Source organism: Tachypleus tridentatus, chromosome 1 (genome assembly GCF_004210375.1).
Source record: "Tachypleus tridentatus isolate NWPU-2018 chromosome 1, ASM421037v1, whole genome shotgun sequence".
Classification (NCBI taxonomy): Eukaryota; Metazoa; Arthropoda; class Merostomata; order Xiphosura; family Limulidae; genus Tachypleus; species Tachypleus tridentatus.
Genome location: NC_134825.1, coordinates 5,525,896 through 5,665,578, shown reverse-complemented (window position 1 = coordinate 5,665,578; position 139,683 = coordinate 5,525,896). Strand labels below are relative to the sequence as shown.

Sequence of the window (139,683 nt, the reverse complement as noted above, 5' to 3'; positions counted from 1 at the left end):
TCAGTAACTTCTAGTTCTTCTCTCTTAGTTGTTTCATAGGAATTAAATAAGAACCCCATTTCTTCTCTCTTAGTTGTTTCATAGGAATTAAATAAGAAACTCCATTTCTTCTCTTTTAGTTGTTTCATAGGAATTAAATAAGAACTCCCATTTCTTTTCTCTTAGTTGTTTCATAGGAATTAAATAAGAACCCCAATTTTTTCTCTCTTAGTTGTTGAAATAGGAATTGAATAAGAATTCCCATTTCTTCTCTCTTAGTTGTTGAAATAGGAATTAAATAAGAACACCCATTTCTTCTCTCATAGTTGTTTCATAAGAATTAAATAAGAACCCCAATTTTTTCTCTCTTAGTTGTTCAAATAGGAATTAAATAAGAACCCCTATTTCTTCTCTCTTAGTTGTTTCATAGGAATTAAATAAGAACCCCCATTTCTTCTCTCTTAGTTGTTTCATAGGAATTAAATAAGAATTCCCCATTTCTTCTCTCTTAGTTGTTTCAATAGGAATTAAATAAGAACCCCATTTCTTTTCTCTTAGTTGTTTCATAGGAATTAAATAAGAACCCCATTTCTTCTCTCTTAGTTGTTTCAAATAGGAATTAAATAAGAACCCCATTTCTTCTCTCTTAGTTGTTTCATAGGAATTAAATAAGAACCCCCATTTCTTCTCTCTTAGTTGTTTCATAGGAATTAAATAAGAACTCCCATTTCTTCTCTCTTAGTTGTTTCATAGGAATTAAATAAGAACCCCATTTCTTCTCTCTTAGTTGTTTCATAGGAATTAAATAAGAATCCCCATTTCTTTTCTCTTAGTTGTTTCATAGGAATTAAATAAGAACCCCATTTCTTCTCTCTTAGTTGTTTCATAGGAATTAAATAAGAACCCCATTTCTTCTCTTTTTAGTTGTTTCATAGGAATTAAATAAGAAACCCCATTTCTTCTCTCTTAGTTGTTTCATAGGAATTAAATAAGAACCCCATTTCTTCTCTCTTAGTTGTTTCATAGGAATTAAATAAGAACCCCATTTCTTCTCTCTTAGTTGTTTCATAGGAATTAAATAAGAACCCCATTTCTTCTCTCTTAGTTGTTTCATAGGAATTAAATAAGAACCCCATTTCTTCTCTCTTAGTTGTTTCATAGGAATTAAATAAGAACCCCATTTCTTCTCTCTTAGTTGTTTCATAGGAATTAAATAAGAACCCCATTTCTTCTCTCTTAGTTGTTTCATAGGAATTAAATAAGAACCCCCATTTCTTCTCTCTTAGTTGTTTCAATAGGAATTAAATAAGAACCCCCATTTCTTCTCTCTTAGTTGTTGAAATAGGAATTAAATAAGAACCCCATTTCTTCTCTCTTAGTTGTTTCATAGGAATTAAATAAGAACCCCATTTCTTCTCTCTTAGTTGTTTCATAGGAATTAAATAAGAACCCCATTTCTTCTCTCTTAGTTGTTTCATAGGAATTAAATAAGAACCCCATTTCTTCTCTCTTAGTTGTTTCATAGGAATTAAATAAGAACCCCATTTCTTCTCTCTTAGTTGTTTCATAGGAATTAAATAAGAACCCCATTTCTTCTCTCTTAGTTGTTTCATAGGAATTAAATAAGAACCCCATTTCTTCTCTCTTAGTTGTTTCATAGGAATTAAATAAGAACCCCATTTCTTCTCTCTTAGTTGTTTCATAGGAATTAAATAAGAACCCCATTTCTTCTCTCTTAGTTGTTTCATAGGAATTAAATAAGAACCCCATTTCTTCTCTCTTAGTTGTTTCATAGGAATTAAATAAGAACCCCATTTCTTCTCTCTTAGTTGTTTCATAGGAATTAAATAAGAACCCCATTTCTTCTCTCTTAGTTGTTTCATAGGAATTAAATAAGAACCCCATTTCTTCTCTCTTAGTTGTTTCATAGGAATTAAATAAGAACCCCATTTCTTCTCTCTTAGTTGTTTCATAGGAATTAAATAAGAACCCCATTTCTTCTCTCTTAGTTGTTTCATAGGAATTAAATAAGAACCCCATTTCTTCTCTCTTAGTTGTTTCATAGGAATTAAATAAGAACCCCATTTCTTCTCTCTTAGTTGTTTCATAGGAATTAAATAAGAACCCCATTTCTTCTCTCTTAGTTGTTTCATAGGAATTAAATAAGAACCCCATTTCTTCTCTCTTAGTTGTTTCATAGGAATTAAATAAGAACCCCATTTCTTCTCTCTTAGTTGTTTCATAGGAATTAAATAAGAACCCCATTTCTTCTCTCTTAGTTGTTTCATAGGAATTAAATAAGAACCCCATTTCTTCTCTCTTAGTTGTTTCATAGGAATTAAATAAGAACCCCATTTCTTCTCTCTTAGTTGTTTCAAATAGGAATTAAATAAGAACCCCATTTCTTCTCTCTTAGTTGTTTCAATAGGAATTAAATAAGAACCCCATTTCTTTCTCTCTTAGTTGTTTCATAGGAATTAAATAAGAACCCCATTTCTTCTCTCTTGTTAAATAGGAATTGTAAGAATTCCCATTAGTTGTTTCATTTAAATAAGAACCCCATTTCTTCTCTCTTAGTTGTTTCATAGGAATTAAATAAGAACCCCATTTCTTCTCTCTTAGTTGTTTCATAGGAATTAAATAAGAACCCCATTTCTTCTCTCTAGTTGTTTCATAGGAATTAAATAAGAACCCCATTTCTTCTCTCTTAGTTGTTGAAATAGGAATTAAATAAGAACCCCATTTCTTCTCTCTTAGTTGTTTCATAGGAATTAAATAAGAACCCCCATTTCTTCTCTCTTAGTTGTTTCATAGGAATTAAATAAGAACCCCATTTCTTCTCTCTTAGTTGTTTCATAGGAATTAAATAAGAACCCCATTTCTTCTCTCTTAGTTGTTTCATAGGAATTAAATAAGAACCCCATTTCTTCTCTCTTAGTTGTTTCATAGGAATTAAATAAGAACCCCATTTCTTCTCTCTTAGTTGTTTCATAGGAATTAAATAAGAACCCCATTTCTTCTCTCTTAGTTGTTTCATAGGAATTAAATAAGAACCCCATTTCTTCTCTCTTAGTTGTTTCATAGGAATTAAATAAGAACCCCATTTCTTCTCTCTTAGTTGTTTCATAGGAATTAAATAAGAACCCCATTTCTTCTCTCTTAGTTGTTTCATAGGAATTAAATAAGAACCCCATTTCTTCTCTCTTAGTTGTTTCATAGGAATTAAATAAGAACCCCATTTCTTCTCTCTTAGTTGTTTCATAGGAATTAAATAAGAACCCCATTTCTTCTCTCTTAGTTGTTTCATAGGAATTAAATAAGAACCCCATTTCTTCTCTCTTAGTTGTTTCATAGGAATTAAATAAGAACCCCATTTCTTCTCTCTTAGTTGTTTCATAGGAATTAAATAAGAACCCCATTTCTTCTCTCTTAGTTGTTTCATAGGAATTAAATAAGAACCCCATTTCTTCTCTCTTAGTTGTTTCATAGGAATTAAATAAGAACCCCATTTCTTCTCTCTTAGTTGTTTCATAGGAATTAAATAAGAACCCCATTTCTTCTCTCTTAGTTGTTGAGTTGTTTCATAGGTTGTTGAATTAAATAAGAACCCCATTTCTTCTCTCTTAGTTGTTTCATAGGAATTAAATAAGAACCCCATTTCTTCTCTCTTAGTTGTTTCATAGGAATTAAATAAGAACCCCATTTCTTCTCTCTTAGTTGTTTCATAGGAATTAAATAAGAACCCCATTTCTTCTCTCTTAGTTGTTTCATAGGAATTAAATAAGAACCCCATTTCTTCTCTCTTAGTTGTTTCATAGGAATTAAATAAGAACCCCATTTCTTCTCTCTTAGTTGTTTCATAGGAATTAAATAAGAACCCCATTTCTTCTCTCTTAGTTGTTTCATAGGAATTAAATAAGAACCCCATTTCTTCTCTCTTAGTTGTTTCATAGGAATTAAATAAGAACCCCATTTCTTCTCTCTTAGTTGTTTCATAGGAATTAAATAAGAACCCCCATTTCTTCTCTCTTAGTTGTTGAAATAGGAATTAAATAAGAACCCCATTTCTTCTCTCTTAGTTGTTTCATAGGAATTAAATAAGAACCCCATTTCTTCTCTCTTAGTTGTTTCATAGGAATTAAATAAGAACCCCCATTTCTTTTCTCTTAGTTGTTTCATAGGAATTAAATAAGAACCCCATTTCTTCTCTCTTAGTTGTTTCATAGGAATTAAATAAGAACCCCATTTCTTCTCTCTTAGTTGTTTCATAGGAATTAAATAAGAACCCCATTTCTTCTCTCTTAGTTGTTTCATAGGAATTAAATAAGAACCCCATTTCTTCTCTCTTAGTTGTTTCATAGGAATTAAATAAGAACCCCATTTCTTTTCTCTTAGTTGTTTCATAGGAATTAAATAAGAACCCCCATTTCTTCTCTCTTAGTTGTTTCATAGGAATTAAATAAGAACCCCATTTCTTTTCTCTTAGCTGTTTCATAGGAATTAAATAAGAACCCCCATTTCTTCTCTCTTAGTTGTTGAAGTAGGAATTGAATAAGAATTCCCATTTCTTCTCTCTTAGTTGTTGAAATAGGAATTAAATAAGAACCCCCATTTCTTCTCTCTTAGTTGTTTCATAGGAATTAAATAAGAACCCCATTTCTTCTCTCTTAGTTGTTTCATAGGAATTAAATAAGAACCCCATTTCTTCTCTCTTAGTTGTTTCATAGGAATTAAATAAGAACCCCATTTCTTCTCTCTTAGTTGTTTCATAGGAATTAAATAAAAACCCCATTTCTTCTCTCTTAGTTGTTTCATAGGAATTAAATAAGAACCCCATTTCTTCTCTCTTAGTTGTTTCATAGGAATTAAATAAGAACCCCATTTCTTCTCTTTTAGTTGTTTCATAGGAATTAAATAAGAACCCCATTTCTTCTCTCTTAGTTGTTTCATAGGAATTAAATAAGAACCCCATTTCTTCTCTCTTAGTTGTTTCATAGGAATTAAATAAGAACCCCATTTCTTCTCTCTTAGTTGTTTCATAGGAATTAAATAAGAACCCCATTTCTTCTCTCTTAGTTGTTTCATAGGAATTAAATAAGAACCCCATTTCTTCTCTCTTAGTTGTTTCATAGGAATTAAATAAGAACCCCATTTCTTCTCTCTTAGTTGTTTCATAGGAATTAAATAAGAACCCCATTTCTTTTCTCTTAGTTGTTTCATAGGAATTAAATAAGAACCCCCATTTCTTCTCTCTTAGTTGTTTCATAGGAATTAAATAAGAACCCCATTTCTTCTCTCTTAGTTGTTTCATAGGAATTAAATAAGAACCCCATTTCTTCTCTCTTAGTTGTTTCATAGGAATTAAATAAGAACCCCATTTCTTCTCTCTTAGTTGTTTCATAGGAATTAAATAAGAACCCCCATTTCTTCTCTCTTAGTTGTTGAAATAGGAATTAAATAAGAACCCCATTTCTTCTCTCTTAGTTGTTTCATAGGAATTAAATAAGAACCCCATTTCTTCTCTCTTAGTTGTTTCATAGGAATTAAATAAGAACCCCATTTCTTCTCTCTTAGTTGTTTCATAGGAATTAAATAAGAACCCCATTTCTTCTCTCTTAGTTGTTTCATAGGAATTAAATAAGAACCCCATTTCTTCTCTCTTAGTTGTTCAAATAGGAATTAAATAAGAACCCCATTTCTTCTCTCTTAGTTGTTGAAATAGGAATTAAATAAGAACCCCATTTCTTCTCTCTTAGTTGTTTCATAGGAATTAAATAAGAACCCCATTTCTTCTCTCTTAGTTGTTTCATAGGAATTAAATAAGAACCCCATTTCTTCTCTCTTAGTTGTTTCATAGGAATTAAATAAGAACCCCATTTCTTCTCTCTTAGTTGTTTCATAGGAATTAAATAAGAACCCCATTTCTTCTCTCTTAGTTGTTTCATAGGAATTAAATAAGAACCCCATTTCTTCTCTCTTAGTTGTTTCATAGGAATTAAATAAGAACCCCATTTCTTCTCTCTTAGTTGTTTCATAGGAATTAAATAAGAACCCCATTTCTTCTCTCTTAGTTGTTTCATAGGAATTAAATAAGAACCCCATTTCTTCTCTCTTAGTTGTTTCATAGGAATTAAATAAGAACCCCATTTCTTTCTCTTAGTTGTTTCATAGGAATTAAATAAGAACCCCATTTCTTCTCTCTTAGTTGTTTCATAGGAATTAAATAAGAACCCCATTTCTTCTCTCTTTAGTTGTTTCATAGGAATTAAATAAGAACCCCATTTCTTCTCTCTTAGTTGTTTCATAGGAATTAAATAAGAACCCCATTTCTTCTCTCTTAGTTGTTTCATAGGAATTAAATAAGAACCCCATTTCTTCTCTCTTAGTTGTTTCATAGGAATTAAATAAGAACCCCATTTCTTCTCTCTTAGTTGTTTCATAGGAATTAAATAAGAACCCCATTTCTTCTCTCTTAGTTGTTTCATAGGAATTAAATAAGAACCCCATTTCTTCTCTCTTAGTTGTTTCATAGGAATTAAATAAGAACCCCATTTCTTCTCTCTTAGTTGTTTCATAGGAATTAAATAAGAACCCCATTTCTTCTCTCTTAGTTGTTTCATAGGAATTAAATAAGAACCCCATTTCTTCTCTCTTAGTTGTTTCATAGGAATTAAATAAGAACCCCCATTTCTTCTCTCTTAGTTGTTGAAATAGGAATTAAATAAGAACCCCATTTCTTCTCTCTTAGTTGTTTCATAGGAATTAAATAAGAACCCCATTTCTTCTCTCTTAGTTGTTTCATAGGAATTAAATAAGAACCCCATTTCTTTCTCTTAGTTGTTTCATAGGAATTAAATAAGAACCCCATTTCTTCTCTCTTAGTTGTTTCATAGGAATTAAATAAGAACCCCATTTCTTCTCTCTTAGTTGTTTCATAGGAATTAAATAAGAACCCCCATTTCTTCTCTCTTAGTTGTTTCATAGGAATTAAATAAGAACCCCATTTCTTCTCTCTTAGTTGTTTCATAGGAATTAAATAAGAACCCCATTTCTTCTCTCTTAGTTGTTTCATAGGAATTAAATAAGAACCCCATTTCTTCTCTCTTAGTTGTTTCATAGGAATTAAATAAGAACCCCATTTCTTCTCTCTTAGTTGTTTCATAGGAATTAAATAAGAACCCCATTTCTTCTCTCTTAGTTGTTTCATAGGAATTAAATAAGAACCCCATTTCTTCTCTCTTAGTTGTTTCATAGGAATTAAATAAGAACCCCATTTCTTCTCTCTTAGTTGTTTCATAGGAATTAAATAAGAACCCCATTTCTTCTCTCTTAGTTGTTTCATAGGAATTAAATAAGAACCCCATTTCTTCTCTCTTAGTTGTTTCATAGGAATTAAATAAGAACCCCATTTCTTCTCTCTTAGTTGTTTCATAGGAATTAAATAAGAACCCCATTTCTTCTCTCTTAGTTGTTTCATAGGAATTAAATAAGAACCCCATTTCTTCTCTCTTAGTTGTTTCATAGGAATTAAATAAGAACCCCATTTCTTCTCTCTTAGTTGTTTCATAGGAATTAAATAAGAACCCCATTTCTTCTCTCTTAGTTGTTTCATAGGAATTAAATAAGAACCCCATTTCTTCTCTCTTAGTTGTTTCATAGGAATTAAATAAGAACCCCATTTCTTCTCTCTTAGTTGTTTCATAGGAATTAAATAAGAACCCCATTTCTTCTCTCTTAGTTGTTTCATAGGAATTAAATAAGAACCCCATTTCTTCTCTCTTAGTTGTTTCATAGGAATTAAATAAGAACCCCATTTCTTCTCTCTTAGTTGTTTCATAGGAATTAAATAAGAACCCCATTTCTTCTCTCTTAGTTGTTTCATAGGAATTAAATAAGAACCCCATTTCTTCTCTCTTAGTTGTTTCATAGGAATTAAATAAGAACCCCATTTCTTCTCTCTTAGTTGTTTCATAGGAATTAAATAAGAACCCCATTTCTTCTCTCTTAGTTGTTTCATAGGAATTAAATAAGAACCCCATTTCTTCTCTCTTAGTTGTTTCATAGGAATTAAATAAGAACCCCATTTCTTCTCTCTTAGTTGTTTCATAGGAATTAAATAAGAACCCCATTTCTTTCTCTCTTAGTTGTTTCATAGGAATTAAATAAGAACCCCATTTCTTCTCTCTTAGTTGTTTCATAGGAATTAAATAAGAACCCCATTTCTTCTCTCTTAGTTGTTGAAATAGGAATTAAATAAGAACCCCATTTCTTCTCTCTTAGTTGTTTCATAGGAATTAAATAAGAACCCCATTTCTTCTCTCTTAGTTGTTTCATAGGAATTAAATAAGAACCCCATTTCTTCTCTCTTAGTTGTTTCATAGGAATTAAATAAGAACCCCATTTCTTCTCTCTTAGTTGTTTCATAGGAATTAAATAAGAACCCCATTTCTTCTCTCTTAGTTGTTTCAATAGGAATTAAATAAGAACCCCATTTCTTCTCTCTTAGTTGTTTCATAGGAATTAAATAAGAACCCCATTTCTTCTCTCTTAGTTGTTTCATAGGAATTAAATAAGAACCCCATTTCTTCTCTCTTAGTTGTTTCATAGGAATTAAATAAGAACCCCATTTCTTCTCTCTTAGTTGTTTCATAGGAATTAAATAAGAACCCCATTTCTTCTCTCTTAGTTGTTTCATAGGAATTAAATAAGAACCCCATTTCTTCTCTCTTAGTTGTTTCATAGGAATTAAATAAGAACCCCATTTCTTCTCTCTTAGTTGTTTCATAGGAATTAAATAAGAACCCCATTTCTTCTCTCTTAGTTGTTTCATAGGAATTAAATAAGAACCCCATTTCTTCTCTCTTAGTTGTTTCATAGGAATTAAATAAGAACCCCATTTCTTCTCTCTTAGTTGTTTCATAGGAATTAAATAAGAACCCCATTTCTTCTCTCTTAGTTGTTTCATAGGAATTAAATAAGAACCCCATTTCTTCTCTCTTAGTTGTTTCATAGGAATTAAATAAGAACCCCATTTCTTCTCTCTTAGTTGTTTCATAGGAATTAAATAAGAACCCCATTTCTTCTCTCTTAGTTGTTGAAATAGGAATTAAATAAGAACCCCATTTCTTCTCTCTTAGTTGTTTCATAGGAATTAAATAAGAACCCCATTTCTTCTCTCTTAGTTGTTTCATAGGAATTAAATAAGAACCCCATTTCTTCTCTCTTAGTTGTTTCATAGGAATTAAATAAGAACCCCATTTCTTCTCTCTTAGTTGTTTCATAGGAATTAAATAAGAACCCCATTTCTTCTCTCTTAGTTGTTTCATAGGAATTAAATAAGAACCCCATTTCTTCTCTCTTAGTTGTTTCATAGGAATTAAATAAGAACCCCATTTCTTCTCTCTTAGTTGTTTCATAGGAATTAAATAAGAACCCCATTTCTTCTCTCTTAGTTGTTTCATAGGAATTAAATAAGAACCCCATTTCTTCTCTCTTAGTTGTTTCATAGGAATTAAATAAGAACCCCATTTCTTCTCTCTTAGTTGTTTCATAGGAATTAAATAAGAACCCCATTTCTTCTCTCTTAGTTGTTTCATAGGAATTAAATAAGAACCCCATTTCTTCTCTCTTAGTTGTTTCATAGGAATTAAATAAGAACCCCATTTCTTCTCTCTTAGTTGTTTCATAGGAATTAAATAAGAACCCCATTTCTTCTCTCTTAGTTGTTTCATAGGAATTAAATAAGAACCCCATTTCTTCTCTCTTAGTTGTTTCATAGGAATTAAATAAGAACCCCATTTCTTCTCTCTTAGTTGTTTCATAGGAATTAAATAAGAACCCCATTTCTTCTCTCTTAGTTGTTTCATAGGAATTAAATAAGAACCCCATTTCTTCTCTCTTAGTTGTTTCATAGGAATTAAATAAGAACCCCATTTCTTCTCTCTTAGTTGTTTCATAGGAATTAAATAAGAACCCCATTTCTTCTCTCTTAGTTGTTTCATAGGAATTAAATAAGAACCCCATTTCTTCTCTCTTAGTTGTTTCATAGGAATTAAATAAGAACCCCATTTCTTCTCTCTTAGTTGTTTCATAGGAATTAAATAAGAACCCCATTTCTTCTCTCTTAGTTGTTTCATAGGAATTAAATAAGAACCCCATTTCTTCTCTCTTAGTTGTTTCATAGGAATTAAATAAGAACCCCATTTCTTCTCTCTTAGTTGTTTCATAGGAATTAAATAAGAACCCCATTTCTTCTCTCTTAGTTGTTTCATAGGAATTAAATAAGAACCCCATTTCTTCTCTCTTAGTTGTTTCATAGGAATTAAATAAGAACCCCATTTCTTCTCTCTTAGTTGTTTCATAGGAATTAAATAAGAACCCCATTTCTTCTCTCTTAGTTGTTTCATAGGAATTAAATAAGAACCCCATTTCTTCTCTCTTAGTTGTTTCATAGGAATTAAATAAGAACCCCATTTCTTCTCTCTTAGTTGTTTCATAGGAATTAAATAAGAACCCCATTTCTTCTCTCTTAGTTGTTTCATAGGAATTAAATAAGAACCCCATTTCTTCTCTCTTAGTTGTTTCATAGGAATTAAATAAGAACCCCATTTCTTCTCTCTTAGTTGTTTCATAGGAATTAAATAAGAACCCCATTTCTTCTCTCTTAGTTGTTTCATAGGAATTAAATAAGAACCCCATTTCTTCTCTCTTAGTTGTTTCATAGGAATTAAATAAGAACCCCATTTCTTCTCTCTTAGTTGTTTCATAGGAATTAAATAAGAACCCCATTTCTTCTCTCTTAGTTGTTGAATAGGAATTAAATAAGAACCCCATTTCTTCTCTCTTAGTTGTTTCATAGGAATTAAATAAGAACCCCATTTCTTCTCTCTTAGTTGTTTCATAGGAATTAAATAAGAACCCCATTTCTTCTCTCTTAGTTGTTTCATAGGAATTAAATAAGAACCCCATTTCTTCTCTCTTAGTTGTTTCATAGGAATTAAATAAGAACCCCATTTCTTCTCTCTTAGTTGTTTCATAGGAATTAAATAAGAACCCCATTTCTTCTCTCTTAGTTGTTGAAATAGGAATTAAATAAGAACCCCATTTCTTCTCTCTTAGTTGTTTCATAGGAATTAAATAAGAACCCCATTTCTTCTCTCTTAGTTGTTTCATAGGAATTAAATAAGAACCCCATTTCTTCTCTCTTAGTTGTTTCATAGGAATTAAATAAGAACCCCATTTCTTCTCTCTTAGTTGTTTCATAGGAATTAAATAAGAACCCCATTTCTTCTCTCTTAGTTGTTTCATAGGAATTAAATAAGAACCCCCATTTCTTCTCTCTTAGTTGTTGAAATAGGAATTAAATAAGAACCCCATTTCTTCTCTCTTAGTTGTTTCATAGGAATTAAATAAGAACCCCATTTCTTCTCTCTTAGTTGTTTCATAGGAATTAAATAAGAACCCCATTTCTTCTCTCTTAGTTGTTTCATAGGAATTAAATAAGAACCCCATTTCTTCTCTCTTAGTTGTTTCATAGGAATTAAATAAGAACCCCATTTCTTTTCTCTCTTAGTTGTTTCATAGGAATTAAATAAGAACCCCATTTCTTCTCTCTTAGTTGTTTCATAGGAATTAAATAAGAACCCCCATTTCTTCTCTCTTAGTTGTTTAGGAATTAAATAAGAACCCCATTTCTTCTCTCTTAGTTGTTTCATAGGAATTAAATAAGAACCCCATTTCTTCTCTCTTAGTTGTTTCATAGGAATTAAATAAGAACCCCATTTCTTCTCTCTTAGTTGTTTCATAGGAATTAAATAAGAACCCCATTTCTTCTCTCTTAGTTGTTTCATAGGAATTAAATAAGAACCCCATTTCTTCTCTCTTAGTTGTTTCATAGGAATTAAATAAGAACCTCCATTTCTTCTCTCTTAGTTGTTTCATAGGAATTAAATAAGAACCCCATTTCTTCTCTCTTAGTTGTTTCATAGGAATTAAATAAGAACCCCATTTCTTCTCTCTTAGTTGTTGAAATAGGAATTAAATAAGAACCCCATTTCTTCTCTCTTAGTTGTTTCATAGGAATTAAATAAGAACCCCATTTCTTCTCTCTTAGTTGTTTCATAGGAATTAAATAAGAACCCCATTTCTTCTCTCTTAGTTGTTTCATAGGAATTAAATAAGAACCCCATTTCTTCTCTCTTAGTTGTTTCATAGGAATTAAATAAGAACCCCATTTCTTCTCTCTTAGTTGTTTCATAGGAATTAAATAAGAACCCCATTTCTTCTCTCTTAGTTGTTTCATAGGAATTAAATAAGAACCCCATTTCTTCTCTCTTAGTTGTTTCATAGGAATTAAATAAGAACCCCATTTCTTCTCTCTTAGTTGTTTCATAGGAATTAAATAAGAACCCCATTTCTTCTCTCTTAGTTGTTTCATAGGAATTAAATAAGAACCCCATTTCTTCTCTCTTAGTTGTTTCATAGGAATTAAATAAGAACCCCATTTCTTCTTTCTCTCTTAGTTGTTTCATAGGAATTAAATAAGAACCCCATTTCTTCTCTCTTAGTTGTTGAAATAGGAATTAAATAAGAACCCCATTTCTTCTCTCTTAGTTGTTTCATAGGAATTAAATAAGAACCCCATTTCTTCTCTCTTAGTTGTTTCATAGGAATTAAATAAGAACCCCATTTCTTCTCTCTTAGTTGTTTCATAGGAATTAAATAAGAACCCCATTTCTTCTCTCTTAGTTGTTTCAATAGGAATTAAATAAGAACCCCATTTCTTCTCTCTTAGTTGTTGAAATAGGAATTAAATAAGAACCCCATTTCTTCTCTCTTAGTTGTTTCATAGGAATTAAATAAGAACCCCATTTCTTCTCTCTTAGTTGTTTCATAGGAATTAAATAAGAACCCCATTTCTTCTCTCTTAGTTGTTTCATAGGAATTAAATAAGAACCCCATTTCTTCTCTCTTAGTTGTTTCATAGGAATTAAATAAGAACCCCATTTCTTCTCTCTTAGTTGTTTCATAGGAATTAAATAAGAACCCCATTTCTTTCTCTTAGTTGTTTCATAGGAATTAAATAAGAACCCCATTTCTTCTCTCTTAGTTGTTTCATAGGAATTAAATAAGAACCCCATTTCTTCTCTCTTAGTTGTTTCATAGGAATTAAATAAGAACCCCATTTCTTCTCTCTTAGTTGTTTCATAGGAATTAAATAAGAACCCCATTTCTTCTCTCTTAGTTGTTTCAATAGGAATTAAATAAGAACCCCATTTCTTCTCTCTTAGTTGTTTCATAGGAATTAAATAAGAACCCCCATTTCTTCTCTCTTAGTTGTTTCATAGGAATTAAATAAGAACCCCATTTCTTCTCTCTTAGTTGTTTCATAGGAATTAAATAAGAACCCCATTTCTTCTCTCTTAGTTGTTTCTTAGGAATTAAATAAGAACACCCATTTCTTTTCTCTTAGTTGTTTCATAGGAATTGAATAAGAATTCCCATTTCTTCTCTCTTAGTTGTTGAAATAGGAATTAAATAAGAACCCCATTTCTTTTCTCTTAGTTGTTTCATAGGAATTAAATAAGAACCCCCATTTCTTTTCTCTTAGTTGTTTCATAGGAATTAAATAAGAACCCCATTTCTTCTCTCTTAGTTGTTTCATAGGAATTAAATAAGAATCCCCATTTCTTTTCTCTTAGCTGTTTCATAGGAATTAAATAAGAACCCCCATTTCTTCTTTCTTAGTTGTTGAAGTAGGAATTGAATAAGAATTCCCATTTCTTCTCTCTTAGTTGTTGAAATAGGAATTAAATAAGAACCCCCATTTCTTCTCTCTTAGTTGTTTCATAGGAATTAAATAAGAACCCCATTTCTTCTCTCTTAGTTGTTTCATAGGAATTAAATAAGAACCCCATTTCTTCTCTCTTAGTTGTTTCATAGGAATTAAATAAGAACCCCATTTCTTCTCTCTTAGTTGTTTCATAGGAATTAAATAAGAACCCCATTTCTTCTCTCTTAGTTGTTTCATAGGAATTAAATAAGAACCCCATTTCTTCTCTCTTAGTTGTTGAAATAGGAATTAAATAAGAACCCCATTTCTTCTCTCTTAGTTGTTTCATAGGAATTAAATAAGAACCCCCATTTCTTCTCTCTTAGTTGTTGAAATAGGAATTAAATAAGAACCCCATTTCTTCTCTCTTAGTTGTTTCATAGGAATTAAATAAGAACCCCATTTCTTCTCTCTTAGTTGTTTCATAGGAATTAAATAAGAACCCCATTTCTTCTCTCTTAGTTGTTTCATAGGAATTAAATAAGAACCCCATTTTTCTCTCTTAGTTGTTTCATAGGAATTAAATAAGAACCCCCATTTCTTTTCTCTTAGTTGTTTCATAGGAATTAAATAAGAACCCCCATTTCTTCTTTCTTAGTTGTTTCATAGGAATTAAATAAGAACCCCATTTCTTCTCTTTTAGCTTTTTCATAGGAATTAAATAAGAACCCCATTTCTTCTCTCTTAGTTGTTTCATAGGAATTAAATAAGAACCCCATTTCTTTTCTCTTAGTTGTTTCATAGGAATTAAATAAGAACCCCATTTCTTCTCTCTTAGTTGTTGAAATAGGAATTAAATAAGAACCCCCATTTCTTCTCTCTTAGTTGTTGAAATAGGAATTAAATAAAAACTCCCATTTCTTCTCTCTTAGCTGCTTCATACGAATTAAATAAGAACCCCCATTTCTTTTCTCTTAGTTGTTTCATAGGAATTAAATAAGAACCCCATTTCTTCTCTCTTAGTTGTTTCTTAGGAATTAAATAAGAACACCCATTTTTCTCTCATAGTTGTTCAAATAGGAATTGAATAAGAATTCCCATTTCTTCTCTGTTAGTTGTTGAAATAGGAATTAAATAAGAACCCCATTTCTTTTCTCTTAGTTGTTTCATAGGAATTAAATAAGAACCCCCATTTTTTCTCTCTTAGTTGTTTCATAGGAATTAAATAAGAACCCCATTTCTTCTCTCTTAGTTGTTTCATAGGAATTAAATAAGAACCCCATTTTTTCTCTCTTAGTTGTTTCATAGGAATTAAATAAGAACCCCATTTCTTCTCTCTTAGTTGTTTCATAGGAATTAAATAAGAACCCCATTTTTTTTCTCTTAGTTGTTTCATAGGAATTAAATAAGAACCCCATTTCTTCTCTCTTAGTTGTTTCATAGGAATTAAATAAGAACCCCATTTCTTCTCTCTTAGTTGTTTCATAGGAATTAAATAAGAACCCCCATTTCTTTTCTCTTAGTTGTTTCTTAGGAATTAAATAAGAACACCCATTTTTTCTCTCTTAGTTGTTCAAATAGGAATTAAATAAGAACCCCATTTCTTCTCTGTTAGTTGTTGAAATAGGAATTAAATAAGAACCCCATTTCTTTCTCTTAGTTGTTTCATAGGAATTAAATAAGAACCCCTATTTCTTTTCTCTTAGTTGTTTCATAGGAATTAAATAATAACCCCATTTCTTCTCTCTTAGTTGTTTCATAGGAATTAAATAAGAATCCCCATTTTCTTTCTCTTAGCTGTTTCATAGGAATTAAATAAGAACCCCCATTTCTTCTTTCTTAGTTGTTGAAGTAGGAATTGAATAAGAATTCCCATTTCTTCTCTCTTAGTTGTTTCATAGGAATTAAATAAAAACTCCCATTTCTTCTCTCTTAGTTGTTTCATAGGAATTAAATAAGAACCCCATTTCTTCTCTCTTAGTTGTTTCATAGGAATTAAATAAGAACCCCATTTCTTCTCTCTTAGTTGTTTCATAGGAATTAAATAAGAACCCCATTTCTTCTCTCTTAGTTGTTTCATAGGAATTAAATAAGAACCCCATTTCTTCTCTCTTAGTTGTTTCATAGGAATTAAATAAGAACCCCCATTTCTTCTCTCTTAGTTGTTGAAATAGGAATTAAATAAGAACCCCCATTTCTTCTCTTAGTTGTTTCATAGGAATTAAATAAGAACCCCCATTTCTTCTCTCTTAGTTGTTGAAATAGGAATTAAATAAGAACCCCATTTCTTCTCTCTTAGTTGTTTCATAGGAATTAAATAAGAACCCCATTTCTTCTCTCTTAGTTGTTTCATAGGAATTAAATAAGAACCCCATTTCTTCTCTCTTAGTTGTTTCATAGGAATTAAATAAGAACCCCATTTCTTCTCTCTTAGTTGTTTCATAGGAATTAAATAAGAACCCCCATTTCTTTTCTCTTAGTTGTTTCATAGGAATTAAATAAGAACCCCCATTTTTTCTTTCTTAGTTGTTTCATAGGAATTAAATAAGAACCCCAATTCTTCTCTTTTAACTTTTTCATAGGAATTAAATAAGAACCCCCCATTTCTTCTCTCTTAGTTGTTTCATAGGAATTAAATAAGAACCCCATTTCTTTCTCTTTAGTTGTTTCATAGGAATTAAATAAGAACCCCATTTCTTCTCTCTTAGTTGTTGAATAGGAATTAAATAAGAACCCCCATTTCTTCTCTCTTAGTTGTTGAAATAGGAATTAAATAAGAACCCCATTTCTTCTCTCTTAGTTGTTTCATAGGAATTAAATAAGAACCCCATTTCTTCTCTCTTAGTTGTTTCATAGAAATTAAATAAGAACCCCCATTTCTTCTCTGTTAGTTGTTTCATAGGTATTAAATAAGAACCCCATTTTTTCTCTCTTAGTTGTTCAAATAGGAATTGAATAAGAATTCCCATTTCTTCTCTCTTAGTTGTTGAAATAGGAATTAAATAAGAACCCCATTTCTTTTCTCTTAGTTGTTTCATAGGAATTAAATAAGAACCCCCATTTCTTCTCTCTTAGTTGTTGAAATAGGAATTAAATAAGAACCCCATTTCTTCTCTTTAGTTGTTGAAATAGGAATTAAATAAGAACCCCATTTCTTCTCTCTTAGTTGTTTCATAGGAATTAAATAAGAACCCCATTTCTTCTCTCTTAGTTGTTGAAATAGGAATTAAATAAGAACCCCATTTCTTCTCTCTTAGTTGTTTCATAGGAATTAAATAAGAACCCCCATTTCTTCTCTCTTAGTTGTTGAAATAGGAATTAAATAAGAACCCCATTTCTTCTCTCTTAGTTGTTGAAATAGGAATTAAATAAGAACCCCATTTCTTCTCTCTTAGTTGTTTCATAGGAATTAAATAAGAACCCCATTTCTTCTCTCTTAGTTGTTTCATAGGAATTAAATAAGAACCCCATTTCTTCTCTCTTAGTTGTTTCATAGGAATTAAATAAGAACCCCATTTCTTTCTCTTTAGTTGTTTCATAGGAATTAAATAAGAACCCCATTTTTTCTCTCTTAGTTGTTGAAATAGGAATTGAATAAGAATTCCCATTTCTTCTCTCTTAGTTGTTTCATAGGAATTAAATAAGAACCCCATTTCTTCTCTCTTAGTTGTTTCAATAAATTAAATAAGAACCCCATTTCTTCTCTCTTAGTTGTTCAAATAGGAATTAAATAAGAACCCCATTTCTTCTCTCTTAGTTGTTTCATAGGAATTAAATAAGAACCCCATTTCTTCTCTCTTAGTTGTTTCATAGGAATTAAATAAGAACCCCATTTCTTCTCTCTTAGTTGTTTCATAGGAATTAAATAAGAACCCCCATTTCTTCTCTCTTAGTTGTTTCATAGGAATTAAATAAGAACCCCATTTCTTCTCTCTTAGTTGTTTCATAGGAATTAAATAAGAACCCCATTTCTTCTCTCTTAGTTGTTTCATAGGAATTAAATAAGAACCCCATTTCTTTTCTCTTTAGTTGTTTCATAGGAATTAAATAAGAACCCCCATTTCTTCTTTCTTAGTTGTTTCATAGGAATTAAATAAGAACCCCATTTCTTCTCTTTAGTTGTTTCATAGGAATTAAATAAGAACCCCCATTTCTTCTCTCTTAGTTGTTTCATAGGAATTAAATAAGAACCCCCATTTCTTTCTCTTAGTTGTTTCATAGGAATTAAATAAGAACCCCCATTTCTTCTTTCTTAGTTGTTGAAATAGGAATTAAATAAGAACCCCATTTCTTCTCTCTTAGTTGTTGAAATAGGAATTAAATAAAAACCCCATTTCTTCTCTCTTAGCTGTTTCATAGGAATTAAATAAGAACCCCCATTTCTTTTCTCTTAGTTGTTTCATAGGAATTAAATAAGAACCCCATTTCTTCTCTCTTAGTTGTTTCTTAGGAATTAAATAAGAACCCCATTTCTTCTCTCTTAGTTGTTCAAATAGGAATTAAATAAGAACCCCATTTCTTCTCTGTTAGTTGTTGAAATAGGAATTAAATAAGAACCCCATTTCTTTTCTCTTAGTTGTTTCATAGGAATTAAATAAGAACCCCCATTTCTTCTCTCTTAGTTGTTGAAATAGGAATTAAATAAGAACCCCATTTCTTCTCTTTAGTTGTTGAAATAGGAATTAAATAAGAACCCCATTTCTTCTCTCTTAGTTGTTTCATAGGAATTAAATAAGAACCCCATTTCTTCTCTCTTAGTTGTTGAAATAGGAATTAAATAAGAACCCCATTTCTTCTCTCTTAGTTGTTTCATAGGAATTAAATAAGAACCCCCATTTCTTCTGTCTTAGTTGTTGAAATAGGAATTAAATAAGAACCCCATTTCTTCTCTCTTAGTTGTTGAAATAGGAATTAAATAAGAACCCCATTTCTTCTCTCTTAGTTGTTTCATAGGAATTAAATAAGAACCCCATTTCTTCTCTCTTAGTTGTTTATAGGAATTAAATAAGAACCCCCATTTCTTCTCTCTTAGTTGTTTCATAGGAATTAAATAAGAACCCCATTTCTTCTCTCTTAGTTGTTTCATAGGAATTAAATAAGAACCCCATTTTTCTCTCTTAGTTGTTGAAATAGGAATTAAATAAGAACCCCCATTTCTTCTCTCTTAGTTGTTTCATAGGAATTAAATAAGAACCCCATTTCTTCTCTCTTAGTTGTTTCATAGGAATTAAATAAGAACCCCAATTTTTTCTCTCTTAGTTGTTCAAATAGGAATTAAATAAGAACCCCTATTTCTTCTCTGTTAGTTGTTTCATAGGAATTAAATAAGAACCCCCATTTCTTATCTCTTAGTTGTTTCATAGGAATTAAATAAGAACCCCATTTCTTCTCTCTTAGTTGTTTCATAGGAATTAAATAAGAACCCCATTTCTTCTCTCTTAGTTGTTTCATAGGAATTAAATAAGAACCCCATTTCTTCTCTCTTAGCTTTTTCATAGGAATTAAATAAGAACCCCATTTCTTCTCTCTTAGTTGTTTAATAGGAATTAAATAAGAACCCCATTTCTTCTCTCTTAGTTGTTTCATAGGAATTAAATAAGAACCCCATTTCTTCTCTCTTAGTTGTTTCATAGGAATTAAATAAGAACCCCATTTCTTTCTCTTAGTTGTTTCATAGGAATTAAATAAGAACCCCATTTCTTCTTTCTTAGTTGTTGAAGTAGGAATTAAATAAGAACCCCATTTCTTCTCTCTTAGTTGTTGAAATAGGAATTAAATAAGAACCCCATTTCTTCTCTCTTAGTTGTTTCATAGGAATTAAATAAGAACCCCATTTCTTTTCTCTTAGTTGTTTCATAGGAATTAAATAAGAACCCCATTTCTTCTCTCTTAGTTGTTTCTTAGGAATTAAATAAGAACCCCATTTTTCTCTCTTAGTTGTTTCAAATAGAAATTAAATAAGAACCCCATTTCTTCTCTGTTAGTTGTTGAAATAGGAATTAAATAAGAACCCCATTTCTTCTCTCTTAGTTGTTTCATAGGAATTAAATAAGAACCCCCATTTCTTCTCTCTTAGTTGTTTCATAGGAATTAAATAAGAACCCCATTTCTTTCTCTTAGTTGTTTCATAGGAATTAAATAAGAACCCCATTTCTTCTCTCTTAGTTGTTTCATAGGAATTAAATAAGAACCCCATTTCTTCTCTCTTAGTTGTTTCTTAGGAATTAAATAAGAACCCCATTTTTTCTCTCTTAGTTGTTCAAATAGGAATTAAATAAGAACTCCCATTTCTTCTCTCTTAGTTGTTGAAATAGGAATTAAATAAGAACCCCCATTTCTTCTCTCTTAGTTGTTTCATAGGAATTAAATAAGAACCCCATTTCCTTTCTCTTAGCTGTTTCATAGGAATTAAATAAGAACCCCCATTTCTTCTCTCTTAGTTGTTTCAGTAGGAATTAAATAAGAACCCCATTTCTTCTCTCTTAGTTGTTGAAATAGGAATTAAATAAGAACCCCATTTCTTCTCTCTTAGTTGTTTCATAGGAATTAAATAAGAACCCCATTTCTTCTCTCTTAGTTGTTTCATAGGAATTAAATAAGAACCCCCATTTCTTTCTCTTAGTTGTTTCATAGGAATTAAATAAGAACCCCATTTCTTCTCTCTTAGTTGTTTCTTAGGAATTAAATAAGAACACCCATTTTTTCTCTCTTAGTTGTTCAAATAGGAATTGAATAAGAACTCCCATTTCTTCTCTGTTAGTTGTTGAAATAGGAATTAAATAAGAACCCCATTTCTTCTCTCTTAGTTGTTTAATAGGAATTAAATAAGAACCCCATTTCTTTTCTCTTAGTTGTTTCATAGGAATTAAATAATAACCCCCATTTCTTCTCTCTTAGTTGTTTCATAGGAATTAAATAAGAATCCCCATTTTCTTTCTCTTAGCTGTTTCATAGGAATTAAATAAGAACCCCCATTTCTTCTTTCTTAGTTGTTGAAGTAGGAATTGAATAAGAATTCCCATTTCTTCTCTCTTAGTTGTTGAAATAGGAATTAAATAAGAACCCCCATTTCTTCTCTCTTAGTTGTTTCATAGGAATTAAATAAAAACTCCCATTTCTTCTCTCTTAGTTGTTTCATACGAATTAAATAAGAACCCCATTTCTTCTCTCTTAGTTGTTTCATAGGAATTAAATAAGAACCCCCATTTCTTTTCTCTTAGTTGTTTCATAGGAATTAAATAAGAACCCCATTTCTTCTCTCTTAGTTGTTTCATAGGAATTAAATAAGAACCCCCATTTCTTCTCTTTTAGTTGTTGAAATAGGAATTAAATAAGAACCCCATTTCTTCTCTTAGTTGTTTCATAGGAATTAAATAAGAACCCCCATTTCTTCTGTCTTAGTTGTTGAAATAGGAATTAAATAAGAACCCCATTTCTTCTCTCTTAGTTGTTTCATAGGAATTAAATAAGAACCCCATTTCTTCTCTCTTAGTTGTTTCATAGGAATTAAATAAGAACCCCATTTCTTCTCTCTTAGTTGTTTCATAGGAATTAAATAAGAACCCCATTTCTTCTCTCTTAGTTGTTTCATAGGAATTAAATAAGAACCCCCATTTCTTTTCTCTTAGTTGTTTCATAGGAATTAAATAAGAACCCCCATTTTTTCTTTCTTAGTTGTTTCATAGGAATTAAATAAGAACCCCATTTCTTCTCTTTTAGCTTTTTCATAGGTATTAAATAAGAACCCCCCATTTCTTCTCTCTTAGTTGTTTCATAGGAATTAAATAAGAATCCCCTTTTCATTTCCTTAGCTGTTTCATAGGAATTAAATAAGAACCCCCATTTCTTCTCTCTTAGTTGTTGAAGTAGGAATTGAATAAGAATTCCCATTTCTTCTCTCTTAGTTGTTGAAATAGGAATTAAATAAGAACCCCCATTTCTTCTCTCTTAGTTGTTTCATAGGAATTAAATAAGAACCCCCATTTCTTTTCTCTTAGTTGTTTCATAGAAATTAAATAAGAACCCCATTTCTTCTCTCTTAGTTGTTTCTTAGGAATTAAATAAGAACACCCATTTTTTCTCTCATAGTTGTTCAAATAGGAATTGAATAAGAATTCCCATTTCTTCTCTGTTAGTTGTTGAAATAGGAATTAAATAAGAACCCCATTTCTTTTCTCTTAGTTGTTTCATAGGAATTAAATAAGAACCCCCATTTCTTCTCTCTTAGTTGTTGAAATAGGAATTAAATAAGAACCCCCATTTCTTCTCTTAGTTGTTGAAATAGGAAATAAATAAGAACCCCCATTTCTTCTGTCTTAGTTGTTTCATAGGAATTAAATAAGAACCCCCATTTCTTCTCTCTTAGTTGTTGAAATAGGAATTAAATAAGAACCCCATTTCTTCTCTCTTAGTTGTTTCATAGGAATTAAATAAGAACCCCATTTCTTCTCTCTTAGTTGTTTATAGGAATTAAATAAGAACCCCATTTCTTCTCTTTTAGTTGTTTCATAGGAATTAAATAAGAACCCCATTTCTTTTCTCTTAGTTGTTTCATAGGAATTAAATAAGAACCCCATTTCTTCTCTCTTAGTTGTTGAAATAGGAATTAAATAAGAACCCCCATTTCTTCTCTCTTAGTTGTTGAAATAGGAATTAAATAAGAACCCCCATTTCTTCTCTCTTAGTTGTTTCATAGGAATTAAATAAGAACCCCATTTTTTCTCTCTTAGTTGTTCAAATAGGAATTAAATAAGAACCCCATTTCTTCTCTGTTAGTTGTTTCATAGGAATTAAATAAGAACCCCCATTTCTTCTCTCTTAGTTGTTTCATAGGAATTAAATAAGAACCCCCATTTCTTCTCTCTTAGTTGTTTCATAGGAATTAAATAAGAACCCCATTTCTTCTCTCTTAGTTGTTTCATAGGAATTAAATAAGAACCCCATTTCTTCTCTCTTAGCTTTTTCATAGGAATTAAATAAGAACCCCATTTCTTCTCTCTTAGTTGTTTAACAGGAATTAAATAAGAACTCCCATTTTTTCTCTTTAGTTGTTTCATAGGAATTAAATAAGAACCCCATTTCTTCTCTCTTAGTTGTTTCATAGGAATTAAATAAGAACCCCCATTTCTTTTCTCTTAGTTGTTTCATAGGAATTAAATAAGAACCCCCATTTCTTCTCTCTTAGTTGTTGAAGTAGGAATTGAATAAGAACCCCATTTCTTCTCTCTTAGTTGTTGAAATAGGAATTAAATAAGAACCCCCATTTCTTCTCTCTTAGTTGTTTCATAGGAATTAATTAAGAACCCCCATTTCTTCTCTGTTAGTTGTTTCATAGGTATTAAATAAGAACCCCCATTTCTTCCCTCTTAGTTGTTTGATAGGAATTAAATAAGAACCCCCATTTCTTCTCTGTTAGTTGTTGAAATAGGAATTAAATAAGAACCACCATTTCTTCTCTCTTAGTTGTTGAAATAGGAATTAATTAAGAACCACCATTTCTTCTCTCTTAGTTGTTGAAATAGGAAATAAACCGTTACCTTCTGTATAAATTAAACCATAGATTTTTATATTGATCTTTTCGAAGTAAGTTTGTAACTTTTAATTCATCTCCTGTTGTTATTCATTAAGATCAGTAGCGGCAAATTATTCACTATGTTACGGATTTACTGTTATGTTTATTTTGATATCGATGTTTATTTCAATTAAATATATATTTAATACAAGTAACTTGTACTGTTAAATCAGTATTGCGAAATTCCCGCCTATTTACTGAAGTTCTAGAAGATTCTAAAGTGTAAAAACTAACAATGTGTATGTTTATGAAAATACCAGTGCTGTTGTGTCAGCTTAAATTTCTAGATTATTTCCTAACACTTGTAAAACGTAGCCAACAAGTCACGTAAAAATATATTAATATATTGTTGGTTTACTACATGTGGTATACTATAAACCTCGGAAACTATAACTGTGATTTATGCTTATCAATCAGAAACTTCAGATTTTTTACCAGGAACGTTTACAGATTTCGAACATTACAAATCGTTTAACTTCAATGCGTTAACGTCGGACGTTGGTATTTTTTACGAAGACATTACACAGCTTCAGCTGCGAAAAACTAAAATGTGATCAACGAAGAGCTAGCTAGCTCCTCATCAAATGAATTATACAGATATCAACTCGTAATCCATTAACTCATCGTGAATCTTCGATAGGATATCAAGGAAGTTCCAAATCAGATAAAAGTCTAATCATTGCTTGTAAGTTTCTAAACCTTTTGTATATAATTATCATTTGTATTAACTATTGCTAATTACCGTTATTATAAATTGCATTATTGTTTCTATATTAAAATATATTTGTGTTAAGAAAGAAAACTGTTTATAACAAATTTGTTACGCATCGACATTTACTTAATTTCTAAATCCAAATCCAAAACAATTTCACTGAGGTTCTGGCTATTTTAAATCCTATTACAAACGTAATAAATTGGAGGCTTGCACGACTTAAATCACAATATGTAATAACTAGAATTAAATCATTTTTTTTTATTTAAATTAGTAGCTTCTCATTTTTTTCTTATCTTTCCCAGGAATTACATAACTAATTCTAATTCTAATTTCTTAACTATTCTATGGGAGGAATTCAACTGGTAGTTTCTAATTCTTCTATTTGTTGTACAACCCAATATAACGTTTTCGACACGTGTCCGATTGGGAATATTGTTTAACTGTTTTTACTAGCTGATAGTGAATGACAAAGATACACATGAGAAGAAACAAGAACAATATTAAGTGAAATAGTAGATTCAAACCTTCTTCGAAATGGACTATGTGAAATCTTTAAGATCCCAATGTCTCTGTCAATAGTTTGTATCAGTATGAGATTCATTTACCCTAAAAAACCTCTTAATGGTGTTCTATGGATTTACTTCCTTGAAACTGGTAAAATCGAAGACGTTTCGGCAATCTTCTGTTTGTCCTCATTTGTCAACACTCCAGACTTAGCGAATGTAAATATAAGATTATTGAGACGTTAACAGACTCGTGATTTTCAAGGTAGCAAGTCCATGGAAAGAACCAGAGCCTGATCCAAGAACTGTATCTAATATGTCTCTCAAAAAAACAACGAATGTTATTATTTTTTGTGGCGTATAAGCTACAATAACAGACAATAAACACAATGGTAAATATACAATAACAGACAATAAACACAATGGTAAATATTTGGTGTTTATTCTTATAAGGACATTCACAAAACTGTGCAACGTTGTTTTTCGTTCTAGACTTTCACGCAGAAGTTGAATAACTGAGTGGAAAGTTTATCTTCAAGAAATACTGAAGATATTTTGTGTAACAAGAAAGAAGACTTTCTCAAAATAAACTATATATTTTCATCTTAAAAAACAAACAAATCCTTTGAAAAGATAACAATTGTCCGTTCCGAATTCTAAAGAGGTCACAACTCAAATAACAGCGGAATATATATTATTGGAACTAAGAATGGGTTGTTAAAAATACGAAACTCAAAAACTATTCTAATGGAAGAATTTCTTGCTACTTTTGCTCTAGATCCACATGTCCAAAACCAAGCGCTGAGTTGGATAGGATGGCCGAAAACAAGCACGAAGAGATGAATACATAAAACAGCTACTAGACTGGTTCCAGCCTATTTCAACTTGAACTACCGGAAAATGTGGAAAACCTACAAAATAAAAATAATTAATTAATTAATATAATACAGTAAAACAAACGAATAACTTCCAAGAGATACAAGCAGACAATGTTGTCAAAATCCATACACAACGTTTGAGAGAAAGAGGACATTTAGTGGCTGCATAATGCTTATATTTTATTCTCTTGTCTTGAGCTATGTGTTCCTTCAGAACATCATTTTCGTGCTGTATATAACTTACAGTTAATAAAACTCACCAAACATTGTAATTATTCTTCTTCCTCTTCTTCTTCCTCTTCCTCCTCTTCTTCATCTTCTTCCTCTTCCTCATCTTCCTCTTCTTCTACTTTTTCTTCTTCGGCCTCACCAGGTTCTTCATGTTTTGGCTCCAACACAGTAGGTGCTGTAATATCCACTTCTTCTTCTTCATCTTCATGTCTCCGACCTGGAACTTCTTTGTTCTTTGGAGTTGCTGGATCCCATCTTGGTAGTTTCGGTTTTCCTCGATTCTTGAAGGTCTCCATTCTATCTTCCCATGTCTTCTCCAGTTGAGCTTCGTAAGAAGCTTCATAACCCTTGAAATTATGTTAGATGAATATGTTAGTACTCATACACAATGTTATTTAACTTATTTACAAAATGACCAAACTTGTACGATTACTCCAGCAGTTTAGATTCCGGGAATGCCTTCAAGACAATCATTTTAAAAATTACCAATAGTCTGTTTACAGCTGAGTTCTTTTCTATCTTAATTAAAGTTTTTATTTGGTTATGTGTTTCTAAAACTACAGTTTAAAGTTATTTACGTAACTTTCCTACCATCTGAACAGGAGTCAGGGAAGTGCAAATTATGTTTTATAAAGACGTTTATTATCTTTTAACAACTGTTTTGCGACAGATTCTTTAATTGTAAAATAATATTTTTAAAACGTACTTATAATCACTTGTTTCGATACCTGACTGATCCTAAAAAGATATCTGCACGTGAGGACATGAAGGAGATGATTAGAGGGTGTTTCATACTGGATGGGGAGTACCCTATGAGACAAGGAGGTAACGTAACGTTATGTAGCGTTATAGTGCGGATAGCTTCAGTACGTGCCATCAGAGTGGATAGTTCTAAGAAGCTAACTGTAATTTCAAGGTGCATCACCAGAAGGTAGCTGATGACGTCATCATTATGTAATAACTTAGATTACAATCTATGTAGTGCACTGTTCTTTGTATTAGCATAGAACAATAAATACTTCTCTAAATATCCTTCACGTCTCATTATATAACATTACCCTTTCCTTCTCTATAGTTTTTATCACGATATTAGTGTCTGCATTACCCTCAGGCCAACTTTAAGGTTTTATATTATTACCCATTCTTTATAGTTTGTATCACGATATTAGTGTCTGCATTACCATTAGGCCAACTTTAAGGTTTTATATTATTACCCATTCTTTATAGTTCGTATCACGATATTAGTGTCTGCATTACCATTAGGCCAACTTTAAGGTTTTATATTATTACCCATTCTTTATAGTTCGTATCACGATATTAGTGTCTGCATTACCCTTAGGCCAACTTTAAGGTTTTATATTTTATACCCATTCTTTGTAGTTCGTATCACGATATTAGTGTCTGCGTTAGCCTTAGAGACAGCTTTAAAGTTTTATTTGTTAAAATAATAATAACAAAAGTATATGAATACGGGAAATTAATATATTTTGCAGTCTGATTGTTTGCTTGTTTTTGAATTTCGAGCAAAGCTACACGAGGACTATCTGCGCCAGCCGTCCCTAATTTAGCAGTGTAAGACTAGAGCGAAGGCAGCTAATCATCATCACCCACCGCAAACTCTTGGGTTACTCTTTTACCAATGAATAGTGAGATTGAACGTCACATTATAACGCCCCCACGGCTGAAAGAGCGAGCGTGTTTGGTGTGAAGGGGATTCGAACTTGTGACCCAGGATTAAGAGTCGAGGGCCTTACTACTTGGTGATGCTGTGCCCTTGCAGTTTGAATAAGGCTCCCCGTGGCAAGTCTCACGATTTATAACGCTAAACACCTGGTTTCAATACCCATGTTAGGCACAGTACAGATAGCCCACTGTGCTGATTGAATATTTTATAGCATTTGTCGTTTTGTTGAATTTCGCACAAAGGTAAGCCACCCTAACTTTATAGTGATGTACTTGAGAGAATACAGCTGATCAGTATCGTCCACCGCCAACTCTTGGGATACTCTTTATTAACGAATAAGGAAATGAGTACCTTATTACGTTTAAATGAAAAGATTAGAAATCGTGACCACTAACCACGAAACCATACGAAGAAATAATTATAGAAGAGGCCTGTTTACCACATTAACTTAATTATTCAAATTTTAGAGATATATATCGTGCATAATAACAATAATCATAAAACATTGTTTTGAATACATAAAAATTAATATTTAATTTATTATAGTTCAACTAATTGTATCCTATATTTTACGGTAGGCATATATGAATATCCTTACATTTGTTTAACTTGCATGGAGGTCTGTTTGTGATATTAACAATAAACATTCAGTCTCTATAAGTTCATTCAATGTATCACATTATTATCAGTGAGTTAATATAAATGATAAATAAATAACCTAGTTCTGAAAAAGACTTTAACTGTATAACTTTACATGACACGTTAAGACTTTCCATATATTGCGTATGTATCACATTAACTACATGTAAGGAAACTAGTTTACTTTTTACATTTTACTTTCATGTATCGCTTTGTGTGTAATAGGGTCAAATTTCATATACTCTTTCGTCTCGTATATGATAAAAACAGTCCAGTATGTTCGAATGAAGAGTTAGCACTTGGATTGCATTCAACATATTATTCATTCTGTTTGCATTCTATGCAGGTAATATTAATGTTCCGTTTATTACACTTTGACCGACTGTATTGCCTACTTTGTGTTTACACATATAAATATATATATTTATTTATATGTATAAATTTAACTCACAATCTCAGCCCCCACTAGTACAGCGGTATGTCTCCGGATTTACAACGCTAAAATCAGGGTTCGATTCCCCTCGGTGGGTTGAGCAGATAGCCCTTTGTGGCTTTGCTATACAAAAAACAAACACGCACAATCTCAGTTGTCCTGAAACGCACTGTTTCGTGATGTGAAATGTTCAGACTACCTAAATGTATGTATCACGTTAACTAATTATAATGGCCCGCCATGGCCAGGTGGTTAAGGTGCTCGACTCGTAATCTGAGGTGTCACAGGTTCAAATTCCCTTTACACCAAACATGCTCGCCCTTTCAGCCGTGGGGGTGTTGTAGTGGTACAGTCAATCCCACTAGTTTGTTGGCAAAACTGTAGCCCAAGAGTTGGCGGTAATGACTAGCTGCCTTCCTTCTTGTCTTACACTGGTAAAATTGGGACAGCTATCGCAGATATCCCTCGTGTAACTTTGGGCGAAATTAAAAAAACAACCTAATTTTAATGTAACACAATTCAACTTTATGGTTTTTATGACTATAGATCACTACATTACCTTATTAACACGTTGTCACTAAAACCATAGTTCTTCCATTTACTCCAGATATTTTCGTGTTCAAGTCACAAATTATGTAGTAACATAGTGTGCAGTGTATCAAAGTCTGTTTTTCCCCGTTTTTTGTATCTGTATGTTTTATCCTTCAATTATCAAACTCTCTAGAAAAGCATTTTGCTAAAAAAAAAATATACTAGCTGTGATATTAAATAAACTACTTATCACTTATTCAGGTACGTAACTTTCACAGATTTTCTATTATATAAGTATTAACAACTGTCATTTTATGTTTTATTCATCAGATCGTTCGATAGGACATCACAAAGTCTACAGTTTTCTGAAGGATTTTCACCTCAAAGTACAAAATACTAACTACCGTTTTATTTACTGAGTACAAACTTTCACCAAACGACACGAGGTACACCACCTATCGTTGTAACGAGTCTACACATAACATAACTCCCTTCGTAGTGAATGCGAAGGTTGTTTTACACTATTGTATTTCTACAGAACAACAAGTAAAACGTATATGCACAACAAAACATCCGTCATGTAGCTAAGATAATATAATCTAACTTAGTTTATAATCGATAAATATGGATTTTATGCCCACACTCAACATTTGATGTTTTGTCATAGTGTCCGATAGGACACGACAATTGATAAGCGCAAATTTGAATAAAACAATAGTGCAACGTGTTTAAAATTGAGAACTTTTGTTATGGATTTTTATGTAAAATTTGTTACTTGTTTCACTTGATTTATATTTGTTTGTTTTGAATTTCGCGCAAAGCTACACGAGGGCTATCTGCGCTAGCCGTTCCTAATTTAGCAGTGTAAGACTAGAGAGAAGGCAGCTAGTCATCACCACCCACCGCTTACTCTTGAGCTACTCTTTTACCAACGAATAGTGGGATTGACCGTAACATTATAACGCCTCCACGCTGAAAGGGCGAGCAAGTTTAGTGCGACCGGGATTCGAACCCGCGACCCTCGGATTACGAGTCGAACGCCTTAACACGCTTGTCCATGCCAGTCCCTGATTTATATATAACAGAACGTCTTAAAACTTTATATGTCTGCAAAGATTTTTTATCAAACATAAATAGCTCATTCGGACAAAACAGTTTTACTGTCATAACATCAGGGTTAACAAAGTTGTTTAAAAAAATCATTTCCTTTAGCGTTTAATAAATCGGTGATAAAAACACACGCAGGAATAAAAACAAGGTGAAACAGGCTGTGATAAACACTAAACCTTCAAGTTACACTTTACTGCATCACACTTGGTTAACGTAATACATGTAATATTTATATAGTTTGAATATTTTACATATAATGTGACAGGAAACGATTTGTCTCACGACTGTGTACATTGTAACGTTAATGAGGGCATGTATGTATTTATATATATATCAGTGTGGTACTTATGATAAATATTCAAAGCCGGAATGTTTTATGTTAAAAGGAAAAAAACAGTTTCTATGTAGGTTGTAGGTTAAATGTTATATTAATATTCGTATGTAAAACCACAAGTTACAGCATACAATTTATAAAGTTTCAATGATTAGAATATCAATTTTATATTTTTCTTATTACCATTATTAAACTAAAGCTAAAAGTTAACCTTAAAGATAAACAGATAAACGTTTTTAAAAATAATTTTATAATATGATGCATACTACATATTTATTATACTTTATGTTAATACAAAATATAGTGCTCTAATAAGACTGTAAGACAAACTATTATATGCTTATTCATGAAATACACTATTCAAATATTCATACTGTATAATATAAGATATAAATTTTGAATATTTAAAAGCTTTGTTATTATTATTATTATTAAAATGAAACTGTGAATTTAACCCCAAGAATAATCAAGAAACTAATATTATGTTAATAACAACAGAAAATAAATTAGTATGTTTTTATAATGTAATGTTTACCATATTCATCAAGAGTTTGATTGTTTTATGCTAATACGTAAACTAGTGCTCCATGTAGGTTTAAGTCAAACTGTTTCATGGTGGTGATTTTATCGCTCGCCCTCTAGTGACGTTCTTTGGAAATACTCGCCTCTTGAAGCACATTTTAAAACTACCTAGACCCTACTAACATAAAGTGAAATTATATACCCTGATGACACATACTGGAACTAACCGCCTTCTGACGCTACTTTGTGGAACTATAACGTCGCGTTATCCCCACCTAGGTGTCACTCTTTGACTTCCTCTGTTCTCAGATGCCAGCGTCATTTGGTGTCATGTCCGTCTAGTTAATTACTGATGTGAAAGTCATTAATTTGAAACAACGCAATTAAAACAAAATGGTAGAAGTTTCCCACATTAAATTTTCATAGTTTCCAGGCGAAAAGTTTTAGCGAAAACAAAATTTTAAGCCTTTTTGAAAAAAAAAAAATAAATTTTATATTCTGATCCACATCTTCTGGTCTTATTTTAGGGTCCGAAAATTTTTCTTTTTTAACTTTTATAATTCAACTTACTTTCCTACGGTGTATGATTTGTATTATGATGTATATTTTGAAAGACACAGTTTCTTCTCAACGAATATGTATATCGAAACAAGCTTACGCCATCAAATAATTCTTTCTTGTCTTTAAATGTTCTGCGATCAATTCTTCTTTCGTATTTACTGGCCACCTGGAGCTTCGGCTGAAAACACAAACACTTATGTTTATTGAGGTGTATATGGCTGACGTAGAGACAAGCATGTATGTACGACCTTTCACTGTCCACTATTATTAGCGGATCGTATCAACCAGAAAATATAATTCATGGCAAGTATCGTTAATATTTATATAAAAATTTTAACTAAGCTTCTGACGTGTTAATATTTACAAAACGCAACCAGAACTGTTTTTGAAGAGGTATAACATTTAACGTTTGAGCACGAACTTTTCTTAAACCTGAGTTAAATTATCAAAGAGTTTGATTAAAATTTGAATGTTAAGTTGTTATGATAAATATTCGTAATGATTCACTTGGTTGTAATAAATACACGTACACAAAGTATCAATAGTAAGTTCTGTTAATATGTGTTTAAAACATAAATTACAAAACATAACAATGAAGCTGTAACGTAGCGAGGCCTAATGCATTCTTTAACCGTTCGTACTGTTGACTTCAGTTTTGTCTCTTCAAGGCTCATTAACACAGCCTGGGTTAAAGAAATACCACTACACCCTTCAAATATTGAAGTGTATATTATAGTTACAGGATTTTAAATGAATTTAGTAACCTAAATTAGGTATTTAAGTAATATTATGACACTTCATCGAATTCATTATTCGGTATTATATAGCGGACTAGCTGTTCAATTGTTATATTCATGATACATGTTAAGATGTATTTTGTTTTTTATAATAAACATTTAAATTAACTTAGGTTACTGCAATGTGAGGTAAAACGGACTAAAACACTTATATTAACAATAAAATATTGTTTAGTTGCTAAGCAACATGTTTTAAGGCGATAGAATCTGTGTATATGGATATTTGTTTCACAGCATAAATTGTTTGTTGTGACTATTGTTTTTAGTTAAATACTAGTTTCAGTTTGAAACATTTAAATCATATATGATTACTTGTTTCAAAGATAAAAACATTATATCATATTACGATCAGAATTATTAAAATTAAACTTGTGTATATTACATATAAAAACATTAAAACACTTTACACAACTAGGCTTAACGCTGTATTATTTGTAAAGAGCTATTGTGATACATTCAGTCAAACAGTAATATCTTTACGCAGTTATTATCGGAATTTTCTATTTTATTTGTCAAACGTCTAACACAGAAACCAGAACAAATAGGTGTAAAGTTTGTTTGTAATATTACAAGTCGAACAAACTGATTGTCTGTATTAATACATCTTACCGGGTACTTTCCTGTCAAGGCCCTGTAAAAAAAATAGAATATTAAAGACATTTTAAAATGAAATTCACAACAAAATAATTCAGCTACAAAATATTCGATTCCGTGGGAGAAAAAATCTATCGTTAATCTATGTATAAACATGTGTACTTTATGAATTAGTGAAGACTGGAACTCAGTAGTGGTTAGATCACATACTTTCTTTCAAGATAATACTGTTGTGAAAACAGGTGAACTTTAAAATTCCAGAAATGTAGTTATTTACCAAATATTGTAACCAATATTAGATAATAAATGAGAACATAGGTGTAGATACAGAAAGTTAAACTTCTGGTTCAGGTACGACTTTTTTCAAAGGTAATTGGAAAACATTAACTTCATAAAGTTTACAACTCTCAACATAATTTCATCCCTACATGGCCACGTGGTTAAGGCACTCAACTCGTAATCTGAGGGTTGAGGGTTGAATCCCCCGCATACTGAACACGGTTGCCCAAACAGCCGTGAGGGCGTTATGAGTTGGCGATGTATAGTGATGACTAGCTGCCTTTCCTCTAGCCTTACGCTGCTAAATTAGGGACGACTAGCACAGATAGCCCTCCTGTAACTTTGCGCGAAATTCAAAATAAACTAAACATAATTTAAGAATTCTTAAAATTCATGTTATTATTACTTTAACGTTTAATTTAACGTAAGAAGTTTTGATCATGAAAAAATCTCTGAATACTTACTCAGGATCTAAGCCTTTTTTCAGTGCTTTATTTCTGTTGATTTGTCTTTGTCGTTCATTTAACTCTTTAAGCTATAAAAAAAAGCAAAATCTTAACACTCGAGGTTAAATACTCTTAAAATAATTTCAAGCCAAATTAATATATCATGCAACCCGTTCTCTTCCTTGTTTGTTATGTGTGAGTTGATATGATAACCAATATGCGTCTCTCTTTATTGAACATCTTGGGTTGAGTTTTCGACTCACTACAAAGGAAAATCAGTGATTTAATACTAATACCGAGCAAACTATTTGAATATTTACAACGTAACTTTTTTCAGCTATCAAGTATATTAGACGGTATTTGCCTCAAATGCATCGTGGTTACGTAAATACATGCGACAGTAAATAACTGTGTCTGATATGCAGTTTCAGACAGATACAATAAAACAAACCAGGTGTTCCTCTCTTTTATCTGACAGAGGCCAGAGAAAACAAATGGCTACCGTAGACTGGTATCTTTAACGCGAGAGCGCGGAATGTAACGTATCTTTGTGACGACGAGGGACATCTGTCGCCATTCGATAGGAAGCTTAAATGTATTCTTTCACAGAATAACTGATCTGTGTCTGTCACTCATGTTTAAATTGGCGGGAGAAAGAGAAAGTTGTCTCTTTTGACATATTTTATTCGGCATGTCATTAAAGACTGCATTTGTAAATTTGCACTTACATTTTATTTAACTCATTATGCAGTCCATTAGAGAAGGCTAACCGCAGATATGGGTTCAGGAGTAGAAATTATGGGGTTCGAGAGTCTGCCGCCCCAAAGAGGCCTAGCGTGTACGAGGGACTTCGAAAATATAATTTGAATGCCCTTGAAATGCCCTTTATTATTCTGCTATGCCGAACATGAAAATGGAGACTACCAAAGAAGAGACTGCTGGTATAAAGTAGCATCAATGTTGTGGGTCCAACAACTGTTAAATGACCCATATTGTTTGTAGTTGAAGCAAGGAACTCCCCGAACGTGTCAGTCCTGCCTGTCTTACAAGTAGACTCAAGGTTTTGCAGCATGAACTTCAAGGTGAACGTAAAAAGCTTGATGTACTAAAACATAAGGTGAAGAGAAGGGATTGAATAATATAAAACCTTTTTATTAGAACAGAATATCATAGATAAGGTAGATGTGTGTGTCTACGGAATTTGAACTGTGGAGAAATCACGTTAATTTTGACTGGAAATGAGCTGTATGCCTTAGTTTCAGGTAAGAATTTCATATATTTAATTTATGGATAAATGTTTGACGATAAAGTTCACGGAAAGGCTTACAGCAGTCTTACAGTGTTGTTACGCACGTGAGTTTGTTTACGTTTCTCACTTCATTGCACCTTATGACATCATCTTGAATTTTCCCACAAACGTTAAGCCTCTTTGACTGAGACAGGAGTGCGCACTCAAGTGTTAAAGATGAAGACAAACAAATACCAGTATAAAACATTTAGTTGTTGTATTTCATTCCTATAGATGGCAGCACAAAAACTGTAGTTTCGAACATATTTTCTTAATACCGTATTTGTACCTTTGAAATGTGTAAATGTATAAGCCCGTATAAAAACACGAGCACAAAGTTTAGTAATATAATATATATATACTGTTTATTTGTTTTAAAGTAAAGACATATAACACATGTCAAGTTCAGAACTTAGAAACTAATTTTTCAAAACTAACTCACATCGTACTCTTGTCGTTTTTGACGTTCTTCCAAGTCATATTTATCGCTTTCAAGACTACTAATTTTACCCCAAAGTTCGTTGGCCTTCTGACGAAGTTCTTCTATACTTAAACCTTCGATCTCAAGCGGTTTCACACGATACTGCATGCATAGCTCTTTGTCGGCGGCTAGCTGTTCCTTGGTCTTTCCCATCTCGCTTTGGGCAAACATGACGTTACTGAACTGTAAGAGAAAACCAACTGTCACAAAAAATACAAAAACGAAACGTTTCGTGCAAAATTATGTGAAATGACTCATCGTAAAGTCATATTATTCTGTGATTATTGAGAAATGCACTATATGTATATATATTAGGTTTTCCAGAAATAAATATCAGAATTCTCCAGATAACATTTAGAAGCTGAATATTGAGTAACTTATGGTTGGTTGGTTGGTTTAGTCGAACGTTTGTCGCTTACAAAATGACTTAATTATCTACTGTTTCAATTTTTCTCAGAGTAAGTTTCGCAGCCCCCAAGGCAACATGGACAAGAAGGACTTTCGTGTGATTTTTCTCTACGACTTCAAACTTGGACAAAAAGCTACCGAAACTGGACGGAACATCAGCCAGGCATTCGGCCACGGATCTGTTACTAATCGTACAGTTCAGCGTTGGTTTCAAAGGTTGCAACATGAATATGGAAGTCTTGAAGGCCACGAAGGTCGTGGGAGGAAGCCATCCTTAGATGAAACACATTAAGGGAAGCAGTTGAGACAGGCCCACACACAACAGTACGTGAGCTTGTAGAAAAGCTAGGCACAAGCAAATCAATCATCACCAATCACCTGAGTGTGGTTGGAAAGACGAAAAAGTTGGATGCGTGGATTCCGCATGACCTGACTGAAAAGCAACAAAATCGGCGTTATCTGACCTGTCAAGTACGACACTCCTCAGCGTTATCTGACCTGTCAAGGATCACACTCCTCGGCGTCATCTGACCTGTCAAGGATGACACCCCTCAGCGTTATCTGACCTGTCAAGGATGACACCCCTCAGCATTATCTGACCTGTCAAGGATGACACTTCTCACCTTATTCCACAAATGTTTCCCCTACAGATTTTCATTTTTTCAAGCACTTTGACAACATTTTGAATAAAAAACGCTTTCAAAACCAGGCAGCTGCATAAGAAAGTGAGATACACCAGTGTGTGAGTTGAGCCATTTTAAGTGGGAATAAATGTAGGAGTGTCCTAACTTTTAAATCAGAATATGCATTTTTGTGAAATTACATTTACAAAATATCTTGAAAAGTGTTTTCTTCAGTTTTAATTGTTTAGTTATATTCCCTTAATCTCTCAGTATTGTTGAAATTGAGATCAAATATCTGTATATCCAAAAATGTTACAAAAATACACAGGCTTTCATAGGGTGTTCTAACTTTTCACATGACCATAGAATTATACTTCCCTGGCTCACAACATCGACACTTTATTGTAAACTATCTTATCCATCAAAACATTACCTTATTGTAAATGCTAGAAAGATAAAACTTATTAAAACTATTATTATCTCATTCCTCAAAACGTTTGAAGAATTTGTTTAATCAAACCAGAAGTATTGAGTACCCATACCGAATTTCAACATCCACTTTGCACATAATGTCAACATCCGTAAGCGAGAAATTCCTGGACTGGAACAGACAGTGACGAAAGGAAAGGTACATCTTTGACTTTCAAGAAGAAGTATACAGATAAAAATTACTGCTGTTATCGTTGACAAATATATTGAAAGTTATATTTTTTATTATTTTTGTCCTTTTTAGGTATTGCTGATCAGACGCAGACATACCTAGACAGTTCTTCTTACAGTTAAGGGAAGAGTTTCTCATAACCCATGACTTCAGCCCTTTCAGTTACACTATCTTGCATGGTTGTATAATGAAACAAATGTATCCAACCACGATCAGCAGAGTTTGTACCTAACCGCAAATACTTTACATCCAATACCTCATGCCAGTTAAATATCCAGTGAATAGATTACGAATAGAAATCTGACGAGGTTAAAATCTAACAACTCTTAACAGTGGTGGTGGTTATTGTAAGGAACACATTACAATATACAACTTGTATGGATGCTATTAGGATTGTTGTAATATCTATACTGATTCTGATATCCAGAACCTTGTTTTAAACATATCTGTCTGGTTTATTAGAAAACATACCACAGAAAGACAGCAACAGCTCTAAGCTCGAGGATATGAAGTCATACGTATATATAAACCTGACCCGTCGCACCAAACATGCTCGAACTTTCAGCTGTGGGGGCGTTATAATATGACGGTCAATCCTACTATTCGTTGGTAAAAGAGTAGCCCAAGAGTTGGCGGTGAGTGGCGATGACTAGCTGCCTTCCCTTTAGTCTTACACTGCAAAATTAGGGACGGCTAGCGCAGATAGCCCTCGTGTAGCTTTGCACGAAATAAAAAAAAACGAAAAACAAACAAAATATAAACATGATTTTAAGAAGATGAAACTAACTATTCAGGATTGGTTATTTTTCACAGGGCTCACACCGTAGTTTTCCACCTGTATACACGAGATGACTTCTATGCAACAATACTTTTGCACAATGTAAAAGAAAATGTACATGGTTTTTACACCCCTATATACGAGGACAAAGTATTCAGTTAGATGTCCTGTTATTATAAAATACAAACTTCACTGATTAAAAAAACAATATTTTGACTTCATAAAATGTAAAATCATAATCTCAAGGAAACTCTTATCATTCTGTTTTGTCTATAAGAAGTGAAGATAAATTAATTTTTCCCTTACGTATGTTATGTGTGGAATCCATATCACTGTTGCCATGTCATCTGAAAGAGCTATCATCAGTACCAGTATCAGTATCATTAAACAAAGAGAAAACAGTCAACTGTGGCTATCAGGTAATGAAAATATAAGACAAATACCACATACCCAATAAATACAATACTGTTTATAATAATTATACTCTCTCACTGCATAAAATCAGAAGTAAAACAGGTTTATGTTATTTTGTGGGTCTAAATGGAAAGAAGGTAAATTACCCCAAGAAGCATAACCTTTTAAAAATGTCAGTTGCAAAACTTTGTCTTAACTCCTTTTGGGGACGTTAGGGTATGTCTGAGCACATATTAACATATCTGTTAAAGAACTAAATTTCTCAACAACAACAATGAACAGTAAGATAACAGAGATATTCAATGAAGAGTAAGATAACAGAGATATTCAATGAAGAGTAAGATAAGAAAGATATTCAATGAAGAGTAAGATAACAAAGATATTCAATGAAGAGTAAGATAACAGAGATATTCAATGAAGAGTAAGATAACAAAGATATTCAATGAAGAGTAAGATAAAGATGTTCAATGAAGAGTAAGATAACAAAGATATTCAATGAAGAGTAAGATAACAAAGATATTCAATGAAGAGTAAGATAACAGGGATATTCAATGAAGAGTAAGATAAAGATATTCAATGAAGAGTAAGATAACAGAGATATTCAATGAAGAGTAAGATAAAAAGATATTCAATGAAGAGTAAGATAAAGATATTCAATGAAGAGTAAGATAAAGATATTCAATGAAGAGTAAGATAACAAAGATATTCAATGAAGAGTAAGATAAAGATATTCAATGAAGAGTAAGATAACAAAGATATTCAATGAAGAGTAAGATAACAAAGATATTCAATGAAGAGTAAGATAACAGAGATATTCAATGAAGAGTAAGATAACAAAGATATTCAATGAAGAGTAAAATAAAGATATTCAATGAAGAGTAAGATAACAAAGATATTCAATGAAGAGTAAGATAAAGATGTTCAATGAAGAGTAAGATAAAGATATTCAATGAAGAGTAAGATAACAGAGATATTCAATGAAGAGTAAGATAACAAAGATATTCAATGAAGAGTAAGATAACAGATATTCAATGAAGAGTAAGATAAAGATATTCAATGAAAAGTAAGATAACAGAGATATTCAATGAAGAGTAAGATAAAAATTTTCAATGAAGAGTAAGATAAAGATATTCAATGAAGAGTAAGATAAGAAAGATATTCAATGAAGAGTAAGATAACAAAGATATTCAATGAAGAGTAAGATAACAGAGATATTCAATGAAGAGTAAGATAACAAAGATATTCAATGAAGAGTAAGATAAAGATATTCAATGAAGAGTAAGATAACAAAGATATTCAATGAAGAGTAAGATAACAAAGATATTCAATGAAGAGTAAGATAACAGAGATATTCAATGAAGAGTAAGATAAAGATATTCAATGAAGAGTAAGATAACAGAGATATTCAATGAAGAGTAAGATAACAAAGATATTCAATGAAGAGTAAGATAAAGATATTCAATGAAGAGTAAGATAAAGATATTCAATGAAGAGTAAGATAACAAAGATATTCAATGAAGAGTAAGATAAAGATATTCAATGAAGAGTAAGATAACAGGGATATTCAATGAAGAGTAAGATAAAGATATTCAATGAAGAGTAAGATAACAGAGATATTCAATGAAGAGTAAGATAAAAATTTTCAATGAAGAGTAAGATAACAAAGATATTCAATGAAGAGTAAGATAAAGATATTCAATGAAGAGTAAGATAAAGATATTCAATGAAGAGTAAGATAACAGAGATATTCAATGAAGAGTAAGATAAAGATATTCAATGAAGAGTAAGATAACAAAGATATTCAATGAAGAGTAAGATGACAGAGATATTCAGTGAAGAGTAAGATAACAAAGATATTCAATGAAGAGTAAGATAAAGATGTTCAATGAAGAGTAAGATAACAATGATATTCAATGAAGAGTAAGATAACAAAGATATTCAATGAAGAGTAAGATAACAGAGATATTCAATGAAGAGTAAGATAACAGAGATATTCAATGAAGAGTAAGATAACAAAGATATTCAATGAAGAGTAAGATAAAGATATTCAATGAAGAGTAAGATAAAGATATTCAATGAAGAGTAAGATAAAGATATTCAATGAAGAGTAAGATAACAGAGATATTCAATGAAGAGTAAGATAACAAAGATATTCAATGAAGAGTAAGATAAAGATATTCAATGAAGAGTAAGATAAAGATATTCAATGAAGAGTAAGATAACAGAGATATTCAATGAAGAGTAAGATAACAGAGATATTCAATGAAGAGTAAGATAACAAAGATATTCAATGAAGAGTAAGATAACAGAGATATTCAATGAAGAGTAAGATAAAGATATTCAATGAAGAGTAAGATAACAGAGATATTCAATGAAGAGTAAGATAAATAAGATATTCAATGAAGAGTAAGATAACAGAGATATTCAATGAAGAGTAAGATAACAAAGATATTCAATGAAGAGTAAGATAACAGAGATATTCAATGAAGAGTAAGATAAAGATATTCAATGAAGAGTAAGATAACAGAGATATTCAATGAAGAGTAAGATAAAGATATTCAATGAAGAGTAAGATAAAGATATTCAATGAAGAGTAAGATAACAGAGATATTCAATGAAGAGTAAGATAACAAAGATATTCAATGAAGAGTAAGATAACAGAGATATTCAATGAAGAGTAAGATAACAAAGATATTCAATGAAGAGTAAGATAAAGATATTCAATGAAGAGTAAGATAACAAAGATATTCAATGAAGAGTAAGATAACAAAGATATTCAATGAAGAGTAAGATAACAGATATTCAATGAAGAGTAAGATAAAGATATTCAATGAAGAGTAAGATAACAGAGATATTCAATGAAGAGTAAGATAACAAAGATATTCAATGAAGAGTAAGATAAAGATATTCAATGAAGAGTAAGATAAAGATATTCAATGAAGAGTAAGATAACAAAGATATTCAATGAAGAGTAAGATAAAGATATTCAATGAAGAGTAAGATAACAGAGATATTCAATGAAGAGTAAGATAAAGATATTCAATGAAGAGTAAGATAACAGAGATATTCAATGAAGAGTAAGATAAAAGGAATATTCAATGAAGAGTAAGATAACAAAGATATTCAATGAAGAGTAAGATAAAGATATTCAATGAAGAGTAAGATAAAGATATTCAATGAAGAGTAAGATAACAGAGATATTCAATGAAGAGTAAGATAAAGATATTCAATGAAGAGTAAGATAACAAAGATATTCAATGAAGAGTAAGATAACAGATATTCAATGAAGAGTAAGATAACAAAGATATTCAATGAAGAGTAAGATAAAGATGTGCAATGAAGAGTAAGATAACAATGATATTCAATGAAGAGTAAGATAACAATGATATTCAATGAAGAGTAAGATAACAGAGATATTCAATGAAGAGTAAGATAACAGAGATATTCAATGAAGAGTAAGATAACAAAGATATTCAATGAAGAGTAAGATAAAGATATTCATATTCAATGAAGAGTAAGAAGATAAAGATATTCAATGAAGAGTAAGATAACAAAGATATTCAATGAAGAGTAAGATAACAGAGATATTCAATGAAGAGTAAGATAACAAAAAGATATTCAATGAAGAGTAAGATAAAGATATTCAATGAAGAGTAAGATAAAGATATTCAATGAAGAGTAAGATAAAGATATTCAATGAAGAGTAAGATAACAGAGATATTCAATGAAGAGTAAGATAACAAAGATATTCAATGAAGAGTAAGATAACAGAGATATTCAATGAAGAGTAAGATAAAGATATTCAATGAAGAGTAAGATAACAGGGATATTCAATGAAGAGTAAGATAAATAAGATATTCAATGAAGAGTAAGATAACAGAGATATTCAATGAAGAGTAAGATAACAAAGATATTCAATGAAGAGTAAGATAAAGATGTTCAATGAAGAGTAAGATAACAAAGATATTCAATGAAGAGTAAGATAAAGATATTCAATGAAGAGTAAGATAAAGATATTCAATGAAGAGTAAGATAACAAGATATTCAATGAAGAGTAAGATAAAGATATTCAATGAAGAGTAAAATAACAAAGATATTCAATGAAGAAGATAAGATATTCAATGAAGAGTAAGATATTCAATGAAGAGTAAGATAAAGATATTCAATGAAGAGTAAGATAAAGATATTCAATGAAGAGTAAGATAACAGATATTCAATGAAGAGTAAGATAACAGATATTCAATGAAGAGTAAGATAACAGAGATATTCAATGAAGAGTAAGATAACAAGATATTCAATGAAGAGTAAGATAAAGATGTTCAATGAAGAGTAAGATAAAGATATTCAATGAAGAGTAAGATAACAGATATTCAATGAAGAGTAAGATAACAAAGATATTCAATGAAGAGTAAGATAAAGATATTCAATGAAGAGTAAGATAAAGATGTTCAATGAAGAGTAAGATAAAGATATTCAATGAAGAGTAAGATAAATGAAGAGATAAAGATATTCAATGAAGAGTAAGATAACAAAGATATTCAATGAAGAGTAAGATAACAGAGATATTCAATGAAGAGTAAGATAACAGAGATATTCAATGAAGAGTAAGATAACAAAGATATTCAATGAAGAGTAAGATAAAGATATTCAATGAAGAGTAAGATAAAGATATTCAATGAAGAGTAAGATAAAGATATTCAATGAAGAGTAAGATAACAGAGATATTCAATGAAGAGTAAGATAACAAAGATATTCAATGAAGAGTAAGATAACAGAGATATTCAATGAAGAGTAAGATAACAAAGATATTCAATGAAGAGTAAGATAACAGATATTCAATGAAGAGTAAGATAACAAAGATATTCAATGAAGAGTAAGATAACAAAGATATTCAATGAAGAGTAAGATAACAGATATTCAATGAAGAGTAAGATAACAAAGATATTCAATGAAGAGTAAGATCAATATTCAATGAAGAGTAAGATAACAAAGATATTCAATGAAGAGTAAGATAAAGATATTCAATGAAGAGTAAGATAACAGAGATATTCAATGAAGAGTAAGATAACAAAGATATTCAATGAAGAGTAAGATAACAAAGATATTCAATGAAGAGTAAGATAACAAAGATATTCAATGAAGAGTAAGATAAAGAATATTGAGAGATATTCAATGAAGAGTAAGATATATTCAATGAAGAGTAAGATAAAGATATTCAATGAAGAGTAAGATAACAAGATATTCAATGAAGAGTAAGATAACAAAGATATTCAATGAAGAGATAAGATAAAGATATTCAATGAAGAGTAAGATAAAGATATTCAATGAAGAAAGATAACAAAGATATTCAATGAAGAGTAAGATAACAAAGATATTCAATGAAGAGTAAGATAACAGAGATATTCAATGATATATTCAATGAAGAGTAAGATGAAGATATTCAATGAAGAGTAAGATAACAGAGATATTCAATGAAGAGTAAAGATAACAAAAAGGATATTCAATGAAGAGTATTCAATGAAGAGTAAGATAACAGAGATATTCAATGAAGAGTAAGATAACAAAGATATTCAATGAAGAGTAAGATAACAGATATTCAAGATATAATGAAGAGTAAGATAACAAAGATATTCAATGAAGAGTAAGATAACAAAGATATTCAATGAAGAGTAAGATAACAAAGATATTCAATGAAGAGAGTAAGATAAGATAACAAGATAAAGATATTCAATGAAGAGTAAGATAACAGATATTCAATGAAGAGTAAGATAAAGATATTCAATGAAGAGTAAGATAAAGATATTCAATGAAGAGTAAGATAACAGAGATATTCAATGAAGAGTAAGATAACAGAGATATTCAATGAAGAGTAAGATAAAGATATTCAATGAAGAGTAAGATAAAGATATTCAATGAAGAGTAAGATAAAGATATTCAATGAAGAGTAAGATAAAGATATTCAATGAAGAGTAAGATAAAGATATTCAATGAAGAGTAAGATAACAAAGATATTCAATGAAGAGTAAGATAACAAAGATATTCAATGAAGAGTAAGATAACAGAGATATTCAATGAAGAGTAAGATAAAGATATTCAATGAAGAGTAAGATAAAGATATTCAATGAAGAGTAAGATAAAGATATTCAATGAAGAGTAAGATAACAGAGATATTCAATGAAGAGTAAGATAACAAAGATATTCAATGAAGAGTAAGATAACAGATATTCAATGAAGAGTAAGATAACAGAGATATTCAATGAAGAGTAAGATAACAATATTCAATGAAGAGTAAGATAACAAAGATATTCAATGAAGAGTAAGATAACAGAGATATTCAATGAAGATATTCAATGAAGAGTAAGATAACAAAGATATTCAATGAAGAGTAGTAACAAAGATATTCAATGAAGAGTAAGATAAAGATATTTCAATGAAGAGTAAGATCAATAAGATATTCAATGAAGAGTAAGATAACAGAGATATTCAATGAAGAGTAAGATAACAGATATATTCAATGAAGAGTAAGATAACAAAGATATTCAATGAAGAGTAAGATAAAGATGTTCAATGAAGAGTAAGATAACAAAGATATTCAATGAAGAGTAAGATAAAAAGATATTCAATGATATTCAATGAAGAGTAAGATAACAGAGATATTCAATGAAGAGTAAGATAACAAAGATATTCAATGAAGAGTAAGATAACAAAGATATTCAATGAAGAGTAAGATAACAAAGATATTCAATGAAGAGTAAGATAACAATGAAGATATTCAATGAAGAGTAAGATAACAAAGATATTCAATGAAGAGTAAGATAACAAAAAAGAGATATTCAATGAAGAGTAAGATAACAAAGATATTCAATGAAGAGTAAGATAACAATGAAGAGATATTCAATGAAGAGTAAGATAACAAAGATATTCAATGAAGAGTAAGATAACAGAGATATTCAATGAAGAGTAAGATAAAGATAAAGATATTCAATGAAGAGTAAGATAACAAAGATATTCAATGAAGTAAGATAAGAAGAGTAAGATAACAAAGATATTCAATGAAGAGTAAGATAACAGAGATATTCAATGAAGAAGATAAAAGATATTCAATGAAGAGTAAGATAACAGATATTCAATGAAGAGTAAGATAAAGATATTCAATGAAGAGTAAGATAAAGATATTCAATGAAGAGTAAGATAACAATATTCAATGAAGAGTAAGATCAATGAAGAGTAAGATAACAAAGATATTCAATGAAGAGTGAAATGAAGAGTAAGAGAAGAGTAAGATAACAAAGATATTCAATGAAGAGTAAGATAACAAAAGATATTCAATGAAGAGTAAGATAACAGAGATATTCAATGAAGAGTAAGATAACAAAGATATTCAATGAAGAGATAACAAAGATATTCAATGAAGAGTAAGATAACAGATATTCAATGAAGAGTAAGATAAAGATATTCAATGAAGAGTAAGATAAAGATATTCAATGAAGAGTAAGATAACAGAGATATTCAATGAAGAGTAAGATAACAGAGATATTCAATGAAGAGTAAGATAACAGAGATATTCAATGAAGAGTAAGATAACAAAGATATTCAATGAAGAGTAAGATAACAGAGATATTCAATGAAGAGTAAGATAACAGAGATATTCAATGAAGAGTAAGATAAAGAGATATTCAATGAAGAGTAAGATAACAAAGATATTCAATGACGAGTAAGATAACAAAGGTATTCAATGAAGAGTAAGATAACAGATATTCAATGAAGAGTAAGATAACAGTAAGATAAGATAAAGATATTCAATGAAGAGTAAGATAACAGATATTCAATGAAGAGTAAGATAACAGATATTCAATGAAGAGTAAGATAACAAAGATATTCAATGAAGAGTAAGATAAAGATAAATGAAGAGTAAGAGTAAGATAACAGAGATATTCAATGAAGAGTAAGATAACAAAGATATTCAATGAAGAGTAAGATAACAAGATATTCAATGAAGAGTAAGATAACAGATATTCAATGAAGAGTAAGATAACAAAGATATTCAATGAAGAGTAAGATAACAGAGATATTCAATGAAGAGTAAGATAAAGATATTCAATGAAGAGTAAGATAACAAAGATATTCAATGAAGAGTAAGATAACAGAGATATTCAATGAAGAGTAAGATAACAAAGATATTCAATGAAGAGTAAGATAAGAGAAGATATTCAATATTCAATGAAGAGTAAGATAACAAAGATATTCAATGAAGAGTAAGATAACAAATATTCAATGAAGAGTAAGATTCAATGAAGAGTAAGATAACAGATATTCAATGAAGAGTAAGATAACAAAGATATTCAATGAAGAGTAAGATAACAGATATTCAATGAATGTAAGATAAGATAACAGATATTCAATGAAGAGTAAGATAACAGATATTCAATGAAGAGTAAGATAACAGATATTCAATGAAGAGTAAGATAAAGATATTCAATGAAGAGTAAGATAACAGATATTCAATGAAGAGTAAGATAAAGATAAGATATTCAATGAAGAGTAAGATAAAGATATTCAATGAAGAGTAAGATAACAAAAGATATTCAATGATATTCAATGAAGAGTAAGATAACAAAGATATTCAATGAAGAGTAAGATAACAAAGATATTCAATGAAGAGTAAGATAACAAAGATATTCAATGAAGAGTAAGATAACAAAGATATAAGATAACAAAGATATTCAATGAAGAGTAAGATAACAGATATTCAATGAAGAGTAAGATAACAAAGATATTCAATGAAGAGTAAGATAACAGAGATATTCAATGAAGAGTAAGATAAAGATATTGAATGAAGAGTAAGATAAAGATATTCAATGAAGAAGTAAGTAAGATAACAAGATATTCAATGAAGAGTAAGATAACAAAGATATTCAATGAAGAGTAAGATAAAAAGATATTCAATGAAGAGTAAGATAACAGATATTCAATGAAGAGTAAGATAACAGATATTCAATGAAGAGTAAGATAACAAGATATTCAATGAAGAGTAAGATAAATGAAGAGTAAGATAACAAAGATATTCAATGAAGAGTAAGATAACAAAGAGATATTATTCAATGAAGAGTAAGATAACAAATATTCAATGAAGAGTAAGATAACAAAGATATTCAATGAAGAGTAAGATAAAGATATTCAATGAAGAGTAAGATAAAGATATTCAATGAAGAGTAAGATAACAAAGATATTCAATGAAGAGTAAGATAACAGATATTCAATGAAGAGTAAGATAACAAAGATATTCAATGAAGAGTAAGATAAGATAAAGATATTCAATGAAGAGTAAGATAACAATGAAGAGTAAGATAACAGAGATATTCAATGAAGAGTAAGATAACAAAAGATATATTCAATGAAGAGTAAGATAAAAAGATATTCAATGAAGAGTAAGATAAAGATATTCAATGAAGAGTAAGATAAAGATATTCAATGAAGAGTAAGATAAAGAGATATTCAATGAAGAGTAAGATAAGAAGAGTAAGATAACAGAGATATTCAATGAAGAGTAAGATAACAAAGATATTCAATGAAGAGTAAGATAAAGATGTTCAATGAAGAGTAAGATAAAAATATTCAATGAAGAGTAAGATAACAGATATTCAATGAAGAGTAAGATAAAGATATTCAATGAAGAGTAAGATAACAGATATTCAATGAAGAGTAAGATAAAAGATATTCAATGAAGAGTAAGATAACAAAGATATTCAATGAAGAGTAAGATAACAAAGATATTCAATGAAGAGTAAGATAAAGAGATATTCAATGAAGAGTAAGATAAGATATAATGAAGAGTAAGATATTCAATGAAGAGTAAGATAACAAAGATATTCAATGAAGAGTAAGATAACAAAGATATTCAATGAAGAGTAAGATAACAAAGATATTCAATGAAGAGTAAGATAACAGATATTCAATGAAGAGTAAGATAACAAAGATATTCAATGAAGAGTAAGATAAAAAGATATTCAATGAAGAGTAAGATAACAGAGATATTCAATGAAGAGTTCAATAACAAAGATATTCAATGAAGAGTAAGATAACAAAGATATTCAATGAAGAGTAAGATAACAAAGATATTCAATGAAGAGTAAGATAAATAAGATATTCAATGAAGAGTAAGATAACAGAGATATTCAATGAAGAGTAAGATAACAAAGATATTCAATGAAGAGTAAGATAACAGATATTCAATGAAGAGTAAGATAAAGATATATTCAATGAAGAGTAAGATAACAAAGATATTCAATGAAGAGTAAGATAACAAAGATATTCAATGAAGTAAGATAAGATATTCAATGAAGAGTAAGATATTCAATGAAGAGTAAGATAACAAAGATATTCAATGAAGAGTAAGATAAAGATATTCAATGAAGAGTAAGATAAAGATATTCAATGAAGAGTAAGATAACAGAGATATTCAATGAAGAGTAAGATAACAAAGATATTCAATGAAGAGTAAGATAACAAAGATATTCAATGAAGAGTAAGATAAAAGATATTCAATGAAGAGTAAGATAACAGATATTCAATGAAGAGTAAGATAACAAAGATATTCAATGAAGAGTAAGATAAAGATGTTCAATGAAGAGTAAGATAACAAAGATATTCAATGAAGAAGATAAGATAACAATGAAGAGTAAGATAAAGATGTTCAATGAAGAGTAAGATAAAGATATTCAATGAAGAGTAAGATAACAAAGATATTCAATGAAGAGTAAGATAACAGATATTCAATGAAGAGTAAGATAACAGAGATATTCAATGAAGAGTAAGATAACAAAGATATTCAATGAAGAGTAAGATAACAAAGATATTCAATGAAGATATTCAATGAAGAGTAAGATAACAAAGATAATGAAGAGTAAGATAAAGATATTCAATGAAAGAGTAAGATAACAAAGATATTCAATGAAGAGTAAGATAAAGATATTCAATGAAGAGTAAGATAACAGAGATATTCAATGAAGAGTGAAAAGAGTAAATGATAAGATAAGATATTCAATGAAGAGTAAGATAAAGATATTCAATGAAGAGTAAGATAAAAGATATTCAATGAAGAGTAAGATAACAAATATTCAATGAAGAGTAAGATAACAGATATTCAATGAAGAGTAAGATAAAAAGATATTCAATGAAGAGTAAGATAACAGAGATATTCAATGAAGAGTAAGATAACAAAGATATTCAATGAAGAGTAAGATAACAGAGATATTCAATGAAGAGTAAGATAAAAGATATTCAATGAAGAGTAAGATAAAGATATTCAATGAAGAGTAAGATAACAAGATATTCAATGAAGAGTAAGATAACAGATATTCAATGAAGAGTAAGATAACAAAGATATTCAATGAAGAGTAAGATAACAGAGATATTCAATGAAGAGTAAGATAACAAAGATATTCAATGAAGAGTAAGATAACAGAGATATTCAATGAAGAGTAAGATAACAAAGATATTCAATGAAGAGTAAGATAAAAAGATATTCAATGAAGAGTAAGATAAAGATATATTCAATGAAGAGTAAGATAAAGATATTCAATGAAGAGTAAGATAACAAAGATATTCAATGAAGAGTAAGATAACAAAAGATATTCAATGAAGAGTAAGATAACAAAGATATTCAATGAAGAGTAAGATAACAGAGATATTCAATGAAGAGTAAGATAACAGATATTCAATGAAGAGTAAGATAACAGAGATATTCAATGAAGAGTAAGATAACAAAGATATTCAATGAAGAGTAAGATAAAGATGTTCAATGAAGAGTAAGATAAAGATATTCAATGAAGAGTAAGATAACAGATATTCAATGAAGAGTAAGATAACAAAGATATTCAATGAAGAGTAAGATAAAGATATTCAATGAAGAGTAAGATAAAAATATTCAATGAAGAGTAAGATAACAGAGATATTCAATGAAGAGTAAGATAACAAAGATATTCAATAAAGAGTAAGATAACAAAAGAGTATTCAATGAAGAGTAAGATAACAATGAAGAGTAAGATAACAGAGATATTCAATGAAGAGTAAGATAACAAAGATATTCAATGAAGAGTAAGATAACAGATATTCAATGAAGAGTAAGATAAAGAAGATTCAATGAAGAGTAAGATAACAGAGATATTCAATGAAGAGTAAGATAACAAAGATATTCAATGAAGAGTAAGATAACAAAGATATTCAATGAAGAGTAAGATAAAGATATTCAATGAAGAGTAAGATAAAAAGATATTCAATGAAGAGTAAGATAACAAAGATATTCAATGAAGAGTAAGATAACAAAGATATTCAATGAAGAGTAAGATAACAGAGATATTCAATGAAGAGTAAGATAACAAAGATATTCAATGAAGAGTAAGATAAAGATATTCAATGAAGAGTAAGATAACAAAGATATTCAATGAAGAGTAAGATAACAAGATATTCAATGAAGAGTAAGATAACAAAGATATTCAATGAAGAGTAAGATAACAGAGATATTCAATGAAGAGTAAGATAACAAGAGATTTCAATGAAGAGTAAGATAACAGATATTCAATGAAGAGTAAGATAACAGAAGATATTCAATGAAGAGTAAGATAAAGATATTCAATGAAGAGTAAGATAACAGAGATATTCAATGAAGAGTAAGATAACAAAGATATTCAATGAAGAGTAAGATAACAGATAATGAAGAGTAAGATAACAAGATATTCAATGAAGAGTAAGATAAAAGATATTCAATGAAGAGTAAGATAAAGATATTCAATGAAGAGTAAGATAACAAAGATATTCAATGAAGAGTAAGATAACAAAGATATTCAATGAAGAGTAAGATAACAGAGATATTCAATGAAGAGTAAGATAAGATAAAGATATTCAATGAAGAGTAAGATAACAAAGATATTCAATGAAGAGTAAGATAAAAGATATTCAATGAAGAGTAAGATAACAGAAGATATTCAATGAAGAGTAAGATAAGATATTCAATGAAGAGAAGATAACATTCAATGAAGAGTAAGATAACAAAGATATTCAATGAAGAGTAAGATAACAGATAACAATGAAGAGTAAGATAACAGATATTCAATGAAGAGTAAGATAACAATGAAGAGTAAGATAACAAAGATATTCAATGAAGAGTAAGATAAAGATGTTCAATGAAGAGTAAGATAAAGATATTCAATGAAGAGTAAGATAACAGAGATATTCAATGAAGAGTAAGATAACAAAGATATTCAATGAAGAGTAAGATAACATCAATGAAGAGTAAGATAACAGAGATATTCAATGAAGAGTAAGATAACAAAGATATTCAATGAAGAGTAAGATAACAGATATTCAATGAAGAGTAAGATAACAGAGATATTCAATGAAGAGTAAGATAACAGAGATATTCAATGAAGAGTAAGATAACAAAGATATTCAATGAAGAGTAAGATAACAGAGATATTCAATGAAGAGTAAGATAAATAAGATATTCAATGAAGAGTAAGATAACAATATTCAATGAAGAGTAAGATAACAAAGATATTCAATGAAGAGTAAGATAACAAAGATATTCAATGAAGAGTAAGATAAAAAAGATATTCAATGAAGAGTAAGATAAAAAGATATTCAATGAAGAGTAAGATAAAGATATTCAATGATATTCAATGAAGAGTAAGATAACAAAGATATTCAATGAAGAGTAAGATAAAGAGTAAGATAACAAAGATATTCAATGAAGAGTAAGATAACAAAGATATTCAATGAAGAGTAAGATAACAAAGATATTCAATGAAGAGTAAGATAAAGATATTCAATGAAGAGTAAGATAAAGATATTCAATGAAGAGTAAGATAACAATGAAGATATTCAATGAAGAGTATAACAAAGATATTCAATGAAGAGTAAGATAAAAAGATATTCAATGAAGAGTAAGATAAAGATATTCAATGAAGAGTAAGATAACAATGAGATATTCAATAAGAGTAAGATAAAGATGTACAATGAAGAGTAAGATAACAGAGATATTCAATGAAGAGTAAGATAACAAGATATTCAATGAAGAGTAAGATAACAAAGATATTCAATGAAGAGTAAGATAACAGATATTCAATGAAGATAAGATAACAGATATTCAATGAAGAGTAAGATAACAAAGATATTCAATGAAGAGTAAGATAACAGAGATATTCAATGAAGAGTAAGATAACAAAGATATTCAATGAAGAGTAAGATAAAGATATTCAATGAAGAGTAAGATAACAGAGATTCAATGAAGAGTAAGATAACAGAGATATTCAATGAAGAGTAAGATAACAAAGATATTCAATGAAGAGTAAGATAACAAAGATATTCAATGAAGAGTAAGATAACAGATATTCAATGAAGAGTAAGATAACAAAGATATTCAATGAAGAGTAAGATAACAGAGATATTCAATGAAGAGTAAGATAACAAGAGATATTCAATGAAGAGTAAGATAACAAAGATATTCAATGAAGAGTAAGATAACAGAGATATTCAATGAAGAGTAAGATAACAGAGATATTCAATGAAGAGTAAGATAAAGAAGATATTCAATGAAGAGTAAGATAACAAAGATATTCAATGAAGAGTAAGATAAAGATATTCAATGAAGAGTAAGATAACAGATATTCAATGAAGAGTAAGATAACAAAGATATTCAATGAAGAGTAAGATAACAGATATTCAATGAAGAGTAAGATAACAGAGATATTCAATGAAGAGTAAGATAACAAAGATATTCAATGAAGAGTAAGATAAAGATATTCAATGAAGAGTAAGATAACAAAGATATTCAATGAAGAGTAAGATAACAAGATATTCAGAGATATTCAATGAAGAGTAAGATAACAGAGATATTCAATGAAGAGTAAGATAACAAAGATATTCAATGAAGAGTAAGATAAAAGAGATATTCAATGAAGAGTAAGATAACAAGATATTCAATGAAGAGTAAGATAAAGATGTTCAATGAAGAGTAAGATAAAGATATTCAATGAAGAGTAAGATAACAGAGATATTCAATGAAGAGTAAGATAACAAAGATATTCAATGAAGAGTAAGATAACAGAGATATTCAATGAAGAGTAAGATAACAAAGATATTCAATGAAGAGTAAGATAATAGAGATATTCAATGAAGAGTAAGATAACAAAGATATTCAATGAAGAGTAAGATAACAGATATTCAATGAAGAGTAAGATAACAAAGATATTCAATGAAGAGTAAGATAACAGAGATATTCAATGAAGAGTAAGATAAAGATATTCAATGAAGAGTAAGATAACAAAGATATTCAATGAAGAGTAAGATAACAAAGATATTCAATGAAGAGTAAGATAACAAAGATATTCAATGAAGAGTAAGATAAAGATGTTCAATGAATAGTAAGATAACAATGATATTCAATGAAGAGTAAGATAACAAAGATATTCAATGAAGAGTAAGATAAAGATATTCAATGAAGAGTAAGATAAAGATATTCAATGAAGAGTAAGATAACAAAGATATTCAATGAAGAGTAAGATAAAGATGTTCAATGAAGAGTAAGATAAAGATATTCAATGAAGAGTAAGATAACAAAGATATTCAATGAAGAGTAAGATAACAGAAGATATTCAATGAAGAGTAAGATAACAGAGAAATTCAATGAAGAGTAAGATAACAAAGATATTCAATGAAGAGTAAGATAACAAGGATATTCAATGAAGAGTAAGATAACAAAAGATATTCAATGAAGAGTAAGATAACAGAGATATTCAATGAAGAGTAAGATATCAAAGATATTCAATGAAGAGTAAGATATCAAAGATATTCAATGAAGAGTAAGATAAAGATGTTCAATGAAGAGTAAGATAAAGATATTCAATGAAGAGTAAGATAACAGAGATATTCAATAAAGAGTTAGATAACAAAGATATTCAATGAAGAGTAAGATAACAGAGAAATTCAATGAAGAGTAAGATAACAAAGATATTCAATGAAGAGTAAGATAACAGGGATATTCAATGAAGAGTAAGATAAAGATATTCAATGAAGAGTAAGATAACAAAGATATTGAATGAAGAGTAAGATAACAAAGATATTCAATGAAGAGTAAGATAACAGAGATATTGAATGAAGAGTAAGATAACAGAGATGTTCAATGAAGAGTAAGGTAACAAAGATATTCAATGAAGAGTAAGATAACAGAGATATTCAATGCTTTCCAGCATCCAATAACTATGACTAATTCTAATAAAAGATATGTAGATATTTAAAGAGTCAAACCATTTTTAAGAAGAAAGGAAATAAAAGAGATCGTCCAGTTGTCCCCAAGAGTAAAATCTTTCCAGACTTTTATATTAAATCTTTGATCTAATGGAATTTACTCTTCGTCGTGTGTTAAGCCATAAAATCCTAAATGTGTTAAAATACTATTTTTCTTTTCTCAAATCTCGACATATTCACTCTTTTTCTGTTTACTTCTTTTACTTGTTTAGTGTTAGATCTAAGAACAATAATAAATAATAATTTTTAAGAAAAGTTTTAATTCGTCACTTTGAGGCCTGTTCCTAAAACATCGTGTAGCTTTATGGTGAACTTTAATCTGAATACACTGTATTTATATTCATAACGTTCAGTTTCTCAAAGATCACATGAACGATTTTATGAATAGTTACACTTTAATATGTCAATTATTATCATCATTTATAATGAGTGTAAGTGGATAAAGTGAACGACTGTGTCAACGTTTTACACGTGGGAGTCACTATTTTACTGTATCAGACTTATAATACCTAATACGTTATAATATTCAAAGATGACAGAGACGACTCTCTGTTAAACAAATGTTTCTGACATGTGTCAAATACTTTGAATAAGTTTATCAAGATGGAATGAGTCATTTGGTTACTTAATTATCGATTTGATACAGCAGATAATATAACATTATGCCTAAGGACTGAACATTTTCTGAATATAAAGTTATATTGTATGCACAGAAGTAAGCTAAAACTTATATTCCACTGAATATGGACTAATTTATTGACTTTGGCCATGGCAGAACTAGAAGGATAGTATTCAAATGATGTATATGTGTGTTTCTGTTTAAGAAATTGTTATTAAGTGAATTTCTTACCAAATACAAATCATCTTGGAAAAGTAGAAACATCAACCATATCTACATGTGAAGCGTGACTAGATTGTTGGAAAGAGCTTTGTCACAGTTTATATAAAGGGAGAGTTAGACAGCCAAGACATTGAGAAATCTATTGGAAATTCCTGGTTATAATCTGGAAATGTTTGTATTTCTATATCCCAGGGTTAGTAAAATTCCACAACGTACCATACAATGAACATTTCATATTAAAACTTATCATTGTTGTGTGAACAAAGAGAGTTAGCAACAATATAACATCTACTTTGTTTACACGACAATGATACGTTTTAACAAAGTAGAGAACAATTTTATTTTAACTGAAGTTTTAATACCCATACCAGCAGTCTTGAGAATACAGTAAACAGTTTTATATGTTACACATGCATGAGGTGCTTTGCATGGTAAAACAACTGAAATTGAAAATATAGAACACATAAAACGAATGATTCTTGTTCCTATATATATATATCACAGTATCATTTCTGTCATACAAAACGACACGCTAACCATAGTGGATAAAGCAAAGATGATAAACCACCTGCGACAACATCATCAGACCTTTCTTATGTAAGTTGTGGAACCAGTTAAAATTAAAATGAATGACAATAAAAAGTGAGATATCCTTCACATCCTTCTTCAGAAAACTAAAATCCTGTTCAGCTTAATGTGCTCCAGAGAAGATTTAACGTGAAATAATCCTGAAATTATTGATTAGTCGAAGGTTGATCCTAAAGAGTAACACAATTAACCTGATCAATGGTGTACTAAGAAAATGAAAGAATTTTAACCGTACTGGATACAAGTCATTTGCAAAACGATTACCAGATACGAATATTCTCTTAAAATTGTTGGAAATGCATACAGATGGATAAATATAAAATATAATATACCAAAACATTCACACGTTATATATCTAAATGGGTCCATATGTATCATTTAGAAACTTGTTTCATGACTTTCGTTATTAACAATTGTCAGCGTCTTAACCCTAGTAATGTTTGAAGCCGCCTAAGAATTAACTTCGTCTCTTGTAAAGGATAAATATCACTGCTGTTATAAAGACACTGTCGATGGTAAATTATATAGAAATAGTTGGCAGAAGTTAATCAGACCTAATAACTGATATTTAATGTAATCAAGTATCATACGTATGTATTATAATTCTTATTTTTGTGGTGGTTTACAGCTTTTATTTAAATCTGTGAAAGGTAAATCCATCACTCTAAAACAAATCATTCAATTGTTAAGTCTTCAGGATACATTCGGTTCACACAAACCAGTAATATATGAATTTTCAAGAAACCAAGTGACTGTTGCAAGGACTGATGAACAACAGAAGACTGACTTGGTAGATTTCTCTAACCTAAGTCATTATAACAATCAGTTTAAGAGTTTACTGACGTCTGTTGATGTGTTTTTTAAATATGAATGGTTTTCGTCACTCAAGGATAAGAAAGATACAGATTATCAAACAGAAAACCTTTTAACTTCATACAGATGCGAGAACAGAAGTTACTTGTCGATTGTTTCAATGTTAAGTAAAGTGCAGGACGTTTTATTCTTTACTATACATCATGAAACACAAACGACTACAATAAAAACAATTAATCACACTATTAAAAGAAAATGTGATGTTATTTTCCTGGTCTTAGATCTCAGGAGTATATTACTATACTGAAAAACATGTTCGGTGCCTATAATCAGTAGTACACCTGAAGTATTGAAATTACACTAGTGGATGTTAATCACCTTAATCAGTCTGTGGTGTGGAAAAGACTGAACAAATCACGCACCAAAGTAAAATTTCAATTCAGCATTTGTGAATTACCAAGAGCATACTAATAAGGTGATGTATTAATTTAACAAAAGGATATGTGCCTAGATGGAGAGATGAAATATTTATGATCCACAATAAAATAAAGAGATATTTACCAGAGGGCGAACTGCAACACTATCTTAGAGAAAAATTATAAGATAAACTGTTAGGGAAGCGTAACTCCATAATTCTTTATTCAGTATGAGCCAACTGTAAATGGCGTCACCTGCTGACAATTCCATAAACTACCAGAAATATTTTACCAAAATCTGTTACTCATCTTCCAGGACCTATCATCCATGAAGGTTTATTGGAAGTGACCTTAGCTGAATTACAGTATCCACATAGATGGCGTAACGTGCCTAATGGTCATCTTGCTTTTCTGGCTTCACTCTGGTACCATAATTAATTACATTAAACTAAAAAAGAACCTAAAGATTTGATTAAAATATTTAACCAAGTAGGAGAATCGGTTCCTAAACCAGACAATGCACCTATAATTACTTATTGTTCGTTCACCCGAAAAGTAGATGTGACCATAAATGATGGGAACTCTATAACATTCCATCTTAGGCTATCTGTACTACTTGGATCATATGATAAAAAAGTCCACTATAGTTGCATATAATGTTAATATGCACAGCAGGTTTTATTCATTCTGTGTTTAATCATATATTGTGGAACCTACTATTGTTCGTGATGTAGATGTATCAATAATACAGATATTTCCAGCTAAAGTCAGAATAGAAAGGTTTCTTGAAATATTTATAAATCTTCATTACAGGTCTGTTTCTGGACAGTTTCCAGACTACTGAGAATGATATGAAAGATGAAATAAATTGAACTGGGGCACATGAAAAGTACCTTGCTACCACGAATAAAATGGTTTATGACGATTATTATGATTACTGAATGGAAAACATTTTACCTTATGCTGGTAGCCAATGGCAGTGGTGTCATGGATTGAGAGACATGTTGAGTAACCTGTTTTATTTAACTATAGCATTTCTGGAAAAAAGGTATTAGTGTTAGGGAAACAAGGTGTTCAGGCATTCCTAAATTTATCATCAGATGTCAAACAAGAAAGATTTTTTACTGATTTTATGAAATGATGAGCAAATGAAGGATCTCGAAATGTCAGGCAGGGTTTTCCATCTGGTATGATGCAGAAACAGAAAGGTCCTGTGTTCAGAATGTCTAAGGCCAGGAGGCAAGGAATATCAATCTACACTCTTCTGACAAGGAATATCAATCCACACTCTTCTGACAAGGAACATCAATCCACACTCTTCTGGCAAGGAACATCAATCCACACTCTTCTGGCAAGGAACGTCAATCCACACTCTTCTGGCAAGGAACATCAATCCACACTCTTCTGAGAAGGAACATTAATCCACACTCTTCTGACAAGGAACATCAATCCACACTCTTCTGACAAGGAACATCAATCCACACTCTTCTGACAAGGAACATCAATCCACTCTCTTCTGACAAGGAACATCAATCTACACTCTTCTGACAAGGAACATCAATCTACACTCTTCTGACAAGGAATCATTATCTTTCCAAAAGATGAAAAGTCGCACAAACTTTCTTTATCTTCTTCCCACTTAAACCATCCCCAATGGCACAGCGGCATGTCTGCGGATTTACACCGCTAGAAATCAGGTTTTGATACCCTTGATGAGCAGAAGACAGATATGGCTCCATTGTGTAGCTTTTTGCTTAACTTCAAAGAAACAAAACAAACCACCATTGATGAAGATTAGTAGACGAAATGTTATCATCTGTCATTAGTGACCAACAGAGGACCAATCGAATTTTCCATATCGGGATCAGTGGATGAATGTTTAGATCTGGTACAATCATTACTTCATGTATAGGCATAAATGTCAATACAACATGGAAACAACATAAAAGAGGATGAAGAAAACTCTGAATCTGTCACCTTGTTTCTAAGATCTCTGTTTTCTTAAGTGGATGTGCACATGAACGACAAACTCATTTAAGACGTACATCAAAGCTTCACTGTGCTATAATGAAGGAGTCGTTTGAAATCGTCTATGTGGATAAAGAACAAGGGGGTATTTTTGACGATCTCACCTTTAATGATGGTAAAAATTAAAAATATCAAATACAACACATAAATACACATTGTAGCCAAATAGTCTGCTGAATAATCGACAACACATGTAGACATTTTTTGGCAGATCAAGTTCTTTTCCGATGTTGTAAGACTAAAACCATTCCTCGTACAAAGTGAAGACTTATTTTATGTCAAATGCAAATGATGAACTGAGATTCAAGGGTATTGAACAGCACGTTTCAATCTACGCTAGAATAGTCAAGATAGGCCTGTATGTCACACAGTAAACCACTTCAGAAAGGAACAGTTTACTATCCTATGTTCACTAATAACTTTCAATCTCACCGGTAACCTTACAAACATTTACTGATAATGAATTTTTAGGTCAAGTATCTAAACGTCTTGTTATAGAAAGTGGACATTGGAATTCAAAACTCATACAATTACAGTACCGATTTCATTGCAAATGAATGTGGTTGGAAAACAGAATCCCACTTGACCTTTACAACCAGATATTCATGCTGAGCCGTATTCACGAAGCCATGACACATTATTTAATGGAATGGTAAGACAGTATTAAAGAGCACGGTATTGATACAGGGTTTGAAGAATACTTGGGAGAACATATACTCTCAGATTTTAATCTTGTAAGAGATATGTTTGCTGGAGATTCTCACTTCAACTTGGTGAAAGACGAAAATTTACGAATCGAAGAATGTTTTGGTAGTACCTCATCAAACATTTTGAATTTTCTCACCTATGTGGAAGTTCAGTCAGTTTTAGAAATTGTTTAGTCTAAGAACATCACAATAAATGTTTAAGAAACTATGGATAATACAGAAACTTATTCAATACTCTCATAAGATTTTAGTATGCGAAAGAAGGCTGGAGATATATTTTCCAGTGAACAACTATCTGATCATTCAGAAAAAACAAACAACAACAGTAAATCAATAATCTGGATCTAAGTCACAAACTTAATTGTGACTGGATCTGTGTCACTTTGGTTGGTATGGTTAAAACTTCCTGCACATAACCTCAAGAAGAAACTTACAATACAAACTACTGAAGAACCGTATTCGGCTGTGTGCAGATACTGTTGTATATATTATCTCTGATGAAAAATGTAGAAACGAAAACTGTTATCTAAATTTGAATTTCATAAAGATGTTAATGATATATTTGTTATTATTTTGTTTCAAAACATTTCCACGTAAATACATCTTCAAAAGTCTTTTTATAGTGTGCAATTGTCTTGTATGGTCTTTTTATGAATATCAGATTACAAAAACTTTGGTGTGGGAAAAGAGTAGCATCAAAACGAAATATTTCGTCAAGAACTCTTTTTACCGCCAAGCTTATAAAAAACACTTAGAATGCAACAAAAAACACAAACAAATAATAGTTTTACTTGTAGCGTTTTAAGGCATATAATTAATTATAGACGTGTAAACTACAGTGTTGGTTACGTCATCAACCTATGGAATTATATTACTAAGGTCTTTAGTACGATTAGCAACACGCCATCTGGGGAGTTACACTTCTTTTTTAGGACTATAGAAGATAAACTAACATAATTATAAAAAGTACCAGATACAACTCATATTAAAAAAATAATTTTAAGACTTCTATTGTTAATGAAATTAAAACTATGAGGCAAATTATATGCTGTCACACATATACATCTGTTTATCAGTATCCTTTTCTGGTGTTTTGTTTGTGAACTATCCAATCATTCATCATAAATTACCTCATCATCTGCGTCCTTCTCTAGCGACACGCTACCTGGTGTTAATTCGTGGACTTTACCTCCACTTCCATCAAAATTCCTTCTGGATTTGTTTTCCCTCTCAGCTGCACCCTCTGGTGCTACAATGTGGTACTACGACATTACGCTGCTATAATTTTGAATAGCGACATATGACTGTCGTGACATTATACCGTCGACAATAGGATGCAGCAATGAATTATTTCAAGGTTTTCAACATGTATAAATATTATATTGTTAAAATATAAATGCAGCCATTATCGCGTCAAAGAACATTGAACAAGAAAGTTACGTCATACAATTTGTACCGGTGCAAACATAAATAAAAGCATACATATCTGCTATATAGTTATAGTCTTTTTAGCCAAGAAATTATTCAGTTGCTTTCGTTATACAGTTTTATTTTTAACAAAGTTTAGTGCGATAGTTTATGAGTTCAGTAAAATTTTGAAAATAAAGTCGTTCACTGGGCTATCAAATGTTTAATTTTAATAATATCATTTTTGCTGACTGTGAAATGTCACAGTAGGTCGTATGTCGTAACGTCTCTGACCCTTCTTTTCTATTGCTTGTGACAACCAATTCGCATATAGTAGTTCAAACTGGGCACAGAAACGCTGTCCCAATTACTTACGTTCTCTAACCTTTTTAAACCCACCTCACCGAACAAACATTAACCTTACTTAACCAACGATTGTGATACCTGTCGTCCCATATAGAGCATCAATGTTTTTCATATCGAATTTATTAACGTTTTGACACTTACCTTGTCGAACCCAGAGTGACCAAGGGCAGCATGTGGACCTTCGTCACCCTCCTTCTTTTGAATAACAAAATTCCTCTTTACGGGTCCTTGCATCTTCTCCTTCTGCATGGCTTCCATCATTGCTTGTCGTTTTCTTTCTGCCTCTTGGAGTCGTTTTCTCTTTGCCTCAGCTTCCTTCTGTTTTTTCTCCTCCTGGTGTGTTGAAAAGAAAGAATGATCATTTTAAAAGAGTTAACAAAATATATGTTTATATCTGTAGTTTTAATCTGGCCTCAAGATGCTGAAATGTTCAGATATTTTTCTGAATATATTATTAATATTCAAAGTTAATTCAAACAGATTTCTATATATAGGGTTTTTATTGAAGCCGTACTTATTTCCAAAGTTATCAAGTGTTTTTTTCCTAATAAAATATTCACTTTATTCGTGCTTGTTGTGTATGTCTACATATCGCTTCGTGACAATATATTTTAGATTATAAAGTTCACTTTTACCTAATTCATGGTATGACAGCTGTCGAAATTTATTATTTTTGCATTCATTTTAGCAAAATAAATCTTTTCAGCTTAGAATATTATTTTCAAGCATGAAAATGTATGTGCGTGTGTGTTATGTATATATGTGTGTGTTATGAATATATATGTGTGTGTTATGTATATATGTGTGTGTTATGAATATATGTGTGTGTTATGATATATATGTGTGTGTTATGAATATATTATGTGTGTTATGAATATATGTGTGCGTTATGATATATGTGTGCGTTATGTATATATATGTGTGTGTTATGTATATATGTGTGTGTTATATATATATGTTATGCGTTATGTATATATATGTGTGTTATGTATATATTGTGTGCGTTATGTATATATGTGTGTGTTATGTATATACTGTGTGTTTATGTGTATATATTGTGTGTTATGTATATATACGTGTGTTATGTATATATGTATGTGTGTTATGTATATATATATATGTGTTGTTATGTATATATATATGTGTGTGTTATGTATATATATGTGTGTGTTATGTATGTATATCAACCCTTAGTGTTAGTAAATATTATTATTTTTCATAATGATGTAATTGTCAGAGTGCTTTAGGGTAATTGCTTTTATACGTATAGACATTGCAGTGAAAGTGCACAAGTGCTATCATTTTTATGCATATTGATATAACTCCAAAAGTGCTTAAGGGTTATTTTTATATATATATATTGAATTGAAGCTTAGACATCTAATGTTATTCTAATTTTACATGTTAATTCTAAACTCAAACACTTGAATGCTAACTTCCTTTTTCTATACTGATGTGGTTCTCAGACCTGTGTCTTACTACAACTTTATATACATTTATACATCTCGAAAGGATATTTTACACAAAATGTTTATATATAAATGTTGTTAAGTTTGACTGATGTTACTTTTCATAAACTGTTTTGACTGTCAGGACACAGTTTAAATTCTACACCAGTGATATCCATGTCACTTACTGCTTCTTTTTGTCTCATCTCTTCCTGTCTTCGCTTCATTTCCATCATCTTGGCTTCTTCTTCTGCCCTTAGTGTCTTCCTTCTTGCCTAAATCATTCATCAAAACAATCTAGGTTGTTAAATTTGAAATATTCAACCGATATTTTAAAATATAAGTTACATTATTCAGATCCTTTTCTCAGTGAAAGTACAGAAGAATTTAAATAGTAGTCCACATACGTTAAGTTTGCCATATCCAGTACAGAAGAATTTAAATAGTAGTCCACATACGTTAAGTTTGCCATATCCAGTACAGAAGAATTTAAATAGTAGTCCACATACGTTAAGTTTGCCATATCCAGTACAGAAGAATTTAAATAGTAGTCCACATACATTAATTTTGTCATATCCAGAACAGAAGAATTTAAATAGTTGTCCACATACATTAAGTTTGTCATATCCAGTACAGAAGAATTTAAATAGTAGTCCACATACATTAAGTTTGCCATATCCAGAACAAAAGAATTTAAATAGTTGTCCACATGCATTAAGTTTGCCACATCCAGTACAGAAGAATTTAACTGGTAGTCCACGTACATTAAGTTTGTCATATCCAGTACAGAATAATTTAAACAATTGTCCACATACGTTAAGTTTGCCATCTCCAGTACAGAAGAATTTAAATAGTAGTCCACATACGTTAAGTTTGCCATATCCAGTACAGAAGAATTAAATAGTAGTCCACATACATTAAGTTTGCCGTATCCAGTACAGAAGAATTTAAATAGTAGTCCACATACATTAAGTTTGCCATATCCAGTACAGAAGAATTTAAATAGTAGTCCACATAACCTAATATTGTTCATTTATTTGTTTTTTAACATCGATTATATTTATATAATTAATTATTGTTAATGTTCTATATGAATTAACTTTACTGTCAATCTCAAGAAATGGCGAACCAGCAAGCTTGTTTTATCATTCAACGAAAGAAAACTGGATTAGTTATTCCAAGAGCTTACAAGTGAAATCAAAGATGAATAAGAAATAAGATATTAATTACGCTACATCTGAAGTAAAAACATATGAATCATATGAATCACGCTACATCTGAAGTAAAAACATATGAATTACATGAATCACGCTACATCTGAAGTAAAAACATATGAATTACGCTACATCTCAAGTAAAAACATATGAATCACGCTACATCTGAAGTAAAAACATATGAATTACGCTACATCTCAAGTAAAAACATATGAATCACGCTACATCTGAAGTAAAAACATATGAATTACGCTACATCTCAAGTAAAAACATATGAATCACGCTACATCTGAAGTAAAAACATATGAATCACGCTACACCAGTCAAATTCGGTGCCTTCAAAGTGTTTTTCTCATTATACCTGTTGGATTTAGTAACTAAATATATACTATATACTTACATATATATTATCAGCAAAACCTGTGTATCAACCAACATAACGTAATCAAGGATATGTAGGCAGTTTATCTTATGTCCAAGTTGAAATTGTAGAATTTAATAAAAGCGTAGGTAAGTGAAACCAAAAATTGAAAGCTGTTTTATTCATGACACTGAGCTAAAGATAATTCATTGTAATCTAAATTTTCTTTTTTATAACCATATTCGTTAATATGTTGTGTATACCAGTTTTCAATGTCTAATATCATCTGAGATCATATGAGCATTGGAAGTATATACTACAGTGTATGGGTATTAAAAAACGATTCGACCTTCTTAGGTCATCTTCAGGTTAACAAAGAGGTCGAGACGTTGTTCTGTACTTTATTTTAATAAAAGTTTTAATACCCATACCAGCCGTCTTGAGAATACGTTTTTACTTAAGTGAGTTTCACGTTATCACCCACAATATATGGCAGCAGTGTTTATAATAAAATATTTTCTCAGGAATGTTTTTGATGATTGTTTTACACAAATTTCTTCCTTGGAGTTAAAAAATAAACATGTAAAACACAGGAATAAAAATATTCAAAATTTCCATTTGCACTACGTAACCTGAAAGTTATTTCATATAAAACAGTGTTATGCTAGTGTTAGCTCTCATAGCGCATAATCTAAGTAGTTTTAAAAAGTAACTGTGCAATATTGTAGTCGTTTAAATTCTCCATACATCATGTTAGTGTGTGGGAGGCGAAATCCGACTGATGATTGGTTGTTTACCTGTGACGTTCATTAGTTCTAGAAATTTCCGCAGGGTGTCTTCATTTGCCATCAAACTTAATTTCATCGTAAAGTGCCAGTTTACAAGACTTGTCACGAGATATTTAATCATAATTATATTGTAAACTAGCACTTTCTGAAGTGAAAATCGCGCGACTTCCTAGTTTTTTGTTTTTCATTTCCGTGTTTAGTCATCATGGTTGTTACTCACCTGTCTCTCCTTCAACTTCCGCAGTTCTTCCTCTTCCTTCTGTCTTTGAGTTGCCGCTGTTCCAAGTACTCCTGCCACATGGCCTGCTCCTCCTCCTTTTTCTTCCTTGTTTTCTCCTAAAAATCAAACCCGTGTTAATTTGTAAAAATAAACCAATATCGTAGTAATAAAGTAGACGAATAAAGCGAACCCTCTACCTGAGCACTTGTTAAAAAGATTTGAAATGCAATACAACAAATTTTTACTATAAAAATCTGTCCATCGGATAAAAAGAGACAATTTTACTTTATCTCTCTATTGTCTTAATTGTTCGAGCTGACAGTTCTGTTAGAATTTGTAGTGCATACTGTAGGTATTTAGACATTCTGCTATCAGTAAAGCTAGAATAAACAAACGACTTTTGATTTCCACAAGATAATAACAAAAATGTTTATTATTACTGTTATTATTTGGAAAATAAAAGACGGTTTTATCACAAATTGTTTAACAAAAACCTTTGTCTATAAAATAGTTTCTTGATAAGAAATTTCCATGATATTGTATATACTATCACCAGCAGTATCACCTCATTTCCATTATTGTAATATCTTAACACACCCTAATACCAATCAGATAGAATGTATTATCTTAACCCACCCTACTACCAATCTTATAGAATGTATTATCTTAACCCACACTACTACCAATCTTATAGAATGTATTATCTTAACCCACACTACTACCAATCTTATAGAATGTATTATCTTAACCCACACTACTACCAACCTTATAGAATGTATTATTTAACCCACACTACTACCAATCTTATAGAATGTATTATCTTAACCCACACTACTACCAGTCTTATAGAATGTATTATCTTAACCCACACTAATACCAATCTTATAGAATGTATTATTTTAACCTACACTACTACCAATCTTATAGAATGTATTATCTTAACCTACTACTACTGTCAGTCTTATAGAATGTATTATCTTAACCCACACTACTACCAACCTTATAGAATGTATTATCTTAACCTACACTACTGTCAATCTTATAGTGTATTATCTTAACCTACTATACTGTCAATCTTTAGTGTATTATCTTAACCTACACTACTGTCAACGTTATAGAATGTATTATTTTAACCTACACTACTGTCAACTTTATAGAATGTATTATTTTAACCTACATTACTGTCAACCTTATAGAATGTATTTTCTTAACCCACACTACTGTCAATCTTATAGAATGTATTATCTTAACCTACACTACTGTCAATCTTATAGAATGTATTATCTTAACCTACACTACTGTCAATTTTTAGTGTATTATCTTAACCTACACTACTGTCAACGTTATAGAATGTATTATTTTAACCTACATTACTGTCAACCTTATAGAATGTATTTTCTTAACCCACACTACTACCAATCTTATAGAATGTATTATCTTAACCTACACTACTGTCAACTTTATAGAATGTATTATCTTAACCCACACTACTACCAATCTTATAGAATGTATTATCTTAACCCACACTAATACCAATCTTATAGAATGTATTATTTTAACCCACACTACTACCAATCTTATAGAATGTATTATCTTAACCCACACTACTACCAATCTTATAGAATGTATTATCTTAACCCACACTATTACCAATCTTATAGAATGTATCATTTTAACCCACACTACTACCAATCTTATAGAATGTATTATCTTAACCCACACTAATACCAGTCTTATAGAATGTATTATCTTAACCTACACTACTGTCAATCTTATAGTGTATTATCTTAACCTACTATACTGTCAATCTTTAGTGTATTATCTTAACCTACACTACTGTCAACGTTATAGAATGTATTATTTTAACCTACACTACTGTCAACGTTATAGAATGTATTATTTTAACCTACATTACTGTCAACGTTATAGAATGTATTATTTTAACCTACATTACTGTCAACCTTATAGAATGTATTTTTTTAACCCACACTACTACCAATCTTATACAATGTATTATCTTAACCTATTCTACTGTCAATCTTTAGTGTATTATCTTAACCTACACTACTGTCAACGTTATAGAATGTATTATTTTAACCTACATTACTGTCAACCTTATAGAATGTATTTTCTTAACCCACACTACTACCAATCTTATAGAATGTATTATCTTAACCTACACTACTGTCAACTTTATAGAATGTATTATCTTAACCCACACTACTACCAATCTTATAGAATGTATTATCTTAACCTACACTACTACCAATCTTATAGAATGTATTATCTTCATCCACACTACTACCAATCTTATAGAATGTATTATCTTAACCCACACTAATACCAGTCTTATAGAATGTATTATCTTAACCTACACTACTACCAATCTTATAGAATGTATTATCTTAACCCACACTACTACCAACCTTATAGAATGTATTATCTTAACCCACACTACTACCAATCTTATAGAATGTATTATCTTAACCCACACTACTACCAATCTTATAGAATGTATTATCTTAACCCACACTAATACCAATCTTATAGAATGTATTATCGTAACCCACACTACTACCAATCTTATAGAATGTATTATCTTAACCCACACTAATACCAATCTTATAGAATGTATTATTTTAACCCACACTACTACCAATCTTATAGAATGTATTATCTTAACCCACACTACTACCAATCTTATAGAATGTATTATCTTAACCCACACTACTACCAATCTTATAGAATGTATTATCTTAACCCACACTACTACCAATCTTATAGAATGTATTATCTTAACCCACACTGCTACTAATCTTATAGAATGTATTATCTTAACCCACACTACTACCAATCTTATAGAATGTATTATCTTAACCCACACTGCTACTAATCTTACCTCCATGGCGAGTTCTGCTTCAGATACTTTCGGCGCCTCTTCAGTTCTAGAGATTGAAATTAAAACTTTTTAATCATATTTTACGTTTATAAATCTAGAAGTTCATTATTAACATTAAAGTCTTTCTGCTTCAGAATTCATGATAATTAGAAGTCTGCTTTAGTTTTATTTCCTTCTATTTTAAAAGTTAGTTTCAATCAGTAAGTGTGTGTTTAAAAACTATTCGTATTTCAAACCTTCTTTATTGTAGAGATTATATGCAATTGTTTATTAAAACAGAAAAGTCCTTAAATTACCAACCACAACTGCCTGTCTCATTTAACGTCATTTATTTATTAAATATACATTAAATTTAATATTAATTAAAATGCACTTTGAGGAAAAACCAAATATATAGCCCGTACTTAAGAACATTTAAAATAAATCTGGTTAAGAATCCGTTATAAGTGTTCAAAGTTAAGAAACCGTTAAAAGTCTTCAAAGTTAAGAATCCGTTATAAGTCTTCAAAGTTAAGAAGAGGCTCTCTGAAAACAGAATGTTTTTCGTTTTTATCAGATTTACTACTTTTGTTTTGATTTTCTTAAAATGAAATAAACTATCTTACATACATTAGTGATTTAAGATTATTTAAAATATCAGTGTGATAAGTTCCAGATGCAAATTCTCAAAGAGTTAGTAAGGTTAATGTATACTGTCAGCTAATATGAAAAGTAATATTTTGTAGCATAAATAAGGTCGTACTTCTGGTGTTTAATATTAGCAAAAAGAAGTAATATAAAAATACCACCAAACTCGTAACTAATGCAAATTCAAAATAAAAGACTTTCTCAAAATTATGCAAGTGTGATGTATGCAAATAAAAGATGAGAGACATAAACAGCATACATACAACCTGAAAATACTAATTACTCTGTCGTTCCATTTCAATCCGTTCTACATAAACTCTCTTTACAAGAACAGCTATTCAAACCATTAAATTTGGTTAATTTGTATCTCCGAACAGTTAGCTATTTAAACCATTAACTTTGGTTAATCCGTATCTCCGAACAATTAGCTATTTAAACCATTAAATTTGGTTAATCCGTATCTCCGAACAATAGCTATTCAAACATTAAATTTGGTTAATCTGTATCTCCGAACGATTAGCTATTCAAACCATTAAATTTGCTTAATCTGTATCCCCGAACAGTTAGCTATTTAAACCATTAAATTTGGTTAATCCGTATCTCCGAACAATTAGCTATTCAAACATTAAATTTGGTTAGTATATACCTTTCAGCAGTTAGTTTATCAAACCATTAGGCTTTGTGGATCCTAATTTCTTAATAATTAGCTAACGTAATGAACAGGTTTTCATTATTCTTAATTTCCCTAACGACAAGAAGAAGTGAAATCGTTATTATTATAATGACTGTGCTTAGCTAACTTTACTTCCATAATATGTATATAATAATAACTATAATAGACTGTCTTTGAGTCGCTAACGTGTATTATAACAACTATAATAGACAGTCTTTGATTCACTACTGTGTATTATAACTATAATAGACAGTCTTTGATTCACTACTGTGTATTATTATAACTATAATAGACAGTCTTTGATTCACTAATGTGTATTATAACTATAATAGACTGTCTTTGATTCACTAATGTGTATTATAATAACTATAATAGACTGTCTTTGATTCACTACTGTGTATTATAACTATAATAGACAGTCTTTGATTCACTACTGTGTATTATAACTATAATAGACAGTCTTTGATTCACTAATGTGTATTATAATAACTATAATAGACTGTCTTTGATTCACTAATGTGTATTATAACTATAATAGACAGTTTTTGATTCACTAATGTGTATTATAATAACTATAATAGACTGTCTTTGAGTCGCTAACGTGTATTGTAACTATAATAGACAGTTTTTGATTCACTAATGTGTATTATAATAACTATAATAGACTGTCTTTGAGTCGCTAACGTGTATTGTAACTATAATAGACAGTTTTTGATTCACTAATGTGTATTATAATAACTATAATAGACTGTCTTTGAGTCGCTAACGTGTATTGTAACTATAATAGACAGTTTTTGATTCACTAATGTGTATTATAATAACTATAATAGACTGTCTTTGAGTCGCTAACGTGTATTATAACTATAATAGACAGTTTTGATTCACTAATGTGTATTATAATAACTATAATAGACAGTTTTTGATTCACTAATGTGTATTATAATAACTATAATAGACAGTTTTGATTCACTAATGTGTATTATAATAACTATAATAAAATGTCTTTGATTCACTAATGTGTATTATAATAACTATAACAGACTGTCTTTGATTCACTAATGTGTATTATAACAACTATAATAGACAGTCTTTGATTCACTAATGTGTATTATAACTGTAATAGACAGTCTTTGATTCACTAATGTGTAATATAACTATAATAGACAGTCTTTGATTCACTAATGTGTATTATAATAACTATAATAAACTGTCTTTGATTCACTAATGTGTATTATAATAACTATAATAGACAGTCTTTGATTACGTTAATAGTTTAAGAAAGGTAATCGAACCTATTGGTGGAACAAAATAGATCGGAGGAGTTAGAAACATCCATTTAACAAGCGAGATGTTTGTTTTCTCAACAAGGTAGACAGTGGTTTCAAAACAAAAACGAATGTTTGGTTCAGGTCTTGAACCATAAACACTTGTTTTGGAAAAGATCTTTGAGTGAAGATACATTACCGCTTTATGCAGGTCGTTCGAATTTCAGTTCAGGGTTTGGGGGTTATATTGTTAGTTTTCAATTAAAAGGATTGTCTCTTCGAGAAACTGTGCACAAACAGAAGGGCACGTGAACGTTCATACAACTAACATACAAATTACAGAACTTAGATCAGTTGTAGCGAGTGCGCAGCGGTTCCATAGAGAACTTACATCTTCTGCTGGGAAGTGGACCTAGGAGAAGAGAAGTGAAAAATCTGTTTTGGATTCAGTTAACACACATTCTCTGAACACTGAAGAACGTGGGTAAAAGGAAACACTAGTGAAATTAATCAATGTTGTCAACATAATAAGAAAATATATTAGAACGGGGATATTGTGGCGAAGCCCTTCATATCCAGACGAGGTACTGTGATATTTCTATAGTGGATATACTGATTTTCTGCTTTGATATTCCAGTTTATAGACGCTCGTGTGTGTACATTTAGTCTCTGAAAGGTTTTACGCAAAACCAGCTAATTATTGAGGTTGTGTTAGTAGCTTCCAATTAGATTGTATTAATCAAGCATTTGTTAAGCTTATATTCCACAATCTAGTCTAGAGCGGTGCATGACGTCATAATGAATAATTAAGCGTCCTTACTTTTTCTGGTCCCTGGATCGCAGGAAGACGCCACCAAACGGCGAGAGAGTAAATAGGCATAAATATTAGATACGAAAGGTTTTATAAAAGTAGAAAAAATAATAAAATTATGTATTTAAAGTAACGTCAACAATGGAAGTTTGAAGGGTCATCGCCAAAGTTATAAAAAATAGAAACACATAAAATAGGTTGTATGTTTAAACCTGATTTTGTTGCAATAGGTCCTATTATTAATTTTGTTCTGTTATTAATTTTTCTAATTTAAATCGAAATAATGATATACATATAAAATACATATACACTGTTAAAGTATGTCGTATTACATTCGGTATAGTTTCATATACTAATATATCGTATTATTTATGATTACTTTCATTTTCTTAATGCAATAAATAAATATTACCTTTTATTTGTTTACTATATTTTAATTAATCCAAGAAATTCTGCTAAATATATTTTACAGCATTTGATTGCACACGAGTTACTACAGGAAGTAGGAAGTTGCATTCACTCACTTTACTTCCTCTTCCTCCTCTTCCTCTTCCTCTTCACTGTAACAGAATAAATATTCAGTATGCATTTATTAGTTTACACTAATACTTCTTTATTTTATTAGAAGACAATTAATTTTTATTGGTAAAACTAAATTAATAAATCATTCAAAATTAAATTATTTAAACTAGCTCCTGATAGGGACTTAGGAACGCTGTCAGGTAGCATTCGTTATCTTACTTAAAATTTAGGAAAAACAACACATAATCATTTACTATTCAGAAGATAACTAGTGTTTTGGTAACAAGGTAAGTAACGTTGTAATCCAACATATAGGCGATAACACAGTGTTTAAGTAACACTGCCGCCTAACACCTTACTGATAGCATAGTGTTTAAGTAACACTGCTGCCTAACACCTAACTGATAACACAGTGTTTAAGTGACACTGCCGCCTAACACCTAACTGATAGCATAGTGTTTAAGTAAAAGCATTACCTAAAACTTAGATGATAGCACAGTGCTTACGTGTTAGGTCTTTCTTATGTATGGATTGGATCTTTAAAGTCGGTCCCTGTTACACGTTTGCGATACATTTTAACAATAAGCAAACAGCACATAGTTCACTTGTATTAAAATAACACACAGTAAAACAAGTCAAACGTATATGAAAGTGCTCGTCACACAGTTAATTACCAGTTGTGTTCATATTTCTATATAATCGTCTTTTTTTCGTCAAACTTCACACAGGGTTGTTATTTACTTAATAACACAATGGACAAGAAAAGTATTCTTCTTTGCTCTGTTACAACAATGCAGTTGATGATATTTCATTTACGTTACACTGTTGGTTACCACACTTGTATCCACAGCTTTAAATAATTGCCACTTTTCATACAAAATGCAGATAAGGTGGTTTTAATTACTTCATAAAACAGTTAAGAAGACAATATTTTTTCTCTAATTTGTTATTACAATATAGTTTGCGATAATTTTACTTTAAAAGTCACAACTATATGTATTTATGGTTAAACTCACAATCACAAGGTCTAAATTTTTCTATCTCCCTATAAAACTAACTCGTTATCTGTACAACGTACTCAAGCTACATTTTGTATGCGAATTTATAACCTGACAGAGGCCTAGAACATTCTACACATTACGAGATATTATGATGAAATAACAGTCAACCAGACAACAAGAAAACATAGAAGGCTCTAGTAACATGATACAATAATATAACAAATCACAATAATTGAACAACAAAACATATGATCGTGACACAGTTATATAAACAAACTTGTGCTAAACTAACGCCTTTGTCCTTCTTCGGTACAACTGTAAGTCTATGGATTTACAACGGTAAGATTAGGGGTTTGATTCCCCTCAGTAGACTCAGCAGATAGCCCGATGTGGGTTTGCTATAAGAATACACACACAGTAACGCCTTTAAAGAAAACTAAATTTACCAACTATGCTGTACTTAAAGCATCTAAATCATAACACTCACATCAACTGAAACAGTTGTGTGTATCTAACATTAAATAACATTTTCCTTCAACATCTAGATGATAACACAGTGCTTAAGTAACATTTTCGTCCAACATCTATGCGATAACATAGTTTTAAGTAACATAGTTGTCAAACATGTAGGGAATGAAACAGAATTTACGAAATGTTGTCATTAAACATCCAGGTGATAACTGTTTACTAAACAGCATATCGTAACATCTAGGTGATAAGATGGTGTTTGAGTATTATTGTCGTCTAACTTCTAGGTGATCAAATGGTTGTAAGTAATGAATAAAAACCACTTAACCCAAGTGTGTTTGAAAGGTGGACCTTCCTTTTTCAGGGGTAAATTGGGAATGATTGTGTAACTAATATATGTATAAATGGAGTTAAGTAACATCAAGTAGCTCATCCGGTTTTTCAGGAAATCTCTGTTTGTTTACGTTGTAGCCATCTCATTTCCGGTACAATGTAGCTGATGGTAAGAGTATGTATGAGATGCTAAGGATATTTTAATTTATAAATGGCTAAATATAAGTATATTTAAAACTATACTTAAGTGTTTAAGTATACTGAAGGTGGCGCCTGTAGAGTGATTGAAAACGTTATATTATACTTATCAATTGATAAAAATATATAAACAAATATCTTTAACAAATAGTACGTTTTTAAAAAAATTCAGCTCTCATGTTACATGGAAAACAAAGAAAGAATAAATTTATATGCAAAAACGGCTCGTTTGGGCTGAGAAAACACTTTTACATAGAAGACCGAAGAAGGTCGAAACGTTGTTCGCTCTTCTATGTAAAAGTGTTTTCTCAGCCCAAACGAGCCGTTTTTGCATATAAATTTTCTCAACAAGTGGGTTTCTCGTCATCACTGAAAGAAAGAATAAAAATGGTTTTTCTGACACAGATACAACATTGATACATGTTCCGCTATGTGTATTAGTTTTAAGTCCCACTTCAATACCACTGAGGGTAACATTGATGATGGAATGATCAGGTTGGTCAAAGTGTTGGGAGATCTTTTTCAGTGTTGGTAGTAGACTTATGATTTGGGAGATCTTTTTCAGTGTTGGTAGTAGACTTATGATTTGGGAGATCTTTTTCAGTGTTAGTAGTAGACTTATGATTTGGGAGACCTTTTTCAGTGTTCGTAGTAGACTTATGATTTGGGAGATCTTTTTCAGTGTTAGTAGTAGACTTATGATTTGGGAGATATTTTTCAGTGTTAGTAGTAGACTTATGATTTGGGAGATCTTTTTCGGTGTTAGTAGTAGACTTATGATTTGGGAGATCTTTTTCAGTGTTAGTAGTAGACTTATGATTATGGAAACGATCTTTAAGAATTATTTGTTTCTATCCTACATAATTGGCTATGGTACAAGATAAAGGGTGTTTTTTGTTTCACAAGTTAGTTATTTGAATATTTTAAAGTTTCTCTGATTGTGTTTTCTAAAAACGAGTCAGTGATTTTAATGAACTTGTAGGTTTGACAACGAGCTTTACTGAAGTAATGACAACCATTTTTTGATAGGATGTAATTTAGTTTTGTGTGAATAAGGATATCTTTTAGAGTTTCTTTTTGGTGTTTTTTGGAAGAAGACAACGGTAACTTCAGGAAATGTCTGTTTAAGACGATCATTCAGTTGTAGAAAATGAAAATGTTATTTTTTTTACTGAATTCGTGAAACATTTCTGAGTTTAAACTAATTGATAATAATAAGATGAATTATATTTCAAAGTTTAGTATTGCTCTGATGTTCTTCCACTGAGTTTCATTAGTCTTTTTAGTTTGTCTGTTGATTTCGGTATCTTTATATCCTCTGAGTAGCATGGTTTGTTTTAGATCCTTTGTGTGTTTTCTATAGTATCTTTCATCCGAGCATATTTTCTTTATTTAAAAACTTGAGTGTAGGTAATGTTTAGTTTAGATCGTATGTTTTCTTATAGCAAAGCCACATTGGGCTATTTGCTATGTCCACCGAGAGAAATCGAACCCCTAATTTTAGCGCTATAAGTCCGAAGACTTACCACTTTCCCAGAAGGGGACGTTCAGTGTTAGAAGGATGATAGTTTTTATAATGAAGGAACTGTGGTCTGTCTGTTGGTTAACATACAAGTCAGTGTGTAAAATTCCGTCTTTAGAAAACTATGACGTCAAGAAAGTTGACCTTGGTAGGTGAGTAATCACACATAAACTTGATTGTTTTGTAAGAGGAGCTTGAATATGAAATACATTCAAGTGATTTAAGACCGGCTGTCCAGATGAAAAATATATGATCCATGTAGCATTTCCATGTATGATGTTTTATAGAGCTTAGTTGTAAAAACTTGTTTTCAATATTGAAAATTGTGATTTTCAATTTCCTCTGAAAAAGATAAACCCACCTTTCGAAAGTACTCGGGTTATAGGGGTTTATTTATTTATACCAAGACTTCCTGAACCCACGTGTTTTTCTATCATCATGAATAGTTTTAAGTAACATCACTGTGTGTGTGTTTTCATTCAGCAAAGCCACCTCAGGCTATCTGCTGAGTCCTCTAAGGAGAATCGAACCCCTGATTTTAGCGTTTTACTATCGGGGAACTGACTTCATTGTTAAAAGGTGTTTAAGTAGTGTCTCTACGACAGTGTTATCTAATAACACTTAATGTCAATAACTCTAAAACTTAAATATAGTGAGAATTGTAATACTTTTCCAACGTTATTTTGAAAACATAATATAACATTTTTAAAACTTTATCATTTAAGTTTCAATGTCCTGTTTATCACATTGTCTATCATCCGTGGATATCACCGTGTTATACCGATCAAGTGGTGAATAACAAAATTAATTTATCATCTAATTTTCAGTGTCCTGTTTAACACATTGTCTATCATCCGTGGATATCACCGTGTTATACCGATCAAGTGGTAAATAACAGAATTACTTTATGATCTAATTTTCAATGTCCTGTTTAACACATTGTCCATCACTCGTGGTCTTAGTAACCTTTAAGTTTTCAAAGATATACTACTGTGAGCTGGGTATATTAACGTGTCTTATGATTCAGTTTGGTGAGAAATATTTATAAATAACACTTCTACATGCGCGTTTATTGCAGAAGAAGTATTGGAGGCCTACCAGCTGTACTACATAAGGTTTTCATCTGAAGTAACAAATGCACTGTTTTAATGTAATATCCTGTGGAAAAAGAAGTTTTTTGTAGGCCTCTTAGTTATATCACATAGAATGTCTTCTAAAGTAACAACATTCAAGCTTTAACGTCACATCCGGTATTCTGGAGAGGAATAACACCAGTATATACAGACACAAAAATACATAAGTAGTTTTGAGCCCACTTGTGCCCACATGCTAACTTTAGTTCTGAACCACGTCTGTACTTATCCTCGGTTATTCGTAGCTTTATTTCTAAAAAAACGAACTATTTTAAATACCTCAAACAAGTTTACGATACAATAACTTTCAAGAACAATTGAGCTTTATATAGAAGCTTGAAAACAAAACTCCAATATATATATATATCAATCCTATATGAAAGACACGTTAATTAAACCATATAATACACGAGTTCTTATATACAGCATTAAAACTTCTTTTACTCTCTCTATATAAGCTCTCCGCTAGTACAGCGGTATGTCTCCGGATTTACAACGCTAAAATTAGGGATTCGATTCCCCTCGGTGGGTTGAGCAGATAGCCCTTTGTGGCTTTCCTGTACGAAAACACACACACTCTCTCTATATATAAATATATATATATCAGTATTCTCTCAAGCTAAAACATAGTACAAACTAACCTTAACTACTAAAAATAACAAATGTTTTCTGACACGCAAGGCATTATGTTTAAAGTTCACAGACCTTCTGACAGACCAAAATGTTACACGGTTTAATTCTTTAAACCAAAATATAGCACGCTTTAGTATAGAAAAGTTAAAATATTGCAACTTATTTCAGTCCATTTCAAATCCACCGAAACTTATAACAATCAAGATAGAACAAACTTTAGTCCAAACAAACCACGTGAATTTTAATTAAGCAAAACTAACATCTATTTTATGTATCGTATATCCATCAACTTTTAGCTACTTTGAAATTTTCTACGTTATTTACTACAATCAAATTACAGCACACTTTAGTTTAATATAAATTTTATACAAATAACACATCAATCGGAATAACTAAATCTACAAATCTAAATATTCAATTCTGATGGCTACTGTTAAAAAGGTTATAGTATATAAAATGGAAAATGCATGTAAAATGCTCCCAGTATGAACACCTTTGTAAAGCACTTTGTTATGTGAAATGAAATGCAAGTATATGAGTGTGTTAAACCTTTTTATATTACTTTGTTGTGTGAAATGTAGTACAAGTATCTTAAAGTGTAGAATGTTGTAAAGCATGTGTGAAGTGGAATGTAAGTGTCTTAACGTACAATATAAAACATTTTACTGTATGAAATATATAAATACCTAAATGTTTCTAAAACGAAATATTCAGATAAATAAAATCGAATATAAATATCTCATTAAGATTTTATAAAATGTAATGTTTAATATATAAAGTGTAGTGGAAATTGTTTAATATATAAAGTGTAGTGGAGTGTTTTTGTGAGTAAAGTATTATCAGTGATGTTTTCCTTTGTATTTTATTATAATTAAATCTACGTCTTCTGTGTCAGCACATAGTTCATTAACTATTGCTTTGGCAGGCTTTCAATGTTATTTCTTCCTGGAGTTACGCAAGTGACATATTTAAATATTTATCTTAAACAAGAATACTTAGGCTGAAATAGGTCTTATAGCAACTAGACGTTGTATCGAGGGTTACGAGAACTATTATCAAGTATACAGAAGCGTATCTCGCAAGGAAAGTGAAATCAATCCATTCACTAAGGGTTTCTATTATTAGTAAATAGAGACAGCATTAAGTGCCATGAGGAACGTGTTTTTATGTCACTATATACGTTAACGCTTGTGTTAAGAAAAAAGTAGTGATGCTGTGACATAAAAAAACTACTTTAAGATTTAAGAGTTGTAAACATTACTGTTGGTCCAATCCTGGTTCTGGCTGACAGACGTGAAAAAAATGTTGTTACACTGGTATGTTCTTGATTCTAACTGAGAATCACCAACAGTAACAAATATAAGATTATTTGTTTCATCTTATTAGTTTATGCTGTTGAAAATTTAATTTGTTAATTAATTAACAAAGAAACGTATTATAATATTATTTTTTTACGTTTTTTGAAATTTTCTAAACAGTTAAATGTGAAGCCTTGAGACATTTTGTCACGAATTTCAATACAAGTAAAATGTTCTATTGAACAACAAAGATCTTTTTGTTATTACTTTGTTAATGTTTGGACAATTTCCAGAATGAACGAGTTACTTTATTTTTGACTTCAGGTATCGTCGAAACTGTATAAATATATATATCAAATGACATGACAAGATTTGGTAGACAATGATGAACGTATAATGGTGATAATATAAAAATGTTAATTTTTTTTTTTTAAATTCAATCAGTAATCTTCTTGGTTTAATTATCATAAAGTAAATTATGGAAAAAAGTATTGGAATATAAAATATAAAATAAAAGAGAAAAATAGGGTAATAAATTTTCAAAATCTTTTACTGAATGAGTGTAAAAAATACTAACACTTAAACACATACCGACAAGGGTCTCGTAACCTGAGGGTCACGGTAAACACACACCGACAAGAGCCTCGTAACCAGAGGGTCACGGTAAACACATACCGACAAGGGTCTCGTAACCTGAGGGTCGCAGTAAACACACACCGACAAGGGCCTCGTAACCAGAGGGTCACGGTAAACACATACCGACAAGAGCCTCGTAACCTGAAGATCGCGGTAAACACATACCGACAAGGGCCTCGTAACCAGAAAGTCACGGTAAACACATACCGACAAGGGCCTCGAAACCTGAGGGTCGCGGGTTCGAATCCCTTTCACACCAAATATGTTCGCACTTTCAGCCGTGTAGGCGTTATAATGTGTCGCTCACTCCCACTATTTGCTGGTAAAGAGTAGCCCAAGAGTTGGCGGTGGTAGTGATGACTAGTCGTCTTCCTCTAGTTTTTCACCGATAAATTAGGGCGACTAGAACAAATAACCCTCGTGTAGCTCGGTGCGAAATTAAAAAAATAAAAATATTTATATTTTTCACTTTCATTTAATCTCTTTCTTATTTTATTTTTCAACAAAACATTAGTAAAGAAATGAATTATTCACAGATAATTTTAGATTAAACCTTTAAACATATTCAGTAAAGTTGTAGACTAAAATCAAGTGAGACAATACAATGAAGAGCTCATCAAACATATGTTTCATATGAACTTGCTTTCCGAATTATTAAAGGTTTTTTTTTTAAATTTCAGTGTTTATTAAAACGTCATGAAAAGTTTTCACAATTTTTTTAAACCGAAATCGCTGATGGTCTTTAAATGTCTTTAAAGCGAGTGAGATATTATATTATATTATATTATATTATATTATATTATATTATATTATATTATATTATATTATATTATATTATATTATATTATATTATATTATATTATATTATATTATATTATATTATATAGCTCTAACTGTAGGGTAAAATTGTAGAATGTTCATCATATTTCTACTGCTTCATAAAATAATCATAGTGCCTAATATCGTACTCTAATACTGTAATCTTACCTGTATTCAATCATAGTGCCTAATATCGTATACTAATATTCTAATCTTACCTGTATTCAATCATAGTGTCTAATATCGTATACTAATACTCTAATCTTACCTGTATTCAATCATAGTGTCTAATATCGTATACTAATACTCTAATCTTACCTGTATTCAATCATAGTGTCTAATATCGTATTCTAATACTCTAATCTTACCTGTATTCAATCATAGTGTCTAATATCGTACTCTAATACTCTAATCTTACCTGTATTCAATCATAGTGTCTAATATCGTATTCTAATACTCTAATCTTACCTGTATTCAATCATAGTGTCTAATATCGTACTCTAATACTCTAATCTTACCAGTATTCAATCATAGTGCCTAATATCGTATACTAATACTCTAATCTTACCTGTATTCAATCATAGTGCCTAATATCGTATACTAATACTCTAATCTTACCTGTATTCAATCATAGTGTCTAATATCGTATTCTAATACTCTAATCTTACCTGTATTCAATCATAGTGTCTAATATCGTACTCTAATACTCTAATCTTACCAGTATTCAATCATAGTGTCCAATATCGTACTATAATACTCTAATCTTACCTGTATTCAATCATAGTGTCTAATATCGTACTATAATCATACCTGTGTTCAATCATAGTGTCTAATATCGTACTCTAATACTCTAATCTTACCTGTGTTCAATCATAGTGTCTAATATCGTATTCTAATACTCTAATCTTACCTGTATTCAATCATAGTGCCTAATATCGTATTCCAATTCTCTAATCTTACCTCTATTCAATCATAGTGTCTAATATCGTACTCTAATACTCTAATCTTACCTGTATTCAATCATAGTGTCTAATATCGTACTCTAATCTTATCTGTATTCAATCGTAGTGTCTAATATCGTACTCTAATACTCTAATCTTACCTGTATTCAATCATAGTGCCTAATATCGTATACTAATACTCTAATCTTACCTGTATTCAATCATAGTGTCTAATATCGTACTCTAATACTCTAATCTTACCAGTATTCAATCATAGTGCCTAATATCGTATACTAATACTCTAATCTTACCTGTATTCAATCATAGTGCCTAATATCGTATACTAATACTCTAATCTTACCTGTATTCAATCATAGTGTCTAATATCGTATTCTAATACTCTAATCTTACCTGTATTCAATCATAGTGTCTAATATCGTACTCTAATACTCTAATCTTACCAGTATTCAATCATAGTGTCCAATATCGTACTATAATACTCTAATCTTACCTGTATTCAATCATAGTGTCTAATATCGTACTATAATCATACCTGTGTTCAATCATAGTGTCTAATATCGTACTCTAATACTCTAATCTTACCTGTGTTCAATCATAGTGTCTAATATCGTATTCTAATACTCTAATCTTACCTGTATTCAATCATAGTGCCTAATATCGTATTCCAATTCTCTAATCTTACCTCTATTCAATCATAGTGTCTAATATCGTACTCTAATACTCTAATCTTACCTGTATTCAATCATAGTGTCTAATATCGTACTCTAATCTTATCTGTATTCAATCGTAGTGTCTAATATCGTACTCTAATACTCTAATCTTACTTGTGTTCAATCACAGTGTCTAATATCGTACCCTAATACTCTAATCTCACCTGTATTCAATCATAGTGCCTAATATCCTACTCTAATGCTCTAATCTTACCTGTTTTCAATCATAGTGCCTAATATCGTACTCTAATACTGTAATCTTACCTGTATTCAATCATAGTGTCTAATATCGTACTCTAATACTCTAATCTTACCTGTATTCAATCATAGTGCCTAATATCGTACTCTAATATACTCTAATCTTACCTGTATTCGATCATAGTGTCTAATATCGTACTCTAATACTCTAATCTTACCTGTATTCAATCATAATGTCCAATATCGTACTCTAATCTTATTTGTATTCAATAATAGTGTCTAATGTCGTACTCTAATACTCTAATTTTACCTGTATTCTTCCCTTTCATCGTCAGCCATTTCTCGCGTTTCAAAAATCTGTGTTTGAAATAGAAAATAATATATATATATATATATATATACACACACACATATATATATGTATGCTTTGTTGGTTATATAAAATTAACTTACAAGTTTAATATTTTCACTACCTACTCTAGACTTAATATATACATTTATCAAATTTGTATGAATATTACAGTAAGTGTTTTACAAGTTTCATTTGGTTTGAGTTAAATGACCAAGTTCACAGCATTCATCAAATTATTCTCTCGATTATTCATAACTTCGAGCTCAAACTTTAGTTTATATTGTTATATCAGTTTTACATATTTTTGTTCCTAATCCTTTATCACAGGAATATCCGTGACGTAGAAGCCGCTCAAAATAATATTTGCTTATTTAAATCCACATGTGGAAAAAAAAATATAAAACTACACTTCGTAAAAGAATACTGAACGGTTTGTATTTCCATAACATCAAACTGTGTGGTCACGTTGATCTCATTGTTTTAATTCTCATGGTTGTCGACAGGGAAGAGAAATAAAATATATAAGAACTTTTAGTTGTTTTTTTTTTCACTTATTAATAAGTAAGGCTTAAAAGCTTTAGTGTAAAATTTAAGTCTCAAGTAATAAACGCTGTCAGTGACCAAAACATTGTTATTCACTAACCAAAGGTTTAAGCAAAGTATCACTGAGCATGCTCGGTAAGTTGAATTCTTTGAGTAAAAGTGAAACACAAAATTTCGAGTAATAGGTTTACTAGTTCTACTGTAAACAACAAATAGATACATTTTACAAGTTCGTTTAGTTTTAAGGAACTTCAGGAACTGGAGTTAGTTCTCTGGATTACAGATGATTTTGGTATAACTTGCACAGAATAACTGAGCATTAAGTTCTATTTAAATACAGGTTGGAAGTTACCTTCCTATAGCAGCGAGTTTGTTCAACAATTTCATAAAGTCACATGATGAATAACCTTTATACCTTTAGAGGTCACTTGGCTTAAACACTGACCATTAACTTTTCTTACAACGGCTTAAAAACTTATTTGGATGTGTACACTTTGGTCTTTGTAGTTTGTGGCTTAAGGCGATCGACTCGTACTCTGAGGGTCGCGGGTTCGAATCCCCGCCGTACCAAACATGTTTACCCTTTCAGCTCTGGGGGCGTTATAATCCCACTAGTCGTGGGTAAAAGAGTAGCTCAAGAGTTGGCGGTGGGTAATGATGACTAGCTGCCTTCACTCTAGTCTTACACTGCTAAATTAGGGACGGCTACCGCAGATAGTCCACGAGTGGCTTTGCGTGAAATTCAAAAACAAACAAACAGATAATCCTTTCTTCAAGCACAAACTGACTACAGGAGTTTTCAAAGATGAGTTGAACTTTACTTTTAAGCAATATTTCAGTATAAGAGCTCAGAACCAGTTGTAATACAACTTAGCCTTGTAGAGGGAACAACATTTATTTATGGACTCATTAAAAATAAAGTACGCGAGTTAGAAGCGACGATCAATGGCATTCTTTAAGTAAGGCCATCTACAAGAGTCACTTTTAATTTAATAGTTCTATCCAAATTTAACTAGAAGTAAGCGTCAAGTTGTTTAAGTCGAACATCTAAGTGTTAACTAAATGCAGGGGTCATGTTTTTTACAGTATTTTCGATCTAATTACTTGTATAGCTTTGTCTTTGGTAAGAGTTTCACTCTAATAAACCTAAACATGATGAAGTTAAGACTGCATAAATTAATTAATAGCTTATTTACTTAGTTTTTAGTTAAGTATTGATAAAATTAAAGTTGTTTTAAATAAACACATCACGACTGAAGTTCTTGATTTAATTTTAAAATTATTTCTTCACGATGTTTTTTAGAAAACTGAATGCTAACATTTCCTGAAGAATTATATAATTATTTATATATTTACATAATTATATTATTCTAAAATATCATACAAATGTTTAGTTGTTATTACTAATATAAGCGCATTAATAACTGTATTGAACACCAGGGGTGCTGTATGCATGTGTATGTGAATTGGTGTACGTATATGTATAATATAATAAATCCCTAAGCTACATTGTACAAACAATTCAAGCACTCTTTGTCAACATGCCTTTCAATCACTATTAGTTATTGTTCTCCAGTAGCTCGACATTAAGACTCCAGGCCCTAAGACGCTAAAGGGCGGGTTTCGATACCCGTAGTCAGCAAAGTACAGACTGTCCATCATTGTGTAGCTTTGTTATTAATGACAACAACCAATACACTTATATAACGCCAAAACAGTATATTCGTAAATAATACTGATATCTTTAAGCAAGCTGTTTATCATTGTCGATGTTGTTGTCCTGTTTTTAAAGGATTGTCGATGTTGTTTTTAAGGGATTGTCGATGTTGTTGTCCTGTTTTTAAGGGATTGTCGATGTTGTTTTTAAGGGATTGTCGATGTTGTTGTCCTGTTTTTAAGGGATTGTCGATGTTGTTTTTAAGGGATTGTCGATGTTGTTGTGTTGTTTTTAAGGGATTGTCGATGTTGTTGTATTGTTTTTAAGGGATTGTCGATGTTGTTGTATTGTTTTTTAGGGATTGTTTTGGGTCTTCAAATTTACTGAAACTGTTACGTTTTACTAATCAGTGGAGGAAGTTAAAATTGATTTGGTTTTTATCGACCACAAAGAACAAAAACCAACTAACCTCCTACTAAGGTGGAAGCTATTCGGTCGGATTAGATGCACCGAGACAGACTAGATGAGCAGGTCTGGTAAAGAAGACCCAGGCTAACCTCCAAGCTTCAGGCAGTCCACCTCTATCGGCCACCTCTGTCTACTGATCTGTTACATGTGTTGTACGTCTCTTCACACCCTCAGTTTCTATTTAGAGAACAGAGCGGCTCCTTCTATGATTCTGAGTTAAACTACCCTCCTAAAACCGAATCACTTCCCTTGGAATAAATGGACTTGTCAAGCCTTACGAAATCAATGTTGAGAGCCTTACCATGTGTAATAATCCCTCTTGTAGCTCTACATACACTCCAACAAAATGTTTTCAAGCCTGGGCACCTCCGAAAGCCTTATTTGGCCAGAGTGTAATAAGAGAGCACAATGCCACTCACTCCTGTCTATATTCAATCAGACAAAGCAGGACAAATAGAATAGATACGTCTAAAAAATTTTAAGCGATAAGACTTTTGACTACCAATTTTCATCGCATCTTAATACGACTTATTATGGAAAGGAAAAACAAATCTTGTCAGTAAACCCTTCTGTTTTAAAACAAATTAAACACACACACACATATATATATATATATATATTGTACTTTATACTCGAGCGCCCTGTCTGTTACTATAAATATACTCAAAGTCGAGACTTCGTACAGACACGCTAGACAATGGAACGTTTTCGGACACTCACAAATATCGTTTTTAAAACCATTGTCTCTCCACCATTAACAATAAAGCTTCGTTTATTTACAAACCATTAGAAAGTAAAGACGCCCGCTTTTGACTCTACAAACTAAACAAAGAACGATTTACAATTTTAATCTTTTCAAAAGTGGAATAAATGTTCTGTTAACCAAATATATATTCTTAGGTTGTTTTTTTTAAAATTATTTTGAGTTAGTGCAAAGGTTTAAATTGGTGGCTTACAACCAGAACTTATAAACTACCGTATTTCAATGTTGACAACTCATATTTATAAAATGACTTAACTCTATTATAGAAACACTAACTCAATACCTTTCTCTTTTTTACCGGAAGCTGCTTACCAGATGACAAAAGTTTTGATGTTATAACATTATGTAGCTATGCTCTAAATGAGATATTAGATTAAAAGTATTTATGAAATCGACTTTAAAGACAATACACGACATTCTTAACGTGGTTCTATCTCACCTATTAAAAATAGTCTTTTCAAAGTAAAATGTTACTTCGTGGGCTTTGAATATCACCTGCACTCATGAGTCCCTTGTAGGTCCGGCATGGTCATGTGGTTAAGATACTCGACACGTAAGTCGCGAGTTTGAATCCCCATCACACCAAACGTGGGGCGTCATAATGTGACACGGTCATTCCCACTATTCATTGGTTCAAGAGTAGCCCATGAGTTGTAAGTGGCTGGTGATGACTAGCTGCCTTCCCTCTAGTCTTACGCTATTAAATTAGAAACGGCTAGCGCAGACAGCCCTGGTGTAGCTTTGCACGAAATCCAAAACAAAGAAACAAACAAATACTGTTAGTTTGGAGAATTATCCAATGTTTGCAGAAATATTTCTAGACTTTTACATTTTCTAATACCTACGTAGTTTGTTTGTGGTTAAGCACAAAGCCGCACAATCATCTCATGCCGAGCCACGAAGAGTAGAGAACGAAGCTAAGAAATATGACTGTTTGATGTCAGATCTACCGACATTTTTATAGAAAGAAGCAAAGTACAAACAATGATCAGTGAACGTGTGTTTTTCAGTTATGATGACCCGGCATGACCAGGTGGGTTAAAGCGTTCGACTCGTAATCTAAGGGTCACCCTTTCAGTCGTGAAAGAGTTATAATATGACTGTCAATCCCACTATTCGTTTGTAAAAGAGTATCCCGAGTTGGCGTTCAGTGATGATGACTAGCTGCCTTCCCTCTAGTCTTACACATCAAAATTAGGGACGACTAGCGCAGATATCTCCCATGTAGCTTTGTGCAAAATTTCAAAACAAATAAACAAACTTTCAGTTATCATCCTATGGCTTAAAAATACTTGTCGAGTTGCAATATGATGATTGCAGGTTCGAACCTCCGTCACACCTAATATAGTCGTCCTGTCAGCTCAAAACGAACAATACACAATAATATATTTCATCCTAGTTTAGTTTCCTCATCTCGTAATTCATACGTTTAGTTTACATAATTCATACGTTTAGTTTACATAATTCATTATGGCAACTTTGTTTTTTACCTAATAAATGTATAACTTTCTTCCACAATTATCGTCACCCGCTGGTACAGCGGTAAGTCTACGGATTTACAACGCAAAAATCACGGGTTCGATTCCCCTCGGTGGACTCAACAGACAACTCGATGTGGCCTTGCAATAAGAAAAATACTCTAACACACACCACAATTATTCTTGGCCATCAAATTACACTGCACAACAAAGTGTTTGCTTCTTGAACACTGTTGGGTGTTCCTTATAAATTTTTGGCTGCTGATCACGAAAATCACATCCAAATTTGCCCATCACGTACCGTTTCATCGAAATCTTCAGTTTCACCAGAACACTGCTACAATGGAAAAACGATATCAGGGCAACTGGAATCCGTCAATGCTTGCTGACTACTGTTGGACACTGCAACGTGATGCACCGGACATTGAATATAAACGAAAATCAAGAGTAAAACACTTTTAATTATGTTGAACTTAATAGCATATTAGAAACATAAACGCAATTAAATATGTTATTGCCGGTAAACAGTTAACTGTCTATTTCTCAGAGTTCCTACGTGATGAAGCAAAACCAAACTGCATTTGTGCATACTCACCAGGCACCTGTCACAATCAGCAAAAACTTTTCAGGGAGCAAAACTTTTCAAAAAAACTCTTGTGCAGTGTTATTTTCTTTAGTTGTCCATGGTTGTGGCACCAAACAATAATTTAAAAATACTTTCATTAATTAACTCTCTTCAAACACCACTTCTTCTTTATATTTTGTGGTTAATTACTTGTAGTTTTCTACCATATTTTCTGGTTAATTACTTGTAGTTTTCTACTATGCCCGTTTTGTGCTAGATTTATTACTTGCATTATGTAAACTCTGCTAATGAAAACCGTCAGTTGCACAGCGGAATGTCTGCAGATTTACACCGCCAGAAATCGGATTGCGACATCCGTGGTGGGCAGAGCACACGTAGCCCATTGTGTAACTTCGTGCTCAGTGTTTCTTCTTCATCCTTAAAATTTGCCCTGATGTTAGAGTTATGGGCGTTCTCAAAAATATAAAGTCCTAGTACTATTCAAGTGATAAGTTTTCTATAACTTCCATTTATCGCCTTAAATAATAAAACTTCCTTCTTTGACGAATAATATACCGACAACAGTTTCCGATGGAGTCATACCTGCGTTTCATCTGGCTAATGTAATTATCATAAATCTGACAGGGTATTGTTTTCTTCCAGTATTATTAGTTTATAATTATTTTAACTTTATTTTTCTAATTACTATTATCATATTATTTTAAATAGTTTAACATGTCATGAAATGTTTCGCACTATTTTTTCTGCTATTATATTATTTATTTCTATGTTTATTGCGTTAACATTTTTCTTATGGTGTTTCTAACAACACGAGGATCAAACCTGGCATTCCTTACCATTTTCGTTGGCCAGTATTTTATCCAAGGATGTTGATTCAAGCAAAATTAAATTCTAATCACCAGTTCGTACTGCTAGAGTTGGCTGTACTGTCACTTGGTATTATCATGAACTTTATACGTCTGCCATACTTGGCTCTGTTACACTACCTCGTGATATGTCTTCATTGGAGCCTATATGTTGTTATGACCTCTGTGTCACTAATTACGTCATCATGCCAAGCGAAAAATCTATACTTTATCCTCTGTATGTTAAATATAGTCATCCCAAAAATATCCCATTGTTTCTTTTTTCCTTCCTAGATGACTTCTTTTTAAATGATAATACATACTAAACTAATAAATAATCAGCTTTCATATCCTTTTCCTTGTTCTATGAATTTACTATTACACTTTTTTGTTCATCAATAAAAGAGGTTAAAAGTAAACCTCCTTCATAATCATTATTTTCCTTACATATCTCATTTTTTAAAATTGTTAGCTCTGTATTAAGTTTTCTATTATAAACCTTCTCAATGTATTTAAAATCAAATGTTTTCTACCTCAACTGTGTATCGAGTCTTCTATTCTATTATTCTTTAATACATTCAAATTAGAATGTTTTCTACCTGATCTGTGTATCGAGTATTCCATTCTAATCTTTTTTAATACATTTAAATTAGAATGTTTTCTACCTGCTCTGTGTATCGAGTATTCTATTGTAATCTTCTTTAATACATTTAAATTAGAATGTTTTCTACCTGGTCTGTGTATCGAGTATTCTATTTCAATCTTTTTTAAATACATTTAAATTAGAATGTTTTCTACCTGATATGTGTATCGAGTCTTCTATTCTAATCTTTTTTAATACATTTAAATTAGAATGTTTTGTACCTGCTCTGTGTATCGAGTATTCTATTGTAATATTTTTAATACATTTAAATTAAAATGTTTTCTACCTGGTCAATGTATTGAGTCTTTTATTCTAATGTTTTTAATACATTTAAATTAGAATGTTTTCTACCTGGTCTGTGTATCGAGTATTCTATTTTAATCTTCTTTAATACATTTAAATTAGAATGTTTTCTACCTGGTCTGTGTATCGACTATTCTATTGTAATCTTCTTTAATACATTTAAATTGGAATGTTTTCTACCTGATCTGTGTATCGAGTATTCTATTTTAATCTTCTTTAATACATTTAAATTAGAATGTTTTCTACCTGCTCTGTGTATCGACTATTCTATTGTAATCTTCTTTAATACATTTAAATTGGAATGTTTTCTACCTGCTCTGTGTATCGAGTATTCTATTGTAATATTTTTAATACATTTAAATTAAAATGTTTTCTACCTGGTCTGTGTATTGAGTCTTTTATTCTAATGTTTTTAATACATTTAAATTAGAATGTTTTCTACCTGATCTGTGTATCGAGTATTCTATTGTAATCTTCTTTAATACATTTAAATTGGAATGTTTTCTACCTGATCTGTGTATCGAGTATTCTATTGTAATCTTCTTTAATACATTTAAATTGGAATGTTTTCTACCTGATCTGTGTATCGAGTATTCTATTGTAATCTTCTTTAATACATTTAAATTGGAATGTTTTCTACCTGATCTGTGTATCGAGTCTTCTATTCCGATCTTTTTCAATACATTTAAATTAGAATGTTTTCTACCTGGTCTCTGTATTGAGTCTTCTATTCTATTCTTGCTTGTTTGTAACTTCAAAGTCATAATTTTATAAATTGTTCATTTGTTGTTATTTTTTTGAGTTTCGTGCGAAACTGTCCGAGGGGTAGCATCTCTAACCATTCTGAATTTAAAAGTGATAGTTGAGAAGGAAGGCACTTAGTCCATATCACCCACCGACAATTCTTGGACTATTCGTTTTACCAACAAAAGCGGGAATGATCGTGCCGTTATAACGTCCCTATGGCTAAAAAGCCGAACTCGTGATTTGGAATCTCGAGTCGTACTATTACAGTTTGTTTTAGGAACGATTAACTTGTCAAATTAAACAATGGTTTGGGTAAATGATCTTAAGGGTAATTTATGGTACATAGCCCTCGTGTAGCTTTGGACGAAATTCAAAATACAAACAAAATGCACTTTACTAAAGTCTGATTTTCGCTCTTGTACTGTAAAAGTTACTATTATTTACACTTATAATCTTTACAGCCATCGGGTCTTCATACAAAATTATACTAACACACGTGACTATTCTGTTTCTCTTGGCTGAACTAGTATTTCTTCACTTTACTTAAATACCACAATATTGGCATTAATAACAAATTGACTTTATCTCACATATTTCTCTAATTCTAATAACGTTACAGGCATACGTTTTAACAAATTTACCTGAACAGCAGTAAAGTGATATGAAGAAGATGTGTAGCTAGCCCTAACTACAGTGTTGTTATTCTTACCAACATTAAGTTCAGTAAAGTCATATGAAGAAGGTGTGTAGCTAGCCCTAACTACAGTGTTGTTATTCTTACCAACATTAAGTTCAGTAAAGTCATATGAAGAAGGTGTGTAGCTAGCCCTAACTACAGTGTTGTTATTCTTACCAACATTAAGTTCAGTAAAGTCATATGAAGAAGGTGTGTAGCTAGCCCTAACTACAGTGTTGTTATTCTTACCAACATTAATTTCAGTAAAATCATATGAAGAAGGTGTGTAGCTAGCCCTAACTACAGTGTTGTTATTCATACCAACATTAATTTCAGTAAAGTCATATGAAGAAGGTGTGTAGCTAGCCCTAATTACAGTGTTGTTATTTTTACCAACATTAATTTCAGTAAAGTCATATGAAGAAGGTGTGTAGCTAGCCCTAACTACAGTGTTGTTATTCTTACCAACATTAATTTCAGTAAAGTCATATGAAGAAGGTGTGTAGCTAGCCCTAACTACGGTGTTGTTATTCTTACCAACACTACGTTCAGTGTTGTTCTCATTACTAACACTACGTTCAGTATTATTTTTCTTACAAACACTAAGTTCAGTGTTGTTCTCATTACTAACACTACGTTCAGTGTTGTTCTCATTACTAACACTAATATCAGTGTTGTTCTCTTTACTAACGCTAATTTCAGTATTGTTTTCCTTACTAACACTAATATTAGTGTTGTTCTCATTACTAACACTAAGTTCAGTGTTGTTCTCATTACTAACGCTAAATTCAGTGTTGTTCTCATTACTAACACTAAGTTCAGTGTTGTTCTCATTACTAACACTAATATTAGTGTTGTTCTCATTACTAACACTAAGTTCAGTGTTGTTCTCATTACTAACACTAAGTTCAGTGTTGTTCTCATTACTAACGCTAATTTCAGTATTGTTTTTCTTACTAACACTAATATTAGTGTTGTTCTAATTACTAACACTACGTTCAGTGTTGTTCTCATTACTAACGCTAATTTTAGTATTGTTTTCCTTACTAACACTAATATTAGTGTTGTTCTCATTACTAACACTGTACTTATGTAAGCATATCTGTACTTATAGAAACTTGTATGGATACTACATTTTGTGAATTACATACGTTTCTTTTTCTAAGCTTTCAACGTTCGGTGAGCGAATCTAAATAATAAGCTTATTTTATCACCTACACAACAACGAACACTTTAACTACACACTTATTTTAAATATATTTAGTAAATATATTTAAATATATTTAGTAAAAATTTCAGAAATCTTACCCTTTTAATTACCATGAGTTATCTGGGTAACGAAACTTTGTAAAATGGATGGCAACAGACTGTTGTGGGGACACAAGCGTAGAGAATGTCTTCTGAAGACGAAATACTTTCGAAACGTCGGCCTCTACACTTGTGTCTCCACAACAGGCACTGGCCCTCCATTCTACAACGTTTCATAATGAATACTCTGTCTAAACAATCTATCCAAAAAACAACCTATCTGCATAGTACCCTAATTCTGATTTTTGTTACCATGAACTACATGCATAGTAACCTGTTCATGAAGTGAGTAAAGGCCTACGTTTTGGTACTGCGATTTATCGATATAAGTATCGACAGCCATTTTGTTACTGTAATACTACTTAATGTTGAACTAATGTCTATATTTAGGTCATTCTAGACCTTCTGTATGGGGGTCTAATGAGATAAATATTATGTTTTATTCTTATTTTGTCACTGTAATACTACTTAATGTTCAACTAATGTCAGTATTTATGTCATTTTAGACCTTGTGTATGGGGGTCTGATGAGATAAATATTATGTTTTATTCTTATTTTGTTACTGTAATACTACTTAATGTTGAACTAATGTCAGTATTTATGTCATTATAGACCTTCCGTATGGGGTCTAATGAGATAAATATTATGTTTTATTCTTATTTTGTTACTGTAATACTACTTAATGTTCAACTAATGTCTGTATTTATGTCGTTCTAGACCTTCTGTATGGGGTCTAATGAGATAAATATTATGTTTTATTCTTATTTTGTTACTGTAATACTACTTAATGTTGAACTAATGTCAGTATTTATGTCATTATAGACCTTCCGTATGGGGGTCTGATGAGATAAATATTATGTTTTATTCTTATTTTGTTACTGTAATACTACTTTATGTTGAACTAATGTCAGTATTTATGTCATTATAGACCTTCCGTATGGGGGTCTAATGAGATAAATATTATGTTTTATTCTTATTTTGTTACTGTAATACTACTTAATGTTCAACTAATGTCTGTATTTATGTCGTTCTAGACCTTCTGTATGGGGGTCTAATGAGATAAATATTATGTTTTATTCTTATTTTGTTACTGTAATACTACTTAATGTTGAACTAATGTCAGTATTTATGTCATTATAGACCTTCCGTATGGGGGTCTAATGAGATAAATATTATGTTTTATTCTTATTTTGTTACTGTAATACTACTTAATGTTGAACTAATGTCAGTATTTATGTCATTATAGACCTTCCGTATGGGGTCTAATGAGATAAATATTATGTTTTATTCTTATTTTGTTACTGTAATACTACTTAATGTTCAACTAATGTCAGTATTTATGTCATTTTAGACCTTGTGTATGGGGGTCTGATGAGATAAATATTATGTTTTATTCTTATTTTGTTACTGTAATACTACTTAATGTTGAACTAATGTCAGTATTTATGTCATTATAGACCTTCCGTATGGGGGTCTAATGAGATAAATATTATGTTTTATTCTTATTTTGTTACTGTAATACTACTTAATGTTCAACTAATGTCTGTATTTATGTCGTTCTAGACCTTCTGTATGGGGGTCTAATGAGATAAATATTATGTTTTATTCTTATTTTGTTACTGTAATACTACTTAATGTTGAACTAATGTCAGTATTTATGTCATTCTAGACCTTCCGTATGGCGATCTAATGAGATAAATATTATGTTTTGTTCTTATTTTGTTACTGTAATACTACTTAATGTTGAACTAATGTCAGTATTTATGTCATTATAGACTTTTCGTATGGGGGTCTAATGAGATAAATATTGTGTTTTATTCTTATTTTGTTACTGTAATACTACTTAATGTTCAACTAATGTGAGTATTTATGTCATTCTAGACCTTCCGTATGGGGGCCTAATGAGATAAATATTATGTTTTATTCTTATTTTGTTTCTGTAATACTACTTAATGTTGAACTAATGTCAGTATTTATGTGATTCTAGACCTTCCGTATGGGGGATCTAATAATATAAATATTATGTTTTATTTTTATTTTGCATGAATTGTAAACCAATGATTTAAATCCTATGGTTGTTTTTTTTATTCATCCATTTTATCAAATAAGCTCACATTTAGGATTGTTGTTATTGTTATTTTGAATTAAGCACAAAGCTACACAATGGGCTATCTTTGCTCTGCCCACCACGGGTATCAAAACCCGGTTTTTAGTATTGTATTTCCGCAGACATACCGCTGAGCCACTGGGGGTCCACATTTAGGAAGGATACGTATTAGTATTATCTCACGAAGACATATTCACATCGAGTATTTAGAGATTCTAAGACAGGCCTTGAAAGAAAAATATTATAAACCGCAGGTGTATGTGTTTGTGTGTTTTCTTTTACCAAAGTCACATCGGGCTATTTGATGGGCTTACCGAGTGGAATCGAACCCCTGATTTTAGCTTTCTAAATCCATAGCTTTACTAAGGTACTAGCGGGAAGCAAACCGCAGGTGACCAATAGAAAATTGGCAGTATTTGGTTCCGTTAACATCACAAGTTTGTAACGATAGTTCATTGACAAATAGCTTGTTTCTTTGTGTTATTCTTTAGTGAAACAGTACCTTAAGAGTTGGTGGTTTATGGTGACGAGTAGCTTTACCTTTCTTCTCATTTTTCACTAGTAAATTGGGGACTGTTATTGCAAGTAGCACTCGTGCAGCTTTGCGCGAAATTCGAAACTAATAAAAACTTCTGAGCTACAAGAGAGGTTGGAGGGGGCAGAGTACTGGAAGGGAAACAACACAGATTCTAAGTCTTTAATGTTCAAGATATAAACTACATTGTTTATTCGAATTCACATTTGTCATTAGAGTAGAAAGTGTGCAGAAAAAAAGAAAGTAAACGTGTTGATCAAAATGGAAGATAAATTATTAAACTGAAAGTAAAAATAATTGAATATTAAAGTTTAGAGAAGTAGAATAATTGACCATCAAAGTAGTGTCAGCTCTTATAGTTTACCAGTCACGTGTACACAAGCTTAAAACAGTTCTGTCTTGATGTGACCATCGGTGGCAAAAATGTTTGCTAACAAGAGACTTATCAGATCGTCCACAAATGAATTATACTACAACATGTACAGAGTATCCCAACAAAATGTATACACACTTTGAATGATTATAACTCACTCAAACTTTCTTTTTTTACAAGTGCAACTGATTTGAAGTAATGGTGGAAGCAAGACTAAGCTTTGATAAAAGGAAATTTATCTTAAAGTGTTACTAGAAGTGTGAGAACATAGCTGAAGTGTAAAGAGGGTTTAGAAGGTAGTTTCAAACAGATCCACCAACGTGGTTCACCATTATTCGCATCAGAGATAAGTTTGAAACAAATGGAACTGTTCAAGACATTCATAAAGGGCATTCTGGAAGTCCGCAGTCGTCCACCAGTCCCACACTAGAAGCAGATCTGTTGGAAAGTCTCCACTGGTCTCAAATAAAATCTGTTCGGCAAACAGTCCTTGAGACAGGAATTTCAAAATCGAGCATCCATCGCATGTTGAAGCATGTTCATTGGAAAAGTTTTATTCTGGCATTAGTCCACACACCAGTGAAGATGATCCTGACAGTAGAGTTGAATTATGTGAGTGGTACCTTGCAAAATCTGCAGAGGATACACAGTTTCCAAACAGGATTGTCTGGTTGAACTATGTGAGTGATACCTTATAAACTCTGCAGAGGATACACAGTTTCCAAACAAGATTGTCTGGTTGAATTATGTGAGTGATACCTTGTAAACTCTGCAGAGGATACACAGTTTCCAAACAGGATTGTCTGGTTGAACTATGTGAGTGATACCTTATAAACTCTGCAGAGGATACACAGTTTCCAAACAGGATTGTCTGGTTGAACTATGTGAGTGATACCTTATAAACTCTGCAGAGGATACACAGTTTCCAAACAGGATTGTCTGGTTGAACTATGTGAGTGATACCTTATAAACTCTGCATAGGATACACAGTTTCCAAACAAGATTGTCTGGTTGAATTATGTGAGTGGTACCTTATAAACTCTGCAGAGGATACACAGTTTCCAAACAGGATTGTCTGGTTGAACTATGTGAGTGATACCTTATAAACTCTGCAGAGGATACACAGTTTCCAAACAAGATTGTCTGGTTGAATTATGTGAGTGATACCTTGTAAACTCTGCATAGGATACACAGTTTCCAAACAAGATTGTCTGGTTGAATTATGTGAGTGGTACCTTATAAACTCTGCAGAGGATACACAGTTTCCAAACAAGATTGTCTGGTTGAATTATGTGAGTGGTACCTTATAAACTCTGCAGAGGATACACAGTTTCCAAACAAGATTGTGTGGTTGAATTATGTGAGTGGTACCTTATAAACTCTGCAGAGGATACACAGTTTCCAAACAAGATTGTCTGGTTGAATTATGTGAGTGGTACCTTATAAACTCTGCAGAGGATACACAGTTTCCAAACAAGATTGTCTGGTTGAATTATGTGAGTGATACCTTGTAAACTCTGCAGAGGATACACAGTTTCCAAACAAGATTGTGTGGTTGAATTATGTGAGTGGTACCTTATAAATTCTGCAGAGGATACACAGTTTCCAAACAAGATTGTGTGGTTGAATTATGTGAGTGGTACCTTATAAACTCTGCAGAGGATACACAGTTTCCAAACAAGATTGTCTGGTTGAATTATGTGAGTGGTACCTTATAAACTCTGCAGAGGATACACAGTTTCCAAACAAGATTGTCTGGTTGAATTATGTGAGTGGTACCTTATAAACTCTGCAGAGGATACACAGTTTCCAAACAAGATTGTCTGGTTTTAATTATGTGAGTGATACCTTGTAAACTCTGCAGAGGATACACAGTTTCCAAACAAGATTGTGTGGTTGAATTATGTGAGTGGTACCTTATAAATTCTGCAGAGGATACACAGTTTCCAAACAAGATTGTGTGGTTGAATTATGTGAGTGGTACCTTATAAACTCTGCAGAGGATACACAGTTTCCAAACAAGATTGTCTGGTTGAATTATGTGAGTGGTACCTTGCAAAATCTGCAGAGGATACACAGTTTCCAAACAGGATTGTCTGGTTGAACTATGTGAGTGATACCTTATAAACTCTGCAGAGGATACACAGTTTCCAAACAAGATTGTCTGGTTGAATTATGTGAGTGATACCTTGTAAACTCTGCATAGGATACACAGTTTCCAAACAAGATTGTCTGGTTGAATTATGTGAGTGGTACCTTATAAACTCTGCAGAGGATACACAGTTTCCAAACAAGATTGTCTGGTTGAATTATGTGAGTGGTACCTTATAAACTCTGCAGAGGATACACAGTTTCCAAACAAGATTGTGTGGTTGAATTATGTGAGTGGTACCTTATAAACTCTGCAGAGGATACACAGTTTCCAAACAAGATTGTCTGGTTGAATTATGTGAGTGGTACCTTATAAACTCTGCAGAGGATACACAGTTTCCAAACAAGATTGTCTGGTTGAATTATGTGAGTGATACCTTGTAAACTCTGCAGAGGATACACAGTTTCCAAACAAGATTGTGTGGTTGAATTATGTGAGTGGTACCTTATAAATTCTGCAGAGGATACACAGTTTCAAACAAGATTGTGTGGTTGAATTATGTGAGTGGTACCTTATAAACTCTGCAGAGGATACACAGTTTCCAAACAAGATTGTCTGGTTGAATTATGTGAGTGGTACCTTATAAACTCTGCAGAGGATACACAGTTTCCAAACAAGATTGTCTGGTTGAATTATGTGAGTGGTACCTTATAAACTCTGCAGAGGATACACAGTTTCCAAACTAGATTGTCTGGTTTTAATTTTTGAGCGGTTCCTTATAAACTCTGCAGAGGATACACAGTTTCCAAACAAGATTGTCTGGAGTGATGAGATCACATTTAAGTTAAATGGCTCAATTATTCACCACAATTGCACATACTGGGCACTTCAGAAGCCACATGTTATGGTTGAACACCACGTAAACTTACCAGGGGTTACAGTGTGGTGTGAATTATCAGCTTTGGGTGTAATTGGACCATTCTTTTTCGAAAACACATTAACTGATCTTGTTTATCTGAATCTGTCGTGCCACGCATTCGAGAGGAATTTGGAGATGAGGAGTCTTATTTCCAGCAAGATGGAACACCTCCCCACTTCTATCGTAATGTGAGGGCCTGTCTTGACAAACAGATGGATTGGGCGAAGAGGAAGCACTGAATTTCCACCACATTCACCAGATCTCACACCTCTGGCCTGTTCACCAGACCTCACACCTCTGGCCTTTTTTTTATGCGGATATGTCAAAGATAAGGTTTATAGCACAAAACCTGCAACAATCAATGAGCTGAGAGCAGCAATTGCAAGAGAATGAGCCCAAATACGAAGTTTGCAATTCCATCTGTCCGCATTATCAGCAGTGCCCGGATCAGTATGGTCATCAGTTCGAACACCTACGATAACTCAAAAGATTCTACACTTGTCTTTTTGGATTATAAAACCTAGATATATCTTAATACACATTGTATTTATAATAATTCAAAGTGTATATACATTTTTGGGACACCCTGTAGATTGGTTGTTTTCATTAAAAATACTGATTATATTAGTATATAAAGTATGTTTTTTTTTTAATTTCGCACGAAGCTACACGAGAGCTATCTGCGTTAGCCGTCCCCAATTTAGCAGCGTAAGACTAGAGAGTCATGTCATCCGCTGCCAACTTTTGGGCTATTCTTTTAACAGCGAATAGTTGGACTGACCGTAACATTCTAACGCTGAAAGGGCAAGCATGTTTCGTGTTACGGGGATTCGAACTCGCGACCCTCAAATTACGAGTCGAGCGCCTTAACCATCTGGCCATGCCTGGCTTAGTATATAAAGAACTATTATTTTTTGTTTTCATTTATTGTTATTATTATAACTTTACTGATTTGTTTTGCATTGTTAGCTTAATATATATATTCTGAACAATTAAAATATTCTAATCTGGCCAAACCTTTGTAAGATATTATTGGAATTATGGATGAAAATGTTGTTATCAGCGAACGTAACTGAGTGATAAAACGATGTAAAAAGTCATTGTAAACCGGAACGAAAGATAAGTAAATATCATTACCGATAGGCAGGTCGATTCTGAGTATAGCTCTAAGTATATAGCTAACACTGATCAGGAGTTTTTATTATCTGAGATAAATCTTCATAGTTTCTACAACGAACCACTTAAAAATGTGTATACATGTGAACGTTGCATCATAAACAATCCAACGGATTTTATGTTACGTTCATTCAAGTTCCCACTCAAGAAATTTCGCTTTTTGTCTTTGAATTTCGAGTAAAGATACACGAGGGATATCTGCCCTAGCCGTTTCTAATTCAGCAGCGTAAGACTAAAGGGAAGGCAACTAGTCATCACCACCCACCGCCGACTCTTGGGTTACTCTTTTACCAACGAATAGCGGGATTTAACCCTCACGTTATAACGTACCAACGGCTGAAAGGGCGAGCATGTTTGGTATAACGGGGATTCGAACCCACCGCCTCAGATACGAGTTGAGGGCCTTAACCGCCGGGCCACTTAGTAACGAACAAACAATCTGGAAATCTACAAACACAGTTTCTGTAATATATTGAATAATTTACACTTATTTCTTTTGACTCTTTACAATAAAAATTGGTATAAACTCTTTTCCTAACATTTAAATATAACAAATTTGCCTTCAGACATTTTTATGTTTCAAATCATTATTTTTTATCAGATTTTTCATTAAACAATAATACTGAATCATCTATAAACATAGTTATAGTTCCAACAAAGTTATTGTACCAGAAATCATTTAAATATAATAAAAATAATAATTCAACCTAAACTAAATCCCGGTTACTCCAAAAGTACATAATTTCATTTCTGATGACTGTATTTGTATTTACAACTTTAATGATAATGTGCCACGTCATCATGTTACGTCACTAACAATTAGTAACTACTCTTTATTGTTTGAAAATCTGTACATACATCAATGTTTATTTCTACCTCAGTTTTTAGTGATGGATGTTTTTATTTATGCTGTATTTTTACATGAAGGTACTATATTTTATACAAGTGGTACATGTCATAACTAACAACAGTTTGTCAAGTCACGTGGTTCATGTGATCACGGACGGACGGGCTTATTTTGTCCAGTACGAAATAACCAGTTGAATAACAGTTTTCTAACAATTTTTGAAATATTCAAAAATGCTGGACACAGTAAAAAGGATACAATGGTCAGTTTATCTTTATTGAACTTAAATCTGTGCATTTAAAACTAAAAACAAAACATTCCAGAGAAACTTTATTTTATTAACAAAACCGTACTAACACAGTGGACCAGTGCCTTATTTTTAATAATTATAAATGTATTAACATGAAATTGTTATGAAATTAAAGTGTTTTTTTTCTTCTGAATTTTGCATATCGTCTCAACACGATAAAATACTTGATGACTTCTCACGTTTTATTGACCTAGAATTATAGATTAAACATAAATTCACGTACATAAATGATAAAATCTTTAATAATGTTAAATAAAATTCATCACATCAACTACAAAAACGCCACATGCTTGAACGAGGTTAACTAAAATTCATCACACCAACTACAAAGAAAGGCTATATGCGTGAACGAGGTTAACTAAAATTCATTACACCAACTACAAAAAAACGCTATATGCGTGAACGAGGTTAACTAAAATTCATTACACCAACTACAAAAAAACGCTATATGCGTGAACGAGGTTAACTAAAATTCATGACATCAACTACAAAAAACGCGATATACGTGAATGAGGTTAACTAAAATTCATCACACCAACTACAAAAACGCTGAAATCTTGGACGACATTATCCAAAGTTCAAAGCATCATCAACCTGGGTTAAACTTGCACGTTTTAACCAATACAAAAACAAAACACAGTAACAATTAGAATATTTTGATAATACAGTGACCCTTAAAGAACACACGGTAAACTTGCTAAACTGTTTTTTTTTATTCAATTGTTTCAGCTTATGTGCGTGTTTTTCTTATAGCATATCACATCTGGCTCTCTGCTGACCCTACTGAGGGGAATCGAACACCTGATTTTAACGTTATAAATCTGTAGACTAACCGCTGTGCTAGCGAGGGCTTCAACTTGTATAACTATTTCTTTTTTCATGTTTGTTAAAACGTTTTAATACTGTGAAATTATGAAACTAGATAATGTTTATATTCAACAGTATCTTACCACGATTTGCTCATAAACATGTTTATAAATTAGAAATCATAAAAATATTTATCGTGAAAACGTTTTACAACCTTAAATTCATAAATAAATCTTTGTGGTGCAAATATTTTAACTGTTTAATATCAGTTCATCAGTGGTTAACATAATATGATCATTATTCATCAAAAATATACATTAATTACAAAGAAATGAGCGTGGCATAGAAAACAGCGCGTTTGGATGGTGAATCTAAGGGTTCATGGTTAATGACCCGTTGCTACAAAATTGCACTTCGTAGCACTCTAGAGTCGCGAATGCGCTATAAGTTTGGTGATCAAAACACACTATTCAGTCAACAAGAGCTGACCACGAACGTTGCGACTAGCTGACTTCTTTCTAGTCTATTATTTCAAGACTCAGAAAGTCTATTTGCAGCTAGTTCTTTGTGAAATCTCCGCGAAAAGTCTGGAGAAAAATCAAGTTCAGATCACAAACAGCTGAAGTTGTTCCTGACGTCACCTTAATTTTGTTTGTTTGTAACCAAGAAATGAAAGTCGAGAAGAAATTTGTTCCATTGTTAGAAAATGAGAGCATCAAAATTGTCCAGATGTTAAGATAATGTATGTGACAAATCATGTTTCATTTTTGTATAAAATCTATCACGCAAATCAATTTCAAGTCCTTGTTTTTTATTATTATTGTTACGTCTCAGTTAAATGGAAACATTAAAACAATAAAATTATCAGATATTTAAGAACTCGGTTAGAAACGCAAAGAAATTAGAACATTGTCTCTACTTTGTCTGTTTCGTCATCACAGAAATTCTTCATTCGTGATGCTAAAAGAAACACATCAAGAACAAACAGACTTCCTGCCAGAAAGAACCCGAAGGCACCGTGAAAGTTGTAACGAAACGTATCGAGGTCGTACAATCAGCAGTTTCCACGTGACCCACGTCTCTCTTCCCAGACCGCACGTGCATCGTCTGTGAGAAACCCAAAGATCACTGGTGCAGATAAAAAAAAGCTTTAGTAGAAAGATATAAAAGAACTCTAAATCAAATAATAATAATAATACCAAAATAATTTCAGATTATTTTAGCAAAATATAGATGAATACATCTGTTGAATACGATGTACTTAGACCTTGAAAATAAATTATATATTTATAGTAAATTTTAGGGTAATATGACTTACATATAACAATCACGAAAAATAAATTGTAGTTCAGATACATAGGGAGTGTACGTGTGTTTTCTTATAGCAAAGCCACATCGGGCTATCTGCTGAACCCACCGAGGGAAATCGAACCCCTCATTTTAGCGTTGTAAATCCGCAGACATACCGCTGTACTAGCGGGGGAACATAGAAAGTGTAGCCAGTTATTACGGTTTTCTAGAATATATCATAGTTTAAGTTGAAATGACTCATATGGTACGAATCTAGTATCAGACGTTTATAAGAAATATTTATTTCTTTAAAGTAAAGCCACATTGAGCAAGTTGCTGGGCCCACCTACAGGAATTGAACATCGAATTTTAATGGTGAGAATCTGTAGACTTACAGCTGTTCCACCAGGAACTGTAGAAAGATGTTCATGACGTTTAAATGTTTTGATATCGAGAACCATTTTCAGACTTAATGTTCTTTCACATGTTATATTGAATAGAATGTCGTAATGTTCATATTATCACATACACGTTTTATAACATGTTCGAAAACACGTGATTTTATACATAGAAAAAGCAAAATGTTCTATTGTACTTCACTGGGAACATCTGCTACCATATCTAATGAGGTCTTGAGGGCTCATTTGCATTAGATAGTAGAATTCTGTATAATATTGATTTTCAGGGATTCCTTCTTAAAGATGCAACGTTACGTTTCAAATGTGTTCTGACTATTAAAACGTTCCAACCTTAAATGAACATCATGGATAACTCTCTTTAACACGCAATTCGAACAGAATTTCTGAGTAAATTATTTAGTAATTGATCACTTAATAGCACTTTATGGAATAAATTATTGTTGTTTTACATGTCCTTTGTGCCCCAGTGGCACAACGTTAAAACCGTGTTTGTGTGCTTTCAGAATTAAGCACAAAACTACCAAATGGGATACCTGTGTTTTGCTCACTACCCATATCAAAACCCGGTTTTCAGCGATGTAAGTATACACCGCTCGGTCACTGGATGGACAGAAACCGGGTTTCTAACAAAGGTGGTAATCTACTTCACTAATATATCGTAAAGGAATCTGACCTGGAATTAGAAAGAACTTTCAAGCTCATCTTAGACTTAATATTCTGCTAAAAAACAACAACAACAAGAGGGAATTCTCAATAGTCGCGGCACTTTTAGACAGGATTGGAGTAAATTAAGCTATGAAACCCATTTTTCTCCCTTTTTATAATGTATATCTTTTTTTCGCCAAAAATGCCAAATGTCAGGAGCGTGTTAAATCGATTCACTTTCATTACTTATCAGCATTTCTACCCTGAAATTGATATTAATTAGAGAAGGATTAGATTAAATTAATCTACGAATGCTTGACGTGGTCAAATATATCGGCGGAACGAGTTTGACTTCCTGAGTTCTAAATTGTGGTTAGACCTCAAACTCTGTTGAGATATGAGATAAAAGTTTGTACTTGAAAACTCAGAGCCGTTCTGCCAGCCGATATGCCGCGGCTGAATACTTTATCACAAGACAGAAACTGGTCATGGTTATAAGTTATATATTTATTTATTTCAATTATTTTCAAGCAATACCTATGTATATTTATGTATTCTACTATGTACCGTAATCACATTACAGATTGTAACATATTCAGATATCTTATGAAACTTTTAACGCCTGTCACATAAACTGATTATTATCTGAAAGAGAAACAATGGCTCCTTTCACTTCCAGCGCTACACCATCTGTTACCAGTAGAAAGAATAGCGACCATCTGTTACCAGTACAAAGAATAGCGACCATCTGTTACCAGTATAAAGAATAGCAACCGTCTGTTACCAGTACAAAGAATAGCAACCATCTGTTACCAGTACAAAGAATGGCAACCATCTGTTACCAGTATAAAGAATAGCAACCATTTGTTACCAGTACAAAGAATAGCAACCGTCTGTTACCAGTACAAAGAATAGCAACCATTTGTTACCAGTACAAAGAATAGCAACCATCTGTTACCAGTATAAAGAATAGCAACCATTTGTTACCAGTACAAAGAATAGCAACCGTCTGTTACCAGTACAAAGAATAGCAACCATCTGTTACCAGTACAAAGAATAGCAACCATCTGTTACCAGTACAAAGAATAGCGACCATCTGTTACCAGTACAAAGAATAGCAACCATCTGGCACCAGTACAAAGAATAACAAGCATCTGTTACCAGTACAAAGAATAGCGACCATCTGTTACCAGTACAAAGAATAGCAACCATCTGTTACCAGTATAAAGAATAGCAACCATTTGTTACCAGTACAAAGAATAGCAACCGTCTGTTACCAGTACAAAGAATAGCAACCATCTGTTACCAGTACAAAGAATAGCAACCATCTGTTACCAGTACAAAGAATAGCGACCATCTGTTACCAGTACAAAGAATAGCAACCATCTGTTACCAGTACAAAGAATAACAAGCATCTGTTACCAGTACAAAGAATAGCAACCATTTGTTACCAGTACAAAGAATAGCAACCATCTGTTACCAGTACAAAGAATAGCGACCATCTGTTACCAGTACAAAGAATAGCAACCATCTGTTACCAGTATAAAGAATAGCAACCATTTGTTACCAGTACAAAGAATAGCAACCATCTGTTACCAGTACAAAGAATAGCAACCATCTGTTACCAGTACAAAGAATAGCAACCATCTGTTACCAGTACAAAGAATAGCGACCATCTGTTACCAGTACAAAGAATAGCAACCATCTGTTACCAGTACAAAGAATAACAAGCATCTGTTACCAGTACAAAGAATAGCAACCATCTGTTACCAGTACAAAGAATAGCAACCATCTGTCACCAGTACAAAGAATAGCAACCATCTGTCACCAGTACAAAGAATAGCAATCATCTGTTACCAGTACAAAGAATAACAACCATCTGTTACCAGTACAAAGAATAGCGACCATCTGTTACCAGTACAAAGAATAGCAACCATCTGGCACCAGTACAAAGAATAACAACCATCTGTCACCAGTACAAAGAATAGCAATCATCTGTTACCAGTACAAAGAATAGCAACCATCTGTTACCAGTACAAAGAATAACAATCATCTGTTACCAGTACAAAGAATAACAACCATCTGTTACCAGTACAAAGAATAGCAACCATCTGTTACCAGTACAAAGAATAGCAACCATCTGTTACCAATACAAAGAATAACAATCATCTGTTACCAGTACAAAGAATAGTAACCATCTGTCACCAGTACAAAGAATAGCAACCAACTGTCACCAGTACAAAGAATAGCAATCATCTGTTACTAGTACAAAGAATAGCGACCATCTGTTACCAGTACAAAGAATAGCAACCATCTGTTACCAGTACAAAGAATAACAATCATCTGTTACCAGTACAAAGAATAGCAACCGTCTGTTACCAGTACAAAGAATAGCAACCATCTGTTACCAGTACAAAGAATAGCAACCATCTGTTACCAGTACAAAGAATAACAACCATCTGTTACCAGTACAAAGAATAACAACCATCTGTTACCAGTACAAATAATAGCAACAATCTGTCACCAGTACAAAGAATAACAACCATCTGTTACCAGTACAAAGAATAACAACCATCTGTTACCAGTACAAATAATAGCAACAATCTGTCACCAGTACAAAGAATAGCAACCATCTGTCACCAGTACAAAGAATAGCAACCATCTGTTACCAGTACAAATAATAGCAACAATCTGTCACCAGTACAAAGAATAGCAACCATCTGTTACCAGTACAAAGAATAGCAACCATCTGTCACCAGTACAAAGAATAGCAACCATCTGTTACCAGTACAAAGAATAGCAACCATTTGTTACCAGTACAAAGAATAGCAAACATTTGTTACCAGTACAAAGAATAGCAACCATCTGTTACCAGTACAAAGAATAGCAACCATCTGTTACCAGTACAAAGAATAGCAACCATCTGTTACAAGTACAAAGAATAACAATCATCTGTTACCAGTACAAAGAATAGCAACCATCTGTTACCAGTACAAAGAATAGCAACCATCTGTCACCAGTACAAAGAATAGCAACCATCTGGCACCAGTCCTGGTGAACAACGGGAAAAGTTCCTTGATATAGAATTAGATATTTGTGTCAGTGATATTAGACATGACTTACACGAACTAGAAGTAGCTTCAAGTGTGAATTATCGTATTGACAAAGAGGGTTTATTATCAATTATTGTTAGTACCAAGAGATGTATCTAAGTAGTGTATTGTATTTAAGACGTGTGGTCATGCAATTGTAAGTAACACAAAGATGAACAATACATGCAAGTATTTGTAGGCTGGAGGAAAACTCAGAGACTGTCCTAACTTAGGTTGAGGAAATATGAAAATAGAAATATCAACTGTAGGAAATAACAACAATCAAGAGCAGCTTAAGTTTATATATGCAAGGAAGGTGTCAGCAGCTGTTAACAATGACATTCAGGTAGCAAGAGAGGGTAGTATTAGGGTTAAAATAGTGAACGTATTTGAAAAGACCCTATTGAGCAACAGTTTTCAGTCCTTGACTTCTGCAGACAAGCAACTACTGGAGCGAGGGAAATCAAAAAAGATGAAGAATTATACGAATTATGAACTTAAAGATGTCATAGTTGTAACTTATGAACTTAAAGAAGTCATGGTTGTAAGTTATGAACTTAAAGATGTCATAGTTGTAAGTGACGAAGTTAAAGACGTCATAGTTGTAAGTTATGAACTTAAAGATGTCATAGTTGTAAGTGATGAAGCTAAAGATGTCATTGTTGTAAGTTATGAACTTAAAGACGTCATAGTTGTAAGTGATGAAGTTAAAGACGTCATAGTTGTAAGTCATTCATATACATTATTTGTGGATAGAATAGTCTGTGGAATAACAAATACAGAGAAAGAGAGTTAGGGCATGCCGCCTTGGGGCACAGTTGGAAGACATTAATGGCAGAACAAGAGATATAATAAAATGGAATGACAATGATACAGTTTTTATTTTGCACGTAGCGAATAACGATATAAGCAAAAGTAAGTCAGATGAACTAATTAATACGTACAAGGGATTATTAAAACTATTTAAAGATAAAGGCCATAGGTTAATTGTGTCAGGGATAACATTTTGAAATCGATATATTAAGCTCAGGTAAGAAATGGTCTGGTATGTTTACGAGAGATATTAACTCAGCTTTAAGAGGAGTTTCAAACAAGGACTACGTAGTGGTGAAAGCAAAGTTAAATTAAACAGAATTGAGACGTACAGGAGAATTTAGCATAGGAAACTAGTGGGAGAGTTGTTATAAAAATAGGCTTAACTGTAATGACAGAAGTATAAGAAATTAAATAGATGACTTTTGGGCACTGGTAGGAATGGAGGATTCTTGATATGACCGAAACATAGTTAAATGTAGACAATTTTAATGACATAAATTGTTTTTGAAATACTTAGTGATAGGTTATTTAATAGGACAAGGTGGTTCTATACTTAAAGTGTGAGTTACGTCCTTTTAAAGCTGAGAATATTAAAGATTATAGCAAGAAAACTCAAACCATTTCAATTTTTGTTGGTGAATATCAAAGGAAAAACTACTTAATATGAATTTCTTACAGACCACCAGGTGAAACTGATGAAATTAGTGAGAAACGTACAGAGATTAAGATTTCAGCTGTTAATGAAGTAATAATTGTGGGTAATTTTAATTTCAGACATTCTTACTGGGAAAGGCCAGAGTCACACCATGAGAGATTTCTGGACATTGTTCAAGACGGACTACTTTACCAATTGGTCAGGGAACCTACTAGAAATAAGGCTTTGTTTAGATTTATTATTAAATTATTTAATGTCTAAAATATAAATGGTGGAAACAGGGGATAGATACAAGTGATCATATTTGTATTACGCTTGATGTTCGATTAAATAAGAAAATGAGAAATAATTATTTTGATTCCAAATCTAAAAAAGTGTAAATTTTGAAAGGATCAAACAAGAGTTACCTGTTGTGAGTTGTGTGGCTGTGTTATTTGAAAGGATCAAACAAGAGTTACCTGTTGTGAGTTGTGTGGCTGTGTTATTTGAAAGGATCAAACAAGAGTTACCTGTTGTGAGTTGTGTGGCTGTGTTATTTGAAAGGATCAAACAAGAGTTACCTGTTGTGAGTTGTGTGGCTGTGTTATTTGAAAGGATCAAACAAGAGTTACCTGTTGTGAGTTGTGTGGCTGTGTTATTTGAAAGGATCAAACAAGAGTTACCTGTTGTGAGTTGTGTGGCTGTGTTATTTGAAAGGATCAAACAAGAGTTACTTGTTGTGAGTTGTGTGGCTGTGTTATTTGAAAAAATCAAACAAGAGTTACCTGTTGTGAGTTGTGTGGCTGTGTTATTTGAAATGATCAAACAAGAGTTATCTGTTGTGAGTTGAGTGGCTGTGTTATTTGAAAGGATCAAACAAGAGTTACTTGTTGTGAGTTGTGTGGCTGTGTTATTTGAAAAAATCAAACAAGAGTTACCTGTTGTGTGTTGTGTGGCTGTGTTATTTGAAAAGATCAAACAAAAGTTATCTGTTGTGAGTTGTGTGGCTGTGTTATTTGAAAGGATCAAACAAGAGTTACCTGTTGTGAGTTGTGTGGCTGTGTTATTTGAAAGGATCAAACAAGAGTTACTTGTTGTGAGTTGTGTGGCTGTGTTATTTGAAAAAATCAAACAAGAGTTACCTGTTGTGAGTTGTGTGGCTGTGTTATTTGAAATGATCAAACAAGAGTTATCTGTTGTGAGTTGAGTGGCTGTGTTATTTGAAAGGATCAAACAAGAGTTACCTGTTGTGTGTTTTGTGGCTGTGTTATTTGAAAGGATCAAACAAGAGTTACCTGTTGTGTGTTGTGTGGCTGTGTTGTTTGAAAGGATCAAACAAGAGTTACCTGTTGTGAGTTGTGTGGCTGTGTTATTTGAAAGGATCAAACAAGAGTTACCTGTTGTGAGTTGTGTGGCTGTGTTATTTGAAAGGATCAAACAAGAGTTACCTGTTGTGAGTTGTGTGGCTGTGTTGTTCAGAGACATTAAGGAAATGTGGAAATTTTTAAAGGAAAATTGTTCATCATTAAAATACATATACATACATATATACATATATATATTCCTTATAGAAAGAAAAGGGTAAATGCAAGTTAAAAATCAATGTTCTCCCACAAAGAGCATAAGAGATAAAATTCAAGAAATGTGTCACAAATTTTAAAAACTTAAATTAACTTGTGTTATCGAAGATTGAGGACATTGTAAAAGATCATAGCAATTGATAAAATAGTAAGTGAGGTAATTTGAAAGAATCTGTGAAAATTTGGCGAAAACATAAAAATTAACAGTAAAGATTTTTAATGTAATTTACGTGTAAACTAAATGTTAAAATAAGGATAGCACTCTTGATAGATGAAAAAGGCTTGTACCTGATGATTATGAAACCACTGGATTATTAACTTCTCTTTTTCTTCAGGTTTTACTAATGAAGACTTAAGCAGCAGTCCTCGCTAGTACAGCGGTAAGTCTACGGATTTACAACGCTAAAATCAGGCGTTCGATTCACTTCGATGGGCTCAGCAGATAGCCCCATGTGGTTTTGCTACAAGAAAACACACACACACACACTTAAGTAGTATTTCTTATCTTGAACAATTAAAAGATGAAAACAAAAGATGCAATGAGACAGTTGTATAAATTTTGACTTGTTAAAATAACATTGGGAAGACTAAAGAATAATAAGGCTCCTGGCCAGATAAAATTTCCCCTAGGATTTTGAAAGAGGTCAAGAATTGAATATGTGAGACACTTGCCACAATTTCTTGTAAGTCCTTGAATAGTGGACAAGTTCCAACAGATCATAAGCTAGTTAATGCCACACCTGTCTTCAAAGGAGGTAATATAAGTTATCCCAGTAATTACAGGCTTATTAGTCTTATATCAGTTGTGGGAAAAGCTTTGGAAAATGTGATAAAAGATAATTCGCGAAGCTATTTAACAAAGTTTAGAATTTTATTGGATATTCAGGCTGGTTTCGCTAAGGAAAAATCTTTTTACATGTTTTGATAATGGTACTGCATATTTAGAAGAGGGTAAAGGTGTTGATTTGATGTACCTAAATTTCAGGAAACATTTGACAAAGTCACATAAACAAGGCTTGTAAAGAAAATTTTCTATAAGTGTGCAGAATAAGTTAACTTATTGGATTGTCTTGATTGGAGAAGGCAGAAAATTGTTCAGTTAAACGTGATTAATGTCATAAGTGTGGTACTGTAGAGTTTAGTCTAAGGACTTGTTCTCTTTTTGATTTACATCAATGAAACAGGTGAAAGAATAATCAATAAATGACATAAATTTGCATGTATCTCCTGATGGACTCAACAAACCTTCATGCTAGATTTGGTGAAGATACATCAATTGGGACGAAGTAGTGGTAAAAATCTCCGCAAAACACTCATAGAAACTGCATATCGCAAAACTCAAACTTTGTGTATTTTATATATCCAAATGGATCTAATGCACCTCTATACCAGTTTTGGTAAAGATCCATCCACACCCTACGAAGAATTTACACGGACATACAACAAACAGTAATATTATATTTATATAGATGGCGCCAGTGCATTAATCCACGTTACGTATTCATAACGTCATTTCTGCACCCTCAGAATGGCAAAAAATAAAGTCCTCCGTGACGGAAAACGAAGGCGGAATGGGAGAATCCTGACCTACATTGCAAATATACATGCACTCAGGATAAAAATTTCCCGCAAATTTAGTGGTTGCACATCGCGTAATAAAACAGCTTTTTCAGCATCATATAAGCAAGAAGCAAGAATTCCATTATTGTATGGTCGAAAATAATGTATGGGGGTTATCACAATTTATACTGTGAGCAAAATTTGGATGGGAAAAACCTTAACAGAGTCATGCAAGAAACAATCTTGGTGTAATGGTTAATCAGCCTCTTATGTCATCCAAGCAGTGTACTGTTGTTAGTTGTAGGGCAAATAGGCCTTTAGGTTATATCTGTAGAAATATTGAATACAAGTCTAAAGAGGTTTAAATTTCATTGTATAGGTCACTGGATAGACCACATTTGAAGTATTGTATCAAGCCTTGGTTTCCTTACCTTAGGAAAGACATTGATTTGTTGGAAAGGGTTCAGAGGAGGATTAGTAAATTGGTACCTGGTATGAAGGAAGGTCAGTAAATTGGTACCTGGTATGAAGGAAGGTCAGTAAATTGGTACCTGGTATGAAGGAGGGTCAGTAACTTGGTACCTGGTATGAAGGAGGATCAGTAAATTGGTACCTGGTATGAAGGAGGATTAGTAAATTGGTACCTGGTATGAAGGAGGGTCAGTAAATTGGTACCTGGTATGAAGGAGGGTCAGTAAATTGGTACCTAGTATGAAGGAGGGTCAGTAACTTGGTACCTAGTATGAAAGTGGGTCAGTAACTTGGTACCTGGTATGAAGGAGGGTCAGTAAATTGGTACCTGGTATGAAGGAGGGTCAGTAAATTGGTACCTGGTATGAAGGAGGGTCAGTAAATTGGTACCTGGTATGAAGGAGGATTAGTAAATTGATACCTGGTATGAAGGAGGGTCAGTAAATTGGTACCTGGTATGAAGGAGGGTCAGTAAATTGGTACCTAGTATGAAGGAGGGTCAGTAAATTGGTACCTGGTATGAAGGAGGATCAGTAAATTGGTACCTGGTATGAAGGAAGGTCAGTAAATTGGTACCTGGTATGAAGGAGGGTCAGTAACTTGGTACCTGGTATGAAGGAGGATCAGTAAATTGGTACCTGGTATGAAGGAGGATTAGTAAATTGGTACCTGGTATGAAGGAGGGTCAGTAAATTGGTAACTGGTATGAAGGAGGGTCAGTAAATTGGTACCTGGTATGAAGGAGGATTAGTAAATTGGTACCTGGTATGAAGGAGAGTCAGTAAATTGGTACCTGGTATGAAGGAGGGTCAGTAAATTGGTACCTGGTATGAAGGAGGGTCAGTAAATTGGTACCTGGTATGAAGGAGGGTCAGTAAATTGGTACCTGGTATGAAGGAGGGTCAGTAAATTGGTACCTGGTATGAAAAAGGGTCAGTAAATTGGTACCTGGTGTGAAGGAGGGTCAGTAAATTGGTACCTGGTATGAAGGAGGGTCAGTAAATTGGTACCTGGTATGAAGAAGGGTCAGGAAATTGGTACCTGGTATGAAGGACTCATATGAGAAAAGGTTAAAATCTTTACAATTGTACCTACACGAATTAAATATGTCGTCATCATCAGATTCAACAGGATTCGGTCCATTTTCTAGGACGGGGAGGTCAGTTTTAGCATTGACTTCTTTCTTCCTTTTTGTGTTAGTTTACAGTCTTACTGAATCCTAGGTAATGACCCTTGTTACATTGTTGATGCATCACTTAAAGAATGTTAAACTTCCATTATCCACAGTTGTAATTAACATACTCTTTTCACAAGCTTCACTTATGTATGATCGTACTATTAGTCCATGTTCACAACACAGTTCCACGCCATATACACACACACATTTAATCATATTTCCCATACGAAACGCTTTTAAGATACAACTACGTTTCTGTCTAGGACTCAGTTAACCTAATACCACTGTTTGACCTGTTAGTTTCTAATTTGTGACATCTAGAGGGAAGAGCTACTTAGGTCTAGGTTCATCATGTATTATGTATGTAAGGTACTGAGGACTCGGTTCATCATGTATTATGTAAGGTACTCAGGACTTGGTTTATAATGTATTATGTAAGGTACTGAGGACTTGGTTTATAATGTATTATGTAAGGTACTGAATACTTGGTTCATCATGTATTATGTAAGGTACTGAGGACGAGGTTCATCATGTATTATGTAAGGTACTGAGGACTCGGTTCATCATGTATTATGTAAGGTACTGAGGACTCGGTTCATCATGTATTATGTACGGTACTGAGGACGAGGTTCATCATGTATTATGTAAGGTACTGAGGACTCGGTTCATCATGTATTATGTAAGGTACTGAAAACTTGGTTTATAATGTATTATGTAAGGTACTGAGGACTCGGTTCATCATGTATTATGTAAGGTACTGAGGACTCGGTTCATCATGTATTATGTAAGGTACTGAGGACTCGGTTCATCATGTATTATGTAAGGTACTGAGGACTCGGTTCATCATGTATTATGTAAGATACTGAGGACTAGGTTTATAATGTATTATGTAAGGTACTGAAGACTTGGTTCATCATGTATTATGTAAGGTACTGAGGACTTGGTTCATCATGTATTATGTAAGGTACTGAGGACTTGGTTCATCATGTATTATGTAAGGTACTGAGGACTTGGTTCATCATGTATTATGTAAGGTACTGAGGACGAGGTTCATCATGTATTATGTAAGGTACTGAGGACGAGGTTCATCATGTATTATGTAAGGTACTGAGGACGAGGTTCATCATGTATTATGTACGGTACTGAGGACGAGGTTTATAATGTATTATGTAAGGTACTGAATACTTGGTTCATCATGTATTATGTAAGGTACTGAGGACGAGGTTCATCATGTATTATGTAAGGTACTGAGGACTAGGTTCATCATGTATTATGAACGGTACTGAGGACTTGGTTCATCATGTATTATGTAAGGTACTGAGGACTTGGTTTATAATGTATTATGTAAGGTACTGAGGACTTGGTTTATAATGTATTATGTAAGGTACTGAGGACTTGTTTCATCATGTATTATGTAAGGTACTGATGACTTGGTTCATCTTGTATTATGTAAGGTACTGAGGACTTGGTTCATCTTGTATTATGTAAGGTACTGAGGACTCGGTTCATCATGTATTATGTAAGGTACTGAGGACTTGGTTCATCTTGTATTATGTAAGGTACTGAGGACTCGGTTCATCATGTATTATGTAAGGTACTGAGGACTTGGTTCATCTTGTATTATGTAAGGTACTGAGGACTTGGTTCATCATGTATTATGTACGGTACTGAGGACTTGGTTCATCATATATTATGTAAATCTCTAGTTTGCTTATCAGTTCATTTTTATTAATATTTTTCTTATAATATTGAAGCCAGTTATCCAGGAGTCTGTCTGGTAGAATTGGAATGTTTGATTAGTTGTGTGGCCCGGCATGGCCAAGCGTGTTAAGGCGTGCGGCTCGTAATCCGAGGGTCGCGGATTCTCATCCCAGTCGCGCCAAACATACTCGCCCTTTCAGCCGTGGGGGCGTTATAATGTGATGGTCAATCCCACTATTCGTTGGTAAAAGAGTAGCCCAAGAGTTGGCGGTGGGTGATGATGACTAGCTGCCTTCCCTCTCGTCTTACACTGCTAAATTAGGGACGGCTAGCACAGATAGTCCTCGAATAGCTTTGTGCGAAATTCCAAAACAAACAATGTCTCATTAGTTGTGTAGAAATACTGAGTTTGTTGATTGTAGGACTGTATATATTTTTGTTGAAATATAGTTTTTATTTGTTACAATTTGTTGATGTGTGTTTTTGACACATTTATCCATGTTATACAGATATATATTCTATGGCTGGTCTTATGTCTGTTCTGTAAATTTTTAATATGTTTTCTGGTGAAGCTACTTGTTTGTTACCAGTCAGACTCCTTAGATAACTTGTTCTTATCCAAATTCGGATTCTTTTGCTGTTAATGTGCGGTACTCATTGCAATTTTGAGTCGAGCCTAATCTCTAAGAACTCCTCGTACATGTAAGATTCTGTCATTGCTAGGTGGTTAGGGCGATCAACTCACAATCTGAGGATCTCAGGTTTGAATTCCCCGTCACACCAAAGATGCTCGTCTTTTCAGCCGTGGGGCATTATAATGTAACAGTCAATCACACTATTCGATGGAAAAGAGTAGCCTAAGAGTTGGCGGTGGGTGGCGATAACTAGCTGACTTCTCTCTAGTCTTACACTGCTAAAATAGGAACGGCTAGCGCAAATAGCTCTTGTTTAATTTTATGCTAAATTCAAAACAAAAAACAAACAATCTGAAGAACTTGTACTCTGCTGTGTACGTCGATTTGTGTGTTACGGTAGGAGGCTGGAGTTAAAAATTAAAGAATATGTCAAAATGTGAAAATTTTTCATCAGTGATTACGAGTACAATAAAAGCCGAAGGTAATCGTGTGTCAAACTTATACACCATTTTGTGTTTAGATTATGCATCTTTGATTTTGTAAGTGATGATTGGTACAAATCAATCATTTATGTGAATTAATTATACACCATTTTGTGTCTTTATTATAATTTGTGGCTATGTGTATATTTTCTTTTAAAATTTTAAACTAAGCAATAATTTGACCATTTTCTTGCTTTCATCCCTAACACTTTAAAACTACAGTGGTTTTACTAGGTAGACACAAGAAACTAAGACTGCAGGTTCAATACAGTGTTTTAATAAACTCCGGATAGTTAGAGCTCTCGACTCGAAATCTGACGGTTGTGAGTTTGAATCCCCTCACACTAAACATGCTCGTCCTGTCAATCATGGGGGCGTTATAAGTTACGGTCAATCCCACTATTCGTTGTTGAAAGAGTAGTCCAAGAGTTGGCGGTAGGTGGTGATTACTAGCTGCCTTTCTATTATTATTGTCCTTCTAATTTAAGGACAGCTAGCGCAGATAGTCCTCGTGTAGCTTTGCCCAAAATTCATAAAACAAGCAAAGTGCCCGTAAGAGAGTCCTGTTTAGATATAACTGTGGTATTAATTTGCTTTTTACGCAAATGTACGCGATTTTGTAACGCAAACTAACGTGGCAAGAGTTCAGGAACGTTGTAGTTCCTCTTCGTCCCCTTATGAGAAATTTTTAAAATATCCGTAGAATTTTTATTTTATTTTTTAATATTTCAAAAATGTAGTGGGGTATTTATGAGTGAGAGGAAGGACGGGAGAACTGGACCAGCGAAAGTGAAGTGAGCCAGACCTTGGCTCGAGGACGGAGTACACTGGCAGCTGGCGAATTGATTTTTAATATTTACTATGATTGATTAGATACCCTGTGACTGGGTAAACGGCCCTTTTCAGAATAAGGCTGGGACCTACAGGTCCGATGCCAGAGATTTTGCTGTGGGGGGAAACGGGAGTACTCCGAGAAAACCCACTTTCACTGCCTGGGCGCCGAAAAATCTACCCAGACCGTGCCCGGAAGTAGCTAGGAAGAAAAGAAAAAAAAAACTAAAGAAACTGATGAACTATGTTGGTAGTATACGTGGAAACTGTTAGCTGCAGTCTTGTAGATCAGGTGGTAACTTCATCATGAACTTGTTTCCACACTTGAAGCCCATTGGTGGAAGTGAAAAACGTGGTCTTGGTGGTGGAACTACTGGCTGTTCTTCGGTGAGTTGTTCTTCACTGGTCTGTGATGCTTTGTTTCTTCTTGTGATTTTAGTTTGAGTTTTCTGCGTGGAGGTAGATTGTTTTTCAGTTTGTACTGTCGCGTCGATGGTTACCTTGGTAACGGTTTGAGTCTGGCTGGTTGTTGAATTCTGTGGAACTGGGATTGAAGTCTGGCATGAACTGTCCTTTTTCTTTCTTGAACTACTGGATGTAAAAACTACGATTTTGTAAATATTATGACTTGTGTTTTATGGACATTAATTTCAAGTTTACACCTATTGCAGTACAATTTTATTTGGTAGTGGTTATATTGTATGTAAACACTTGGATTAAATTAGACAGACTTTAAGCTATACTATTGGTTCTGGAGTTGCCTAAAGCCAGTTTATTCCTAGAACAGTGTTAGAAATCGTCTCTGTCCCAAAGCTAAAGATGTCATCTCTGAAACAAAGTTAAATTAGGCTTACCACTTTTCCAGAGCACAAATCAGTGGGCTGACATCCATCGAAACATAGAGAGAAAAGGTTATTGGTTTGGTTGATTCAAAGTCGTAACCACACAATGGATGGAACACTCGAGTGCAACAATTGCAGTGTTCCTTACAAGTTTTTTTTTTTCAGTTCAGTCCTGTCGACAAATATTACGGTTAGTGTGACAAACCGTAAAAATACAAAACCGAGTATCTTACTGGATTTTTTTTTTTTTTCAAATCAAGTAAAGTTGTAATTTGAGACACATTAATTTCTCAGGTACTTCTGAAACTTTTATCCCAACAAAATTACTTTTTTATTAATTTTCAGTTTGTTTGTTTGTTTTTGAATTTCGCACACAGCTACTCGAGGACTATCTGCGCTAGCCGTCACTAATTTAGCAGTGTAAACTAGAGGGAAGGCAGCTAGTTATCACCACCCACCGCCAACTCTTGGGCTACTCTTTTACCAACGAATAGTGGGATTGACCGTAACATTATCACGTCCCCACGGCTGAAAAGGCTAGCATGTTTGGTGTAATCGGGATTCAAACTCGCGACCCTCGGATTACGAGTCGAACGCCTTAGCCCACCTGGTCATAACGGGCAAATTAATTTTCAGAAATCTAAAAGTTATATAATCCACAAATGGGTTCACGAGTATCCCCCCATCCTAACTTAAGCACAGCTTTATTCAACATAAACATTTCAAATATCTTCTGCAACACGAATTGTAAACACATTTAATTTCGGTAATATACAATCTGAAAATACGCAAACTGTTTAAAGTCGGATGTAATATAAAATACACATAAACGGTATGATCTAATACGATCTTAAATAAAAAAAAACTAGTGGTTAAAATTCGCTCCAAGGAGATCAAGAAGAACCGTCAATATCCGTGGTACTGGTCTCGATACGCGTGGTCAGCACAGCTTTGTACTTAAACTAAAAATAAAACTTGAAAGAAAAACATCTCAGCGCCATTCCATTAGCTGAGATCCGGCATGGCCACGTGGGTTAATGCGTTCGACTCGTAATCCGAGAGTCGTGGGTTCGATTCCCAGTCGCACCAAACATGCTCGCTCTTTCAGCTGTAGGGGCGATATAATGTGACGCTCAATCCCACTATTCGTTGACGGTGGGTGGTGATGACTAGCTGCCTTCCCTCTAGTCTTACATTGCTAAATGAGGGACGGCTAGCAAAGATAGCCCTCGAGTAGCTTTGTGCGAAATTCAAAACAAACAAAATACAAACAAACCAAATCCATGAGCCGATATTTCGCGCCTAAAATAATTAGAAGTTCAATTACGAATTTAACTGGGAAATGTAATTGTTTATCTTTTACATTTATATACATGTACCTGCTGTAAATCGAGAAGGTGCTACCTACACAGTTGAAATTAACATGTAAAACCTTGAGTGGCTGATGTTATATGTCTGTTTTACCATGAAATGATGTGGTTCGAAAAGCAAAACAATAAAAGGATATGTCGTTATGAAATAAAGATAACTTACCTTTCATGAGAATTCTTCAGTTCAGCAACTTTTGGAGGGACAAGAAATAAACATGACTATCAGCAGAAGCACGAGACTTAAGACTGCAGTGGAAAGCATGTAGGCCAGAAGACCACGTGGTCGAGGTTTCATCTTGCGAATCACCACACTTTAACTAATATTCCCGCCAACATCGACAACATGATGGTCAATCCTATGAAGGGTAGAAATAACATCACAACAAGATGTAGTGACGTAGGTCATCAACTTGTTAGCGATCCTTCAATTTCGTAGACGTGAGGTAACTGTTTATGTTTTAATACCCAAAAGACACTCTTCTAATTATGTAACATGTTAACTTTTTATCTTAAACAGGAAAAAAGTAAAAATTAACTGTAACAGGAGAAAAATCTACTCGTGCAGTGATCAACATTAAGTTGTGTTAAATGTATTTTACACTCTGTACGGTTTTCGTAAAGTAATTAGGCTTAGCAATGAGCTATGACCTTTCTGAGGTACACTCGTACTTGCTAATCAATCCATTGTTCCTTCTGTACAACCCTGCTTTATAATAGGCATATAATTACAGTAGTAACCCTTGCTTGTTAACCTCACACTGTTCTTGTAGTACATACATACTTATTAATCGCTTACTGTTCTGGTGTATCCTTTATTTCTTGCTGCATACTGTTCTTGTAACACGTTTAATTTGCTAACCGCGTACTGTTCTTGTAGTTCGTGTGTACTTTACAAGTGAATCTGTGTCTGCCTTCCAACAGTATGTCCATTTTGTCGAATGTCTTCTACCACTTGTGACAATAACATAAACTAAATCTAGTGAATGCAGATGATTACAATATTTGTAATAAACCAAGTCGTAAATAGTTTTTATGTTCACAATATTCATATATTTAAAAAAGAGAGAAATCTTTAATTTTCTACAAACTTTACTAACTGGAAAAGAAACTTGCGGTTAACGAAATTGGATCTCATGTATTTGGACATAAGTGTCTTATAACCAATAGTACCAACTAATCACAGCGTGATGCCAAAATTATGACATACAAAATGGAGTTAAGAGATATTCGTCAGAACGTCTTGGCCATGTCCAGAATATAGAGAAGAAAGACTTAGTCATTCCTGGAATATAAAGTCCAATGTTAATCCTTTGGTTATATGTGGAGTGAAATGAACCCTAGTAATCTCTTTGTCTTGTCTATATAATAACAATGAAAGTAATCAGTTAGAGAGTAATAAAAAACACATTAATAGACGGTAATACACTAAATTACATTATAAGAAAAAATATGGTTTTATTTTGTATCTTGAGTGACAAAACAAAAAACATAACACAACCAAACAAATTCAAGATTCGTTCCTCTGCTGAGTCAGATATTTCTGTTCCACGGAGAACATTGAAGGCTTTTTTTTTTAAAGGTTCTGTTTATAATTCTGAATTATTTAATAATATTGCTTTACAAATATCCCTCAGAAATAACTATAATCGGGCTTAGAAACATTGGTGGGGCGTTTCTGGGAGAAAACTCACTGAGTTCAACATATCGGGCTTAATAAACGTTTGGAGAGAGCTTCACTGTATAATAAAGTAAAAATATATAATATTTCAACAGTGTTATATCATCCTCAGATATGAATAGTTTATAGAGACATATGAATTTATGTGATACAGTACGGAAACAAAAAGAGATCACATGACCGGAAGTTGTTTCACAGTCTACTATAGGTATTTTTGTATCCAGGGTGTTGGATTAGTGTGGGATTGCTTTGTACAGTCAAGGGTATCTCTACTTTATACAGTAGCCAACAACAAGAAGAAATCCAAAACTCTGACAACCAAACTTTTGTAACAGGCAGTTATAACAAAACTGTATTTAAAGTAACATTTTCAAAGGAGTTTCAAACAAAACCGTTAATGTAGTTAACCAAACCTGTAGGCTTAAGCCAAATCTCACAAGAAACGAGATAAAATGGATCCACAATCTGTGAAAAGATACCAACATTAAAACTGTAAGAGGCAACACTGTTGTAATCATACACAGAATGCATTAACCAAATGTGCAACATCCTTTCAGACAATACGTTTTGACTGAAAGGGCGAGCATGTTTAGTGTGACAGGGATTTGAACCCGCGACCCTCAAACTACGAATCGAGCGCCCTATCCACCTGGCCATGGCGAGCTTCAGACAACAAGAAACGTAAACCATCCCTAACGACTAAACATAACTCTGTTATAAATGAAGAAAGACAAATTGATTACTGAATATCTTTATTTTATCAAAGTAAAACTAACCCACATGCACCACAACTCTATGGCATCCCTAAACCATACAAAGAGTACTGTCCTATATGACATACACTATCCAGTTCTGACTCGTTTAACAATAATTTTTGTAAATACGTCGCCTGGTCACCCACACCTTTATTAAACACGTATTTGTCTTGAGAAACAAATTAAATTAACTGGACTCCAAAGTTTTAATGGCCAGCTTTGACCTTGTGTCACTTTCCACAAAAGTTCCCGTTAAAGAAGCTTATGATGTTTCACTTGACCTCTACAGTAATGACCTCACTTATGATGTTTCACTTGACCTCTACAGTAATGACCCCACTTATGATGTTTCACTTGACCTCTACAGTAATGACCCCACTTATGATGTTTCACTTGACCTCTACAGTAATGACCCAACTTATGATGTTTCACTTGACCTATACAGCAATGACCCCACTTATGATGTTTCACTTGACCTCTACAGCAATGACCCCACTCCTTTAACTTATATCCCCTCACAGTTTTCGTATCCCTTTTATAATTCACAACAACAAAATCGTTCTTCAAACAGATGGTTTAAACACGGGCAATCTCGTTTCAATTATTCCCGCCAATATATTTATGATCGAAACACAATTCTTACAATCCTCACTTTGTCTTCCCTTATACTGCTACACATATGCCAATAACAATTTTGTTGGTTTAAATGTATCTCAGAATGACTGTTATGGGTATTAACACTGTTATTTATAAGGAGAGAGCAACGGTTTAACCTCCCTAGGTCTTCATGTTAAGAAAGAGAGTTTGAATGTGACCGTTTACGGACATATGTCTTGGAGACGAGAGTACAAATGAGTACAGGATTATAGGGGCCGTTGAAGGTGGATGCTAGCTTATTTATTAGTATAGGTATAACGGTGGTCCTTTATCTTAGTTTAATTTTGATTTTAGTTGCTGTATAAGTAGGGCTTCTTTGAGTGTGCGTTTGTTTATATTTGTTTCCCTACTTAATATCTGGGTGTTTTCTATGGTTATGTTTTATTTAATTTGTAGTGTTCAAAAACGTGTGAAGGTGTTTTTGTTTTGTGTTCTTTGAATCTGGTTTCCATTTTACTGCTTGTTTCTCCAATATAGAAGTCGTGACAGTTGTCGCATTGTATTTTATAAATAATGTCGGTGTTGTGTTTGTTAGTGTACTTTTAAAAAAATATTATGGACTTTAGTTTTGTACCTGGTTTTTGAATAAATTTGGTGTTTACTGGAATGTTGTGTTTTGTTATAAGTTTTTTCCAAATGTTGGCTATTTTTTCGCTGATGTCGGAAACATATGGTATACAGCAGTATAAAGTTTTGTAGTTTGTTGTATCTTGGGATTTGTTGTTGTTGGTCTAGGTGTGTACGTATACTTTTTTTCACGTTTATTTTAGGAAATTTCTTGATGTTGATGAAGTGTTGTTTTATTTTGTTTATTTCATCGTGAATTTTATCAGGTGAACATAGTTTTGTGGCTGTGTTTATTTGGTTTTTTTAATATGTTGAGTTTTTGTTTTGTTTCATGTGCTGAGTCCCAAGGATTATATAATCCAGGATGGGTGATTTTTTATGGATTTCTATTTTGAACTGTGTATCAGTTTTAGTGATTTTGAGGTAAAGAAATGCTATCTGGTTCTTTTTCCTGTTCACAAGTAAACTTAATGTTGGGGTGTATCGAGTTAACGTGATTGAAAAACTAAATGTGTGTTCTGTAGATTGCTTGTGATTCAATCTGTGTGAAAATGTTGGATAGAACTGGTGACACGGGATTCACCATACTTAGGATATTTATTTGTTGATAGTTTTGGTTATTGAACATAAAGTTAGTTTTGGTGGTAGTGAATGAGGGTTTCTAATTGGTTGCTGGGGGTGTGTATCAATAGGTTGAGGTCTTGGATATAAAGTTGTAAAGCTGTCTTGCAGCTTCAGTTGTTGGGACTTCTGTGAAGATAAATTTTTAATTCAAGTAGGGTTCTCGTCATCAAGAGAATACAAACAATTTTCATTGAAGAACACAGCCCCATCCTAAACCATTATCCCATAGTATCAAAATACCTATGAAGTAACCTCTGGTTATTTAACTTTTTTGTTCCATACTATATATGAAGTAACTTCTGGTTATTTAACCTCTTTATTCCATACTGTATATGAAGTAATCTCTGGTTATTTGACCTCTTTGTTCCATATTGTATATGAAGTAACCTCTGGTTATTTGACCTCTTTGTTCCATACTGTATATGAAGTAACCTCTGGTTATTTGACCTCTTTGTTCCATACTGTATATGAAGTAACCTCTGGTTATTTAACCTCTTTGTTCCATATTGTATATGAAGTAACCTCTGGTTATTTGACCTCTTTTTTCCATATTGTATATGAAGTAACCTCTGGTTATTTGACCTCTTTGTTCCATACTGTATATGAAGTAACCTCTGGTTATTTGACCTCTTTTTTCCATATTGTATATGAAGTAACCTCTGGTTATTTGACCTCTTTGTTCCATACTGTATATGAAGTAACCTCTGGTTATTTAACCTCTTTGTTCCATACTGTATATGAAGTAACCTCTGGTTATTTAACCTCTTTGTTCCATACTGTATATGAAGTAACCTCTGGTTATTTAATCTCTTTGTTCCATACTGTGTATGAAGTAACCTCTGGTTATTTAACCTCTTTGTTCCATATTGTATATGAAGAAACCTCTGGTTATTTGACCTCTTTGTTCCATACTGTATATGAAGTAACCTCTGGTTATTTAACCTCTTTGTTCCATACTGTATATCATGGCCAAGCGCGTAAGACGTGCGACTCGTAATCCGAGGGTCGCGGGTTCGCGCCCGCGTCGCGCTAAACATGCTCGCCCTCCCAGCCGTGGGGGTGTATAATGTGACGGTCATCCCACTATTCGTTGATAAAAGAGTAGCCCAAGAGTTGGCGGTGGGTGATGATGACTAGCTGCCTTCCCTCTAGTCTTACACTGCTAAATTAGGGACGGCTAGCACAGATAGCCCTCGAGTAGCTTTGTGCGAAATTCCAAAAACAAACAAACAAACAAACCATACTGTATATATATATTCTTCTGTCAGAGTAAACTACTTGTACCTGCAAATGATACACTCTTGTTCAAAGGTCGTACATTTATACAAATACAACAGCACTGTCTGTTGTACGTTCATGTATCTACTTCGCAGGGTATGGATGGATCCTCACCAAAATTTATATTAAGGTTCATGTGGAGATACATGTAAATGTACGATTTCACGTTTTGTATTTTGGAGTTTTAGAGGGCGTTTCTGTTTTTTTTACACTTACATACAGAAAAAGAAACTGTTCATGTCCTAATATATCCTCTTACCAATTACGAAGTTACAACAATTCTGTTCAATGGACGGATACTTCATCTAGTCTATAATAAAGTCATTAGCCAGTCATCATCATTTTTTTTTGTCATGAATGTTAAATATCAGTGCTTAGCACGTTGCACGTAGCACTTCGTTTTCCATTAGCGGCAACATGTCAAAAGAAAATGTGATTCTTTTAAATTTTTTAGTGACACTAAATATAAGAAAGTATCCTCTCTAAAACGTTTGCTTTGTTTAAAGAATCGGTTATAAAAATGAATATCTTGAAATGTGGGACTTAACCCTAATTCCTTATGAAGTCATATACGCGTTATAATGAAACTTTCAAGAACGACACATTGTTTAATAATATCTATTTATATTTGAACAGTTCCCTGTGTCGACTTTACTTAACTAAGTAAAATAACCATGTTCAAATACCAGCATTCACTTAAAATACTAAAATGCTGTCAAACCATTTTATAAGTTGTCATATATTACCTAATAAATTTTGAATTCTGGAATTCTTTGATCAGTAAGGACTACCCCGTTTAACCTTTTCATTAATGTATCGTGGCAGTAAAAAATATAGATGTGGTAAACAAAGCTGTGAAAGTCCCAATAACAATGAAACCAATCCACCAAGCTCCAATCCAACGTAGATCCGCATTGCTGATTCCTGGATTGTCTGATAAAGGGAGAAAAATGAATTTCATAAAAAATATCAAAAAATTAATCTTTATCTTTTATTTTACTTTTAAATAACAATATTTACCAGTAATTAATAATTATCTTTTTAATTTATTACTAAAATAGGGCTATAATTCTATTATAAGTGCATATTCACACCAACAGATGGCACTTCATGGAAATGTTATTCTTTTAAAGTAGTGTTTCTGCATGAACCAGGGCGTTCGAATACCTGTCACACTAAACATGCTCACACTTTCAGTTATAATGTTTAATCAATTCCATTATTCGTTGGCAAAATAATATCCTAATTTAGCAGTGTAAGACTAGAGGGGAAGCCCTAGTGTAGCTTCGCAAGAATTTCAAAAACAGACAAACAAATGGTTCTGGAGAAGTATGGTATAATTCACAAATTAGCAATGGCTAAATTTTGCTTAAATTTAAAACCTATGTAACTTAAGTCTTAAAAGGAAGCGAAAATTTATAAGCACGAACACGATTTTAATGAATTATAAGAACCATGTCAAAATAAAATGTGAAAAACAAAGTGAAACATTCAGTGATAATTTGGAACATTAATATCACATCAGATCTGTCAACTTTTTCACCAACAAATAGTGGGATTAACTGTCATATTATAACGTCCACACATGTTTGGAGTAACAGGGATTCAAACACACAACCCTCAGATTATAAGTCTAGTGTCTTAACCATCTGGCCAGGCCAGGCCCAATACAAATGAATTATATGTTTATATACACATGTTTGGAGTAACAGGGATTCAAACACACAACCCTCAGATTATAAGTCTAGTGTCTTAACCATCTGGTCAGGCCAGGCCCAATACAAATGAATTATATGTTTATATACACATGTTTGGAGTAACAGGGATTCAAACACACAACCCTCAGATTATAAGTCTAGTGCCTTAACCATCAGGCCAGGCCAGGCCCAATACAAATGAATTATATGTTTATATACACATGTTTGGAGTAACAGGGATTCAAACACACAACCCTCAGATTATAAGTCTAGTGTCTTAACCTTCTGGCCAGGCCAGGCCCAATACAAATGAATTATATGTTTATATACACATGTTTGGGTAACAGGGATTCAAACACACAACCCTCAGATTATAAGTCTAGTGTCTTAACCTTCTGGCCAGGCCAGGCCCAATACAAATGAATTATATGTTTATATACACATGTTTGGAGTAACAGGGATTCAAACACACAACCCTCAGATTATAAGTCTAGTGTCTTAACCATCTAGCCAGGCCAGGCCCAATACAAATGAATTATATGTTTATATACACATGTTTGGAGTAACAGGGATTCAAACACACAACCCTCAGATTATAAGTCTAGTGTCTTAACCATCTAGCCAGGCCAGGCCCAATACAAATGAATTATATGTTTATATACACATGTTTGGAGTAACAGGGATTCAAACACACAACCCTCAGATTATAAGTCTAGTGTCTTAACCTTCAGGCCAGGCCAGGCCCAATACAAATGAATTATATGTTTATATACACATGTTTGGAGTAACAGGGATTCAAACACACAGCCCTCAGATTATAAGTCTAGTGTCTTAACCATCAGGCCAGGCCAGGCCCAATACAAATGAATTATATGTTTATATACACATGTTTGGAGTAACAGGGATTCAAACACACAACCCTCAGATTATAAGTCTAGTGTCTTAACCATCTAGCCAGGCCAGGCCCAATACAAATGAATTATATGTTTATATACACATGTTTGGAGTAACAGGGATTCAAACACACAACCCTCAGATTATAAGTCTAGTGTCTTAACCATCAGGCCAGGCCAGGCCCAATACAAATGAATTATATACTCATTATTCGAGGCCCGTTTTACACTTGTTAATTCCATCCTTAAATATCAATTGGTCCCTGTATATTTTCTGTATATTTTCTGTATATTTTCTGTAATCAGAATAACCGTAAGAGTGTTAGCCTAGATCTTATTTACTACGTAGAATATTCAACCAACTGTAGTGTTAACAGCAAAATAAGCTTTACCTACTAATTCTATAGAGAATGAACACATTTTACCAATATCTATTATTATAAATTTCAAATACGTCTTGCTTACGTATTAGGAAGATTTGAGTATAAATAACTATTGTTGTTCACAATTAATACTGAGTTGGACATGATTTTATTTTTCTCATGTTTTGTTTTAAAAGGGTTCATGTTCAATTTTGAGGAATATAACGTAATTTTATCAAACGGTTGCATGTAATAATTTTAGTTTATTATGATACATTACAGAATATGTTACATGGAATCAGGAGTGGCAGAAAATTGTTAAAATATAAGTGACTTTTCAAGAATGGTCTTACAATATTAACCCGCCTACCAGTTGTAGGAATACGTCAAGTGTGCTATAGATTTTTGGATGACAGGTTACTCTCGGCGTATTCAGTGTGTATGGAGTACCTGCAGTTATAATGTCCCAAGATTCAACCTTATAGTATTACATTTTTTAAATCATTTCTGGTAAGAGTCACACCTGTAAAACAAATGTTTATATTAAACCTCTGTGCATTAATCAATAGGTCTAACATATTAGTTTGGAGGCGATGGTCACATCTATAATATTAATATATAAGATATTAACAGTGAAACAACTCAATGGTAACTTTTATAAAATAGTGATGAGTAAATGTTATATGTACAGTAAAGGTTATATGTACAGCCACCCCGATCCCTTGAATCATAGCGTATATGTAATATGGCTCACTAGTAAAAGTTTAAGTTTTCATGCAATAAGTGCATCCAGCAACATAGAGCTTTGTGTGTTTTTCTTATAGCAAAGCCACATCGGGATATTTGATGAGCCAACCAAGGGGAATCAAACCCCTAATTTTAGCGGTGTAAATCCGATGACTTACCGCTGTACTAGCGGGAGCCCATAGAGCTTAGATTCACCGAGTTGTCGCGTGAATTTTATTTCGTTGGATGCCGTCATTCCTTGTGATTATACTGAGCGCAAGAAAATGAGTGCTTTTCGATAGTTTTTATTTCTGTAATAAGTGTTAAAGGGAAGTATGGCTAAGAAGTTAATCCACAGGATCACCTACTAAAGTTGTAATGTTTTCAAACGAGAACCAAAACTCGAGTGTTTTTGAATAGTTGGCTATTCTTCTTCTTAGGAAGATATTTAATACAAACCAATTTATTTTACGTAACACAATAAAACTCACACACGAATACAGTAGTAACACGAGCAGAAAACAGAACATATATATATATTCAAACCAAACAACAGTAAACATATATTCAGTCACATTCCACTGTTTATGTCTTTTCCCATTCATGCTGCTTGCTTCGAAATATTCTTGTTCTCCAGTGGTACAGCTGTAAATCTACAATTCTATAACACTGCAAGTTGCCTTCGACATCCTTCGCTCATTGTGTAGCGTTACGCTTAACTACAAACAAACAATTAAAAAAGCGCGTTTTTTGTGGAATTCTCTCACGAAAAGAAACACTTTTTTTTCATAAATTTTCTTCTCAGATTGACTGCTCAGCGCATGTAAATATCGGTCTAGATATTTATATGAAATTTTAGTGATTGTAAAAAAAATAATAATAATAATTTTCCTGCATTGTACTCTTGAAGATAAACATGTTTATATATACACATATAATTATTTCTAAGATTAATAGTTCACGAATTTCAGGACGTGAGGACGAACATTTAGCTACTATATATACAGATATATTTGTGTATTAATTAAAACTACAAACATAACAGTTTAGAGGGAGGGTCGCGTCTATAATAATCTGATATCAGCTATGGTTACTATTTGTAATTAACCACAAAGCTACATAATGGGTTATATATGCTCTTCTCACAGCAGATATCGAACCCTGGTTTTTAGCGTTGCAAAATTCCACAGACGTACTGTTTATTTCAGTAAAACAATAACAATGAAACCGAATTTGAAACTGTTCCTGTGGATACAAAGTAGTTTCTTATATATATATATATACTGGGGAGTTCTTCTTAATGTTGTCATCTACCAAAGATATTCCTGTGATAAACATACCAACACATCAAAATCATTTTAACATACTTCCTATAAAAAGTGTGATAACTTATAACTTTAAGCCTAAAACCTGATATATGTCTGATGGACAATAACCATCTTCTCTTATATTAGCTCCACAAAACTCATTTGTGCTTTTTTTGTTCAAAGAAGATGTCAGAAGATGGAGCTCTGGACCACGTATAAAATATTGAAGTGCATAGAGGAAGCGCCCTATAACAGAAACAATCATAGATAATACTATTACTCTATGTCGATGATTCTGTCGCGAGATGTAGCCTGTTGTTCCACCCATAATGACTGGATTTAGCTCAGCAGCAATTAAGATAAAACTGCTTATTTTACTAGAAACAGAGTATCGTTTCTCTAACGTGTACATGATGCTGGTAAAATAGCCCATAAATATTTTTTGCATAACTATCAAAACCAAAACAGTAAATAAGAGGAATTTAGGATTTAACAAAAACTGGAACCAAGTTTGTTTGTTTTTTCACGAATACCACGTGGTCTATTTGCGTTACCGCTTTCTCTCAGGTCCGCGTTAGTTATACCATCATATTCCGCAGTACAAACGACGTTCTCTATGTCCGAGTTAGGAAAACCACAAAACGTTTCAAAGAGTCTTGATAAGTGTAGTGTTATTCTACTGTACATGTATGGTTTCCTAAGCTGATGATTTAGATAACTCATATAATACATGTACAACAAATCCAACAGTTTCGAAGAACTCTGTTAATATGCAAAATGCCTCATTGGTTTTTAATACAGCAATTACAGTGTGGTTAGTAAACATAACCTTCTACTCAAATTAGTCACTCTTAACAGTTATACAAACATTAATATCCGAGAAAACAGGTTTGTTTGCCTGTTTGTTAAATTTCGTTACTCAAAAGTTCATTTGCACTGAACGTTCTAACTTTAAACTTTTAGTTTGTCTGTTATTAATCGCAAGTTAAGATAAAGAACTGTCTGTCTCTGCCTACAACGGGTATCAAAACCAGATTTTTAGCGTTTTAAACCCAGAGACTAGTCACTGACCTACATGGGTCATTTTACTGTTAGACTGAAGAATATTCAGCCGTCAGCACCACCAACTTTTAACCAGTTTTGTCTGATAGAATTGTGGGATTTAAGCATCACTTTTACAACACAAACACGTTTCCAAATATGGAGCCTTTATTTCGTGATTGTAACCTTTGATATCCAGCCTACTACTTTAACCTGTAGGCCACATGTAGGAAGATCTGGGGATTTATCAGGTATTTGTTAATACATACTCAAAGTTTTGTTAGGACATGAACTATTTTAAATTAATTTGCTTAACTTGACCTGTCTTTCTGTTTTACATAACGGCAAATTTTCAAGATTACCTACTATGAAATGATCAGGTAAAGCATTAAAATAGTATATATTTTTCATATATATGTACTAATTTCCATCTATTAGAATATATTTTAAGGAAATTAAACTGGGTAATTTCTACAAAATGTTTCACGAAATAAAGTTAACAATGCTTTCAAAACCTCCGCGATGGAAAATAGTTTCCGTAGATAAAAACGTTTTGTTCTGCTTACTCTTTGTTTCACGTATAAAGATAGCGAATATGGATTTCCTAACCGGTTAATCTAAGATTTTTTTCCGAGAAAAATAAACGAGGGAAAACAACACGATTATCGACATGTAAATATTCCATTATTTGACATTGGTACGTTTGCCTATCGCGATTTTACGAACTGCTTGCCTTTTTGTTTGGTTGAATTTTCGTTGTTGTTGTTGAAAGCCTTGAGAGTTTTTGTTAACGTTCGGTGCGGCTGTCACGCGCAAATTCCTAGGGCTGTGACGATTACACGATTAACCGGTTACGGTTCGGTTACGAGGCAAAGATTAACCGGTTACAAAAGTCCGTAATCGTCGCAGCCCTACTTGTCATGTTACATGTAAGTTTTTCGCCTGGAATCATACATGTGTTTGTCATCTACTTTTAAAGCTAAAACAAATCGCATTCTATTACGTACCCAGATCACAGCTATTGATTTAGTATTTCAATATATCAATAACACGTAATTATCTATAAATTCACAGTCATTGGAATACACAGATGATACAAGCACCTTTTCTCGTGTCTTGTCAAGAGAAAGTTTACTACGTCAGAGCAGGTATTACGTCACAATTCGTTAAATATACATTGGTACATACCTAACTTTATATAATTAACACTTGCTCACAAAATATGGGTATAAACACAAAGATTCGTTTATGAATTTTAGTCATTTTGTTATGGAAACAAAAATGTTCGGTGATTGGTTTGAAATGATAACCACAACTTATCTCCTTCTCGCTTGTCTTGAAAAAAACACACAATATTTTATTAAAAATATGTTATAACCTGAATAAGATCATGAGTTACCATAGCAAAATAATAAAATTATGACACACAGCAAAAGTTGGTACAAAAACTATGTTCACAAACTGAACCTTGTCTAATGCGAGTTTACGTTCTCTACCAGCTGGTCTTTATCCATCACATCCGATGTGGGCTAAGTTTATATTGTCTGCTACACAGTTTTATTCCCGTGTGTATGTATATATGTATGCACAAGTGTACTGCCATTACACCTGTTCCCTGCACGTGCTGTTCCCGACGTTCTTTTATCAGTCTCTACATTTGATGAAAGTATGTTTTGTTGTACTTCATCTATTTTATGTCAGCTAAGGCTTATTGGCTTATTTGTAGAAAGCTTCGTATAAATGAAATTTATAATACCAACTCCGAATACAAGGCACTATATGTAGGTATGTGGCACTAGGTTGTATATAAACTCATAAGACTAATGTTCAGTTTAACAGTTGTAATAGCACACACTAGAGTAGAGAGATGAACTGAAAAATTGGATCATAAAACCTAAACGAAGCGTGTTGCCTCATCTTTCGTTCACCCGACACTCTTCTCGCTATATTTTTAACAGAAAATATAAATTCGAATCATGTGTATATTGTACATAATTACAATATGTATAATTGTATAGTTGTACATGTATATCTACCTATTACACATCCTTATTTATAATATTATATACTAGTTGGAGAACCAGTATATAATAGGTAACCTAATTAGGTCAAGCTAGGTTAGCCTATGCTACCTTAAATGTTCACCTCATTTGATCTGCAACACGGCTGTTGGCTATTCGTGACGTCATTTTATGTAATATACATAAAGCGTTCTGTGTATTTGTCTAAAATATTTGCATACTTAATATTTAGTGTTTATATGTTCCCTCTTCATTTAGAAGTTTTATTAATTTATATTTATTTAAAATTAGTTTAGAACTACTGTTAAATGTTTTACTAAATTAGTGTCTGGGAAAACTCTAACACAGTCCTTGCTCCAGTAATATTAAATGTTCTGTAACTGGCACTTTCTACAATATATTCATATAATTGAGATAGTTTATATTTCATGTCATATAATAAGTTCGTTTGTTTGTTTTTAAATTTCGCACAAGCTACACAAAGGCTATCTGCGCTAACCATCCCTAATTTTGCAGTGTAAGACTAGAGGGAAGGCAGCTAGTCATCACCACCCACTCTTGGGCTACTCTTTTACAAACAAATAGTGGGATTGACCGTCACATTATAACAGATCCACGGATGAAAGGGTGAATATGTTTGGTGCGACGGGGATTCGAGCCCGCGACTCTCAGGTTATGAATCGAGGACCTTAACCACCAGACCATGCTGAGCCCAAATGATAAGTTAAGAAAACTCTAGAAATATATGTTACTATAAACCTTGGTTCATAATATTGTATAACAGATTATTATAATTATATGTTAATATATATATATTAGAGCTATATTTTTTTACAATGTATTTTGTATAACATATTCTATATAATTATATTTTCACTGTATTTTCCTTACGAAAAACAATCAAAGGTGTCACGTGATGCAGCTGCCGTGACGAACTTGTTGCATCAGGGATGAAGTTTTTCACCATGGCAACCAGACGTCATTTTGTTAGTCATTCCGTCAAAGATACATTTAGTACGAAATTACGTCGCATGTACATTAGTAATGTCCAAAAAATCTCCACCAGTGGCACTGAACACTGATTGCGGACTTACAACGCTAAAACCGGATTTCTATACGCGTGGTGGGCAGAACACATATAGCCCATTGTGTAACTTTATGCTTAACTTCAAACAAACAAATAGAACTTACGAAATATAATCCAATATAAAAAGTTGATGTATCTGATACAAAAGGTTTTAACAGTGAGTCTAATAGTGAACGTAGAGATTCATGGACTTACTAAAAGACTATTATGAATTTGTTGGAAGGTACTAATGGATCCAAGTCCCAGTTTTTGTTCCGCAGACTGGATTCAGGAATCCCACTAGAAACAAATCTGTAGTAATATTAAAAGTTCTGTAACTGGCTAAATTTTTCTAAGTTCGCCAGGAAAGCCGTAAAAATTCAGGTGATCCTCTCATCAAGTCAATTATCTGTACAACGAAACGATTGGTTAAAACCTTGAATTTTGTGGGTTATAAAAATAATGAGGCTGAACGTCAGAGAAACCTATTAGCATAAAGGACGTGACAGGAGAGGTCTGAATTATGGGATTACTGTTTAGACAAATTAGATTGAAGAATATAAAATAATTCTATGACGTCATGTACACGATATTATAGATAATGTTTTATGTTAAGTATTTTAGTTATCGGAGGAGAGATAAGTAAAGAGTTTGAATGTGACCTGCGCAGCTTGACATGGTCGTCTCAATGTTGAATAATTTATGTTCATCCCATAGTTACCTTTTATAACCTTTATTTAGTTAGAATGGATAATTGGTTGAGAAAGTAATAATAATGAGTCCGATAGAGAAACTGGTGCTGATTAAAACCAGTCCTAATAAATGTGGGACCTGTGGATTTTTATGCTGGAAAGTCTTAAATAACACTTCTATGGTTCCTACCAAGTTACAAATACATTTTATGGTGCAATATAGTGAAGTTAAGGTAAGCCTACTAGCTTTCTTTAAACGGGATAATTTTAAACTTTCTCAGCATGACGTTGTGAATTGTGAAAATGAATTAATTAATTAATCCAAGATGGCGGCTATATTTCTTTACAGCTTGAAGAGATGTTGTTAGTCTTACTGCTCTACTTGTATTCTTAACAGTTTGTACACAATAATGATTACTGTTGAATTAATTAATCACATCCAAGATGGCGGCTATATTTCTTTACAGCTTGAAGAGATGTTGTTAGTCTTACTGTTCTAGTTGTATTCTCAACAGTTTGTACACAATAATGATTACTGTTGTTGTTTGTTATTAAACACAAAGTTACACAACGGGCTATCTGTGCTCTGCTCACTACAGGTATTGAGAACCAATTTCGGGTAGTATAAGTCAGTAGACATACCACGTGCCACTAGAGGGCCACAATAATGAAGCCCGAATATGATATGTTTTTTGGAACCTTTGAAAACACAGACTACAAGCGAAGAAATATTCCAACTATTCGCAAAAAGGGCTTGTATTGAAAGCGTATGTTAATGTGTCTATACGTGTATACATCGTGTACAAGTGGTCACTGCATAATCAGTGATGACGAGAAAACCCACTTGTAGAGAAAAATATATGTAAAAACGGCTCGTTTGGGTTGAGAATTTTTTTATGCGGAGGAGCGAACAACGTTTCGACCTCCTTCTTACCTCTTTCTTTTTTTGTGAACCTGACGATGACTGAAGAACGTCGAAACGTTGTTCGCTCCTCCGCATAAAAAATTCTCAACCCAAACGAGCCGTTTTTACATATATTTTTGGTCACTGCATAATTCACTGGAGAAACGCTCGCTGTGAAAAAACATGACTGAGACATTATAACCAGTTATAGTTATGTCGCTTAATATTCTTTACACGTCTATGTGAAGAAACGATAGCAGTTACACGACATTACTTATCCACGTTGAAGTGTGAGGGTTATCTTGGAGTAAAGTTTTGGTTCGTGTGTTCCCTCTTCGCTCAAAATTAGAGATATTTGTCGCAAGTAACTCCTTCAGATTTGTATCACACTTGTCTGATCATTTGTAGCTACAAAGACGTGACTGTGTTTCACACTTGTCTGATCCTTTGTAGCTACAAAGACGTAACTGTGTTTCACACTTGTCTGATCCTTTGTAGCTACAAAGACGTGACTGTGTTTCACACTTGTCTGATCATTTGTAGCTACAAAGACGTGACTGTGTATCACACTTGTCTGATCATTTGTAGCTACAAAGGTGTGACTGTGTTTCACACTTGCCTGATCCTTTGTAGCTACAAAGACGTGACTGTGTTTCACACTTGTCTGATCCTTTGTAGCTACAAAGACGTGACTGTGTATCACACTTGTCTGATCATTTGTAGCTACAAAGATGTGACTGTGTTTCACACTTGCCTGATCATTTGTAGCTACAAAGATGTGACTGTGTTTCACACTTGTCTGATCATTTGTAGCTACAAAGATGTGACTGTGTTTCACACTTGCCTGATCATTTGTAGCTACAAAGATTTGACTGTTGTTTTTGGTAAATTAAACAAATTGAAAATAAATAACTCTTCAAGGCCCAACCATGAAAGTTTTTAGCCGCTTGAGAGAAAATTGTTTGGATATTGCTGAAAATGGAAACATAGATGAATGAATAGATAAATGGCTGTTTTTCCATTATACATGACTTGTTGACAGAACTAAGGAGTCCAGTGAATGATAAGGTTCACTCGGGTATTATTAACAGTTTCAAGATCTGCAACCCACCATTAAAGTTACGTTACATCTGCTGAAGAAGCTTTAACATGGCTGAGAAATCCTTTAACTACATCTGTGACAATCATAAGTCTAAGTGTGAAAGAAGCTGGACAGTTGATAGACATCAGTGTGGATACGGTTTCAGATGCATACTATATTTGAGGGTTTCCTTGAGAGAAGAGTTTTCTAAACTTACTGTATACAAGCTACTTCCCTTTGTGGTTACAAATGTGAGAAAGGAATTTCAAGTACCGTGCAACCAAAACAATTTATCAGACCAGACTTGATGCTGAACCAAATTAAAGCTGCAAATATCTCACATTGAACCTAATTTCAAGCAGCTTTTCGGCAGCAAACAGCACCAACCAGGACATTAAACTGAAGTAGCAGTCAACAAAATATATTTCTCTTAAGACTTATGAATCGTTTTTTATAATTATTAATTACTTTCAATTATTGTAATAAAACAGACATACATCACTATGGCTAATTTAATTTAATAAGCTTATGCTGATGTTATGTTTCAATTTCAGCTGCAATATTAACATAATTCATGCAGTGTTTTATTCTCTTATATGGATATGCACGATGGTATTCCGCTGCAAAGACATTTTTCGAATAATGGTTCCATGGTTTCATAAAGGCTGATAACCCTCCGCAGTTGAAAGTTGTACAACTTAGAATTTGAAATTCATACATTCAAATTACACTAGCCCTATATCCACAGATGAAAGTACAAGGGCATGTGATACGACCTTAGACAGAGCGCCATTCAACATGAAACTCAAATTACACTAGCCCTATATCCACAGATGAAAGTACAAGGGCGTGTGACACGACCTCAGACAGAGCGCCATTCAACATGAAACTCAAATTACACTAACCCTATATCCACAGATGAAAGTACAAGGGCGTGTGATACGACCTTAGACAGAGCGCCATTCAACATGAAACTCAAATTACACTAGCCCTGTATCCACAGATGAAAGTACAAGGGCGTGTGATACGACCTTAGACAGAGCGCCATTCAACATGAAACTCATTTGATGTCAGTTATCAGGTACTTATGGTACCTACACTGCTGATTTACAAATAATTCCTGATAGAAGAAAGTAAACACCAGATACAGGGATACCAAAATATTAAAGATATTCATTTTGGAGGCTCTAGAAGTTAAGCAAAACGTATGATGAAAATAAGTATTTTCTATTCTTTATATAGACATGAATACCACCTGGCACACCGACCTGTCAGAGTTTGAATCACTCTGACGTTAACAAATCACATTTATATCTCAAGTACAAAAGCTTTCGTAAAAGATCCTTATTTTGTGTATAAAAACTTCTACATTTCACTGAACGTTTCCTACATTTTTTGTTCATTCGGAATTGTAGTGAGTATTCCTTCTTTATTAAGTTTAGACTGACCCCATGTACATTCGGTTAGTTAGATTAAAAAGTGATGAACCTATTTTATAGCACATAAAATTTGTTTGTTTGTTTAAAGTTACGCACAAAGCTGCACAATGGATTATCTCGTTTCTGCTCACCACGGGTATTGAAACCCGGTTTCTAGCATTCTAAGTCCGCACACATACCGCTGGAGGCAGTGTGAAGTGAAGTGAAACGTGCTAAGAGGGGAATATATATAAAATGAATATATTTCTCAGTCGTTATGTGTTTTGTTTTAATTCTTACACGTGTTTTTGTTTGTTTTGGATTCCGCGCAAGGCTTCAAGGGGGATATCTGCACTAACCGTCCCTAATTTAGCAGCGTAAGACAAGAGGGAAGGCAGCTAGTCATCATCGCCCACCGCCAACTCTTGAGGTACTCCTATGTCAACGAAAAGTGGGATTGACCGTAACATTATAACGTCCCCACACATGTTTTAAACAAACATGCTCACGTGAAAGAAAGAAAGTTTGAACAGAAAAACTACGTTCTGATTAAACTATGAGAAAAGAACTTTAATTAAACAATGTATTATAAAGTTAAACTTGAATGGCATACACAAATTTACCAAGAAGTATATGGAGTTTCTGTATTTAGGATTAAATAAAAGAAGTGTAATAACATGGAATTACTATAAACACCTTGTCTACCGGGAAGTGTAATAACATGGAATTACTATAAATACCTTATCTTCCTGGAAGTGTAATAACATGGAATTACTATAAATACCTTGTCTTCCTGGAAGTGTAATAACATGGAGTTACTATAAATACCTTGTCTTCCTGGAAGTGTAATAACATGGAATTACTGTAAATACCTTGTCTTCCTGGAAGTGTAATAACACAGAATTATTATAAATACCTTGTCTTCCTGGAAGTGTAATAACATAGAATTACTATAAATACTTTGTCTTCCTAGAAGTGTAATAACATGGAGTTACTATAAATACCTTGTCTTCCTAGAAGTGTAATAACATGGAGTTACTCTCAATACCTTGTCTTCCTGGAAGTGTTATAACATGGAGTTACTATAAATACCTTGTCTTCCTGGAAGTGTAATAACATGGAATTACTGTAAATACCTTGTCTTCCTAGAAGTGTAATAACATAGAATTATTATAAATACCTTGTCTTCCTGGAAGTGTAATAACATAGAATTACTATAAATACTTTGTCTTCCTAGAAGTGTAATAACATGGAGTTACTATAAATACCTTGTCTTCCTGGAAGTGTAATAACATGGAATTACTATAAATACCTGGTCTTCCTGAAAGTGTAATAACATGGAATTATTATAAATACCTTGTCTTCCTGGAAGTGTAATAATATAGAATTACTGTAAAT

At 32.4% G+C, this 139,683-nt stretch overlaps 1 pseudogene across 1 annotated transcript; it reads right to left on the bottom strand.

The window, feature by feature from the left end:
• Positions 1-24,962: 24,962 nt before the first annotated feature.
• LOC143235573 (uncharacterized) lies at positions 24,963-85,695 on the bottom strand (annotated as a pseudogene). The gene is made up of 14 exons (XR_013019336.1): positions 85,460-85,695; positions 82,749-82,795; positions 72,530-72,565; positions 71,586-71,606; positions 68,630-68,675; positions 65,731-65,846; positions 63,336-63,422; positions 61,841-62,032; positions 35,309-35,530; positions 33,597-33,667; positions 32,869-32,890; positions 31,560-31,640; positions 25,678-25,995; positions 24,963-25,450 (listed from the first exon to the last, which is right to left on the bottom strand). The product of XR_013019336.1 is annotated as an uncharacterized LOC143235573 (transcript).
• Positions 85,696-139,683: the final 53,988 nt, after the last annotated feature.